The sequence below is a fragment of the Falco biarmicus genome, chromosome 6 (genome assembly GCF_023638135.1).
Source record: "Falco biarmicus isolate bFalBia1 chromosome 6, bFalBia1.pri, whole genome shotgun sequence".
Lineage (NCBI taxonomy): Eukaryota > Metazoa > Chordata > Aves > Falconiformes > Falconidae > Falco > Falco biarmicus.
Genome location: NC_079293.1, coordinates 45,071,661 through 45,180,613, shown reverse-complemented (window position 1 = coordinate 45,180,613; position 108,953 = coordinate 45,071,661). Strand labels below are relative to the sequence as shown.

The window sequence follows — 108,953 nt, the reverse complement described above, 5'->3', positions numbered from 1 at the left end:
GCCCTGGCGGCGCGGTAGCTGCCCCCGAGGCGGCTGTGACGGCGGGGAGGCGGGGGGAGGGGGGGGGCTGCCGGGGGCGGGGGTGGTGTGACCGAACGCAACACAAAAGACAGGGAGGGATGCAAGGTCGTGAGAGCTGGCACCTGTGTGTATGGCTAAACGCTGCCAGGGTGCGATCTACTAGTGCGATGCTGTTGTCGGAGAAAGTTACAAACTAGAATTCCTTTTAAAAGGTGACCTGGTCACAAAATCAGTAGCTCGGAATTTCATAAATGCCAGACTGGTGCTTCCGATGTGGCCTTCACTCTGTGCCAGCGTAGGCACGCGATGAAGTAGGAATCTTAAGGGAAGCCTAGCACCGTCGGTTCCTCCCGCAGCCGGTAGCACAGTGCCGAAAACCACAGAATGCATTCCCTACGGTCACGTTGGATTCCTGGGGACTCCTAAACTCCTTAATAATTAATTTTGCCACCCATATGAATTTACCACCGGTTATTTGTATGTGTTTCTATTGCTTTTAAGGGAAAGCTAATTCCGTTGTTGCAGCTCCTTTCGGGGTACCTGCCGCCAGTGCAGTCAGTTTTGCATTTGTGCCCCCTCCTGGTCCCTGTGTAGGAGCTGCCGCATGCCCCGCACCGCAATTCCACAGCCCTTCCGCTCCTAACCAAGGGCAATCGCATAGGCTGGGCATCGTCTCGGTACCAGACAGCACGGTTCTCGGTTCTTTGCTTTGGAAACATGAGAACAGAGGTACGTAACTACGCATAGGTAGGCCCTATCAACAGTACATTGTATACACCTTAGAGAAAAACAGGTATCATCCAGCACATATAATTTCAAATACTATATTCTTAAAAGCATTCCTGATACAAAGATACACGCAGCCTAACATACCACCGTGGGAGACACAGATAACATTGTCTTCTGTGCCAGAACCCACCCTGGCACAGATGAGCCTGTTCCAGCTCCACACAACACATACACTCCATCCCTTCATTGCTGCTTCAGGTGAAGAAAATGAAGTGAAGCTGGGAATCTGCTTTTCTGGCTAGCAGTCAGTCCAGGGCAAATCTGGCAGCTGCCCAATGCATATACCCAGTCCCATCCATAGACTTCCCAGACCTTTCCCATCTGGTTCTTTTAATCCTGGTGACAGATCCACTGCTTCATTTTGTATTCCTCATCTAACTTCTCCTAAGCATGATCTGGCAACTGCTCTGCAGTCCGTCAGAGGCTCCTAGCCTGCCCCAGAATATAAAAGGTCTCCCTGTTACATCCAGTGGGCTGGGAAAGAAGGAAAGAAGCCATGGAGTTAGAGGAATTTCCAAAGGGCAGCAAGTACAGAGAACAGACAGACATTGTAAAAATATACACACAAAAGTACTTCATTGTTTTAAATGCAAAAGACATTTTTCTGTTGTCAGATGCAAGCAAACTGCATTGCTTTCACATAGAGAGGTTGTTGGCAAGAAACTAGCTGGCCCATGTTTAAAAGCATTCCAAGGATACTAAGCTCCTTGGGAGACCAGAGTCACAAGAGAAACCATTTACATACAAACTGACGCTGCTTACCAGGAGCAGCTTCAATTAGGGTTAAGTTTGTCACAGCACACAGAGAAAGAGCCCATCTTTGTCTCCTAGGAACTTGCAGACGTGCCCAGGTGCTTTCAGACTGATTGTACCTATTGGCCATCTCTTGGCTACATTCCTGGCATGGCTATTCAGAGAATGACAACAATGTAAGTGTGAGCTTTCCTAAGCGATATCCCGGGTGTCTTGGATGGGTACCAGGCATGTGTGAAGGAAACAGCACTTGGCTTCGCAGGCTTCCATGAGCTTTAAGACAAGCCAAGTTGCCTCAGAGGGCCCTGAGAAACTAATATGCACCAGTTGTGGCAGGTTGTACCCATCTGTGCAGTAAACAGATGTGAGGGTCTCTAGCTCTTTCTACTCCATAATCCCATTTTTTAAACTTATTAAGAGCATATCCATTCAGATACAACTAAAAGCAACATAAACATGCTACAACAGAGTAAAAGACAAGCAGAAATTAAAAAAATGTTTTCTGGCCATCAGCATTCACGGGAACCTCTCCATCTGCTCCGACACTCAGCATCCCTGTATCCTCTTCCCCCTCACTTGTCCAAACCAGCGTAAGCACCTTAGTCCCTGGATGCCTGCTGTCAGTTGCAGGCACCTCCACCTTTAGCAGGTACAGCCATCTCCCTAGACCCTTCAGGGCGCTGATGCATGGACAGCCCCATTAGGGAAGAGGTACAGGAATGCCAGCAGCCAGAGTGGGCCATCACTTGATTGTTCCAACATGGAGATCCACTAATTGTTAGCACGTTTGATCTCTCTCCTTTTCTGCACATTTACCCGTATCTCAATGCCTTGGCTGTGCTTACACACATTTATATATAACCCCCTCCATGCTACTATTTCTGTTTTGTCCCTTCCCTCCCACCTCATGAACCCATTAGATGTTTTAAATTATTTGAATTTAAAAAGCATATGAAAAGTTGCTCATCACTGTCTGATCCCATCTGCTTCTGCATATACATACCACAAGCAGAAATCTCCTTGTGAAATGTTCCTGCTGAACATTTCCGCAGTTGTGTCCCAAACCCCACACTAATTGGCTTCTACACCTACACTAACTCCTCTCCCTGCCTCCATTCTGGTTTTAACTTAATCACTCTCCTTCATCGCATCTCTTTTCCTGTAACCTCAAGCCAGTTTGGTGTGTACCTTCATTCTGTATTTCCATTTCAGACATTTACATTATTTGAACTCATCACCTCTCTTTCCTCAGCCCTGCACTCAAAGAGGAGGTGAAAAGGACCCAGGCACATCAGTGACATTAGGGAGCAGCAGGACTGGGACCCCTCTGTGAGGGAAGGTGAGACTGGAGCCAGGGATGACAATGCCATACAGCAGGACACCACCCTACGGTGTCCAAGCGAGGCAAGCAGAGCAGGGCTGGGGACGGTAATGGTTTTGCCATCAAGCAAAAGCAACGTGACAAGTTAGGCACCAGTCAGGGGTTTGGCTGGGCACAGGCCCTTCTACGGTACCAGGAGTGGGAGCCCCATGTAAGGGCAGGTAGGACTTATGAATGCGCTCAGGGCCTTGGCACTCAGCTCTTATATCTGCTCTGCAGTACCCTGCATAGCGACTACGCTCGTTCAAGAGATTGAACTGGCCACAACTCCAGGAGTTATGACAGCAGTAAATAATATTTTGGCATCTCCAAATAACTTTATTAAAATATTGTTGAATAATAATTGGGAGAAAGCAGATTATAAGCAAATAGAGTTTAGAATTAGCTTTGTCCTGCCCTAGTACATCCACTGATCTAGCAAGTGGCTTCATTCCCAGGCCCCCTAACCTCTGGCTGAGAGACAGGCATGCTTTCAGTTTTCTTCCCTTTCACTCACACTCCTAGCTTTAGCTGCATTTAAGGATAATCCATAGATGCTCCTTGTTGTCTCAGCTAATACGTTTGGACTCAATGCCCAGAGTCAGCTTCATCTAAACTAAACGTCCTTTTTGACAACCTTAGAAATATTTGATGAGGTGTATTTTCTCCTGGTGTTTGTTTCCTCCTTTTCTTTGTTGATTTAAATCTGCTATTACACTGAAACAACATACTAACACAGTACACATCTTTCACAGTGATCAAACACAGATAATGTATTTAAAGGTTTACAGAGCAGCCCTAAATTCATTGCAGCTCTCACCTTCATCACATAACATGCTGCCAACATTTTCTCAAAAAAACTGTTAGACAGGGAAAAAATATTCTTTCCCTCTTAATGAAAATAAACTTCTATGTCCAAACTACTCCCCTTAATACTTCCCAAATGCTTTTGAACAAGCAATCCTGAGCAAAGAAAGAAATTGTCCAAGAACACAAGATAAAAAATACACACAGAAATCACAAAGTAACCAAGAAAAATATTTGCCTAATAAAACATTTCAATAAGCCTAAAGTGTTATCTCTTCCACTTCGAGCGATCTGTTCTGTAGCTGTATTCTGAGGCTGCCTATTGACCTCCCTCGCAAGTTTTATGAAAATTAGCTGAAAATACCTTTGCAGTTGACAGTGACTTGCAGGACTGCTGTTAGCAGCTTAATGCAGAGTGCCGGAGGTATTGGCTACTGTAGAATGATAATGCTACTGCAGCATGCAACAAAGCTGCTTTAAGGCTTGCAGTGTGGTAAACTACAATCGCATCCAGCTTTTTGAATAGGTTCACTGTTGGATTCTGCTGTACATAATTAGGAAGAAAAAAAAATGTTCCTCAATTTAAGTTCAAATTATGCATAAAGCATACAAAATATCACTGATTTGGTATCACATATGAAGGATTACAAACAGCATAGCGGACTCGATGAGGAACTCAAGAATGCTGTACAGAAAAAATCTGACAGATGGCTTTAGCAGGCAAACTGCAGTAACAGAGGTGAAAGTTTGACCGAGCCACTGCTGCTAATGTTGTTAAGTCCACCCGACAGAACTTCAGAGAGCTGGCAGCAGCAGCTTTGAAAAAGAATGCAGCTGAAAATCAGTTGTAAAAGTAGGAAGGTGCTTGTGAGCAATTGCCGTACTGCACTGTAGCGACTGGACGTAGTCCCACCTTCCGCAATGGCAGCACAGCTGTGTCAGCCTTTAGCTCGCTTTACAGCCAACCTGTGAACTTTTATGGCACAGCCCTTTAGGTCTCAAGTGAAATACGATAAAGTAGCCTGCGCTCGTGTTTGATTTAACAAGGTATCTGGGACCAAAAAAAATTATAATTATTGCTGTACTTCTTTCAGTACAGCAGGAGTCTGACAGAGGGAGGACACTGATGAAAAGCAAAGCTAGACTGGAGATGCTTCGTTGCTGTAAACCCACCGATTTTGAGAAAATAACTGGCGACCTTGCAGAGATGGCACACATGTTCTGGGGAATGCGGCCCAGCCCCGCAGACAGGTGGGCACGCTAGCGCACGGGCACTTCGCCAGTTCTTCCGTTCCGTGGTGTGGCGGCCCGGTGCCCGGCTGGAGGCCCGAGCTGGCCGGGCCGGGCCCCCCTGCTACGCCCGCCCGCCCCCCCCGGACCCTGCAGGGCGGCGCGCCGCCATCCCAGGGCGCCCGCGACCCCCAGTTGCCGGTTAGTGAATGGCCGGGACGGGCCGCGCCCGGTCAGTCCGTCTCGGTAAACGCCGGCAGCTGGCGCCGTGCGGCTGCTACATATGGCCGAGCCGGGCCGTGCGGCCCGCTGCGCCGCTCCCCCGCCATGACCGGCCCCGGCCCGCCCGGGCGCGCTCCCGCGCCCCGCCCCGCCCCGCCCCGCCCTGCCCCAGGTCTGTCCCTCCGCGCTCGCCGTCGCGCCGCAGCCAATCAGCAGGCGCGTGGCGCGGCGGGCGGGAGCCGGCGCGCGGCGGGGGCGGCCATGGAGGAGGTGTGCGCCAAGTTCGTGTCGCAGAAGATCAGCAAGACGCGCTGGCGGCCCCTGCCCGCCGCTGCGCTCCAGCCGCCCGAGCTCTTCGCCACCGGCTCCTGGGACAACGAGGTAGCGGGCGGGCAGGCCCGGGGGCGCGGCCTGTCCTTGCCCCCGGGGCGCGGGACTGGCGGCTGCACCCCTCGCCGCTCGGCCCCCTCAGCCTCCGCCGCTTCGCGTGGGAGAGCGGGGCCGGAGCTTGCCGCCAGCGCCGCCCGGCCCGGCCTTCCCCTGGCTGTGCCTTGCCCGCGTCCCTAAGGAAGCGGAGGGGCCGCCCCGCCGCTCGGCAGGGTTACCTCGCCGGGCCAGCGCTTCCCTCCGGCCGGCGGCGGCTCCCTCAGGAGCGGTGCGCGGCCTGCAGCCTTCCCTGGCTGTAGCGGGAGGGCCGGGACATCTCGGCTGACTCCTAGTTAGATACTTTCACAAGCGTTTTTGAGCAAAACTGGTGGTGTCGTTTCCGTACAGGATAACAGGATCTCTATTTGGTCTGTTGGAGACCTTGGAAATGTGGGCCTCAATGGTGAATATCAAGGAGAACCTCAGCTGCTGTGTGACATCAGGCACGATGGTGATGTTATGGACATGCAGGTAAAATAGCTGTGTTGAAGAGATCCATATTTTTAAGGGCTTGTCACTTAGGAGAAGTAAAGTGATAGTAAGCTGTGAAAACACTATGATTGAAAAAAAAAGCCTTATGAAGGAGAAGGGCAAAACCAATCAGTATCAGTTTCTGGGTTTCTTAGATGTTACTCTAAAATCAGAATTATCATCTTGGAACTGACATCAACTACTAGCATGCTTATTATTTCTCTTTAGTTTTTGGATCAAGAGAGAATCGTGGTTGCCTCATCAACAGGAACTGTAACTGTATTCCGTCATCATCAAAATAACCAAGTAAGTAACTTGCACTGACTTAAAGCTGCTATTCTGTGTAATACAGGTCACTTTGATCTTAGCATAAGACTTCTCAAAACTACTAGAGCAAGAAACATTGCATACCAATTTTTTGAAGTGTATTACAAAATGCTTTGGCTTTATACATACAAGGAAAGAAAAAAGCATTTTGCACACGTACTACATAAACTAGATTCCAGAGCCAGCTAGACTGGGGTATCTGCTGGTAACCCAACAATCTATTCACTGAAAACATACTTTGACCGTTTAGATTGTTTTGGGGGAGTTGGTATTAATGGACTTGTACCTGCCTTATCAGAGTTTTTGCGTTCTTGAACTAAATGACTCGTGTTGAATTTCTTCTCATGAGTGTCATGTGAGGGAAGATATGTAAACTCTGTACTCTCCTGCTTTGATTATAAATCACTGAAAACAAATGCGTAATGACTTTAATATAGTCATAATGACACAAGACAGGCTAATATCTGTGTAATAGTTTGATGCGGTACCTAAAATGAATTCCTCACATTCAAAATATAAGTCTGATCTTATATTTTATAAAGGCCTCAGCTCTTTTCCCTTGCCTTTCACTAGACTTATTCCTCCAATCTTTCCCCAGGACACTTCACAATTCATAAAAAAAATTTGTTCTTTGATTTCTAGCACATACAAGAAAGGTGGTTCAGAGATGAAATAGTCAACGTTTCATTTAAGGGTTGTGTGCTCAAGAGCTGAGGAAAATTTAGATCTCTGATTCTTTCTTGTATAGAAGATTCTCATTCCTGTGAGGTAGCGTGGCTTTCCTGGAGCTTTTTTTTCTGGTTTTGTGAGTATTCTGGAAGCTTTGGTCTATCGGGATCGTTATTTAACAGCAGAATTTCATGTCTGGTTACTACTTAGACTTTATCTGCCAACCATCAGTGGGAGAAAGCCCATTATCATGTGGATCAAAACACATCTTGTGGTGGAGCAGCATGTACCGGAGTCATCTGCAACAACCCAGAAATTGTCACTGTTGGAGAAGATGGTAGAATAAATCTCTTCAGAGCTGATCAAAAGAACGCAGTACGAACTATAGGTATGTCAATTAACTGTTCAAGTTCATGGAAGTAGAATACAAGTTTGTAGCATCTGTTGGAAATGAAACTTAAAAGCAGAAATAACTTAAGACAGTAACACCATGTTTGATAGTGGCATTATTAAACCAGGACTTTCTTACTGAAACTTGAGTATGATGTAGCACCTCTGCTTCTCCTCAAGCAAAATCTTTCCTTCAGTGGATGAGGGAGTTCACACAGTGATAAGCCAATTAAGGAAGGAAGTGCTCTGGGATTTCTAGAGGGGGTACTCGTGTGTGTATGGCTGTATATACACACACAAGATAAATCCTATTAACTGCATACAGCCCTTTACTGAATCTCCTTGAGAATTTCTGTAGGAAACCTTTCTGTGCTTTAAAAAAAAAAGGTTGCAGGGCATGAGGCACATTTTATTAGCACATGCACAAAAATATCCCTTTTGAGAGGTTAGAACATTAATTAAAAGGATTATTTTTATTTTAAAATTTTTGTTGCTGTTCTGGTACAAGTTTAATACAAAGAATGCTTTGGCTTACAAGAAACAGATGTCCACAAAAAAGCCCCCTCTTTTTCTCTGGGCAATTGCTTAGGTGCTTACATACAGATTTAATGATGTGCAGGATGCAAATTGTTATTTTTCTTAGTGCTCACTAACTTAGATAGTACTATGTGAAAACGTTTGCTTTGTAGTGGTAACATCAGCCAGTGTCATGCTGCAGTAAGACAGCGCTGAGATTTGCTGGCATGTAAACACTGAATAAATCACATGTGAATTAATTGAGAACTGCCCTTTTGGAAATAGGAAGGGAAATGTTAAAATAGGAATGGTCCGCAAGTCAGTCATACCTATGACCTGGTAAGTGAAGCTTACCTGGACTTATGTGGAAGGGACTAGCACAAACTTATTGACTAGAGATTTTTTTGCAGTAAAAGTTGGAGAGGGGAGAGTGAGCATCTTGAAGATGCTTTCAAATTCTTCAGGATGGAGTTCTGTAGCGTAAGCAATCCTTTGTACTGGTTCCCAATTCAATGACTTCTTGAGATTTTCTAGGTGCTGAGCTGAACCTTCAATATGTTTTAACATGAAGACAGAATTCTTCTACTTCATGAAATATTTGTCAAGTACCTTGTCTTTTTGTTATTGTTTAATGGATTTAGGAGTATAATATTAAGTCAATATGCTTATAGTCAATCATGGTAGGAAAAAAACCTCCAGAGTTAGAGATGATGTAAAAATCATTTTGAGCCATAAATATGTATTACTGCTAAATCACTTGCTGTTATTCTGTCACAAGATTTTAAACCCTTTAGAACTTCAGTGTTCAGAAATCTAAGATTTCTTTTTAAAGGTGTTTTGGTGTGGTTTTTTTTCTTCCTCTTGGCTTTTACTGAAACAGCAGGCAGAAAAGAAAACTAATTTAAGCAGCTGTAACCAGGCATCAATGTAACTTGGCTGTCTCAATATAAGAAAAGGTTTTCATCTTATGCAGCAAAAAATCACCTATATTTTCAGTATAGGCTTACACAAAGAATTTTAAATCACTTGAGGTAAAAGTAGACTTAGCAATGTTACCCCATCATAATCAAGATGAAAAGTTTATGTATAATAACAGAATGAAAATATAAGAATCTTGTCTGTTCTCTCCTAAAGCCTCAGAAGTTTCACCTCAATGCTGTGAAGTGTTTGACATAGTAAGTTACTGTAACCAAAAGAAGCAGCAGAGAAAAGGACCTGAGAAAAGAGCTTTGCCATTTAGTTACTAAGATTAACAAGCATAGCATAATTCTGGTTTGGGTTTAGGGACAGGAATGGATATCACATTCACAGTTCTTGGAAAAGGTCTTAAGTGGGTGAATTAAATGCTTCTGTATACAGCTGCTTAACATTCTCAGGCAGAGTTACTGTTTCTTACATTCAGAACAACTGCATTATGAAAAGCTCCATAGCTTGCCTCCTGTCAGTAGATGCAGAGCATATAAGGAAGACTCTTATGAAAACCATGGACTAGACTAAATTCGTTCCTCTTCTTAAGAACTATAGAAAGAAATGTTAAGAATCAACAAGTAGTTCTGTAAGCACTGCAGCTAATTAAATACAGCTGCTTATGGATTTGTCTCAATAGTGTTTGATACAGGAAGCAAGGGCTCCTTTTTCGCAGGGTACCCTTAACACTGGTCTGTCTCTGTGCCTGAAAATGCAGAGGTTGTAACAATGTTTCAGCAGCTGTGTGCTGCTTTCTGGAAGAAGTTATTTTGTCATAATTAAATGGAGAAGCATTCCTTGAGTTCACCTAACTGCTTTCTTCATCTCTTGCAGACAATGCAGACAGCAGTACACTCCATGCAGTGACTTTCCTTCGCACAACTGAGATCTTGACAGTAAATTCAATTGGACAGTTAAAAATATGGGACCTCAGACAGCAAAAAAATGAGCCATCTCATATATTTTCTTTGTAAGTCTTCATTATTTGTTTTTTACATATTTATGGAGAAACATGCTATTTTCATGTAATCTGATTTAAATCTTTCCTGATACTTATCCCACTGTCAAGAAGGTTACTGAGTTTTTGGGAAAAAAAAAAATTAACTTTTCTGGTATTTAAATCAAAAGCAGACTGCTTAATGGCTGAATTACTATTGTGGCTGAGCATTGTATTTAGGTAGTCTGTTTCGTGATTTAAATCTTAAAGGACTATTGCACCTCTGTACACTTGCTCATTTTTAAGGGGGGGAAAAAAGTAACACTCTAAACTCTTTCTATTTCTCTAATTACATATACTTTACAACTGGATTTTTTTCCACAGGCCTAATATAGTTTCTGGCATTTGAAACTTATTTGAATGATAACTTTGTGCTTTGTAAGGTACTGAGAGAAAACAGAGCTAGACTCAAATCCTGTTGTCATCTGTGAAATTTCCATTGCTGTTAATAGGTTGTGGTTTAGGTACCTGGTTTTGCTAGTGCCCAGTCTCCCTGTGTAACTCTTAGTATATGTTGAAACTAGCTATAAAACGAATTTCAGAGTAACCTTATTATTGTGGGTATACTTAATCTGTATGCGAGGTTTTCTCACTCCTGTAAAGCTGTCAGAGACCATGTAGATGCCTGTGTACCACAGGGCACAGAACCTGATGCTCATGCAGTTGTAGCTGCACGTTAGTGCTGTACCTCTAATTTCCAGTAGATGTCATGTGCCTTCAGGCTGTAGTGTGACCAGATGCTATGGGAATTGAAGCTGCTGTCAATACCGTTAACTTGTTCATCAGTGCTCCTAGGGATTAAGGAGAAAATAGAAGCTGAATAAAGAATTAATGTTTGGGTTGAGATTTTGTTCTGGTGGTTTTTTTCCTTCTCCTTTGCAGGACAGGTGACAGAGTTCCACTACACTGTGTGGACAGGCATCCCAGTCAGCAGCATATTGTGGCCACAGGGGGCCAGGATGGGATGCTGAGTGTATGGGACATCAGGCATGGTACTATGCCGGTGTCCCTGCTAAATGCTCACGAAGCAGAAAGTAAGTATCTGAAATGGAAGGGGGAAAAGAAGGTGGCATTTTACAAGAGTTGCTAATTTCTGTTAAATAAATAAAATCAGGTATTGTACCTACAATAGAAAACAATTCCAAAGTTGCTACTTTATACATTTTCGTGTGGCTGGCTTTAGTTTGTTCCTTCTCTGTATGAGACTGTTCTTATCTAAAAGCCAGCTCTAAACTAAAACTAGATCTAGTAAGCAGTTCTTAATGAATTGTTAGAGGTATTTAATCGGAATGGCTCTTTTTTTCTAGAAGGGTAGGTATATAAATTGTCATAGAAATTGATGCTGTGGTATGCAGGTATAGTAAAGCAAGAATGCAGTTACTGAAAAATTTGAAAACATGACGAAGGAGGGGAAACTGAAGATAGTACAGATCCATTTTGTGCCTTCACCATGCTGAAACAGCTTACTTTCTTGGTAACCTTGTATGAACAAGACAGCAATTCATTTTGTGCTGAAAATTTCTTGACTGATGCCACAATTATATTTAAGGAGTAAAAAATGTTAAGTTTTACTTGCTTAAATATCTTCCACAGTTGTGGTATTTAGACACAAAATAATAATGTGTGCATTGGGAAGGAATGCATGCTGTATGCAGATTTAAACTTAATAGTAGGGAAGATGGCATGAGAAGGTATTCAGAATATCTGATTAAGATTTTAATCTTCAACAATTTTTACAGTAATTAAAATGCAACAAAACAGTCTCTTCCCTGCCCTCACCCCCCACCCCTGAGGGAAAACTGTGATAAATAATTAAAGATGGGGTTTTAGGTCTCCTACCCACCCATGCTTCAGAATGGAAGGTCTTGGTGGGGGCCTGGGTTCATCTAAGTTGGGGGTCCTCAAACTTCTTAAACAGGAGGCTGGCGTGCAGATGAAGTGGCTGGCAGTCATCTGTGGCTGCTTGGTTCCAACCCCCCCAACCCCTGGTGGGGGGCTGTCTGTAATACCGGGGGCTGGATTGAGGACACTGGGTGGCTGTATCTGGCCTGCAGGCCATAGTTTGAGGACCCCTGTTCTAAGTGGATGTCCACATCATACTAGCCAAAGTGCACTAAGCAAAGTACTTAATACTTGTTCTGAAGTGGTTTTGCTTGATTTGCTTTTGGTTTGATGCTTTCAGTGTGGGAAGTCCACTTCCATTCCTCCAACCCTGATCACTTATTTACATGTTCTGAAGATGGATCTCTTTGGCACTGGGATACTTCCACAGATGTATCTGAAAAACCGTCTTTTCTTCATCAAGGTAAGGATGTTTGAAGTTAATCTGCACTGAACTTGTCAGTTGGCAACATAATTAAAGTCTATGTTCTTACATGACCCAATTAATAACACAATCCTAATACAGAAAATTAAAAGCTGATACATTTTCTAAGAAAGCAAGCCCTGATAGGCACTTCAGCAAAACTACTTATAAGGCTAACAGTTGTGTGAGGGGTTTTGTGCTCTGGGTTTGGTTTTTGTTTTTTAATCTGCTGTATTCTGTTCAACATGTGAAGGGGCACATCTAGTATTTCAAAGATGGACTGTATTCATTTAATTATAATCTGTATATAGAAAAGACATGAAGGCAGCCTAAGTTAAACATTACTGTCTGAGTGAGATATAAAAAAATGTTCTAATACCAAAATAATTGATACATTGATAGGATAGTGGAATTAGGAATTTACTATTCAAGGTCATAATTGGAACTTTCAATGAATGAAACTGGATCCCTTTATCGTGGCAGGATTTTAATTGAAGATATGATACTGACTTAAACAATTATTTTTACATTCTGGTCCCAGAGACTGCTTAATTGTTTGCTACTTCAGATGGTAAACCGTAGGGAAACGTTCAGATGTCACCTGCTGCCTTTGGCCTCTAAGTTTGTTTCCCTATATAGAACTGAGCTTTGAATACTATAGGATAACTGATTCAATTTGCACTCTGCGTGTTTTCAGGTATATTAGATTCAAACCCTTTAGCACTGCTTCAGCCAGTTTTATGCTGAATGATAGTTCTCAGGGATGGTGAGGAATAAGTGTTACTAAAGCAAAGCTGATGCCCCAAATATAGCAAGACACTATATAAATGGACTTTTGTTCTTGGGTCTGTTCTTGCTTTAATCTGTGGCTAGTAAAACTTGTAGATACTCATGTTGTTTGTTCAGCCAGATGAGTTCCTAACTGCTCTGACCTATTTGTTTTAACTGAGGACAGAGCTGATGGCAGGTTTCTGTAATCAAGTATTTGATTTTTTTAAAGCTATTTTTTCCCTTTGTTTACCAGAGAGATGACAACATCTGTTAACTAATCTGAAAAGTGACCTAAATATAAAATGGTATTTCCATTATGTCTGTCCCATACCTACTATGCTTCTCCAAATTCTGAGAATACATAAACTAAATTGGAACTTATTTCCCTCTAACTTTCAGGAGGAAGAAGTGCTACCTGTTTTTCCCACAATATCATTAACCAGTCTGTAGTAAGTGCCTGGCTAAGCAACGATCCTACCAAAGACCGCATGGAAATCACCAACTTAATTCCAAATCAGACTCTGTCTGTGAATAGTTTAGATATTCTAGGACCGTGCCTAGTATATGGTACTGATGCAGAGGCTATTTATGTGAACAGACAACTTTTTGCATGAAACAACTGCAGTATGCCTTTGAAGTACTGATCATGTTGAACTACTGGGAAGTGTCAGGTTCATTCTTAACGATAATCATCAGTCTTTCATCAGCATGCAGGGGAAGGGCCTACAGCTTGGGTCTAGTACTGCAGAAGAAATGTAAGGTACCTCAGATTTTTGACAGCTGTCACTTGTTACTGATGGTCCAGCATAGGTAACTCATTTCTTCCTTGGTGCCTGTTGGGTTTTTGCAAGCGGGAAAGTAGTTGCTAGAGCAAGATATTTGCTGTAAAATTATGTCCATAATACAAATGTGTATAAACAGTGAAGAAAAACTAACACCTTGATTTTATCCCCTGCCCTGTAAAGATATTTTTCAAATATTAATTCTAAGGCCAAACTATGGGGGTTCTTTGAAATTCTTTTTATGTCACCTGAGAGAGATGGGGTTTTTTTTTAAGCTGAGGGTTTTTTATGTATCTAGGGGAACAGAACTTTTTATGTTAGTTCATGAGAACTGGAAAGAAGTGTTAAAACTTTGAAATGTGAAAGGTTCTGAAGGAATCTTAGCATTTTAGTAACATTATTTTAGATCATTTACAGCTTCATCATGGATGCTGCATGTTAAAACTCTATCTTGATAATGTGCCAGTAACTCACAGATAAGTCTTCTTTATAGTTAAGAGGTTGTAATTGACAGATGTGTTGGCTGTGTTTTCAGGTTTGAGAATAAGACTTTCTATACATGAGACAAAATCTCACAGCTGGTCGGTTGCAATCTTTCTGAAATTCTATTTTTTGGTTAGTGTTCTACCTGCCTTCTGTTGCAGAGAACCCTTTCTCTCTTTAATAAAACGTTTTGCACAAGAATACCAGTCTGACTTATTAAATTAGTTCTAGCAGATGTACTTGTAGTCATCTTTGGAGAAGGGCAAATCACCCGCAGTTACCTGGACTGATCCTGGGGACACAATCTGAAGGACAGAGGAAGACCTGAGGCTTCTACAAGGTTGTACATGGCGTTTTCCATCAGAACCGCTTTAAAGCGTACTTCCACGTCGGCCAGAACAGCCTCTTGATGCGTTGTGGTGACAGCACCTTACCTGACCAGATCGCTTGTGCGGCGGGCTGGGGCAGGGCTGCCCCGCCGGGGCCGCCGCGGGGCCGTCAGCGCGCCGGGAGCTCCGCGCCCCCTTCGAACGGCGCTGCCGCCGGGACAGGAACGGCCAAGGCGCATCTCTAGGGGTAACCGATAGATTTTTCCTTCCTGGCCACTTGCGCGTGTTCGTCCGCAACGAGTCCTTCGTTCAGGCATCAACCGGATCGCGGGGGCTCGCCAAAACTTTCTTCCTCGTTACAGAACCGGTATTTATCCGTCAAGCTCGGTACTGCCACGGAAGCAAAAAGCAGTGCCCGGCACCTGGCGGGGGGTGGTGTCTGGTGTTTGTGGTTCCCCCTAGCAGGCCTGCCCCCGTTAGCCGCACACCGGGGGTGCCGCCTCGGCTCGTCCCGGGGCGGGCGGCGGCCGTCGCGTTCCATCCGGGTCGGGGCGCCGGGCGCGCAAGGCAGGCCGGGAGCTGCCCATATCCGGGAAGCTCTCCGCGGCGCAGGCACCGACAAAATGGCGGCGCCGAACTGAGAGGCCCGTGGCGGCGGCGGCGGGCGCTGGCGGAGGGACTGAGGAGCCGCTGCCGGCATCGCGGAGGGCCGCGGCGGTCGTCGCCGCGCGGGCGGGGCTGAGCTCCGTGCGCTCGGGCCCGGGGTGCTGCTGCTGCTGCCGCTGCCGCCGCCTTCTCGCCGCAGGTAGGTTCGCCGTGCCGCGGTGGCGAAGGGGGGGCGGCGGCGGGGTGGGGGCGAGAGGCCGAGGCGCGGCCGCCGCGCGGGGACGGTGACGAACCCTCTCCGGCAGGAGCGATCGGGGAGCCGCGGGCCCTTCTCGCCCCGCCGGGAGCGGGCGGAGCGCGGCCGCGGGAGACAGTGCCGTCTCCGCTTCCCCCACCGGCCGTTGGCGCCTCCGAAGGCGGCTTCTCGCTCGCTGGGGAACGGCTTCCCGGGAGGGGCGGTGGGGCCCGTCGGCCCTTGTGCCGCCGCCGGGCGAGGGTCCTGCCGCCCCCGCGGTGGCGCTCGGCCCGCCGGCCTGCGCGGTGGGGGCCTGGCGGCGCGTGGGGACCGGCGCAGCGGCGGAGCCACCTCGGGTCACGGCCCGGGGCTGACCGGGCGGCGAAGGCGCGGCTGTCCCGGTGCCGTGGGACGGGGTCGGGATACTCGCGAGTGTCGGATGCCCAGCACTCATCCCGGCGCCGCGGCGTTGCGGGTACGGGTGGTCCCCGAACCACTAGGTCCTGCTGTGCAGGAGGAATTACTGCGGTACCTCTCTGTGCGATACAGCTTAGGCTTTGCTCCTCAGTGGCTGTTCTGCTGGCAGCCGTAAAGATCATTCCTGTGTACGCTCGAAATAACTACTAGTGCTGCAGAGGATAATTAAGAATACATTTCTACGTAAGAAGAATTGTACCCTGCTAAAGGAGGTACAGAGCGTATGAATGGAAACAAGCAGGGCAAATGCACAATGTTCCCAGTGTTCAGCTACCCTCTGGTCATTTCCAGCTCAGTCTTTCCTGACTGTTTATAGTTGTGTTTATTTACTAATTTCAGGGTCCAGTTTTCTCCTCATCCTATGGAAACTTTTGGCATCGGAAACGCATCCTTTGGCAAATTGCTTTACACTTCAGTGACCTATTACTTGAAGAACAGCTTCCTTTTGTTGATTTGAACCAAGCTTCTCCAACTCAAACTAGCAATAAAGTGTTGTGGTTATGTATAAAGTAAGTTACTAGAATAGGTACATGAAAGAGGGAACCAAAACAGATTAATATGTGGGTTTCAATACTTAATTGGAGATACAAGTATTTAAAAGCATGGTCAGAACTTCTGGAGACAAGAAATGTTACAATTCTGTTACAAAGCTGTGTATTTTTTTCCCCAGAAAAACTTGATTACCATTGACAGTTGCATGCAGCCATTCTGAGTTTTCATTCAAATGCCTGTTTGTCCAATCTTTCATGGTTATGCTGTAAAAAGACATGTTTGTATGTTTGTTTGACCTGCAGAGGAAAATACTTCATCCCTATATTTTGAAAAGAAATTAAATAAGTTTTTTTAAACTCCTTTAGGGAGGTGGAGAACTCCACCAGCAGAAACAGCTGCATTAACAAACAGATATATCATTTACATTTAATGACACAAAACTGCAAGGGGGAATAGATATCGCTTCCCGTGGATGCAGTTTGTGTCTGCTAGTTAGACGTACAAAATTGAGATAGGTTTCTTACTGAGCAGTCAAAAAACTTCCTTGCTTTAAAATGTATGCAAGTATCTGTAAGAGGAGATGACTTCTGAATTTTGGGGTTCATATGTAGAGCAAGGTGAACTGTAGTAATACTTGCTTTCTTGTACTTCATTAGACTAGAGGACCAATTTAATTGGGTTTCTGAGCAATTAAGACTGTAGTTTCGCATACACTATCACCTGCTGCCAAAAGAAACAACCCACCAAAAAAAAAAAAAAAAGTATTTATCTAGGTAAGTTCCTTACCTTGATTAAGTCTGTTTGGCCTTACGAACAATTATGCTGGTGCTAGTAAGTGGTGGGAAATAAGTGGACTGGGTGGTTCACACTGGTTAAGCTCTGCTTCTGCTAAAATTTATGTGAAAGTGCAGCTTTATTTTCCAAGACTACTTAGTCCTGTTATCCTGTTATGCTGCAGTTGCCAGGAACATAATAGCTATTGAACACGGCATTCCTTGTCTTAAAGTTCTCAAAGCACTTTAGAAAGAAATACAATTCTTTCAAGTTTTGTACCGAAAGAAATTGGAGAGCAAGCTGATTTTCTGCCTCCTGGGTTGTAGACTTTTGATGTCCTGATTTATGGCTTAAGTGTCCCGTTAATTTAATCTTGATTTCTCTTAGGGGTGTTACGTTTGTTTATCTCGGCTGCCCATGGTGTAGCCATAAAGTGAATATTGAAATACCAGATGAAATTCTGGTAAAATACATAGGTGCAAAGCAACTTGTTTTCTTCTGAATTCCAGGTCTTTGGAACTTGTTAAAAGGAATAATTTGTGTACGGGCATCTTTTTCTTCTTTCATTGGTATATGTGTGACACAAGATCCATACCAACTGTTTTATCTATATTACCATGCCAGTGATGTAATTAGTCCTAATTTTGGCTGAATTGGAACAAGTAATTTACATTACTAAGTCTGTAAGATATTTAGCCTTGTTGTCCTATGTTTTGGGATGAGTTTATTCTAAAGGTTTCATTTTTCTGGAGATGGTGATTCTTTCAAGTGTTATTAGCATATATCCTTGCGCTTGGGTATCCCAACACGTGTTTTTTGATGCAGATCTGTTGGAAAGAAAAGGCACATCTATAGTAAAACAGTCTAAATATAGTGACTGCATTTGGTTTGGAAAAAAGTGTTTTTGACAAAGTATTTCCAATGTGATCTTAAATATGGCATGTTTGGAAAATGATTTTGAAAGTGGCCAAAATTAAATTACATTTTAACTGCTCTCATGCCATACTTTCTGCTGAATCTAGATTTAATAGTTTGAGCAAAATGTCACTGTTCACTATTAAAATTCACTTACACATCTGATGATATTTTCCTTATTCAGTGAACACTGAGGAATCGTATGCTACCAGACTGCAGGAAAAAACTTTAATATAACTACTAGATTACATTTATTTAAGGTTTCAAACCTATCACAGGGCAAAGAAGGCTTGTGGGTGCAGTTATAGCACCTAGGATTTAGTTCCATTAGTGAAATTAGGCTATTTCTTAAGTGGTTCCCCAAGGAGAATGGGATTAAGTGGGTGTCTCTTGTGTTTCTTTTCACAGTCATTATTATGTACTACTTCAGGCTTTCAGATTTTAGTCACACATGGCTAGCATGTGTTTTTAAAATAATTTGCATGTGTATTAGAGGGTTCTTTGTCATACTAACTTCTTGTTGTATTCTGCCTCAATCACTGAATCATTAATTGGTTTATGACAGTGCAAATATTGTAGAAGTGAAACCTGGAAGAGTGACTTCTACATAGACTATGTGAAACCTGTTTAATTCATGTCTAGTATGAGAAACAGTTATCTACACATGGCTGCTTTAAGAGATAAAAGATGCATGCAGACATCTGAATTCTCAAAAATAATCCTTCAGAAAACTAGGAATGCAATTTTTTAACATTCGAGAAACAGAAACAAGAAAATTTAAACATTTCAGTATTGCTACTGTTAAACATTGCATTTGAGCTTTCTATTGTAGTTGCCTGTGAAGAAAAGACAGTGCTACAATATGTAATTTTTGTATCTTGTGCTATCATATTCAAAAGTTTTATTTCATTGTACTCTAAAGAGGCTAATGCTCTGTAACTTCAGTGCTTTGCCTTGGTTGCTTTGTCCTTTGCCATACCAGTTACAGTACTAACTAGTACACAGCACAAATGCAGAGATTTGAGTACTCTGCAGGTGCAGGGTTCTTTCCCTGATGAGTCTGCCCCTTCAAAATGCAAATGTTCTTTGTTTTCGACAGAAAGTTCAGTTTCCCTTACCAAATGTCACAGCTGTGCTCTCAGTGAATTTGATGCTTGAGTCGTTAAACAATTTTACAGTAAAGAGGTTTGATTGAATTGTCTTTGTTTTCTTTTCTTCCTGCTCTCGTGTTCCCTTACGTAAAATAAATTTAAAAAAAATTACCTAACTATTGCTGAAGATCGGTTCAAGAAGACTTGAGCTAAGCAACTGTGACAGCCCTAGAACATTGAATCTGTAAACAAGTTTAAATGGCAGATGGTACAGGAAATCATGAAGTTGCATGCAATGAGCTAGGCAAGTGTTTACTTTTGACATATGTGACTGCTAAAGAATGGATAAAATAACGGTGATTACATACTCTTACTGGTGGACTTTATACTTCTCATTTCTATCTTGATGAAGATAGAGCTTGATGTCAGAATTGTTGGCCAGTGATGGTATTTGGTCCATACCCTAGCTAACCGGGTAGCAGTGTTGGCATCTTCAGCTATTGAAGTGTTGATGCAGAGAACATGGGTGATGCACCCAGCAGAGAGGGAAGGCAAAGCAGCAGTGATGGGGTGGTGCACACAGCAGGTTTTGTCTGCTCTTGAAAGCTTTGTCCTCTTTACTCTGTCCACATCCTTTTCAATTCAGGACTGTTTGGACCTGAGGCACCTAAAACTTTTTTTGTTAACGAACTGTTAAAGCCCAATACAGTTTGTAATTTAGGTTGAGTAAAGACTGCCTGAAGAATTGCTCAGCATGCTTTTAGTAACTGTGGAACCAGTGCTGTATGGTAACATTTCATTGCCACCAATGCTACAGTAAACTTTTTCACTCCTGTATGTATAACGGGATTTTTTTGTTTGTTTATTAACAGGATAGCAGTTTTGGGTTGTGACAAACTCCAGCACTAGATGAACCATGGCTTCACAGTGAAGAGCCACTGATTTCACAAGTTCTGAAACGAACAGCCAGTCTTCCTGGAATTCTGGTGTGTGCGAGTCCTTGGTGGAGGTTGCATATATACATGTTTTCATGAAGAGAAGTGAGAAGCCAGAAGGTTATAGACAAATGAGGCCTAAGACTTTTCCTGCCAGTAACTATACTGGCAGCAGCCAGCAGATGCTACAGGAAATAAGAGAGAGCCTCAGGAATTTACCTAAACCCTCAGATGCTGCTAAAGCTGATCACAGCATGGGCAAAATGTTATCTGAAGATCCTAGACAAGGCCGAAATCCCCCGAAATTTGTAACATACCATAAAGTTTTGCAGGAGATAAGAAACTCACTTCTGCCATTTGCAAATGAAACAACCTCAGCTGTTAAAGGAACATCAGAAGTTAATCGACAGATGCTGCAAGACTTACAAGCTGCTGGCTTTGATGAGGTGAAATGTTTTATTTTCAGGATTTGGTGTTTTGCTAACTATAAACTATTAGTGCATGTTTGAGGGGGTGTTGGTCATGGAATGTTTGAACAGCATATGGTAAGCAAAATAGCTTCTTCAAAATCTGGTAGGTTTCTAATTAGATGAAACTGGTGATTGTGGATGAAGAGGAATAGAAGGATTTAATGAGGCTTGGCTTTTGAGTTTTTGGTTGTGTTTTTTTCTTTTCCTTTTTTAAGTATCTTGTGCACTTCGTTCTTATGTGGTAGGGCTAGGTTGTTTTAATTATTTATAATTTTAAGCAGTAAGAACCAGACTCTCTAGAACATGGATTTTGCCTCTGATACTCAGTGGAATTTTGAGTTGTGCTCAATTAAAATATGGCCATTCTAAATTGAAAGGCAGTACCAAATATCTCAGAAATCAATTTTGATGAGCTCTTTACATCTGTGCCTAATAGAAACTGAGGAAGAAATTTGGCTATCCTTCATGCACTGTGTCAGATACAGATAAAATAACAAGGTACTTGACAAAACCACTTGCAGGGTGTTTTCTCTGTGTTTTATTCTCAAGACAAAAATGTCGAGTCTCTTGAAAATCTTGGACATTAGTAATTATTCTGCTGTGATTTTCATTATAAGAACAGGGAACTAAATAATTGTTCAATCTATTTTTTATAATTATTGACTAAAGTTATTTCCATTCATTTTAATAAATGAAAGGAGCTGAAATGCAGTTTCCAGGAATAAAAGATGAACACAGTTACAGGTCCTGTGGTTTTACTGGGACTTTCACATCAAAGTAAATTACACCTGTTTTCATGCCTTCTCTGTAAACCTGAGTACAAAAGCAGGTTAAAAGAAGAAAAAAAAACTAAACAAACTAGCCAACCACTCTTTCCAAAGGAAAAAGGGACAGTACCACAGCAGGGATTGCCTTTACAGGAGTGTACCGCTTGTAGTAGTGACCAGCTCGCGAGTTCTGCTGGCTGTGATGCTTCGGTATTTACGGAGATATACTTCTACCAAGAGTGATCTTCTCCAAAACTATCAGCTGGCTTTTCCTCACATGTCCTGGTGTCAGGTGCTGATAGTGGTTTTTTTATGTTCCTTCTGCTCACTCAAATACACAGTCCAGGCTGTGTTTTCAGTAAGAATGGAAGGATTTTATAATGATAAATCATTTTGTAATAGTTTGCTCCTGCTCTGTGGTTTGTTGCCGAGATTGGTTTTTTGGGGATTTGTTGTGGATTTTTTTTTTAAGTAGATCAGTTCTCAAATCCATTTTTACAACTTGAACCTGTAGTCATTTTTGCAAACTGAAGAATGCTATGTGGCTGGATAATAAGCTAGAAAGGTACCTTAAGTTGGTATTTTTGTTGGCTCTTTTTTATCTTGAAGCCTTTTGCTCCTGCCCTTTGTTCTTGGATACAGCTGAGAATTCCCAGGACACTTGTGATTATCTGGACTTTTTTGAGGCACAATGCCAGTGTAAGCTGTTTCTGCCGTGTGTTAACCCACAATTATGTTGCCACAATAGTCCATATGGCATTGGCCTACGTACACTGCTGGGAACAGATACCACTGAAGTATGAAAGCATTTTTCTTGGTAGGGGGTATTCCAGACAGCAAGTAGGAATGAAATGAGAATGTGTTTTGAGCTGGGATTGTTTTATGGACTGGATCGTAGCTGGGGTGTGTTGGCCAGCTGTAAGTGGCTGCTCTGGGCTGTTCCCAAAACGGCATGTTTGTGATTTAGCAGGTTATGTGTAGAACTTCTTAATTTCATTATATCAGGTGCGTTACAGGCTTTCTGTAGAGACTAACCTATCTAATATGTAGAGGCTAACTACAGCTGCTAGGTACCACATCCATTTCTTGCTTTAATTTGCTCTGATTTGGACCTGTCTATATAAGTAGTGTTTCCTCATCTCAGCCTTTAATGAGATTTCATTATGGTGTTGAAAATGGATTTGAATTGGTAATACAAATTTGCCTCTTTGCCGTATTGTGGAGTTGTCACTTGAAGTTTGGAAACGTAATCAATTTATTTTTCACCTTATTTGTTTGTTTTTAAATTTATTGGATGTCACAAATGTTCTGGTTATTCCCCCCACCCCTACCCTACCCCCAGTAGGTGGTATTCAGGGTTAAAGCTGAGCAGATAGATAGATAGATATCAGTAGTATGTATATAGACAGTGAAATATATGTATAGAAATTATCAGAGAATGCAGTTTTTGTGTGTGGTTTTGGGTTTTTTTTTAAATAAACATCCTAAATAGCTTACAGAAAATCTCTCTTGCTTGTTAGGATTCAAGTTCAGTGCTCACATGTTCTGTGTAAGGTGATAACTCTTCAAGACATTGAGTACTTCATGTCACACAGATGACCAAGTTTTTTGTTGTTCAGCTAGACGGGAGAGAGATCCTTAGGCCCAGGTTCTCTGGTTAGCGGACAGGGAACTAAATTTCATCTCTTAAAATACTGCTGGTTCTGTACTTTGAGATTCTCCGTGTCTTCATGGCTTGGTGATGTGAACTTGTAGATTTAGGTTTCTGTATTATAGAATTACTTGGATAAAAAGACAGTAAATTTGGGTTTGAAACTGATTAAGAACAAAATTAAAGTTGGTAAGTAGAAGTGAGTCTTATAAATAAGTATATTAAAATTGGAAATTAAGCACTCTGGACAACTTAACCTTCTGTTTGCACAATGGTCAATTAGTATTGTGGTGCTGAAAATTAACACATAGGTCTTGCCTATAATAGTAGAAATGTTGCAGACATAACTGTCTTGTGAAGGAGCTATGAGATAAAAAGTTGTACCTGCTTTTTCCAACGATGTCAGCTGGTCTGTAAAGATTGCAACAACCTTATTATGTTTTTGGTTTTTTTTCATTCTAAAATCCTTTTTTAAGGTTCTACTTTGTTCACTGGATTTGATTGTTGTTTCTGAAGGCTGTATGCAGTCTTGTATGTTTGTAATCTTAAAAATGTACACAGGCAAGGTGAAAGTATAAACGTGGGTTTGAATTTGAAATTAACACTTGACTACTTCCCTTGTGAGCCCTCTTTGATGTCCCGTTGATTTTGGCAGGAGTTGAATGCTGTTGTATGTAGGTAACCTGTTCAAGCATAATGTGAACTGAAACAATTGCTTTAGTATGACAAAGTATGGCCATAACAAATCACTACAGTGCACTTAATTATAGGGAGTTATGCTGTGGATTTTCAGACTTGTTGAGTCAGCTGCACAAATCCCGTTCAATATAGATGGGGAGAGCAGTGCCCTGACTTAACCATCTCTGGTCAACATCTCTGCCTCTGTTGTTTGTTCTTGATCTCATTCAAGTCAGTGGGAAAAATACTGGTCCATACCCCATTTTCCGTGGGCAGCGATGGGATTGGCTGTCAGATCAAAACTTTTGTTTGGATCTCTAAGAACACAGAGCCTAAATCAACAACAAAAATAATAGAATTTCTACCGATAATGTCTTTGTTAGGGAGAAACTAATGGATGTTTGTTGACAAAAAGTCATGCTGATTTGAGGGAAAATGAGCAAAAACCTGTTCTGAATTTCACATTAAGGTATCTTCCATAGAATACCTTAGGTTGGAAGGGACCTCTGTCTGTAACTGGCTGTTACCTGACCAGTGTGTATCAGTACTAAGTGCTTATATAAGCAAATGGTTTGTATGAATAGCATGATGACACTATTTACATCAAACTACAGTGCTTCAATAAGTTAACTTTTTTTTTCCTGGAAGATTCAGACTGTATCGGTGTTTTAGAAGATCTGTTGTGGAGAATACATTTTAATATTTTAAGTGGATTGACAGAAATCAGTTACATACCTCAGTAAAATCACTGGAGGGTATTTGGCTAAATAACTATGCTTTTTGGTATTTTTGCCATTTTCTTGTAAATTATTATTTTTTAAATATAATTTTCTCTTTAGGATATGGTTATACAAGCTCTTAGACAAACTAACAACCGTAGTATAGAAGCTGCCATTGAATTCATAAGTAAAATGAGCTACCAGGATCCTCGTCGGGAACAGATGGTTGCAGCAGCAGCAAGACCTGTAAACGCAGGTATGAAACCACCAGGTAGGTGTATCCATGGTAACTTAGTAACTCATCGAGTGTATCCTTATAGGTGAAAAATACAAAACAACCAATTCCTCTTTCACATGTTCACAATGGAACAGAGATGTTGAGATACAGGGGGTTTTGCTTCTAAAAATAGCATGTAAAGCATATAATGTAATTTCTTCTGAAAGATAAGTGCACTTGACAGGAATTTATTAAATGTTTCTTTGTGTAATTGCATGGGTTCAGTATTGTATGTAAGTATTTTATACAAGGAATGGCATTTAGATCTCATTTTAGTAATTTTTGTCCCTCATTGGTGTGATGCCCTTATTTTATTCTCAGCATCAAGTGCTACTTAGAAGCCAGTGGTGAGCACTGAATTCTTACTTTAATTTTTTGTCTCTCTTCACACACTCGCCCACACAGCAGCGCTATGTATGTGTGGGTTTGTGTATTTCTGTTATGTGTGTGTATATAATTATATATCATATGTCTACAATATTTGTATTTTCGGTTGTCCTGTTTCAAGATTCTTCTCTCTGCTTAAATTTTCTGCTTGGTTCCAGATTTTGTTTGTATGGTTTTTAAGGCAGACTTAATGTTTTTATAGATATCAGGGGACAGACTATAGTTTTAGTAGTAACAGAGTCAGAATTTTGTTACTTGCTCTTACTGCTCTCTTAACACATGCAAGCACATTTTTATTATATCTTGATACTTTTTTAAAGACAGGTTTTAGTAGCATATACCTAAACAAAGAGTAACTTTCACATGGAGCAGAAATACTGAACTTTTATTTGACTGAATGCTGAGCTGCTAGCACTGTAAAGTGACATTTTAAATGACCATATAGGTATGAAGACAAATTAGTAGCCAAGAGTAGTAAAGTACAACTTGATGTTCATTTAGCCTGTGGAGCAGGCTTAGTCTGTTCTTGTGTGAATCTTCTGGCTAAAGGCCACCATTTAGCCACAATATTCATTATTACTTGCAAAGATACAGTAAGTAACACATTTTATTACTGAAGATACAGTGAGTTGCAGCAGTTAAAGTACTGTATGTGTTTACAAGTATCTCTAATAACATTGCAAAAAGCACAGTAAGACTGAATATGCTGTTGTTTCTTTGCATATTATTTTATAGGATGCAAAGTAACATCTATGCAGTAAATATGTTGTAGAGTTTGACTCAAGCTTTGCTTTCATACAGTTTTAATTCCTGCGTCTATATAACACTTCTACCTGTAAAGACATAACTTCTAAAATTAAAGTACTTAATCAAATTTTGCATGAAAGGAATATAACAAGTCTGGATGAGCTTTATGCACACAAGGGTGTAAGCGAGCTGTTTGATTTTACAGCATTTAGTTTAAGAACACTGAAGTGTTTTATAAGTGTTAAACTGGAAGGAATAGCCACATGACTAAACATTTTTCCATGCTGTTGCTTTTTTGCGTTTGTACTGAACATCCCTTCTGAGAGTTGTTTGTATGCATGATTACAAATATATATAATGCGCCTAATAATTTTGCATATTACCATTTTTTCAATTAAAAATTGAATGCATCCGTAATTGAAGCAAAATGCATCTTCAGAAAAGTAATTTCTAAAAACTCCGATGCTATAGTTTCATTGCAATTTTTGTTCTTCTGCTGTGTACTGGGCATATTACCATAGCATGCTGTGTGTTAGCGGGCAAATTTTTCATGTGAAGTATGGTGGATTATGCTATGTTGGAGAATTCCTATCCTGTTGCTATAGTAATTAAGGCAGACAAATAAAATATTCAAAGCAGTAAATAGAAATGATTTCTAATAATATAAATGCTGTGTTTTCTTCTTGTAAAAGCAGGGACTGTACAGCAGTCGGTTAACCGCAAGCAGAGCTGGAAGGGTTCTAAGGAGTCCTTGGTTCCTCAGCGGCATGGCCCTTCCCTGGGAGATGGTGTAGTTTATCGCTCAGAAAGTCCCAGCTCTCAGCCTGATGTAGGAAGGCCATTATCTGGATCTGGCATTGCAGCATTTGCTCAGGCTCATGCTGGCAATGGACAAAGAGTGAATCCCCCGCCTCTACCACAGATCAGGAGTGTCACTCCTCCTCCACCTCCTAGAGGACAGACACCCCCTCCAAGGGGGACTACTCCTCCACCTCCTTCCTGGGAACCAAACTCTCAAACGAAGCGTTACTCTGGAAACATGGAATATGTGATCTCCCGTATTTCTCCAGTGCCACCGGGAGCGTGGCAGGATGGTTATCCACCTCCACCTATGAATCCTCCACCCATTAGTTCTTCCACACAGGGCCAGAGGGGCATGAGCGCTGTCCCCATTGGCAGACAACCAATAATCATGCAGAGTTCTGCCAACAGCAAATTTAACTTTCCTTCAGGAAGAGCTGGAATGCAAAATGGCAATTGTCAGGCAGAATTCATAGTTCACCAGAATGTGGTGTCTGGGAACTCGGTGAGTCGCCAGCCACCCCCATATCCCATGAATTCAGCTAACAGGCAAAGTCCCACAGCGCTACAGATGCAGACAGGAGGATCTGCTCCTCCTTCAGCGTACACCAATGGGAATCTTCCTCAGGCAATGATGGTGCCGAATAGAAATAGTCACAACATGGAACTTTATAATACAAATGTAGCTGGAATACCTGCATCCTGGTCACAGCCTTCCCCTGTGCAACCGCAGTCATCACCTGGCAATGGGCATGACATGCCTACGTGGCAACCCAATGTTCCTGTACGGTCAAATTCTTTCAACAACCATCATGGCAATAGGCAGAGTCACTCTAGCAGCTCTCAGCCTTCAGCTACAACAGTAACAGCTATAACGCCAGCTCCCATTCAGCAACCAGTAAAAAGTATGCGTGTGTTAAAACCAGAGTTACAGACTGCCTTGGCACCCACTCACCCCTCCTGGATGCCACAACCTGTGCAAACCATTCAGACCATTCCCTTCTCTGAGAGTCCATCTACAAATATGGCAGTTATGTCTCCTGTTGCAGAGGCTCCAAATTACCAGGGTCCCCCACCACCTTACCCAAAACACTTGTTACACCAGAATCCCTCTGTCAATCTGTATGAGACGGGACCCAAGCTCAGCAAGGAGGAACCACCTGTTTTGTCCAAGGAGGATGAGAATGAAAAGAATTATGAATGCATCGATTTGACAGATAAAGAAAAGAAACAAATTACGACATCACCTGTTCCTGTTAGAAAAAACAAGAAAGATGAAGAAAGAAGAGAGTCTCGCATTCAAAGCTATTCCCCTCAAGCCTTTAAATTCTTCATGGAGCAGCATGTGGAGAATATACTGAAATCCCATCAGCAGCGTTTGCATCGGAAAAAACAACTAGAAAATGAAATGATGCGGGTAAAACTCTTTTTTCTAAATCTATGAATGGAACTGTTTCTGTATTAATTTTAATAAAGAAGTAGAATGCGTAAATAGTACAGATAAATAGAACATTGTGGTATACCATGGTATTGGAAGTCTCCTTTTAGTTTTTGTGTTTGAGATGTGGTGAGATTTTCATTGCTTTATGTACTTCATTATCATGTCAGATTAATTTTTTAAAGTAAGATTTTTGCATGTCGAAATGTAGTTCATCTGGATTATGTATGATAAGGCAGCAGAAGCAAAATCATTGTTGCTTGAACTGAGATTTAAGTACATGGTTCATAGCTTTTTGTTACAGGTTCTATTTAATCCTAATTTTTGAGTGAGTTATATGCAATATTTTAATTAATTTGAGATATTTTTATTTTTTTAGATAAACACTGCTGGTACACGCAAAGCAGGGACAAGTGGTAGGCTGGTTAGTGCATCTATATAGTCACCAAAACATTGATAACTTTCACATTCTGCAGTTTGTTTCCAGTAGTGATAGGGTTTTTAAAGTTCAAATTACAAAAGGGAAAAAAAATCTAAAAGTTAGATTTTTAGAATGAAAGAGACATGGTACCTTTTGCTTAAGTATTTTTTTCAATCCAGGCTGTAAGAGTATCTGTTCAAACAAGGGGCAGTTGAAAGGAATAATAAAAACCAGGCATCAACAAAACCACGTAAAATCTTTGTGCCTGCATGAAGTTAGTGGTCTATTTCTGGGATTTCAGTATTCTGCTAAACCAAATCAAAAGGGTAAAAACCGCAGCTGATGTATACATAGGCCATTTCAAAAGAGAAAATAGTGAGAAGTAGTGAAATTAAGATTTGCAGAAATGGGAATATGAGATGTATTACTTATTTCTTAACAATTGTAGTGGAAAATTTGACGTAAGTATGATATAACTTCTAGCTTATTCTGTGACTGAATGGATTTGGCATATGCCGCTTTCTTGAAGTGCTGTTTTTTAAATTTGTGTTTTCTTACACTTTGAAAATTCTTACTGTAAGCTGTAGTGTTTTGTAAGTATTTGCTTAATCACGAATATGTAAATGTTAGCAAAATTTCTTCCTGGAACACTTTCTAGATCTTTATTCTTAGTCTTCTCTCTTTCCTTTTCACTTCCACTAACAGCTGATTTAAACTGTTAAGGTGTGGGAAGCTTTCCTGAACTCTGTAGCCTCCATCCCTGTGTAGACAAGTAAGATTCTGGAGCAACAGTATTTGTTAAGAATAGCATGATCCCTTTTTGGAGGGCTTTGCATGCAATCCTGCATCAAAATTAAGCATGAATTTATTTTTACTATTTTTGAGTACTTAAATGTAAGATTATAATTAATGATGATTTGCAAACTTCACTTTCCCTTCTTACTGTGTTGTGTTCCATAGCATCTCAAGCATAATTATTACTTATATGAAAGCACTGATATAACTTTTCTTGATATTTTTCTTGTCCATTTAAAGCACCCTAGCAAATGTCTTTTCTTATATGAAGTGCAATTTCCCATACTTGTGCTAGATTTAAAGCTGGGGTGTTTAATTGCAGGCTGGAGAACAGGAAATGGGGTATTATGCTGCAGCAGACCTCTCCTTTTCATCAGGGTATAGGAGAGGAATCCCACAACAGTGACGTGTATTTCGGGTCTTCATGAGAAGGAGAAAGGGAAAGTAGCTCATTACTTATTTTCAGGAAGTTCAAGAGGATTAAACAAGTATTGAACCCCTTCTTTTCTCCCCTTTAGTAGGAATTTTGAAGCCGGGGGGGCTGGTAAACAAAAAACCCAGAATGCATCCCTACAGAAATAACCTACCTTCACAGGATGCTGTATTTCTGGCATAGGTGACATATTTCTAATCTGTCAGGTTTCCTAGGGAATAGAGTGGAGCTGTCTGTCTTACATTTTTTTTATTTAGATGTGTGAATTTGGCCAAGAATTACGCTAGGTGTCTTTGCCACAAAGAGAAACCTGAAGTCATGATTTAAGGCTTAGCAAGATGAGGAGGGAGCAAAATGAGAGCGAACTGTGTGATATCACAGAGCAATTCAGGAAGCTCCAATTTCTGGCATTGTCTAGAAATACTAGGAGATGTATGTGCATGAACATTTGTGCAGCCGATAAAGCTGGTTAATTTTTGGTAAATGCTGCAGCTGAGGAGAGTTCTAGGGAAGATACAGCAATGCAGGGAGTGATCAGTTTGTCATTAACATTTGTTTTAGTGGGTGGTGTAGGAAAAATGAAGATGGGTTGGGGAAGAAATGACAAGTTCTGGTACTTGGGCTTTTTTTTTGCAAAACTGTTAGGATGAACAGCTAGAGAGCAGGTACCAGAAGGTACTTAAAGCTACAAGATTTTTGGAGACTGACTATTTGTATGTCTTGTGGTGATTACTGTATTGGGTCTTTCTCCTTCTAGAGTTTTGGGGCCATCTAGATTATATTTCTGGGTTATATTTCTATCTAGATTATTTTTCTGGATCTATTTTCTAGATCATATAGAAATGCCGGTTTTCTAACTGATCAGTACGGTTCAGTTTGTGTGCAAGTGGGGTTGTACTGAAGCAGACTTCATGGTTCAGATGGGACTTGAGAAGGTGACTCACACTTTGAACTTAAACAGGGTCAGGTCTTCAGGCATCTTCTTGATATTTAGAAATCTTCAAAAATCCCTCCTTCTGCCCAGAAGTGTGCCTTAAGCATGTTCATTCACAGAAAACTTGAGATGCTTCTATCCTGGAAGACAGTGCTTGGGTATTGCTGCAGTAGTGTGTTGAGGAAGACAATTTCTTGATGCAAAGTAGGGAGCTGAACCTATTTCCTACATCCAGTCTTGAGACTACTGCTACCCAGTCCTAACTACTGCCTGTCTGATATCAACAAAAAAAATTGTCTCAAATCTGAGACGGCCTTCCCCATTTAAATCTTACTGAATTGATACTCCTTGTGAAGTTTGTTTGGGTAGACAAGCATTTTGTATACATCTTCCTAATTGCATCTCCTTTGGATCCATTTTTGTTATAATGCCTGTAAGAATTTCTGTGTTCTAACGGTGTTTTCTTTAATAGGTATCCGAAAGCATTTTTAGGTTACTGAATGATATCTAATTGATTTTTTTATCTCACTCTTTTTCTGTCACATCTATTACATTTTGTTTCAAGTTATGTTAAAAGTTAGGTATAAGTAGAAGTCATGTATAACATCCAGTTTATACAGGCTTAGACTAGTGTTACCTAATCCTGATGATGGTCCTGAGTACTGTTGTGCAGACAGTATCCTAAACATTTGAAGCGTTAAGGAGATGGGGAGCAACGAGGTTTGGTATCAAAAATCAATAAGATGTGACAATAAGAAATTGAAAACTTTCAGAATAGTGCTTGAGTAACAGTTGTGATGTTTGCAGGGAATCAGTTTGGCCATGTTCAATTTTACGATCAGGATGTCCAGGAAAAAGTAAGGGAATATACTGTAGGTTGCACTTGGAAATCATTGCTGTAGGATGGTGATTTCAAGCCAGATAGGCAGAGAAAATAATTGAGACGCTATGAAAAAGGGAGCAGCAAGATGTTGAAAATGCTGACAGAAAACAAAAGAAGGCATGAACATCAAACTATGTGGGAGTAGTGTCACAGAGAAAAGAACATAAAAAATTAAAGAAAGATTCTGCTTACATTGCAACCAAAAAGAAAAGATATTCTGATTCGAGGGCCTCAAATTTGCCAAGAAAAATGGCACTGAAATTGAATGGAACTTTAAAGGCATTTAAGCCAGCAAAAATACACTAGGAGGAACCTAGGTTGGAATATGATGAGAATGCTCGGTGTGGTTCTTGTAGATAAGGGTTTCCATGCTGGATGTGATGAGTTACATGTGGCCCGTGAGTGTTTCAGCTGTCAGAATGCTAGTGGTATTGGCCAGAACACCAGGGATGTTCATTCAGGATAGGGGTATGTACGCAGATGGGAGCCAAGAGCCGATACCGCAGGGAGGAGTGAGCCACTCAAAGAAATTGCCCTGCTCAACTAGTTGGTATGTAGAGTGGAGAGAGTGTGACTGAAGTCCCTTTTAGAAAGAGGCGGGTGATGTGATAAGAGGGAAGATCAGGTCCTGGCTTGTGGCAAAGGCACATGCTTGGTGTGGGTGGACAGTAGGAAGCAGTGCCATGTGGACCTGGTTTGTGTAGCTACACAGGGAAGCAGGAGAGTGGGAGCCGCATACTCCTCCCTGCAGCTGAAGTTCCACTTGCAGTGGTCAGGAAGTTTAATGGCTTCTGTGCCAGCTAGTCGAGAGGGTGAAAGCCTTTCCCACAGCAGCTCCTACTGCTCCTAGGGATGTCTTGGCTTCCTTTAGCTCTGCAGAGAGAATCAGGGAGGCAGCTGATGCACACTCAGATAAGTATTATTTGCAATGTTTTTTATCAGTAGTTTGCAAATTACCCTTTCTCTTCTTTAGAACATACTCCCATCTCAAGAATGGTGCATGGCACCTCATGCATTTTGCTGTTGAAACTGATCATGTTTTGTTTTTTATTACTACTACATGTTTTCCTAGAATCCTAATGTGTAAATTAAAACAATACAAAACCCCTTTAAGTATTATTCCCCATGGTGTATATAAGTATTTGGTTTGCTTTGCTTAAGCCTTGTAATTGTAAGATCAAGAATTAAAGAGTACTGTTCATTCTTCAGATCTAATTCTGTTTGCTACACAGGTTGGATTGTCACCAGAAGCCCGAGATCAAATGAGGAAAATGTTGTGCCAGAAAGAGTCTAATTATATTCGGCTGAGAAGAGCTAAAATGGACAAGTCTATGTTTGTAAAAATTAAAACCCTGGGAGTTGGTGCGTTTGGAGAAGTTTGCCTAGCAAGAAAAGTGGATACTAACGCTTTATATGCAACAAAAACTCTAAGGAAAAAAGATGTCTTGCTTAGAAATCAAGTTGCTCATGTTAAAGCTGAGCGGGATATCCTTGCAGAAGCTGATAATGAATGGGTGGTTCGCCTGTACTATTCATTCCAAGATAAGGACAATTTGTACTTTGTAATGGACTACATTCCAGGAGGTGATATGATGAGTCTCCTAATTAGAATGGGTGTCTTTCCAGAAAATCTGGCACGGTTCTACACAGCAGAGCTGACCTGCGCAGTTGAAAGTGTTCATAAAATGGGCTTCATCCACAGAGATATTAAACCTGATAATATCTTGATAGACCGCGATGGTCATATTAAATTGACTGACTTCGGGCTCTGTACAGGTTTTCGATGGACCCACGATTCAAAATACTACCAGAGTGGTAAGAGAAATATAAAAGGTTTCTTTTTATTGATGTCTCATTCTTTTCAAGGAATTAAATAATGAGTAGAAAGATGACTGTGCTGTTCCCTTTCTGAATAGTAATGCATCTAACAATACATCTGCACACCACTCAAATTATAGAAAGCAGCGTTTGGTATGTGGGGGAGTTTGTGAGTATGAGCATTGATTCCTTAAGGGAGAAGGAATGAGTTATTCTGCTGTAAGTTTGTCATATTAGTGGCTTCTGAGATTTGGAGAGGGAAAGTCACAGCAGTAACAAGGTAATTACATAGACAACAGCCCTAACTCTGTTTGGAAGATAGTAGTGATGTTTTAAATGTAACAGTTGTTGAAAACCTTACGCCAAGCTCTGTCTCATGTACTACTTCAGTGTACCTTGTTGATTTCTGAGAAAGGTTTAAGTAGGCTTTTAAAAATCCTACTTGATTATTTAAAACAACAGCTAAAAAAGGAAATCAGAGTTCTGAGAGGTAAAATAAGAGATTTTGTAATTGCCTATTTCTCATTTTCAAAAACAAAAATATACCTTCCAAAACAATTTTTAAATTACTTTTGATTTGTTTTTATCAAAATATGTATCTTAGGCCAGGCTGTTACACAGTCTTTGGAGAGAAGCTGAAGATGTAAAATCTGATTTTAGTTTTTGATGCTTTAAGTATTGGGGGTTTTCTGTTTACATAAGAGGAAGAACAATATATGCCCTGTACCCCAAGTGTGGTTATGTTAAGGAAAACTGAGGAAAGCTCAAACTCAATACTTCTTCATAGTTAATGTTAAAAAATAACTTAAAGTTTCCTCAAAAGTTGACTTTTTGCTTATGATGGAAAATACCAAAAGCCTGATGTTGATGACCATTTTAACTCTTTGAGTGTTGAAACTGAAACAGATTCTGTCTTATAACAACAAATGTTAACAAATAAAGAAAATTTCATACTAGGTAAGAACTAAAGTAATCTTCCTCAATTTTGGCATCTCTCTGACTCTATTATAGGTGATCATGCGCGTCAAGACAGTATGGATTTCAGCAATGAATGGGGTGACCCAGCAAATTGCAGGTGTGGAGATCGGCTGAAGCCACTTGAACGAAGGGCTGCACGTCAGCATCAGCGCTGCCTGGCCCATTCTCTTGTTGGCACGCCCAATTACATTGCACCAGAAGTATTGTTACGAACAGGTAATGCATTTTTGTACTGTAATCTTGCTGCAGAGTAACTGATATTCAGGTAGCTTGCTTCAAATTTCTTAAACTGCCACTTTTCCCATGTGTATAATATTTTGACAAAAAATAGATAGTTGTTATCATGGAAGTCTTAAGCAAGTGTACTGAATAGAATTTGCTTGTGACCCTTTTTTATTCGTAGAAATACAAGACTAAGTTCCTACTGAGACTTTGACTACCTTGTTATGACTTCATTTCAGGTTACACACAGTTGTGTGACTGGTGGAGTGTTGGAGTAATCCTCTTTGAAATGTTAGTGGGGCAGCCTCCATTCCTGGCACAAACACCACTGGAAACACAAATGAAGGTAACTTTTAAAAGTCTGGTATTAACAGCCTGAAAAAGCAGGCTTAAAATTTGCATAGTCTTTCTAATTTGTAATAGAATCAAAGGTGATTTTTGAGAGTGCTGCTCTATCCAAGCGTGTTATAAACTAACAAGATTTTAAACTTTACCATGGCAGCACACTTAATTTGTAGAGGGATTTCAAGGATCATATTCGTATCTTTTATCTGGTTATACAGTAAAGAGGCCAACTAGCAATCACATTGCAGATCTCGGCCATTCCCTTTCGATTGTTGCACCTGTTCCAGTTATTCTTTCCACTTTCCTCTCCTATTCCAGCATCTGGGTGTTGTTTTCCCACTACTTGGCTTCCATGCCTGCTTACCTGCACAAGATTTCCTTTGGTGATGTATCTGTGTGCAAAGGTGGAGGAGCAGCAGATGACCGTGGCTGCTCAGGGTTACTGGCAGTTCAGAGCCATTGCTCCCTTCCTCCCTGAGCCCCATCTGTTTCAGAGAAATCACATGGGCAGTCTTCTGTGGGTGCCATTTTTGCAAAACTGCATTAAGCTTGCAAGATACTAGTTGGCTGAAATGTAGTGTGGGTTTTTTTGGTTGTTTGGGTTCTTTTTTTAACTTTAAATCTGTTCCTCTTTCTAGCCCATCAGATAAAGCAAAATTCTTTTGCCTCACCTTTTTTTAAAGATTGTAAACCATGTGTCTAATCTCAGGTTCCAGGTGCTGGATTTTACAGTATCTTCATTGGTTTACAGCAGGGATATTCCATGCCAGACTCTAGTTTAGATTTGGAATTAACTAAATTTTACCTGGATTTTGCTGGTTTTCTAGAGAAAACGTAACTTGTTTTCTGAAAGAGTAGCTTCATATTTCCCCTCTCTAGTGTGAAAACACTTACACGTGTCGAGTGACTGTTTTGTGGCTGTTTGGTTTTTCATTTTGTTGTTCTAACTTACACTGTTTTTTCCTTTTTATGAAGTTGTAAATAGAATAACACCTATTTTTGCTTTAAAGGTTATCAACTGGCAAACTGCACTTCATATTCCACCTCAAGCTAAATTGACTCCGGAGGCCTCTGACCTTATTATTAAACTCTGCCGAGGGCCAGAAGATCGTTTAGGCAAAAATGGTGCAGATGAAATAAAAGCTCATCCATTTTTTAAAACAATTGATTTTTCAAGTGATCTACGGAGGCAGTCAGCTTTCTACATTCCCAAAATTGCTCATCCTACGGACACGTCAAACTTTGATCCAGTTGATCCAGATAAATTGTGGAGTGATGATGATAAGGATGGGAACAGAAATGATACACTTAATGGGTGGTACAAAAATGGAAAACACCCTGAACATGCTTTTTACGAGTTCACCTTCCGAAGGTTTTTTGATGACAATGGCTACCCATACAACAATCCAAAGCCCATTGAGTATGAGTATGGCAGTTCCCAAAACTCAGAACAGCAGTCAGATGATGATGATGATGATGAACAGGCAGGTAGAGGAATTCAAAATCGTGACCTGGTTTATGTTTAGTAGAGGAATAAAAACTAAATAAACTTATTTTGAAGCTGCAATTTTTGAGAAGTCTCTTCAGAGAATTGAGAGAAGATTGCTAGGGTAGGGTAAATACATGCATGCATTTTTTTTTAAACACTAAGAAAACTGTCTTTTCTTTCCTTTCTGTACATTTTGTTTCCCCAGAATACAGGGAATCCTTTTCAAATATTAATTTATTTCAGCATTGTTAATTGTTTAATTTAGAAGAGATTTGATGTTAGGTAAGAAAAATATCACTTGAATTTTATTATTGGTTTTCTGTACTCTAAGTACTCAAAATAGGAAATAGTGTTTTGTTTGGGTTTTTTTTCCGAAGATGATGCCTGGTATCTATTTGTACATATACTGAGTAATTTTAGAAAACAGATCTCTGCTTCAGAATTTTTAATGACAGTTTTTCCTTGCATTGACCAAATATAAAACCTACTTTACACTAATAAAGCTCTCTGATAACGTTTCTGAAGAGAAAAAAAAAAGGCTGCTGTACCCTCACTTCTCACTGTATTTAGCCTAACTGTTCACAGCGTTGGAAGAACTGAGACATTTATCTGGTGAAATGGTTCCAGCAGCTGTGGTAGTGGCATAGTTCTCAGCCCTGGAGCAAGAAAGTGTACGTCGTGGCTGTAGTGTGATTGTAAAGTGATAAAGCATTAGAACTAGTATTTTATTAAATAGTAATTGAATTTGACGTTAATAACACTGTAGCATGCAACTGGTACTCTCAAAGCAGAAGGACTGTGCACTCAGAAGCAACTTGATTGTCTCCTGTCGTCAGAACGTAACATGTTCTCCTATGGTTATGAGAGGAGAAGAAGCTTCAGGAACAATACCTTCTGAAATCTAGTTTAATTTTCTCACTACAACCAAACTACAAAGTATGCACAGTTCTGCTTTAGCTGGAATTCTTAGTTTGAAAAATAAATTTTAGAATAGTTTCTTTATTATATATTTGAGATGGTAATGGGTAAAGATTATAAATTACGGCTTTCAAGACTGTTGTTGTGGGGACCAGTTTCACTTGGCATTAACAGTTTTCCTCGTAGTTACACAGATGGTGAGGAGAAGGGTCATGCACCAGTCCATCTGAGCCATCGGTACAGTTTAAGTGGTCCATCTTTCACAGCCCAGTTCAGAACAGAATTAGAAACTCAGGGCTGTGTCTACTGCCTTCTGCGTTACTGTTCTAATAATTTCCTGCAGCAGGTGAGCAGACATCCCCTTGGGTCTCCTGGTGGGAGGGTACTGAGCCTGTTAAGGCTACTGGGAGCAGGGAGGGGGCAACCCACTAAGCAGCTTCCCTGAGACAAGACCAGGAGTTACAGGTGAGAGGCAGAAAGAATAATGTTTTTTTATCTCTCTCCTCCTTTCTTCTGAAGCTAACACAGTGGTAAAGAAAATGCACTATTTTAAGTAAACTTTGTGTCTTTTAAAACATTTCCTTCTCCATGGAATTGAATTCCAATGGATAATCTAATAATGTGCCTGTAAGCGTTACTGTTTTCTTAAATTATTATTTGTGCCATTGCACTGGCATTGTGACTATCTAAACATCATGAAATTGGTGTTCATAGCTGTTCTTGCAGCAAATGCCAATTACTAGGTTAGTCTTCTCACCAAGCTGGTTTAAGAAATTCTTGTGCGCTTCCGGCCGTTTGTTCCCTTTCTGTGCTCCGGTTCAGTGTCTCTTTGTGCCAGTGCAACTGTCTGTAGTGCTCTGCTAATACTGGATCAGTAAAAAACTGCTTGGTGTTTAGCATTTGAAGGTTTCTTTCTTGAAAGCCTGTTTGAGTGATCCAGTTTCCAGTGTGGTCCAAAAAATCCTTTATATTGGCATGACTGAGGAAGCAGTGAACTGCAGTAAAGAGGGTTGGCAGCGAGGAAACTTCTTAAATGGACTTGGTCACAGGAGAAAACATTTGTGGGAGTTCACCCCTGTACTGTGAAGTGCTTATTATGGTTAGAAGATGCTTATGAAAAATTGTTTTCTTTTCTCAAGCAGGTAGTTAGTTACTTTCTATAATGAAAATGGGTTTGTAGCTAAATAAAACAGTTCATGTTCTGTCTATTCCACAGCTGTTGAAATAGAATAGCTTTTAAGATTAATTTCATTTAGCTTTAATATTATAAAATGGCTGCAGTGTATAACTACTCCATTTTATATATTATGTAAAAAAGATTGTTTTCCATGTAAATAAACTTTATAAAGATTATCCTCCTTCATAGTAAGTATCCCAGTAAAACTGGTCTACTTGTCTTGGAGTAAAGTATAATATATTACTGGCTAAAGGTAATTTTATCAAGTTTGCCTTACAGTTTTTGAAGTATGCAGAGAAAATAATTTCAGTTCTTCATTACATTGACTGTTAAAATTGCCTTTTTATCTGAGTATATTTCTCCTCTGCCTGCATTGTATTATGGTATGTTTCTGTTTATAACTGGTCTTCAGCCAGTATTTTAAAAAGGGGTGGGGGTGGGTGTCCTGTAAAGGCACCACAGTTCTATACAAGCAAAACCAGTTGCTTTTATTAAAGGAAATTATTGAGTCTTTTAAGGACATGTGCACGTACTGAAATATTAAATATTATTTTACCATTTTTCAACAAATATAGGAAGAGTTCACATCTTTAGAATTCGGTAGATGCTTCTGGCGTTTTCTGTTATCTTGTGTTAGAAGTTGTGATATACCTTCTTTTAATTTTGCCTCCTATATGCTGCAGTATTACGTATTTCCTTGCAAAAATAATGTGTTACAGTCCAGGTTCTCTGAGAAAGTTATACGTAAGCGTTGTCACAACTCTCTAAGATGCTATGCCTTACCCATGTTTTGAAACTTCACGTTTCATACATAGATTCAGAGTCTTTTGAGATTCTTTGTAGCTGCTGCTTAAAACATGGGTGTTTCACTGGTGACTTACGATGGGGATTGGTTTGTACAGGCAGTTGAGAAGAGAGGCTCCTAACCAGCAGCTGTGGAATTCTGCAGTAAGTTTTAGTTCAGGTTACTCTTACTTTGTAAAGTGTGAAAACAAATTTCTCTTCTACGTGCCCTTGTATACATGTTAATTGTATTTATAAAATGTTCTATAATCCTGTAACTGTACTACTGTAAATACTATTTGATATTCAGTGGCATTCTATCCTAGGGCAGGCCCTCTTGCTGTATCTTTTCTATCCTTGATTTGTAATAGAATCTATAGAATATATGGCTAGAAAGTCTCTTTGAGACTGACCTATCTTCTGCTGTTGCAAAGCTGTGAGTGGGAATGATTTATTTAGACTCCTTTTAAAACTATTCAGCTAATAGGCAGTGCAGTAGGGGGGTTCTTAGATGCTGCTGCTGTCACCAAGACACTATTACGCTTTGGTTTCAAATGTCTTTGGCGTTTCAGATCAGACCTTTAATCTGTTTGCTTTAATTCAGCCAAAGCAAAAGGATAATAAATTGGGTCAATGTCATAGTAAAATTTTTTAATTCCTTAAGATGCTCTTTGATAAAGGCACTATTCAAGTTTACTGATTTTTATATATCTATATAGATATATTCCATGTGTGTATATGTATATATAATGTCTTTTTTATATTATAAATATCCTTCTGTCAGTTCTTTTGGATCCTCCAATTAAATACATAGACCACCATACAATTCCGCTTAAGCAAATCATTCATTTATTGTATGCGTAGTTAGTAAATTTAACAATCTTGCATTATCTCATGGCTATAGTAAGTTGCTCACCAGTCTTTTGCATACTGTGTGCTTGTCTGTGTAACACCATGGGCATCCCTTTTCGCCAGGTCTCTGCATACCCGTAGTCCGACTGCATGTATGGACTGTGATCTCGGAATGCTTACTGGCATGTTGGGGTTTTTATAGGGTTACGTAGTAGTGGCTTGAACCATAACCTCAAAGTCTCCTGATGTTTGTATGAAAAGAATGTGCATCTTTTATGCTGACTTTTCTAGTAGGTACCTGGGAGCGTCCATCCCCTTTGTGCAGGAGTGCCAGGGTGCCCATTTCTTTGTGCCCAGCAGGTAAGGAGCTGAGGCTTCCTTGCCACTGCTGACTGAACTGTTAGTGCAGCATGCACATTTGACCTAAGGGACATGAATGGATGGTTGCATTGACACTTAAAAGTTACTTCAGAATAAGGGAAAGAATTCCAGCACTTGTGAACAGCCAAACTGAACTATCAGCTGCTGGTAATCGGTGACGTTCCTGAGTTTTGGAAACTGTTTTCTCAGAATTGGTTTCTTTAGTGTAATACCTGCTGGGATGATAACAAAATACAATGAATCTTTATAAGGAGTGAAAATCAATTTTTTGTCTTGGCTAGTCAAATATGAAATGTGAACATTAGTTGCCCAAATGTGCTCGGGGTTTTTTTTTGTTTGTTTCTTCTCCTTCACACCCCTCTTTTCCAAGTCCCCTTTATGCTGCAACAGCTCTACTGATAAACATACACAAATTGTTTTGTTAAATAGCAGAAATGTCATGGTACTTAACTGTCATCTCATGTTTGTAACCTGTTCTCAAAAGCATACATTTTGGTGTTCAAGAGTTCAATTTCTTGGTGCTCTATCCCTGTCCTCTGCTGCCTCTTTTGTCAAAATAATTAAATCTTAGTTATTTATTATGCATTCATTATGTATGATAAAGCTATTCCTGTTCTTGAGAGATACGACAACACATCACAGCTTTTGTGTTTATTAGGAGGGGAAATTGCCTTTGAGAAAGTCCACATCTGTAAGTGCACATCTCAAACTGCCAATGCAGGAACCAGTGTCGTCTTGCAGAGACAGCTTGCATCCTAATTCTTCTGCCTTTGGTTTGGAGGTGGGAGTACAGCACCATTTTTCGTTCATTAGCCACTGACAAACAGAGGAAAAGTAATCCCTCCAGCTCTCGGTAGCCAAGTGACGCGGTACAGTAAGACTTGGAAGTTTAGAAAGTCATCAACGGCTTTTTCTTACAGCAAATATAGAAATGCTTATTTTAAATTCAGACACTCATTGAAGGGATAGGCTAAAAGTGCCAGTCTAACGATGTTAAATGGGTAAAAATGCAAGAGCAAAAGCATAAGAACAGATGATGGTAAATTTAATTAAAAGACTGCATAATAGGCTGCAGGTTTTCTGAGGTCACCCTCATGGACCATCATTAACCAGCTGCATTGTGCCCAACCTTTAGAGCCTATTTGTTGCTAAGCAGCTGAGTCTATTTATATGGGGGATAAGTTAAGGGACATCACACTGGGGGACAGGTTCCTGCGGCTTGCTGAGCTCGGTGTCTAGTTTTCCTTAGCCCTGTAGTACGTGATGTGTCTTCTTTCCCATAAAAACACCCTTTATCACAGTTTGAAGAGCTGGAGATGGTCACAAAGCAATGAATATGTGGATAAAAATGGATACATGCCATTTACAAGGCAAAATTCATCTTTGTGAATTATGGGAAGTAACTAGCGGTATGAAGCCCCTTTCCCCTGACTGACTGTACTTCTGCTAAGCCCCCCCCTCTGTCAGGGCGGGCTCAGGCTGCGCTGGTAGCACCCCATTCCTCACCGTGCTGCATCCATCCCCCTCGGAGGTACAAACTTGCTGTTTTTCAGGCCTGTCTGTACTCTTGGGTCTCTTATGCTGCACCTATTGCAACACCTATCAGCTCTCGCTGCAGTCCTATGTTAAATACAGTGTAAAACGCTGTTTCACAGCAACATTTTCAATGTAACTGTAATTCCTAAGATGGCCAAGGTGTCTTTCCACTGTCGTGATCCTTTGATGCTTCTCTACCTCTGGGAGGAAAGTTTAATTCCCCCATCTAAACAAATGCGGTTGTTCTCCAGCGCCGCCCGCTCTCGTCACCTTTGAGAGACGGAGGCGGGGAATAGTCATCGACTGAGCATTGGTGGTTCAGTGGTAGAATTCTCGCCTGCCACGCGGGAGGCCCGGGTTCGATTCCCGGCCAATGCAACTTAAGTATTTTTTTCCACCACTTCTTTGTTTCCCGCGTTTTTACTTCCCCACCTCCTTTTTTTAATTTTCCTTTTTTTTTTTTCCTAAAAAAAAAAAAAACCGGTCGTTGCTGTCAGTAACGACGCCAAAACAGCCACCAACGTGCTGCCAGCTCGGCCGGGCAGCCCTCGGCCCCACCACAGACGCCGCCTCCCCGCCGCGCTGGAAGTGACGCAGCGGATTTACCTTCAAACTGCCGGCGGCGGCGGGAGGAGGCGGGCAGGGCCGGGGGAGGGGTCAGCGCCGCCGCAGGAGGAAGGAGCGGAGGGGTCGTGGTTGCGGGGAGCTGCTGCTGCGGTGGGGCTGCGCTCTGGAGAGGAGTAAGTGGCTGGGGGAGACCCGCGGTACCTGCCCCTTCTCCCCCCCCTCCCCGGGCTACCCGCCCCGCCTCGGTGCCCCCCAGCCCTCCCGGCGGCGGCCACCGGCTGCCCCTGCTCGGCCTGAGGCGAGGGGCAGCCCCGCGCGGCGCCGGGGACCCGGCGGGGGGAGGCGTCGGTTCCTCCGGCCCGGGGCCCGCGCACCGCTCTGGAGAGTGGGTGGCTGCCGTGGTGCCACCGTGCCCATTACACCGAGCTCGGCGGCCTGGTGTCACTGCTGGGGCTCGCGCGTGTGGCGCCCCCGGGGGCATCGCGACGCGGGGGCCGCCCGGTGTGAGGGTCCCCCGGCCAGCCGTGCGGGGCTGCGCCTGAGGCACCGGGGCGCCCGTGCGGACACCCCGCTGCGCTTCTGCTCGGCCCTTCACCCGCCACCTGCTGAGGTTTTTTCCTCAGTGGAGTAAGCTTTTGGCAGTTATGGCGGTTTTCTGCTCCACAGAGAAGCAGTAGGCACCAGTTGTAGGTATCCCGTCTGCGGCAGGCGCGCCTGCATGTGCTGAGAAACGTGTTGGTTTAACATCGATCATCTGTCATTTTGAAAGAGTGCCATCCCCTGTGGAAACGGGGAGTAAGTAATGTGACTTTTTTAAAAAAGTCTTTTGAAAGGCTTAGCATTGAAAACATAAAATGATCTGCCAACGTGTATCTCTCTCTAATGATTTTTATATTTTTCTTAATTTTTTTTTTTTCATAAATAGCAAGGTATGCTTATGTTGTTGGTTGCTGGCTATTTTTCTTTTGCTCCCGTTACTGTTAAATACGGTAAGTGGAGGAGAACCAGTTTGTTTAGTATCCAATAAGTCTGGCAACTCTCCTGTTTCCCAAGTAATTAACACAATCGCTTGTTGATACCGAATGTTGCTGGGAGTAGGTGTTGTGAAGAGTATTGAGTTGGAAGGGAGCTCAGAGGTGATGCAGGCCATGTCAACCGTAAAAATTGATTCCTGAAAGCTGTTACTTTGGATTTTTTCTCTTCTGGCTTGCAAAGAGAACTTTCTGAATTTTACATGGTTGCTTTGATGCCAGAGCCTGTATAGCAGGCTGAAATAATGGAAACATGTACACTCTGCCAGAATTCAGGCTCTGGCTTAGCCCAGATGTTAAGGTTGTACAGGACTCTTTGGAAGGATTTCCCTTGTATGGCTTGTGCTGTTCTCTCAGTCAGCAGAGTGGCTGGTGGGTCCCCTGTTGTAACTGATAGATCCCAACTTTAATCTTCCCACCCAACATCTCCATATCAATCTTTTATTTTTTAAAAGTTATGGGGAATTTCTTTGTGAAATGGGATTGATACTGCATTCAGTTACAGCTTCCCAAATTCTAATGTATGAATGCAAGCAGAAATTACTTAGAGTTGTTCCTTACAATAATTCCTTAAAGTCATTATGGAAAACATGATGTATCCCTGATGTTTTCTTGACGACAGTCAGGTTGTTATCTTTAAATATAAAATTAAGTTCCAAAACCTCACTCTCAAAACTTCTAGGTACCTTGAACTTTTGTTACGTCTCAACCCCTGCTGCTCTGGGCTGTTCCAACTTCATAAGTATTTGAGGTGCTTGGAGCAAATGATAAAGTGTATTCTGTTACCAGAGGTGCATTAATTCAATGAGTTTCTATTGTGTTAATTTTGATAAACCATATATACTCACAGCTAGTGTGGAAAGTGAGTATTCTTACTGTGAAGCATGTGTGTTTATACACAGTGTAGAATTAAACTTGCAAGACAAAGTGCTTAGATTATTTTCCTTATATCTTGTTTGCTGTAAACTTTACAAGCTCATTACTATTTCAGTTGCTGTTGGAACATAGATAACTTCATTGGGCATGATTCATGGAAAGGTCATAGCTGATAAGTGCAGCCTTGCTGCTTTGACATCCTGTTACGTGATAGTACTTAGGTATTTGTAAATACTTTGAAATTTATTTTAAGTGGTGCAGGATTAGTTTTGTGGGTTTCTTTTAATTCCTTCAGGTGTGGTTTGACTTAGGGTTTGTGCATAGTCACACCTCTCCCATGTGTCTTACACCCTACTCTGAGCTGCCACAGTCTGCTGTGACTTTCTGCTGCAAAGTTTAATCTGGTTTCAGATCTGTACTCAAACTCTATTTTTCCCCCTATCTTGGGACGGCAGCAGCATGTTTAGTTACAGGTGCAGTAAGCCTGCAGACCCACATTAGTGTATCAGCCCTGTATTCTAGTGGCAGCAGCAATGGCATGTCCAAACGTAAGCAGAGTCAGCAGCTTTTTCTGCCCCACATGTACACTAGAGCCTTGTATTTGGAAGCCACTTCAAGCTCTTCTGCTCTTATGACTCAACGTGAAGCAACAAATTAAATTGGGTTTCTAGTTTAAACTAAATTCTCTTGCATTTTCAGTACAACTGATGAAACGGGTAGTTTCCTGGGGTTTCATTGGAATGACTACATTCGGTTGTATTGGAGGCATTATAGGCTTAAGTGAACACCTTTTTTTTTTTTTTCCTACCCCCGTCCCCGTATGAAATACTAGGTCATTATTGTCATGTGGCTGTTCCTCCTTTCTGCCCTTCCTTCCGCTGTCTTCTGTTGCTTGAAAATCACATTTACTTTTGTGATGTGCAGTACTGTCATTTTGGTCCCAAGCTTTCATATTTTCCCGACTTAGCCTTTTGGGATTTTTTTAATTCTTACTATTTTCACATTTCCAGATGAAAGCTACCGTTACAAGTTTGCCCCCTCCCCAGTTATTTAAACAGAACTGCTGTTCTGCTTGGATTGCTCTACAGCATTCAGTGTAAAAAAAGTTATCTGACTTCTGTGTTTGAAAGTCTAGTTTGGCTTTAGTAACTTGCTATTACTTGATTTTAAAAATGTTTATTAGCATCTTGCTCAACTTGTGATTTCAGTAGTGTTAGTCATCGGTTTGAATTCTCAGGACAGGCAAACAGGTGTATCTGGTAGGATGAGCAGGAGTGGAAAAGCTTGCTCCTAAATACAGCAGGAAAAACTTCACTAATATCTGTGTGATGATCCATACAGCAGTTGCCAAACATCTTCAGGCTCTTTCTCCTGAGGTAAAAACCAACAAAACTCCCAGGTCAAACTGTGTCTCCGAAGCCTAATTAGCCTGGAATATAGTAGTCTTTGTAGTTGCTAGTGACATTAACTATATCAGCTTGTAGCCGTGATGGCCAGCTCAGCAAGTTTCTGGCCAGAGTGAGATTAGATGGTGTGGCTTCTTATGATGGCAGGTTTCCAGACTCAGCCCCACGGGTCCCTTCGGTTTGGATGGGTGTGGGCTGTCACAGCCCTGTCTTCGGTTCTGCTGCTGCCAGAGTTTTTGCTGTTTGGACTGAAACTTTTCACAGCAGTTATCTGCTTCAAGGGAAGCTGGGGAAGGAAGCAAGAAGGTGTTGGCTCAGGAGTGGATCAGCTGTGCATCCGTGCATAAAGCTACTTGGGAAGGGGGCAGAAACGGGAGTGGAAGTCTTAAAATGTGTACAATGGGGAACTAGTATTTTAGCAATAGGTTGTCTGGTGTGTGCAAAGTGTGCCTGCTGAAACCTCTGATAATGCATCCAAACTTGACCCTGACCTGGTCTTGAAATGTGTTCAGTCTTAAATCTGTATTGCGTCGGTGAGTTTAGTACCTCTTACATTCTTTAAATAGTTGATCTGTATCAAGTATGCTTCATCCCAGGGCTTAGCTGTAATTGCATGTCTGCAATTGCTTCTTTCTGGTACTGGGTGCAGGTACCAAATGAGAGCGAGACAATTCTCTTGCAGGCATGCTTATGTAGTTATTTTAATTTTTTCTGTGCTTGGCTCTAGGAAATTAGGAGGAAACTGGGGGTATTCGTGGTTTGCAAGAGGCAGGAAAAGTGGACACAGTGCAGCTGTTTTAGAAAAAAGGGGGGATGGGATGTGTAAGTAATGGATAAGCACATAGGATGACTGCTCTATGGACCGTGGTGACTGTGAAGAATAAGTACTGCTTCCACTTATTACTGTATTTGTATAAATAATAATTCTGTGCTATTCTAAACTAAAAGTGCAGATTCTGCTAATGCTACAAAGTAGAAGTGGTCATAGTCCATGATGTTTGCTCAAAAAATCTCTACCCACTTGGTGGGGAAAAGTAGCGTGGTTTGAACAAGATGTTAAATCAAGTGGGTAGCTACACACTACATGTTTAATTGCAGACTTTCCTTACCTTTCAGTGATAACTTAGCAACCCCAACATTCATGAAGAGTTTCTTTTTAAGTGTAAAAATGAAGGTGATAGGAAGGTGCAAGCTGGGCATGGAAGATGGATATTTGTTTCAAAGAAACATTAAATAAAACTGAAGAATTGTAAAATCAAACAAATGGAAAAATAATGTTCTCCATGATGCAAAATCAGGCCCTTAAACTTATGCATGGAATGTTAAGGCAAAAAAAAATGAATAAAACTTCATCTGGAAGAAGGGCTTTGGTTTATTGTTTGTTGGGGTTTTTTAAGCCACAGGCCATTATAATATGGACGATGTTGTAGTACCAACAGTAAAATACCAATTTATCTCACAATAGAATAAATAGGGAAGGAGAGTACTGGGCCTTGCAACAGTGCATTTAAATCTGCATATCTCATATATGCCTTTCAACAGAATCTTCATTGTATGAAACAATTCTATGAAGTAATACGTTTATCAGTAAAAACTTCACCATGAAGAGTTTGATTTATAGTAATAGGGAAAAATTATCTTTTTATATAGATGACATTTATTCTAGGATCTTTTTCTAACCAGTATATTTCCACCTTCTGTATTTTGATATGCCAAATGAGGTAATAAGCATATGAAAATAGTTGGAAAAATTTGTTCTGGTCCTGGGATTATTTTTTTCCTTAATATTTTTTTTTTTTCAGCTTCATGTTGAACATGAGCCTTGTTATGATCAGTGAGAATGTAAAGCTGGCCCGTGAATATGCCTTACTTGGAAATTATGACTCTGCGATGGTCTACTATCAGGGAGTTCTTGACCAAATGAATAAATATCTCTACTCTGTCAGAGATACGTATCTGCAACAGAAATGGCAACAGGTAAATAGTACTTTTCTGGGACATTCTGAGGGAAAAACATCAAAGTAGCAAAAATTGTCTTATCTTATGGTAAACAAAAGTATAAAAATACTTACACCATTCCCTGATAAACTGTCGTCCTGTTATATATAGGCTTGTTATTATATAGACTTATTTAAGTCTTTCTGATTTTTTGCTCTGACAATGACAGAACAGGCAGTGGAACACAGCTCTGGGGAGCCAGTCCACTCTCTGGCTGGTCAGCTTCTTGCTGATAAGTGCCCCTGTTATGCTGAAGGGTTTTTAGGCTGGTATCATTTTGAATAATCTTATTTCCCTCTCACTGTTTTCGGAGTGTGATGTAGATCCTTAATAGAAACAGTGTTGTGGCTACCATGTTAATTTATCCTTAACGCAAACCATCTTTTTTTTTATTGACGTTCAGTCTCTTAGGTTGCACTCTTTTCTGTCATACTTGTTTAATATGCAAAATTTGTCAAATCCTCTTTGGTGTTAAATCCAAAATCTATTTGTTTATTCTCTAAGTGTGATGAGGAAGGCAGAAAAACCTTCTTAATATCTGACGTGCATTATTCTTGTCTATTGAAGTAGAGTCGGGTAGCTTGTGAGACCTTGTGGAATCCATCTGGGCATTACATGGGCTTGAACAGAGGACTATTACAAACTTGCTTGCAATGTGCTTAATCTACTTTATTTTTTTTAATCAGGTTTGGCAGGAGATAAGTGTGGAAGCTAAGCATGTGAAAGACATAATGAAAACTCTAGAGAGTTTTAAACTAGACAGCACTCCGTTGAAAGCTTCACAACAGGAATTACCAGCTCATGATGCAGAAGTCTGGTCTTTGCCAGTACCTGCTGAGCGTAGGTAAGAGGGAACCTGAAGACTTAAAATGAACGTTTATCAGGGCAAAGTGTGCTTTGACTTCGGCCTGTTATTGTGTAATTTTTGTTCTAGAAGTGAGATGTGTAACACATAACACCAGCAGCTTGCCTCCATTTGTAGTGAAGGAGATGCCATTTTGAGGCAACCTACTTCAGAACATTCTGGGGCTTTAATCTTAATGTAGGCTTGACTAATGTAAAGCTACTTTTCTTCCTTTTTTTCTTTTTTTTTTCTTTTCTTTTCCCTGACTTAAGATGAGCTAGTTATTCTGTGGAAGCTCATCTCTATTCCTGAATTGATCTCATCAATTTTAAAATGATTCTGCATGTAGCTGATAGAAAAAGAATGAAGATGTATTAGCAGGGTAACAGTAAAATCTAGAAGTGTTCAAGCTCAGTTTCCTTTCTGTAGCAGGTGGTTCCCTGATCATCTTGGTGAACTGGTCAGTTAGGCTAGCATAAACTCGAGGGAAGGGTTGGGAACAAGCAGCCGCAGGCCAGCCTCCTTATTTTAGATGTCTTTTTGAATTATGCTGGGTTAGTGTCTGTGAAACCAAGGCCTTGCAGTGTAGCTGCTGCTGAAAGGATAGTCCTCCCCGCCACAGTTGTCTTACTTTTTTTTCATTTTTGTCTTTGTCGGTGTTAATTAGCTGGTTTGGGATGCTAAACCGGCAAAAAAGACGCTTTTGTGGGGCTAGTATTTCTTTTGTTTGGCCTCTGGTTTTTTTGGCTTTTGATGTTTTTCTTGTTTTCCTGAGCTTAGCTCCTTGAACTGGTTAATGGAAAGGTTTTAACACATGCCAGTGGTGCATGAAGGAGGGAACAGTAGTGCATGCAAAGCAGACGTGGAAATGTGCATTTTGACAGAAAGTGACTATTAGATCAGCATAGCTGTGCTGTCAGACTGTTCTTTGAGGCTTTGAACTTACAGCACAGACAAGTTCAGTCTTTGCGGCTACATTTTTACTTTTTTTTAAAAAATGTATTTATTTTAAGCCTGCCTTCTGAAGGAAATGGGTCTTATGTGATCACACTGTTTCTGTTTAATCTCATGTAATAACTTCGGAACACTGCTAGCCAATTTCATTCAAACCTTTTGGAAGAATAGTCTGGGAGGTAGAACTTTCCTAATGTTTTGAAGCTTTCTAGTGAAGAGATACACAAAGTCATCTTTCTAAGAAAGGAAGTACTTCAGAGAACTGGTTTTTTTCTATTTATCTTACCAGCTGGTAAAGTGTTGAGTTATGGTAGCAAGAAGAAGCCACAGTGAAAACTTGGGCCATGTTGTGTTGGAGTAACCACAGTAAATTCCTATACAGAGGTAGCAGAGCTCACAAATTTAGGTGGAAATTAGATGTGTAATCGCATTATTGCTTTATCTTGAGCTCTGGAGTGGAATTCAGAGGTGGCTAGCTGTTCATAAATAAAAGTATAGGGTGGTAGGTGCTCCATTTGGAGAGTGAAAATACATTCACCATATGATCTTATCATTAGCATATTCATGTTGCCTAATATACATTTCACCCTGAAGAGATATGTTCTGACAAACTTGCTGCTGTGGATAAATTAAAGAGAAGTTATGGGCAGGTACTGGATTCTGATATATCTTGAATGATATGTCAAAACACATCTCCTCATTCAAGTAAATTCTCTCCAAATCGGAGTCTTCTGTTTTCTGTTCTTTAGAAATATCCCTGAACATAAACTTGACTGATAGCTTATTGATGCTGGAATTTTATGCAGGCCCATGGAAAAAGTCTACCTGTGAGAGTAATGGATTTATATGGGGAAGAAACTGAATTTTAAAAAAGAAATCCACAGTGCTAATCATGATACTGGTTTATTCTTATGTGTTTCTAAAAGTACTCTAGTTTCAAACAGCTGGAGGGCTCACATACACATTTTCTTTCCCAAGAAGCGAAATTAAAAGGAAGTGAAGATAAAACTGTCCTTCCCCAGAAACCTTTAAGTTTCTTTGGGTAGGAGGGTGAGGACTGTTGTGATAAGGAGAAAATATATTGGGAATTTTTTTGTTTTGTTTACTTTTTGCTAAGCTCTGTAATACTAGAATTACTTTTATTTATGAAATATACAAAGCATGGAGTTTGTTTTAAGCAAATGAGCCCTGAGCTTGTGGCAAAAAGAAACTTTGTTTAGTGACTATCTAAAAATGTCTGTCTTGTTTCTGACATACAGATTTTTATCATGAGCAAAATGGCTTTTCAGTTTGTAACCACTTGATTTGGTTATGTAGTGCTCACCAGTGACTTTACACTGAGGCTTTTTGCATATGTTACAACTAATTAGACCTTCGCCAGGACCCAGAAAACGTCAATCTGCTCAGTGCAGTGATTGCAGAGGTCACAATAATCGTGTAAGTGCAGCTGTCAGAGGCCCTCACCGTCCATCCTCTCGAAATCCCAATGATAAAGGGAAGGCGGTCCGCAGCCGGGAAAAAAAGGATCAGCAAAATAAAGGAAGAGAGGAAAAGGTAAGCTTGCAAATAACTTCGTGAACTCAGTCTTGCTTTCTTAGTATTGAGTGTACTATAGAATTGGATGACTATAAAATGTTTCTTGTGTTCAAGTCAGCATGCTGATTTGAATCTCACCTTGTAAGGTATCTTTGTTTTATGGACAGTCATGGTTATGGATTAATAAAAAAACCCAACAAATTCGCATTTGGAGGAAGTGATCTGGTAAATGTGGGCTTGTTTACTGCAACCTGAAGATAGTTTTTTAAAATTATACCACTGAATTACTGAAACTGAGCCTGATGGAGCTCATTCAAGATGGGATGTCATTGTGGGTTCTTTAATTGCTTTTGTATATTCTGGACAGAGGTTGAATCAAGTGTTCCAAAGCACTTCAAGATTTATTTAGGAGACCTGTCTTTTTGGTTTGTTTGGGGTTTTTTTTGTTTTTTGTTTTTTTTGAGATCTGGTATTAGCTCCAGGCTCTTTACAGTTTAATACAAAAACCCAATGTACTTCATGAGAGAGAATGATCTATGATCTCTTCTTTGCAATCAGTGTGCTTTAATTTTCACTTGTGCTCTGGTATCCATAAATTTAGCTGATGACCAGAGTAAAAGATCATACTGAAGACACTAAATTCATAGTTTTCCAGACTCTGAATAAATCAAATGTCCATGTAACAGTTTGTTAGCTTCAGCAACTTCATGTTGTGGCAAGGTGTCATGGCCTGTGGAAACAGTATAAACTACAAGGGTGGAACTGTTAAGCTATGTAAGCTGCTACTTCTGTTAGGAGCTGTATTACACTGTCTTTGATAATCCTCTCTCACTAAGAATATACACACACAGAGACAGGATAGGTCTTTTTTTCTTTTTTGCAGTTGTTCAGTCATCACCAGTGCTTGCTGTTAAGTGTATAAAAAAAAATGGGGTATGTCTAGTGCATTTTATTTCCTTTCAGTTGCATGGTCTCTGCTGTTTGAGCCCTTTGAACTGTGTAGCTTCTTTGCTTCAGCTCTACTGCAGAGCTGCTTCTCTGCTGTTCTTGTCCATGCTTCAGTATCAGTTAATTAGCTCTTTTACCTCTGTGGTCTTCCTGCAGATCATCTTTGGTCATCCTACATGTGGAAGTCCTGCTTAATTATTTTTTACGTGTGTCCCCCATATATATGACATATTGATGACACTCATAGGGTTTGAGATACTCTAGCTCAGTGTGACACTTTCTGATCCAGTCTCACGTATAATTCCCCCTACCCAGCTGCTGCCTCAGATAGTTTTCGATTTCTCCAGGAGAAGAGGCAAACACTGGTATAGTGTGATAGGCGTGTGCTGGTTTAGTTACGTACTAAAGCAAAGAAACTGCCTCAGTTTAATATGCTGGCTTTGGTGAGAAGGAAATAGGACCAGGGCAGTAGAGAAAGTCTGGGTGAACCACATAGATCCTGCAGTGCCGCAGTCATGTGGATGCTCCCTGATTTTCATGCTGGTTTATGTTGCTGCCTTCTAGAAATAAGATGCTATTGTGGACTTGTTATAAAAATCCATTAGTAGCATAGCCACTGTTAGGTATTTACATTGTTATATCCTTTATATGTAGAACAAATCCACATCTGAGATTTCAGAGTCTGAACCAAAGAAATTTGATAGTGCTGGATATGATAAAGATTTAGTGGAAGCTTTGGAAAGAGATATCATTTCTCAGAATCCCAACATTCGATGGTAAGTTTGGATATTGCTGACAGTTTTTCTGAGTTGTTTCTTTTTCCTCTTATACGATATGACAAGAATGAAGTATTTTAGCATATGCTTACATATAAAAAGTTACCTACGCGTTTTCTTTACTCATTAAATAGGCAACTAAACTTGTGTAGCTGAATATTTTTACAACTTTTTTTTCCACCCATAGATTCACAGAATAGTTTGGATTGGAAGGGACCTTTAAAGATCAGCTAGTCCAACCCCCTGTCCAACCTGACCACACGAAGCTTCTCAAACTTTTCGAAGAGTCCTGAAATAAATTTTTAAGATGATTTTTTGCAATGTATAAGAGTCTAGTGTCTGCCAGTGCCTCTTCATTTAAAAACCTGCCTTGCTTCCCAGGGGCATACCAAGGTAGAATACCAATTAACAAAGAAGTTATGTCAATATAGGAGTATGTCAATATAGGAGACCTTTGAAATCTTGCTGGATGTGATGTGACCGCAGTATAAAATATAACCATGTGCCAGTACCTTTACACAAATGTGTTAAATATTAAACCTTATACAAAGCTTGTTTTGTGTTCCAAATGTTTCTAAGCTTAGGTGGTTTTCTGAGGATTAAATGAGAAAAAAATCTTCTGGCAAATGAAGTAGGCTTTAAAAAAACCCTGAACAATCCCAGAAACAATTTTGCATGCGTGCAACTGTCATGTATTTCAGTTTAATATGTAAATATGTTTCAGTTTTTATATTGAATCTTAAATTGCACCTTCAGATTTGAAACTAATTCTCCATCTAGCTATGTTTTGAAACCAAAATACTGGTTGGGCACATTCTGGTAAGTGGAATGCCCTGAGACCAGCCTATAAGGTATCTTAAGAGTTAATACATCTGTAGCTCTGGAAAAGAATTCTAAAAATTCTTTTTGATTCAGCTACATTTACTACTCTGCAGTAAACTGTTCTCGTAACAATGAAAACAGCCAGCCTCTCTGCAAATGAGGGCAGCAGCATCTGTAACTAGCATAAGTTTAACCAGCTTGCCTTACACTGCTTATTCTTTCTGTGAATAAAGCAACAATGCTCTAGTGAAATAGTTAATGTGTCTTTTTGCTTTTGCATCCAGCTGGAGTCTACTAGCCACGTCAGCTGTAGTTGTTGTAGGCTTTTGCTAGTAGAATGTAAATAAATCCAGCTCATTTTCCTGAATTATGGAAGAGCTGTTACATTACAATAAGTTTTAATTGCATATTGTTTTGAGCTGTGGACTGATTCTTTTGCAGCCTGTCTGAATCTTTCTCTTTCTTGTCAGGGATGACATTGCTGATTTAGTAGAAGCCAAAAAGCTGCTTAAGGAAGCTGTAGTTTTACCGATGTGGATGCCAGAGTTTTTTAAGGGAATTAGAAGACCATGGAAGGTATGAAAAAATCTGATCCTGTGATCATAAGTAGGATTCTGAGATTGGATCTTGGCGGAACAAGACATTTCAGGTGTTTTACAGTTTATATAAATTCTTTCTACTTTTGAGTAACAAAATTTGTGGTCAATAGTACTAACAAAATAAAAATGTCAGCCAGATAAATACACTGTCTTCAGCTATATGTTGTAAGTAAGCAATAGTAATTAATTACTTACCTTTGAATAACTTTTCAAGGGAAAGTTTACATCTGGTATTTTGATATTACACTATTAAACAAACTTTCAAATTGCCAGTGTTATGATTCTTTTCCTAAAAGTGGGTTTTCTTCATTTTAATAGGGTGTGCTGATGGTTGGTCCTCCTGGTACTGGAAAGACCCTCCTGGCAAAAGCTGTCGCCACTGAATGCAAGACTACTTTTTTCAATGTTTCTTCTTCCACACTTACCTCAAAATACAGAGGAGAATCTGAGAAACTTGTTCGTCTGCTGTTTGAAATGGTGATTAAAGTTTCTGAACATAAATAGTGAGATAATGAAGTAGAAATTACTTCTGGAATAGTGAAACCTTGCCAAGGTGTAGAACTCTCAGCATACATAAACAGCTCTCCAAGTTTCAAACACTTTAGGACCTCTGATTTGGCCATGTACATTGAAGAGATTATTCTAAACAGCTTTATAAAAACTGAAAAATGAGGTCATCTTTATTTTCATGTTAGCTAGTTACATTAGAGGTAGCTCGCTATAAGCTGATGAGTTTTGTAGAACATACTTGAATGTAAAACTGGAGATGAAATGTAATTGCTTTCTGGGTGAGAACCCGACTTCGGCTGTGTGTGTTTTGTTGTTGTTGTGGGTGGTTTCTTGTTTGTGCTTAAAAGAAGTGGACTTCCAAACTGTGGCTGGCTTCAGAGCACGTGACACTTGAAATTGGCTGAGAATAGGTCGTCTCTTCTCACGTGTTACCGGGTTTGCCTGCAGCGTGCGCTGGGGTGCCCGGTACGGAAGGGGGCAGCAGAGTTGCAATTGCAGTGGTCAGAGGAGTATGAAAAGAAAAGATCTTTTACAACATAGGTTGATAGGCATGATATCAACTCGCTTGATATGATCAATCAAAAATGCATATACACAATGGACAGCATCTCAGCTGCTGTAGGGGAATAGCTTTTATTATTGCCGATCATTGTCTTTGACCCCTTGTTTTCAGAAAGGTTAAGGAAGGTTATTTTGCAGTTGACCTGTTCTTGGACAGGTTCCATATCATGGTGTCCTAGTTTAATGTTCGTCCTAGCTTTAACTGAGTTCTTATTCAAGCATTCTGTGATGACTCTCACAGTTATAAATATTATTCCTAATGTGTAAAACTGCCTTTAGCTTATTAAACATTTGTTTATAGCCCTAACAACTATAGCACTTTCCCAAAAACTGTTCTGCTCAAATGCTATTAATGAATGCACAGCTGGTTTATAGTTGTGGTTATAGGAATGGAAGACTGGATAGTTTGATACTTAAGAGCTGATTCACTCTGGGGTTAAACGTGTCATTAGTCAGTTCTGAATATGCTATTTGTTAAATGTAAGTAGGCTGCCATTTCAGTTTCTGTTTTATCTTTTGCTTTCTTTAGGCTCGATTTTATGCCCCGACAACTATATTTATTGATGAGATTGACTCTATCTGTAGTCGCAGGGGAACTTCAGAGGAGCATGAAGCTAGCCGACGTGTGAAGGCAGAACTGCTAGTTCAAATGGATGGTAAATAACTTGATCGCTGGGAAGTGCTGGACTGGAGGAAATTTGAGGGGGGGAAAAAAAAAAAAAAGTAAATCAAAACCTCATTCTTCAGAAGCAATTCCTTTGAAAGCCTTACATACAATAGGGTAAAAAGATAGAAGTGCACTACTATTCCAACTGTCAGTGTGGAAGGAAAAAAAGATACCAATTATTTAACAATCTTCTAGCACATGAGCAATGATCTTATATTACTTACTCAGAATAATGAAGACTCAGTGGAAAACACAGTATTTCAAAACTGCAAAAGGAAGAAAGTACTGATTGCTCCTCTCAAGTCTTTACCTAGCATATCACTCACTTCTCCAAGTAAAAAGTGTTTCAAAAGAATGTCACCTGCTCCAATTTAAACTTCAAAGGCAATTGTAACACTTAACTTCTTCGGGTTCTCTTTTTTTTTTTTTTCCCCTAAAGATAAAAATAAAAAATGAAGGCAATTTTTTATAGATGTGGCTGTGAGAGTTTTCTTTTTAAAATACTGAGTTCATTACAGCTATTTGGTTAATATTTCACAACAAAGTTTAAAAGTAGGTAACACACTGCAAAGTTGCCGTATAGAGGCATCCTTTTTATGCTCTGGTGAGCAGAGAGGAGGAGAGGAGCACCTGAAAAGTGCTTATCTATGGAGTAATTTGTGGTAGAATTCCATGAGTCAGAAGATTTATATATTTATTTCTGCTTCTCTGGTGTTGATACCCTTTTATGTTTGTCTTTAAATAGCTGCAGAGCTGTAATGCTGCTCTCGTAACTCTAGTATGTGCATAAGCTGATTTTATTAGTAATACTATTCGAGGTCCTTCTACTTGAGCATTCATAAATGGTGTTTTATATGCAAATTTTCAGGCAGACTAGGTACAGCGACTATTCCGTAGCCCAATCCTATGATGGTAAGCAAAAAAAGTAAATGCAGAGAGTAGCAGGTTTAATGAAATTAACTTCCTCACATAGCAGCAGTTTCACATTACTTTAGAGATGGAGGTGTTCTCGTTGCTTCTGAGAAGCTGTGATTCAGTCCACCAAATTTAAACGTTCAAATTCAGCAGTTTGTAAGAAGCCACTTGCATATGTGAAACATTTGACCTGAATTCAGAAGTGAAGAAATGCTGCTTTTGTGTGGCTGTTAGTGAATACTGTTGGGGGGGGAGCAGTATCTTTTTTGGTGTGGTGATGGTTTGGGGGTGTTATTTTGGTTTTCCTCACACGCTCTTGCAGAACATTGATGTGAAAATTCACACACTGTAATGGCAGAAATACAAACAACTCTGCTGTAAATCCATTCCAGCTGTGATAGAGGGGAACTTCCTGATGTGAATTAAGTTAAGTCTCCATTTTCGCTTGCAGGCTATCATATAGATGAAAAGCTGACTGCACTTGGACTCACTGAAGTGCAGTAGTAAACAGCTGCTTTAATACTCCAGAATTGTGGATATTGTTCTCTCTATACATGAAATGTCACAAAACATATGTATATTTTACTCCCTCTTTTCTCCAATGCAGGTGTTGGAGGGGCTACTGAAAATGATGATCCTTCCAAGATGGTCATGGTACTTGCTGCTACTAATTTTCCTTGGGATATCGATGAAGCCCTAAGACGGAGACTAGAAAAAAGAATTTACATTCCTTTACCATCAGGTATGAAGACTTGGGGAGAGGAGAGGTTGAAAAGACTAAAATCTAAACTTATCAATATTCCTTTAGTTCTGATCACCTGGTTGAAAAATCTAATAGATACGTGTATACTATTTCATTTATGAATTCAAGGCCATGTTAAATCTAAACATTGAACATTTACCCTTGTAGCAAGTATAGTCTTTTTTCTCATTCTTCTCTCTTATCCTTCTTCAATTCGTTACTTATCTTCTGAAAGAAAATTGTATAGACTCAATTTTTTTATGCTTGGATTAGCAAAAGGTAGAGAGGAACTCCTGAGAATAAATCTGCGAGAACTGGAACTGGCTGATGACGTTGACCTTGCAAATATAGCTGAGAAAATGGAGGGTTATTCGGGTGCAGACATTACCAACGTGTGCAGGTATGTTAACTTTGCATCATTTGTGTTACTACTGCTAAAAACTCTGAGAAAACTGTTTGTAAAGTAACTTAATTTACATGATTAAAGTTGTTGGATAAAACCAGACTGTAATTTGTCTTTTATGTATGGCTAAAAGGTGAAATGCTGCATTAATATTTGCCTAGATTTCCATTTGATATTTTCCTGTAGTAATGGTGAAAAGCAGTTGCAACATAGCAATCTAAACAAGCTGTGGTTTAGGTAAAATTCCATGTTCCTTCGTATACACCAAATTCCTTGCGTGAGGAATATCCACAGGATGGTAGACTTGAACTTGCAGAGTTGCAGTCGTACCACTGAGGTTATACTACCTAAGCAGAACAGCTGTGTGTAAGAGACGATAGTGGCAGAGGCCAGAAAAACTAAAGTAAAAATGTGGAGTGGTCTTCCTTCACAACACAGAGAAGGTATACCATATTGTGTGATAGTACAAGAGCTGCGTACTCAGCACATTGGCTTTACTGTGAGTCCAACTTCAGTTTTCTTCTACCTTCTCCATCTCCCATTTTCCTCAGTATTGTTTGCATAGTCATTTGTGGGCCTGTTCTGTAATCTAGATTCCTGAAATAATTGACTAAAAATACCTGCTAACCTTTCCCCTCATCTTTTCTTTAAAAAATTGAAAAGGGAAGGAAAGGACTGACCTTTTAAGAGACTAATATTGGTGATCTGGTTTACATCTGAAGCTTTGCACTGGCATAGTAGTTGCAGCAGTGGCAAACTATGGAATCAGCAGTAAGGGACAAAGAACCAAAGCTTCTTAAGACGCGGTCATCATCTAATAAGCACCTGTGTAACTGTGCTTTCAGGCTTTGGTAGCACAGAAGTGTGGCAGCGCAAGGCTTGGGCTCCTAGTTGTGCCCATGCAAGTGTTGTGGGGGCTGTACTTTGAACAGGATAAGAGAACTGTTCTGGATTAAAAACACCTCCTCGGTACTTCTCTCAAACACAGATCCATTTCTTGCCTTGATTCCTAATACAGCTTTGCGAACATTTGTCCGCACAGCTGACAGGACAATGTGCAGTGCTGCAGGGATCAATACGAGTAGCCTGTACACAAAACTGCCACTAAAGGGGTCGCTTAAGGCTGAACTAAGAGTTTGGAGCCTCAGTGCTGTTTCCTGAACAAACCTTACACGGTGTCTGGGAAAAGAATGGTATGTTAGTTGCTCTGAATCAGTGTTGTGCAGATTTGTTTCATCTGTAGGTCTGTGAGATGGATTTGTGGTGGTTTTTTGCTCTGTCTTGATGTTGGTTGTGCTGCGAAAGGAGTTTGTGCTAATAGGTTCATGTTACATGAAAGAGGGTTTATTTGGCCAGCTGCTTTGTGAGTTTCAGCTGCAGTTTGTCTCCACTGGTCTGTTCAGTGTTTGTTACTTGTCATTCATTTTACACTGGATACCAGTGCGCTTGTTTTAAAAGTCAGAATGCTTGTAATGTTTTTCAATTGCTTGCTTATAGAGAGATGCACACACACTCTGTTGGGTTTTATTTTTTTAATCAAGGTCCATTCGTACAAATACTATTAAAAAAAACCATGCAAAAGCAAGCAATCAAATAAACAAAACCCACAAAGAAACACCGGAGTCTTTAATTTGTGGCAGTCTCCTTATTGAAGACAGAGGTAGCAGCAACCAGAAATCCAGACAAACTGTGGTTTGGATGCGCATGATTTGAAATTAGTAAGAAAGTACTCATACTAGCCTGTGTATTTCCACTTCGTTAATGGTGTCAGGAAAACCAGATCGTAGATATGATTGTTTCATTTACATTGAGACAAAAAACCATGACTGATTTAAAAATGCTTAGTATGGTTCAGGCTCACAGTACATAAACATAGTAAAATTCAAACTTGTAGGCTGTAACAGTGTTTGCTAGCGACACAAGCAAAACTTAAGAAAAAGTGAACCAAGAACTTTGGTTTGCTCAAATTATTCTCCTATCTTAAAGAATTTGATGTGAAATCCAAAGTTGCTGAACGAGAGTGAAAACCAGTCAGAGGTAACAATACAGTTCCTTACAGGCAGCATATAACCATGGAAAGTGAAGGTAAAACTTGATTTTTAAAAGACATTCCAGGAAATCTAATATGCAATTTAGATGCATTTTATATGTGAGTATAAACTGAATCATTGTTTTGAGTGGGCTGTGAAGGTTGAAAGGCCTTTGGAACAGAACTGAGCCCTGCTGTGGGTTCCAGTGGGTGGCTTCCTATTTTTTGAATATAGCTTTGGTGCTTCTCCAGGCACTGAGAGTGCATTTGAGAAAGCACAGAGAGCCGATGTTGGAATGACTGTGACACATTTGTAAAGACACTTAATGCTTATTGAGGCCAGAAGTTTGAAGAGCTACAGGCTGAACGGATTCTGTACTTTTAAGAGTTAATGGTGAAGGTACAGGTTGGAGGTAGATGCTGTTGACCTCTCTGTCTTTGAAGCGGGATTTCTGTTTGGACCAGGAAATGTTCCAGCCTTTCCTCCTACGTGCAGGAGAACCAGAACCATTACTTAGCCTTGTTCCCATTAAAAATTCTGTAAATGGCAGCTGCATCACAGGCATGCAGTGGCATTAGAGGAACTAGTCAGTCCACCTCTTTCACCTAGCTTGTGAATAGTAGTTGTTCAGGGATCCAGTGAGAATAAATCCATGTTTGAAAAATATGGGTGGCATGGTATTGTAGGTTGTACAAGCACTTGGAGATCTTCCTGTAAAAGCTTGCATTCAAAAAGATACAATAGTGAATTGTAACAGCTTAACTGGAATGGTATGTTGAGCCTTTCAATCAACTGAACTTGCCATTCTGTATTGAGTAACTTTTTTTTTTTTTTTTGCATCCTTAATAGAGATGCATCGTTGATGGCTATGAGAAGGCGTATTGAAGGGTTGACACCAGAAGAAATAAGAAATCTTTCCCGAGATGAAATGCACATGCCAACAACTATGGAAGACTTTGAAATAGCTTTGAAGAAAGTTTCTAAATCGGTATCTGCTGCGGACATTGAGAAATACGAGAAATGGATAGTTGAATTTGGATCATGCTGAGTTGTCTTATCTTGAAGAAGCCACCTTTATGTCTTAAGCTTAGAAGTAATAAGTAGTGTGTCAGCGCACTGCGCGCTCTTTTTAACTTTTGTAATTTAAGAGCAACAGATGTCTAAATAAATTTTTTTTAAAATGCAGATTCTGTCTAGCTGTCTTTGAACTAGCTCAAAAGTTACTTATTTTTCTCAAATACAAAAGATACTGATGGGATCTGCTTTGATCCTCACAATTTTAAAATTACTTAAATTCAACTCCTGCATCAGAGGGTTTACTCTTGGAAAAATAGCTATTATACCAAAAGCCCAGTGTAGCCCTGCTAAATGAGTAAGGGATGCTGAGAACTAGAAATGGGGTGAACAAGATGCAGGTATATAGATGGTTTTGCTAGCTGATCGTAGAGAATTCTACCCTTAAACTCTTTCTTAGTTATTAGTAAAGAACCTACTCAAAGGTTGAGATTTAGAACAGCAACCCTTGCATTACGAACAGTCAAGTCGATTCTACTGAAGTTTAAGCAAGTGTAGGATCATCACTGGTTTACAGTATCCGTTAAGTAACATTAAAATACAATCAGCCAGAGCAACTCTGTGCAGCCAGCGGTGATGCACTGTCACATGTATAGTCTCCTTGTAAGTCTGAGGGAAAACAAAAGCTTTCTGGCATTAATTCCAAAGTACGTTTTTCTTCCTTGACTGTACGGAACTGTAAGCTTCAGAACTCTTGACTGGCAGGTTGGGTCCCAGTTTACACCAGTAAGTGTAAGGCTGGTATTTATTCTGGTGAGGCAGTGCGTGTTTGTGCTCAGTTGGTTTCTGCTCATAACCCTGACCTTACAATTGATGTAAAATCTAAATTCTCTTTTTGTATTATTTGACAAGTGGAATGTAGAAGCAGCTCTGTGAGGGTGGTTCTACAGTGACCATTTAGGTCATAATTTTAGATTTTGCTCAACAGTGGTCATTGTAACTAAAACATCTGTAACTTCTATCCATCCATTTTTTTTGGAAACACTTCCTGCTAGTTCACCTTGGAGCAGCTGGCTGCAGTTCTGCTTGCAGCTAAACTTCATGCTTTTTCATGAATCAAGTATGTCTATAGACTTGTTTCAGCTGGCAGAAACATGCTGTATGACACTGGCCTGGAGTTCTTGCTCATGTATCTCTTTCAGATGCTGCCAGGCAGGTGGGAAGGACAAATGACAATGAAAAGTTGCAGTCCAGGTAGAAGGCAAATGTATCCCAAGTTGTGTAAATGCCATTATCGTGAACATCTTGTTTATGTACTTAAAATTCACCACAGTGTCACTGAGTCACTGAGTGACAGCTGAACATGCTGAAAAGGGACTTGAGCAGTGGCTGTGGTGAGACGCTCTGGCAAGGCACCGAAATGCAGGTACTGCTGAGGGCTCCCGATTCCCTGGCTGGACCTGGCATGATGAACCCAGCAATGAAGAAGATCAAGCGAGTATACGGGTATGTGCATTTAGAGACTTCCATCTCCAAAATTAAAAACAAATGTACCTCTTTGCTTTCAAAAGGTCGGCTGTATATGTCAGTTAAGAAAAAGATGCAGTGTTTTGAAGAGCTTGGGTTTTGTTGTACTTACCTGTTTGTATGTTAGGATGGATGTGTAGTTGTCAGCTGTGTTGCAGGAAGAGATGTCTTCTCATAAATCAATTCCTTGCAAGCAAACCAAAATACTTGTTCTGTTACTTGAGTAAGAAGGGAAAGTAGGCAAGCTTTAGTCCTTGGAAGCAATCCAGTAGGGGGCCACTTAAGCCTGATGGATTTTTGAGAATTTCTGAATTAAACCTTATTTTAAAAGCAGTAGTTTAGTTCTTCAGCTCAGCCAGCCCTGGTTACTAGAAATGAGCACCTGTGTAATACATGGAAATGGGGGTGGGTGGGAAGCAGTAGATGCTGAATTCATAGCTCAGAGGTTCATTTGTTTTGGAATGCAGAACGTGAGGACACCAAGCTCTGCTGCTGGAATTCTTGTATGGAGGGAAGGGCCAGCGCTGGCTGACTCCCAGTGTTTAAAAGGCAGAGGGACACCTGAGCTCCAGCTCGGTCGCACAGCTGTGTTGTCTGGCAATTACAGTGTTCAAGGTTTGCACCATTGTTTAAATTTAATGTTGTTAACCTGATAGTGGTATTTCTTTCCTTGTGCCTTGTAACTTTGTGGAATACAGTACAGGAGAGGGTTACTTGGCTCATGGAAATTGGCCAAGTTGTGAAGCAGCACCGACACTTTTTCAGGCTTAGCCACTCGTTCCTGTTGCAGCTGTTTGGAGCAGTTAAATCGCCCTGTTGCTGTGCAGGTGCTTGGTTTACAGTTTCATAAGTAGGGATGCAAAGAACACGTGCTAACAGCTGCCCAGTTTCCATCCACAGCACAATTCACACTGTGTGCAGTAAGAGCTGTTGTTCCATGTCCATCCTACTCTTTCTTTTTTTTATTTTTTTTATTTTTTTTTTTCTGAAGAAACAGCTAAACTTCAGCCTTATATATTGCTTCTATTCCAACCATGTTAATGAAGGGGCCAGGGCTATGTTCATAAAGGGAAAGAACATTAATTTCCACATACAAAGAAGAGCTTGTCCACAACTGAAGACTTGTTCTTGTCTGTGCAGTCACCATTCCTTTGCGGGCGTCTTAGCAATTTCCCGTTTAGCCATGGATGACTACCCTTTGTCATGTTTTCTGTGACTAAATCGCACTCTTACCTCCCTAGCTCCTAGCATCAGCTCTGCCTTACATGCTTACATTACTGTCACAGCAGCTCTGCATAGCAGGGTCCCACGGGGCACAGCCTGGGGCTCTGGCCATGCCAGCCCCTGCCCCTGGCTCCAGCCCGGTGGCTGCAGCATCCACAGCCCCCTCCCCACCAGCTGGGGCATGTCCCCACTTCTGTCAGCCTGACTCAGACGGGCATCGGGCAAATGCTTGGGATCCTGTGCTCTGACAGCGCTGAGCTTAAGGAAATAACAGCCAAGCACAAAGCCACACGGTGCTAGAACAAAAAATGTTTTTTTTTTAAGAAACAAAAAGGTGGGGGGTGAAGTAGGGTTCCTTGGCCTGACATGCCCCACAAGCTACTGGAGGGTGCGCTCTGGTTTGGCTTTTTGCAGGACAAGCCAGTGTTAGGAATGTTCCTTCGACTAGTGCAGTGCTGTCACTTCAGTGAGTCACCTCGAGCTGTTCCTGCCACAGACCAGCTGCCAGGACAAGCACCTGAATAATGTGGGGGTATCGTTAGCATAAGCTTAACCTTTCCTTAAGGGCAGGGGCGGATCCCAGCTTTTCTCTCTCACTCTAACAGCTTAAGCTGAACATGGGTAATTCTGAACACTTAACTGATAAGAGTGTTTGGTCTTCTTTTTTCCCCCCCAGTCATTTTTCTGATGAACAATTTTTGTAAATAAGAACAAGGAAAAGCTAAAAACCAAGTAATACGCTGTATCTATCTAGCACATTTGGCAAACCGCTAGCTTATGTAACTAAATACAGATGCACACACGAACAAAGCCTAATAAACAATTTACATGTTTATTTGAAAAATGTTAACAGTACAAATCAGCATGGGCAGAGCAGGCCTACTTAGCAATTGTAAGCCAGTACTTCTGTAGAATTGTTTCTTGAGACTTCACATAGTACTGCTGTCACCGATACAAAAAGCACATTGTTTACAAGTGCTAATGATTTTTATGAGTGGAAGGGGCCATAAAAATGTAAAGTGCTTGAAATATAAATCTGCTGTTTAAATTTTTGTTTTGGATATATAACACGTCAAATTGAGTAGCGCAAACGTTTGGTAGTGATATTTTCCTCGCAAGGCACGCTCAACCCTAGGAGACCTGAAACCAGGATGGGCAGCTTTGTTTAGGCTTGCAGGCACAGCTGATGTTTGCGATGCTCCTTCATCCTGTTCTAAGAATGCTATCTGGAGGCTTCAGGGCACCCTGAATTTCATCATCTCGCTGTTTAGGACAGCTGACCTGGTTTATCTACAGGCGCGAAGGCAGCCGGCTTCCTGTCCGAGGTGTGGAAAAGTGACTTCACAGAAGTTAAAACCGATGGTAGCCCTCAGGGTGGAAAGCTGTTTTATTCTGAAGCTTCTGAAAAGGCTGTGTGTTTATGAAGAGGCACAGGGAAATTAGCTTCGGGCCTCGGCCTGAGTGTCCCTGTTACCAATTAATCAAGTGACTTATTTTTCTTAGTAGGAAACAAACAAGGTATTAAGATCAAGTGCCAAATTTCAGGTCAACTAAAAATTTGTTTTTAAAAAAAACCCAGTAATGCCAAAATAAACACAGTATTAAGTACATGCTTTCTTGTCTAAATTATTTTTCCTGTCTGGAAGATCTGAAGGCAAGCTGATGGTAATCACAGGTACAGAGCTGACTTGATCCAGGAGAACGATGCCTCTGAAAGGTAAGTTTGCCTGGCATTAGAGAACAATATACAAAACAATTCAGTGTTCTAAAAATTAGATTTATTCTTCCACTTCCCAAACTTTAATTCAATGAATCAAGTAAGTATTACCTTCCCAATACCTCTTTTATGAAGCTAGAATGAAAACTTGATGGAAAACTGGTTCCAAAATGTACTGGTTCTGGTTTCAGAGGAGTCTTGTCACCCAGCTTCTACATCTGAAGTACCAGCAGGTACCAGCAATGTAGGTTCTATATGCCCAGTTTTATAGCAGCCTAAAGCTGTCTGCGGTCAGGAGCTACTTTGTCAGGCTCTGGCATTTAATTCTCTAAGACTAGCTAAAGCCTCTGGTTTTGTCAGTACTGCAGAACAGCACTGAAGACTTGGGACAAAGCCCTGACTTGCATCTGCAACTGTATTGTTCACCAAATAAGACCTTCTACTCATTCTTACTGGTTTACAATCACAAATGAAACCTTTATGACTTTACAGGACCAGTTTATACAGATAGCAAGAAAATGACTGTGTAGTTCTGGGCAGGGGGTGGTGGTCTGTTCGGGGGGTGGGGTGGGGGGGTGGTGGTGTTTTGATTTGGGGTTTTTTTTGTAGGGGGAGGGCGTCAGACCATCCTTACAATTTCTTGAAATACTCCAACAAGCTGTGCTCTTCAATTGGAAGAGAAATTACAGCAGGCTGCTTCCTCTGCTCTGTACTGATCTCTGCCGTGGACAGACCTTCAGACACTTTGAGAACAGTTTACGGGGATTAGAATTTTTTTTCATAGTTCTACTTTGTGCAAAGTTTTACATGTAGCAGTGCTAAGCTACTTACTGCTGTCAGGGGCACAAAGTGTTTCTTTGCTTTTTTCTGTTCTAACAAGTTACAAGAAGCACTCTGATCTGACAGCATGCTTTGTGAAACGTTGGGGGAAGCAAGGGCTCTTCTGTCACTGCAGTTTCCAACCTTCCTGATCTCCAACCCTCTGTCCTTCTAGCTCTGTCAGAAGGACTAAGGCCACTCGTGTTCCTGGGTGGATACATAAATTAACTGCACTCAGGGCCATTCAGAAGCGCAGCCAGTCAGCTGCATTTGAAGGCATCAGCTGTGCTTGTGAGGGATGAAGCATGCTACACAGTCAGGCGCTTCTCCTGAAAGAAGATACAGTTCTCAGTGTCAGGTCTTCCAGAACTGACTTGGGTGGCTTTAAAATGTACGCACTTGCCTATTCCAGCACTGATTTCTTAGTCACAGTTACTAATTCATCTTTCCAGCCCTTGTTTTGAGAGCTTGCTTCTCTGAAAAATATTACTGTAGCTGGTAACACACCGAGTGACGAAAGCCATCTGCAGTCAATCAACTTTATTTATGACCTTTTGCCACCGATGCTAGTACCAATTGCCATGGCTTGTAACACAGCTAGCTCCTCTTTGGAGAATTCCTGTACCAATTTGCAAAGCCAAACTTGAGGTCTTTCATAGCTACTGTAACAACTCCAGCACAGTAGGAGTACGAAAAGGTCGAGAGTTGTTTAGCTCTAGCTTCTACCCTCCTCTCTCGGGGCTATGTTAATGGTGCCTCACAATGTAGTCCTTAGAAGACTTGATAAAAATCTGGCAGCATGACAGCCAAGCTAAAGACATCTTCAATTAAAGATCTTCCCACATTCCTCTGAAATGCCTATGTGTCAAAAGGTCACTTGGAGAGGAAAGTTACCGGCAGCCTTTTCACTGAATTGTTGCCACCATCTTCCTACAGAACAGGGCTCCTTCTTGAGAGATTTTACTTAATGTTTTGCATTCATCAGAGAAAACAAAATATACTTACTTGTTTTCATAGGAAGGGAAAATCACCTTTAAGACTTTGAGAATAAGAGCAGCTCCAACGACTCCAACTACAATGACTTCCATCAAACTAAAGAAGATAGGTAAAGATCGAAACCAGAATCTGCACAACCCTTTTCTCAAGTCTTCCACCCACTGGCACATCACCTACAACCAAACAGGTAAAAACAAGAAGACAGGTTGCAAAAGTGCAAGTGAAGGTTTTGTACCTACCAGTGAATCACATCACATGGTGACATACTGAAATTTATGTATGCTTAAACGTGCATAAAAGCAGAATGGAATTGACTGGTGACTCAGAGCTCTTTCTCCTATGAAGTTTGCAGCAGCTGAAGGTTTAGTTCTCTGCACATCCTAGCAGAGTTCCCTGAAAGGAAAGGCCATTTGGAAAATAAAGGACACTTGAACAGAGCAGGGGAAGGGTGAGTTATTTGGCCTAGGCATAGAGAAGCTATTATACCACAGCAGTGTATGGCAGGGAAAGGGTTACTGACAGCCCAGGAGAGGGCTTACACCTTCTATAGCCTGTCTGTAACTTTCAGCCTACTACTTTGGCTATCCTGTCTCCACAGCAGGTTATGAAGTATTCCTTTCAGCCACGGAGGTGGCCACCAAGCCCATCCTCAACTAATCTGGAACTGAAACTTCTCAAGCCGTTACTGGGTTTCCTACAGTGGGCGAGACCAACCTCCCAGAGGGGTAAGCACTCAAGCAGAGTCAGAAAAAACAGGTGTAATTTAAAGCTAAACAATATTTGAAATTGTTATACATGCTTAGCTTCATACAATGTAAATATCACAATTCACCGTCATATCTGTAAGCTCGGAGCATTACAGGATTTACAAACCCATTTGATTCCTACTGGATTTAAAAAAACCCAAAACACAATTTCTCACTAAGGGTAATTCAGTATTGATTTTGTGTGGGGGTGGGTTGGTTTTTTTTGTTTTCTGGGTTTTTTTAAAGTTTCCTACAGTATGTCTGTAGAAGTCTGTTCTTCTTAGTGGTTGGCTGTGGGGATTTCTTAGACTTACGTGGAGATCAGTTACTGTTGGATACCTCACACAGCAGAGAGCCCTGGTCTTTAAAAATATAAAGCAGCAAAACAGTGCTCTACAAGTCAGTACTAGGTTAAGTAGGAATGGCAACTCTCTCTTCCAGAAATGAGTTATTGCATACTATGTTGCTTTTTCTCAAATTAAAAATAAAGGTCCAAAGACAAAGGTGTAGGAACGTTACGTAAGTTCTTACCATCTTTAAATGGATGTTGTGTTTGGTGTCTACAGGAGGAAAACCCGCTATCTGAATCATAACAATGCTGGGTTGGTTTATTTGTTTTGTTCTGTAAATATCCACAAAGGAGGAAAACATAGTATTTGTATGCATTTCTGTATGGGGAAGAAAGTTTACACTCTCAAACTGTAATACTGAGTAACACAGCTCTATCTGCAGCATGTTACTACAAGTTTTTATTCTTGGAAATGTCACCAAGCTGTATGCATTTCACCTCTGGGGAAATGGGGAAAAAAACCACAGAGGGAGGGGAAAAAATGCTGCTTCTCCTTTATAGACCAGTCTTTAAAGTTTTATACTAATAACTGAAACAAACAAACAAAACTACCTTGTAAGAAGATGGAGGTTCCACCCTAAGAGGTGTCTCTGGTAACTTGCCAGGTAATGTCTCTTCATCTACTGTAGTTTCTACTTGCCGGATGAGGTACTGACTGGTAGTTTGCAGCGGATCTTGAATATCTGAAGAAGAAAAGCTAGACTTAGAGGGGGGCTTGCTTTTTATTTGACTCACTATTCAGGAAAACAAAGACATCAATTTTTCCTTTGTCTCCTAATTGTGTATCCTGCTTAGGCTGGGCTTGGCTTTGTCATTGCAGTTATTATCAGGGTTTCGGCTGAGGACATTTCGGTTAAAAGGTAGATCCAGCACTGGTGGCAGAGTTGTATCATTGCTGAAAAGCAGTGATTAAATTTGGTTAATTGGTTCAATTTTTCTTTTCCCTACTTAGTCTGATCAGCCCTGGAGAATAGGACTGTTGTCGTACCAGGTTAATGGTTGGACTTTAAAGGTCTTTTCCAACCTAAATGATTCTCTGCTGCATTTCTATGCTTATGGTACAGTTCTCACACGTTCACAGCAAGAACACAGAAGGCTGACTTTTTTTTTTTTTTTTTGACTGGCGTAGTTAACTTGGTAAGAAGCAGCAGCAGTGTTTAATTACTTTTTTTTAAAAGTTAATTAATTACAAAGCTAAACAGCCTTTAGCTGTGCCCTTAGCTGTACATTTCAGCTCTCACCAGATTTAATACTGATGAACTAGGTCAAAATATTCATGTCCTATGAAATCCTTGAGAGTTTTACATTAAGCAAAACTGAAATAAGATTAAGGCATCAAATAACCTCGCTTGCTTTTAAGTTATTCAAGTTTAATAACATAAAACTATTCTCTGGTTTGGAAGTGCCCCAGACAGGTATTTCCTCTCCAGTTTTCTCTTTCATTCTCAGGAAAAAGGGGGAGTTTTAGAGAAACTTCCATCATAGCACTGGGAGAGAAATTTATTCCTGTGAGATGTCTGGGCTGCAGATTGACAAGTACCAAGTACTTCAAAGGAGAACAGATTTGAAAACAAACAAAATACCTAGAATGTAGAAGAGTTGAATTTAGGTGTGGGTTTTAAAAAAAAAAAAACAAACAAAAAAACACAAAGAACAAAAAACAAACCACATAAAGCAAAACACTTCCCTGTTAATGAAGAAACAGTTTCATTATGTAAGACACAGGAATAATGATGTTCTTTTGCACATCAACTACAGATAAAAAGTATTATGTAACAACTAAAAGAAATACCTTTTCCAGAGAGGTTGGGAAGTGTAAATAACACGTCGTTGTCCCTTGGGATGGAATACAGCATGCTCTCTTTCAAAGGGACAGTGTAGTTTGAATGTCTAAGTACTCTCAGGTCCTTTACTAAAATATCTATTTCTGTTACTTCTTCCTGCTGAACCTACAAGAGATGCAAACTTGTTGACATTACTGAGTTTAAAGCAAGAGTGAAGTAGGCTGGCAGAGAAAACCAGTCTTAGCACAGAAACTCCAAGCCATTAAGATGTAGACACAGGGATGTTATAACATGAATTTACAAGGTTTTACACACCACGCTTCCATAGACTATGGAACACATTAGACAATGTGCTGAACAGACTGGGTCTCTCTTTCTCCCTGCAAAAGCATGGGGGTCACTCCGTGGGGTTTTAACCATGCCTTAGATAGCTCATTACGATGTTCTTTCAGGGAGGCATTTTAAGGCATGGAAAACTCAAGTACATAGTGAAAGAGCACTTGCAAACTTTGAAAACGTTGCTGAGGCAAGACTGACACTTCTGCTTTTGCAGTAATGTTGCTTTTTTTGAACAACCAACATAACAGTTTTCTTCCTTCTCTTCCAGTGATGCACTGGAGCCATTTCACTTAATCACTGCAAGTATCGCTTATATATAACGCATCCGGCATAACTGCTACTAACATCAATAACTGCATTGCGAGGCCGAGAACTGACCGAAATCCAGAGTGTTTGTGAGCATAATTCTAGCTGCTACAGAGAAATATAAGTAACAAAAGAGGAATGAAGCATATGATAGTTTGACTCATGCTTTCAGAACGTGGACTCATTTTGCTTCAAACGTGCAGAACAATGTGATGAAACAGATAATTGCTACTGTCAGCTGATAATTAATGAGAAAGATGGAAAGCTTTTGACTTAAAGGAACAATTAAGGAAACAGCATTAGCTTTCTGGTTATTCTTACCTAGTCCCTATGAAAATGTGAGATACACTGTGATGTCTCAGTTTGAGATGTGAAATACACCACCACTACTGTATAACAACTGAATCAAACCCGGATATATTAGCCTCCTAACAGTGGGATAAACACCTCGTTGGAAAAGCTTCAAAACTCTCAGTGGCATTTTTCATTAACAGAATAAAATTTTTACATGATGCAGGTCCCTGTGAAAAATCCTACACGCTAAGCATGCAATTAATTAAGGATCAATGGTATTAACATAATTCCCCTTTAAAAGAAAACCAAAAAAAAGGCAGTGGAACATAAGCCAGCTTCAAAAGAGGTTGGCCACATGTAAAATGCAGATGTACTGAAACAAAAATATGACACTTCTGCTGGCTTCAGCAGCTGTATCTTCTCTCCAGAACCTCTCTGGCTGGAAAAATAACTATATGTTATAGGTGATTTGAGAACTCAGTTCTGCGCGTTTCAGTCTCAGCGAGAATTGTAAGCACTCACATTCACTGGTATTTGTGCAGATACAGTTAGTTTTCTGTTCATCAAAATCCATGTTCATTATCAAGATTTTTATTCAAATGAATTAAATTATCTTACATGCAAAATATTCTATGGCTAAGTTCTCAGGGTTTGAGGGCTTTCACAACAAGCCCACCAACCATAAGAATTTGCCTCTGCAAGTTCCCCATGCTACATGCTTGAAACGCTTTGTTAGTTTGGAATAAACAGTGAGGAAAACCTCAGGACTCAGAATAAGCCCATGCCCCTTTTATTTATTTTGTACATTCTTTTGTAAACAAAGTATTGCTGTGAGTCTGACTTTGGTTGCAAAAGTGCATGTGTTGAAAGAGCATGTGACAGAGTTAATGATATTCTCACAAGCTTAAGGGGAAGTCATCCAACACTTCATTATTAAAATACAAATAGAAGCATTAAAACTTGAAGTCTCCTCATGAAACACCCCTGCTACTATACAGGCAACTTAGGTTGGTATTATCTCCCTCAGTACTGTGCTGGCTAGCATTAGATTATATACTTCGTGCTCTAACCACCAGCCAGACACATGTAAACCTTTTAATCCTTGGTAACTATTTGCCTCTTCTAAAATAAAAACAAGCAGAACACCGAGAAGTTTTTTTACCTGTTTTCCATCAATTTCTGTGATTTCTTCCTGAATGACAATCAGCTGCAAATCAGAACTGGATGCCAAAGGCCACTCGTGAACCATGATGCGAACACTGACAGTTCCCAGGCGCTGCTGATCTGGTAAGTTATTCAAATTTCCATTCTCCACTGTTAAGACACATTGTCACAGTTTTTGAAGAGAAACCACCCCAGCCAGAAAGCAGTATACAACCATGGGGCAAACACTTGCAACTCTGACATAGATGCCTTCGCACATGCAGCATCTGAATGGAAAAGTCATTACAGCTACAAAGGACCCCAGCATCAAACCACAGATGCCTGAAATATGTACTATGCTGATGTCCTTAACACTTCCAGTAACCACTGCTACAAGCAGTAGCAATCTGGGCAGCACGTAAAACAGATGTGATGATTTTTTACTAGTATATCACCAAATCAAGCTTGGAGGAGGTCTCATGAGACAACACAGCAGACAACAGCAGTGCTGTACAACCCCCAGCCTGAGACAGCTTTCAAACAATGTCGCGTCCCTGCCTTTGAAGTTTGCATTTAAGCAGTCTTTGGCTTTGCTGTTGCTGTGTTGTTACTTTAGTTGTCCAAAGGAGTTCATAAGAGCAATGCCACAGCCCAGCCAGCCACCTGTGTAAACATTTTCATTTGCACAACATTCCCCTTCCTCTCAATACAGAAACAAATACATTTTTTCCACACACACTGCACATACTACTCAAGGCGAGAGTCGGTTCCCTCCTACCCACCCACCCCTGCCCCATTTTCATGTGTGACCAGTGACACCTCAAACTCCCTCCCTACCCAAAAGCTTTCAGCTATTTCAATGACTTAATATTCCACAAGCGCGCAGAGAACTGCTTTTCTACCCTTGCTGTTTCTGCATAGACGTAGTATCCTCCTCCCAACTACTGGCCTCTGCTCCAGGTGAGGGCATGCCAGAACTGAAGTGCTGCAGGAGCAGGAGACCAGAGGTGACAGGTCTCTCTGGCACGCAGACAGCAAGGTACGTGAACTGGGACTGAACTGGCCCATCCCTAAGCCACCAGGGCTGTGTGCCACCTGCAGCTGAGCCTAAAAGGTGGGAAGGCTGGACTGGTGCCCTTCAGTTACACAGGAACAACGCAGTGGGCTCGTTACTTTTATGCTATGATCCCTTTCCTCACACAGCTATTTTGTTTATATTAAATATAGACAAATACTCTGGCATCATTTAGCCACATCTTAAATTGCAAAAATAAGTGGCAGAAGGAACGAGGTTAGAGAGAGAGACAAAGGTTCCCTAAAGAAGTGGGCCAGAGCAATAACGTAGTTGCTGAATGTTTTCCAACCTAGCAGCAGCAAGCATACGTTGAAGGACCAAAGCTTCAAAGATGCCATGTAGCTGCAGCTCCCTGTGGTCCCAACCTTTCGTGTGTCAGACCGCTCAATCCCCACTGCATTCAACAGGAGTGAAAGATATGCTTCCAAAATTGACAGTTGTGGGGATTACAGGTGCCAAGCGTGCCCCGAGAAGCGTCGGACCACCACCATTCACGAGACTTGGTCTCTACTCTTACATTCAAGAGCATGAATATTTAGCTCGTTTGGTTTTTGCATACATACAGGAGTATTTCCCCCCTCTGTTAAAGGCTAACAAGTATCTCTATATTCCTTTAGCGTTTAACAAACATCTGAATCTACTGTCAAGGATTTAGTAAGTAAATAGTATAACCATTACTTCACAGATAAACAGAGAGGTACTGTGCTGAGGACTCAGACCCAAACACTAAGACAGAGAGTTCCAGGCTCCTAGCACCCAGGTCAAGTAAGTATTTTTCTCACTGTTTCAGATTCATGTTCATAATAGTTGTCACTGCAAGCTATACAACTATGATTTGGGAAATTAATAGGAACTAGAGTGCTCAGTATCCCTCAGCATGAGTCAATAAAATCAGATGCATTTTTCTGGAGTCAATTACCTTGCAGGCAAAAGACATTTTGCTGTGTTTTTCTGCCCTAGGATATTAAAAATAGAAGCAATAGGACCACAACTATCCCAGAAAAACAGAAATGAATTACTGCTCTCCCTCTCCAGAAAAGGAATAGTGTCAAATTAATAATTGATCATGTTTGGGAAGGAAGGGTTCAAGAAACAAGGTCATGGCTCAGAGAAGCAATTTAGAAAAAGCATGAGTACTCTCTAAGTAAATATCTGATTGTAAGGACAGGATGACCTCAGAAAACAAGCTAGAGACCAATTGCACCTGATCCATCAAGAAATCATTCTGAATACAACAGAACCTTAAAGCAAATGAGCATAATGGCCCTTTTAAAATTAATTATACAGTATGCTCTGTGTATCTCAAAAAATCACGGTACTATATGGTCTTTCACAAAAGGTATAGCATTGAATCAGTGGAAAAAATAGCAGTTTCAAATGATTCAAAGTCATTAACCGCTGCAGGACACTAGCAAAACTGCAGTATTTGTGCTATAATATCTTATACAGCAGAAACTCGTTTGTCCAGTAGACACAGAAATGAGATAATTAAAAGATCTTCCTAACAGTAATTCATACTTTTGTAATTTAATCTCCTTTTGGAAACATGCCAACCAACCTAGGGACAAAGCCATTAGCAGGGTGGAGTTGCATCCTTCTGTTTACATTGTCTAGCTTGTAGTGCAAAACATTCTTTTGAAAAGATAGGCAGGGTCTGGATTTCAGATTAGACCATTTTCATGTAAGCATGTGAATGTGGCTTGAGAACAAGGTAGTAAGATTTTTTTCCCATCCATTTTAGTAGCAAAATTACTCTACCTTGGGAGATGATTTGCATCTACAATGCTCAGGTTCGCAGAGTATGAGAACATGTAGTCATTGTAAGCTTTGGTTACTGGATAACAGGGAAGCCAAATAACCAAAGGGGAGTGGAGGGGGAGGAGGGAGAGAGAGAGAGAGAGAGAATACTCACATATGACTGTTTGACATGTTATGTGGGCAACCCCGCTTTTCATAGGAAAATCATTTAGATATACCTGTCCATTAACATAGGTGATATTAAAAACAACCTGAAAGAAAGACAAACAGAGTGAGTTGTGTGGTTTCTGGCCCTACGCTACAATTCTGTTCTGAGGAACACACTTGGTACTGACTGATGTCAGACAAAACAATGTATTTGCTTCCACATGCAGACTTCGTTTCACTGCATATTAATTCACTGAATACATAGAAAAACTGGACAAACCTGTCCTTTGTGAAATTCTCCATTGGTTTTCAACATCATAACATTGACTCTGATCGTTTCCTGGAAAACAACAGTGAGAAGAGATGTTAAGTTTCTAAGGAAACACATAAGTCACTGCGGGCCACAGGCAACTTCCATTCACTGTCCTGACAGAACGGCCACACACAGTCCCCAGAGCACGCTCCCAGGCTTTCTATCCAGCAGACAGAAGAAAGAGGAATATGCTTACTTGTTTCATGTAAGGGTTGGGTTGGGTTTTTTCGCCTCTTTTTAATAAAGAGGGCTGATGAGAAAGAATGACAGCTGCATCCCCTTATGTACAGTGTTTTTTGAAAGATCATAATCAAGCTAAATTTTCAGGAGAACTTGTTTTACATTGATATAATGGAAAAGAAGTCTCTCATATTGGCTAAAAAATAATAGACAATACAAGGTAAAAATCAGAATCTCTGCAAATGGTTTTTAAGCACTCCACTTAGTCTTCAAGATGAAGTATAATTTAATATGTGTTAGCCTATGCTAAAGAACACTCAGTTTTGTCAGTATCAGCACCAATCCTGTTTCTTTTCTTTGGTTTATCATTCCCAAATTATGCCACCAGGGATACCTCCAAACTCAGAGCTAATGGGGATTTGCTTCTTTCTTTCTAACGCCAATTGCTGTGATTTATCGACTCACTCATTCTGTCCCCTCATTTCCCCCCTGTAATTTCAGGGGCTATTTTCCAGATGGGACCTTAAATCTCCCAGTCCTGCCCCTGACAAAACCTACATAGAAAAGCCAAGTCTCTCTTGGACATAGCCAGAAGTAACGATTACTACACTGCCTTCCTGAGCCACGTCTTCAAAAATAATGTTAAGCTCCCTGTTTGCCTTTGGGAAGCCTTAAATGATTCTAATCATGTTTCATTTACCTCTGGAAAACCTCTCCATACCATCAGCACCTTTTTTAACTTTGTGTTTGAGTCATGGTTTCAAAACTAACAGCTGAAAAGTCACGTCTCAATAAAAAGTTGAACTTGTTCAGAACTTGAAATAAAATAAAAATTTAGATACATAAAAAGGTTTTTCATTTGGGATTTTTATAAAACACTAAATTTTCAGCCAGGAAAGACTTTAAATATACAGTACCTAGGATAATACAGTCTCAATTCACGAACAGAGAGCTTCTCAAGTCTGGCTATAATGTAAACAAACAAACAAAAAAAAATCCTCAAAACAACAGGTGTTAATTGGTATACACAGGTAGCCAGAACGGCCAAAAACTGGAAAACAACATCCAAATCTGATTCAGCAGAAATCTGGCATCACGGGAAGCATGTTTTAAAACCTAACACAGATAATCTTTTGGTTGGAAATGATTCGTCATTGACGCTTTAGATGCATTTGTCAAACCAGTAAGAAAACTCTCTGGCCACTGAGACCGAAGAGAAATCTCTTTCTTGATACCCCTAGCTATTAAAAGTAAATTAAAATTATCAACTTGCTTAGAGAACTGGGAGTCTGTAACTGAAAATATAAACCAGATTAATAAATATAATCATAGGATGTAATCTATTGTTATCCTGCAGTTCCCTCAAACTACTTATTTTCTGCACATCTTTTAAGAATTCTGTATATTAAAAATTAAAAAAAAAATCATCGAACTTACAGCTCTAGCATTCAGAGCTGTACGTCTTTTACACCCCCAAACTGCTTAACAGATTACCAAGACCTTGTCATTACTTCCTAGGTTTTTTTGTTTTCTGGGAATTCAAAGGGCATGAAAGGATTTTCCAGGCAGTCTTAGTAATCTGTTGGGTTTTAAGCCTCAAATGAGATCTGAGTCCTTTTACACAGAAAGTATTCCGCAATCTTTTTCAACATCTGCAAAGTGACTCACTGAGATTACAAGAAGGAGGAAATAACTGATGGCCTGTAATTGCTGAAAAAAAAGGAAAATCCTTTCTATTCATTTTTTTTTAATTTAAATGCTTTATTTGAAAATGAATGGCATGGGGCAAGATAGATATGCTCAACAATTGAGCATTAAATGTACAAAATGAGCTATAGAAATCATATATATATTTATTATTAATTTTCTCCAAAACAGCAATCAATTCTGTTGACGTAGTATCCACAGGCACTAACATGAATTCTAGTACATACTGAAAAATTGCACTTGAAGAGCACATTACATGTTTAAGAAATTAAAATATTTCAGCGGATCACTTCCATGCTGTCAAAGTTACAAGTAATAGATCGCAGCATGCAGACAAGTCAGACAGCTTAACTGCTTGCTGCCTCTGCCACTAAAAGAAGAGTGTAGATCTCTGCAGCACATCATCTTTCCCTGTCCTTTATGCAAAGTCAGTGAGACAATTTACCTCATTAAACTGGCAGGAAAACTTTCCCTTTTTTTTTTTTTTGCCAAGTTATTCTTTTGTCAGTTGAACAAGAAAGAGCCAGACAAGCACAAGAGATGCAAGAACCCAGCCGGGAGGAGGGAGCTAGTCTGCTTGTTCTGATGGCCACAGGCTGCTGGGTTGGCTCTGCCTGCCTGTCCTTGCAGCAGCATCTTAGGAGAAGCCTGTCCTCACCATCATCTCAAGAGATGGCGGTGCATCTCCTGAACAGGTTCATAAAGCTACTTAATAACAGAGCAATGATTAATAATTACTACTCCACTATAGCAGCTACACCATGACCCTTGCAATTTTGTGTTCACAAGCAATGGAGAACTCATATTTTTGCCATTTCCGTGACCAGTCTGTTCACATCCAGATCCAAGAAATTCTAGTGATAACTTCCCATATTCTGTACGTCCATTCTCCTGAGTAGTCATATGTTCCTGTTTTGCCCCTTCACTGAGCAGTCTCACCAGACTTGATGCCAGTCTTGCCAAGAAACATTACAAATAAGATCTCAACTTTTGGTGCTAAAAAATAATCAGCTTTCAATTGTTCTTGCTCCAAACATTCCTAAACTGATACAGAAACCAAGGACCAGAGGAAGACCAATTCTTCCAGACTCAAAATCAACTATACTGATGTCATTCCCAACAGACTGCTTAAAGCTCTCCAGTGATGTCCAAAAATCTCACACTCTCCTCAACTATTTACTCTACTACTTGGCTACCTTGAACATTAAGTTTTCCTAAGGTCTAACCTGAAGCATCTTTGCTGCAATTTATGAACAGGTCATTCGTTACTCTTCTTAACACCTTCCCATGGAAAATAACAGGCCTCCAGCTCAGTCTTCCTGATTTTATGCTAATGTTCTCAGCTCACCCAATCCTTCCTCGGAGGTTAGCTCCTCGCTGCTGTCTTCCCATGACTTCCCACTGCTCTTTCCTGCAGCACCGCACCCAAAACTCAATGGGTTCCTGCTGTGGCCAATCTTCTTGACCCTACACACTCCATACCATAATCTATGTGAGAGAAAGAACCACAAGGTGCATGCTGGGCAGGAGGGCTGGGGGAAAGAGGAAGGGACGACTACAAGCAGCTCACAGGAGAGCAGCAAAGCGCTGTCCCAGCTGACCTGCTTTCACCCACAGCAGCGGATGGGGGAGGCACAGCATTCCCCCAGCTGCCAACACAACCTCAGCTGGTATCCCCTTGATATTGGCTCACAAATAAGTGCTCAAGAGCCATACGTTATTTATGCTTGCTATACAGGGAGGGAAATGGACCTGGCAATCCAACAGCTCTTGTACCATGCTTTCATGATGAAATGCCTGGCCTGACAAGCCACACTTGCTAGAAAGTGCTCCGGTGATAACTTCAATACCCATCTTCCCAGTCCTAGGGCTGAAGTCTCACAGACTTCTGAAACATCCTTTAATTTCAATGGAGAAAATACTTTTTTATGTTACCATAATAAAACTCACTGTTTGGGGAGGGGTGGTGTTTTATAGAAATGTCTTGTTTCTGTGTACTGCACTACTAACAAAAGTAAATAACCCCACATCACTTACTTTGTGTATCAAAAGCATACTAAGCCAATCCTGTAGTCACAAAGTCATTGAGAGCACGACATGTTCCTCTGCAGTAATCCACAATATTGCACTCCTGAGTTCTGGAGAAGCCTGAACTATGAGTGTAAAACTTGTTTGTATAACTTAGAATAACAATATCATGGCAATTCACATAAATTTCAGACAGTCCTGTAATTTTAAAAGGTCCTGAATTCACTGGAATATTTCAGAAAGCTGCGTTTTGAGAGTCAGAACCAAAGGACAGCCCCAAGAAGCAATTCAGGTCCCTAGGAATCAGGCTGTGCTTTCAGCTTACCATCGACACCCACTCCACCATTCACAGCACCTCACCCCTTCCTCTGCAGGGGAATGCCTTCACACAATGTGCTCCAATCTGCACTAAAAATGGCCCTATCATTCTTAATGCTGTTATAGGATGTAGATGTCTCTCCTGAGTTTTCAGAGCATTTCTCATCACTGCTTTAGTGCTCCAGCAGTGATTTTTACAGTGGTAACAGCACTTCTACGACAAACGCATGTAATTCTGTTCTAGGACAGCTGGGCAACAGGAGCTGGCAACATACATGACAGTGAACTAGTGAATTTTGCAAACTTGAAGCATTAGAGATCAGCAGATAGTGATCATTTTCTAATTCTTTCTCTTTCACCATGTGCTGCAACAGAACCCAGGAGTGTCAAGTGGGGCAATATAATCCAAGTAGCAGCAGAAATGCAATATGGGGAAAAGATGGCAGCAAAGAATATAAAGCATATGGCATAAGTTGAAAGGGAATATTCATCAATTCTTAACGACTCTCCATACAGATGCCACACAAATTGACAGAGAACGTTTCACCTAATCTTATAGCCTTTTACGAAAGATGCTGCACAAGACAAAGCTGTTGGGTCTAATCGCGCATGAACTTCAAACAGATCTGATTACAGAATCACGGGAAAACTTCCACAGGCAGTGGATACCTGATGGGATGCACTGTACGCTTTCTCCCAGTGCAGAGTAACTGTGCAGTCCTACACAACTGCATTAGTCACACAAACCTGATCTAGATTCAGGCACTAGCGACCAGCCCACTCAAAGCACAGCTGTTCTCTATTGAGGCTCTCCGAACAAGGCTCTTTCTGCACCAGAAGGCCTGTGGGAAGCAGAGCAGGCAGCACTAGGAACAGATGGCATAGTGCCTTGCAAGATGGCCAGCTTGACAGAGACTTGAAAGACAGACAATCCCCTCGCAGCAGTTATGCAGACACTATTGGGATATCCTGTCTGCGACAGGAAAATACAAAGTCCAGCTAAGGCTGCCAAACAGATAAGAAATAGACAAAACTAAGAACCTATTTCTAAATTTGAAAATAGATTATGGGAAAAAGAGTGTTCAAACAGACAAACAAAACTACCATCCAAACTCATGCCATTTGAATCCTGGCACCCGCATGGACAACTGGCTCCAAATAGTGTAACTGTGTATTTGCAATCCAGGGCTCTGTGATCTGTGCTGCTCGTCATTTTTTCATCAGGCTCAAAACAGAGCTATGTTGTAGGATTAGTCTTAACTGCAGTCAGGCATAACTGAGTTAAGAAATAATCATGGTACAAGTTTGACATGACAAGTTTGCATGATGATAATTAGTCCCTCACATTTTTCGAAATTTTAGTACAAAATCTTCTCCAATGAGGTCTGGTACTATTCAACTCCATGATAATAATTTAGCATAAGATAATGAAATCAAGTCTTTGAAAGTAACTGAAGCTGAACTATCTTTGTTAATATAAAAATCTAACATGATGCTTTTGCTTTGCTTTTCTAAACAAGCACACTTACGTTCTTCCTTGCTCAACGATGATTCTTAGTATAATATTGGTTATCCCTTCCTTTGCCCTACATATGTTGCTAGAATTAATCACGTTTGCTTTCTCCCTATTAAATCAACTCTAATTATGAATACTTAGTCTCACATCACCAGGACATGGTTGCATCATACTGCTTTAATTTAATCAAATATGCACGGAAAGATGATGTCAGATCTTCTAGGCATAAAGTTCAGAACATGTGCCAGGCTGTTAATCGAGAAACTGTCATAAAGCAACTAAAGAAACATTTTAGCATGTCACTATCGGCAAGGACAAGTCCTTCTTTGCTTAAAATACATTACACACACTGCATACATACTCAAATGGTTGATGCAGTGAAGATTACTTTCTTCTGTCGTGAAATCATCCATCCACAAAGAGGTTTCTTACAGCCAACAAATAATCTGAAAACTGTTTTTCAGGCAACTAAACTAAAAGAAAGAAAAGTCCGGTAGGCAAGTATGCCATTTAGAAAGAACACTGCTAAACCTAAATTATCAAGATGCAAATAGAGTAAGCAAACAACATAGCATTAGTATTCATCCCACTGTGCTTTTAGCCAGTTCCTATCAGCACATTAAAAAAATACTCTAACACACAAAACCTAATTCCTGACCTTGTACCAGAAAAAACACATTAATGTGAAGGTCAGTTATCTTATTGCATCATTCCCTGCCTTTGTTTTTTCTTAAAGAAAAAACCAACTTTGTCTAATATCAATCATTCTAAAATCAAAACACACATGCTAATGTTTAAAAAAAGTCCAGATTACAAAACAGCTGATTTAAGAAATGACAAGTATTGCACAACAACAGAGGCATTCACATTCCAGAGCTGAACAAAAGCGCTTCAGCCTTAAAAAATGTTATTCCAATGTTTCAGGTTTTTTCCTCAGTCCTTCCATTGTGGTTGATGTAACATCATGTCCATCAACTTGGAGGTAAACTTTAATACCACATACGAGAATTACAAAATGTGAAGCTATCAGTAGTATGCTGCTCACAGAACTGTAGAGGGCACAGCCGTGGTGTCCAGGCAAAGCCAAACTGAACATGTCGATGCTGCCTGCTCCCAAGCATTCTGTAGTCCCAAGCCATTCTGAGGTAAGACCACAATTATTCTGCCCCCATTGTAAGCTTGTGGCTTCTGAAGCCAACGTGACAATGTGGCATTTCCACGCTGCCTATTCCTGCTGCCTAGGCACTTCCATTCCTACCAGGCCACCATAAACCAATCCACGCTCAAAACCCAGCAATTCTCCTACTCAAAACTTTCTCAACATGCATTGTTCCTTTTACATCAAAAATAATCCTGTATGTACAAAAAGAAACAGTACAGGAGGAAACACAAGGTTTTACATGTTTTCAAGTTTGAGATTTAAAAAGAAAAAATACTAAAGACATGTACGTTCTCTTTTTGACTCTTAAAAAGAGCTTTTCTGCATGTACTTACACCACTACACCAGCAAAAAGCTAAAAAAGTGTAAACTCTTCCAACTAGGAAAACCTGAGCTAACAGACCACCTAAGCAGTATGGCACAAATGAACAAACTCAGCCCCACCAACAGCACAGCTATGCCCGTAAAGCATTACACTCCTGCCACCAAGTCAAGCCCTATTCTGTTTCTGACCCCAACCTGGCTTCCACGGGACTGCTCTGGCACCCCTGCGCCATGCTCGCTCGCGCTTTCAGGTCCAAAGATAGCACGCACAGATGTGCCTCCGGATTTTGTACAATTGCCAGCTGTGACAAACAACTTTAATGCTATTAAGTTGAAGTATTGGTGTGAAAGCGTGACAGTTTCTGGGTAGAAGGTAAAGCAAGATTACAGGTTTATATTCCATCGCCACTTCACGTGTCTTTTAGCAAATTCAAGCTAGCGCTCCCTTTCTGAGAGGGACGAGCAAAGTACCCGAGGACCGAGATCTCTCTGCTCACTTTAGTGAGCCTGACTTCAAGCACTCATGCACTTTCATGGGCATCTGAAGATCTAGATCCCCATTTTGACATCAGCGCTTGGCAGATCTCTCTTCAAACGTTCATAGGAGCAGCAGAAACCAGGAAGTGAGCCCAGGAATCCTGCTCCGCAGCACAGGATATGCCAGCGCAGGGCCTCTGTCAGGCTTTCTTGGAAACATTTTATTAAAAAAAAAAAAAACAACAAACACACTGGAGGAAAAAAAGCTGTAATAAATTTACTCACATGCCAGCAACTTCACATTGGCTAGGCCAGCGACTACATACCCGCCACGGCTCTTCCCACTTTGCAGTCTCACACTTTGGAGTTCACAATTGTAACAATTAGAGGATGTATTTAGTCATGATTCAAGTACAGACAAAAGAACCCCAAAGTTCTCTTCTGTAATTCCACAGGTCAAAGCTCACTGGTGCCACGGCACATCTTTTCATTCCCACTGAGAAGATCTTCTAGGGAATATCCAAAATATCCCTTCCACTTTTTAAAAAGCCACCAAATTTATTTGAAAACTAATCTTACCAGAACACAACACAGGTACTGGAACAGAAAAACAGATGGCACGATGCCCCGTAATACACCAACACATGAAAACCCTTTTCTTGGTTTCAGTACAAAAATCATGAGGAGCAAACGTGGACCTAATGCCCTGCACGCTCCTATAGCACTGAACCATCAAGATGTGCGTAGACAAGCATATAAAAAATACAACATAAATACATCTACATTGCATAGAAGTAGGTCTCTCCCCCCCCCTCAACCTGTCAGATATTTATTTCAGCATATCAAATCCTATAAACGAATCGTTACAGGGAGGGAGGCAACATTCCGTGCACGGTAACCGAGTTTGCGGCTGACGCATAATCATCATTTTGTCCTTCTGTAACGTTTCTGTACGGTCAGACCGCCGCGCACCGGAGCAGCAAGTCAACCGCCGCAAGCGGGGGTAACGCACCTTCGGCTGCCAAGCGCTACAGCCGCAAAAACACCGCCCGCCGCCCGGCTCGGCGCGGCTCGGCTCGGCACGGCGCGGCACACCGGTGCCAGCGGCTTCGCCCGCCCGCCCGCCCTCCCCCGCCGCCCCGCCGGTGCCGCTCGCCCGTCCCCGCCCGCCGCCCCCGCGGCCAGGAGGCGCCCGCGCCGCCGCCCCAGCCCGGCCGGGTCCGGCGCAGCGCTCGGCGGGGCAGCGGCAGCGGCAGAGCCGGGGACCGGCCCCAGCGCGCCCCGGCCCGAGCCCGTCGGTACCTGGCCCAGCTGCAGCGGCGCGGCCGGGCCCAGCAGCGCGGCGGCCAGCGACAGCAGCAGCGGCAGCAGCTCCCGCCGTCCCAGCGCCGCCTCCATCTTGCGACCCGGGAACGAAAACAAAGTGAAACATCAACAAGCGGCGGCGGCGGCAGGGGCGGGGCGGGGCCGGGCCGGGAGGAAGCGGCGGAGGCGGTGGCAGGGGGCCGGGCCGGGCCGGGCCGGGCCGGGCCGTGCAGCCCCAGACGGTCTGCGCCGGGCCGCCTCCTCCCCGCCGCCCCGCCCCGGCACAACCCCGCGCAGCCGCCCGCCCGCCGGCTGTCCCCCGCAGGCTCGGGAATGACCCTTTTTCTGGGAGAGGGGCAGGTTTAGCCAGAACAACAGCTGAACCTGCGCCCTCCCGCCACCGGCCCCGCCGCCGCCGGGAGAGGCCGAATTCGGCCCTGCAGAGCCACGCGTGGGCACCTGCCTGCTCCTACAGATGCCCGTGACCGTTACTAGATGATTACAGCCTTTGCGTAATGAGAGAATTACCCATATAGCTAATGTTAATAATTACTGCTATTAATGAAATGGCCGCCGTGCGCCCGTCGGGCCGCCGTGCCTCCCCTCGCTGCCGTCGGGCGCAGCCGCTGCCCGCAAGGGCGGCGCGGCCGGGGCACGGCGGGCGGTGCTGAGCACCGCTCGGCAGGGAAGGTTTCTGGAAAGCAAAACCAGGCAGCGTACGGCAGAGGAGAGTAGAAGGAGTCATCAGAAAGGAAGAAAGCCCCAGGTAAATGCGAAGAGCTAGAGGTCGTCAACCTAGAGGTGAGAAAACGGAGAACTTCACGGCAGCAGTAAAAACCGTGGAAGCCTCAGGCAAAGAGAAAGGAAACAACCTGGGTCTCCGAAGTCCTCAGTGGATACAAAGACAAAAAAGTACTTTATTTACAACACGAAAGATTGCTGTTACCTGTTCGCAAGAAATTTTCTAACGGTAGGGGTGGCAAACAGTTAATAGTTTCTCTAGGGAGGTTTTAATACAGCCCAGGCAATGTATCAGCTGTCCCGTTGAAGCAGTCTGTAGCCTGACTTTATATTGTTCTATGACTCCCACTTGGTTGATAGTGAACGTAAATCAGAGAACCCACAGAAACTTTGTATTCTACATGCAGACTGCATTCATGAGATACTGATACAAACATCTTGCACAAGATACGAGGTGTTGGAAAACGAGGCCTAAGAGAGCTACACATTGTGAGGTGTATTTTGTACACATTACGTGAAAACCTCAAATATTTCATCCCTAAACACCTTTATTATCAGTAGTTAGTACTATTTTAGAGATTAGAAAAAATAAAGCTGATTAACTGCCTTCTCTGTAATCACACAAATCAGTAATGAAAGAAGCGATAACAACTCTGACATCTTAATTTCCACCACCTCTTTTTACCATCACCGAGTTTACCTAGTTTCTTTTAGACCTGTCCTTAAGATTTTAATTTTTTTTTTAAGTTTTGTAAACTGAAAGAAGTCTGTGAAGGGTCTGTTCACTGTGCAAGTCTCACATGGCAGAGGACTACGTGGTCAGTCAGCTCCCCAATGAGATGTTTTGCTGAATCTCGTAAGGGTAAGAGTCTTTGGGGATATGATGGCAGCTACAAGAATGCACCTCTTGTTGGCAGTTGCAGTCATTTGCATGTGCTGGTGGGAGGAAGTGTAAATTACTTAAATTCCTAACTATGAGTTGCACTCTGCATAAATGAGAGTGGGGCTTGCCTCCCGACAGTCCTTGATAAGCAAAAGCAAGCTGCAATACTGTGTTGTCTTGTGTATTAGATTCATGACTAAAATGTTCACAAAATGTACCAAAGGCATAATAATTAATGGTATAAGAGTATATAAAAATACAGGGAAGCAAGGATCACTGACCTGTAGAATTTATAGATTCAGCAAAGTTCAGGTTGAGTTTTCAGCTGACCTCGAGGAATTCATCATCTCATTGAAATGGAACAGGAGATGAATGTCTGTTCCTTGTTGACTTGTCTCCTTTTGCAAGTTTCCTGGTAAACTGCCTATCAAGTAATGCTTTCCTTCTGGTTTTGTTTCCACTGTTCTTTCCTTTTTCTCCTAATCTTTTGCACCCCCTTTTCTTCAGTCCTCTTCCTTCCTTTTTATTCTCCTGGAACTTAATTAGAACTGCAAAAAGTATGTACAAAATGCTTTCAACATACTTCTGTAGTCCCCAAATTTCAACGTTTTCATTAGTCTCACAGCAGGACAGATTCTGTAACAGTTTTATTTATTTAATGTAAATGGTAAAATTCTTTGCAATAACTTGTGATCAGTTTCACAAGTGGCCTGTCCTTGGGTGATTCAATAACTACTCAGTGCTGGGACAGGCTGGGAGCATAAGAGGGCTTTCCCTTTTGGCTCAAATGCATGCCTCCCAGGCCCTTCTACTCTACCGGTGAACATGTCCTGACGTTAGGAACTGTTAAAATATGTAACATTTTAAAGTAATTTTAAAGTAAAGATTAACTACTGCTGAGTATGCCAAGAGTGCTGTATTTCAGTGGTTTTACATTTAAATTGGAAGTAATGTTTCTGACTCTTAAAATGATCATGAAAAGCCATTTTTTCTTTGAACCTTCATTATAGGCATGGGTTATTAGAAAGCAAAAGCCAGTATAAAGAATAAGGGAATTTTGATACAATTTATTTTATGTCTAAAAAGAGTGATAAAAGCCTGGCCTAAGTTAGGGGTATCCATTTGAGCCAAAAGGGAAAGCCCTCTTATGCTCCCAGCCTGTTTTGGGGGCAACGAGCCTTTAGGTCGGGTGGGCTGCACCAAGCCCCCAGGGCACGCCGTGGCATCACCCGGGAGATGTGCTGGTGAGACCTGCTGGTCTGTGCTGTGGTGCTAGGGCCACCGACAGCACTGCAGGTTGTGCTGTGACCGTGTACTCAGGGCAAACAGCGGAAGCGTTAAATCGCCTTATAACCCTCTGCTGAGTAACTGTGAGGTAAAACGGGTTTTCTGTGACCAGGTAGAACATGCACGGCCCCCCCTACCCGCCATCAGCGAGCACAAATAGCTGCAGCATCAGCCTCACGACCCCGTACTTTGCCGGAGCTGCTGCTCCTGCGGGCTCTCTCCGTTCTCCCCCACCCCCTTCGGGTGGGCTCCCCGGTAGCCTCCCCCGCTGCCCCCCGCTGGGGGGTAGCGGCGGGAGGGCGCAGCCGCCCTCTGTTTTCCTGCAGCCGCCGGGCTAGCGAGAACGGGGGAGGCGGGCGCGCCGCCGGCCGCGCACCCTCCCTCAGGCCGGGGACGCCCGCAGCACGCAGGCGGCCAGCCCGGCCCCGGCTTCGTCCCGCTGCGAGGCCGACGCGCCCGTGGGGGGCCCCGGGGAGGCGAGGCGCCTGCAGGGGGGGGCGCTCCCTGCGCCGCCGGGGCGCTGGCAGGGCCCCCGGGCCGCCCACCGCCTTCCCCCCCGCCCGCTGCCCGCCGGGGCCGCGCTGCCTCGGCGCCAGCTCCTCCTCCGCGCCGGCAGAGGGCGGCCCCGCGGCGGCGCCCTGCGGAGGCGGGCGGCGGCCATGGCCGTGCTGCTGGAGACCACGCTGGGCGATCTGGTGATCGACCTGTACACGGAGGAGCGGCCCCGCGGTAGGAGCGCGGCGGGCCGGGGCAGCGGAGGGGGTGGCGGGCAGGGGCGGGCAAACGGAAGCTCCCGGTAAAGCAGCGGCCGGGCTGGGCGGCGCGGGGGGTGGCCGGCTGCAGGTGGCGCTTGCAGCCGCCCGTGGCGCCGGATGGGCCGGGAAGTGCCGGTTTGTAACGGCCCGGCCCGGCCCCGCGGGAGGGCCCGCCGAGGGGCTCCGCCGTTCGAGGAGCGAGCAGGGGGCGCGCCTCCCCGCTGGCGAGCCGGGCCCGGTGCGGGGGCTCTGCGGCCCCGGGGGAGCGGGCCGCGGGCGGGCGGTGTCCGTCATCAGGGCCCTTCTGCCCGCCGGCCCGGGCCTGTACGGCCCGTCGGGCCTCGGTGCTGGGTGTGAAGAGCCAAACGGGTGCCGGGGGTTGGGATGCCGGGGCCAAACGGGTGCCAAGTTTTCTGTGGCCATCTCGGGTCCCCGCTTGTGCAAGTAACAGCTTGTGCACGTGTGCTTGGAATACTTGGAAACATCAATTGCTGTTGGGTAGCTTGGATTTTTTTTTTTTAAATTATGCTTTTATTATAAATGTTTAACAATTTATTTTAAAAATGAGCAAATGTAATGTATTCTGAATCTAAAGGCAGCTGTGATCCTTCTTAGGTGTCTGGAAAGAAACTGGGAAGAAAAAAAAATTGCATTTCTGTGTAACTAGCTTATTTAAGGATTTTGGGATCGCTAGAGGTGGGCTTTAAGAAGGGAGGAAATCTTACCGCAGAGCATTTTTCACAGCGTTTATAGATGGTACGCTGATAAGTCTTAACACAGTCTACTCTAAAAATACTTTTCTACACATTGAACTGGGTATCTGTTCTGTCTGTACTTACTATGTCTGGGGTTTTCTTTAGTAAATGTTGGTATAATTTCTTACAGCTTGTCTGAATTTTCTGAAGCTCTGCAAAGTCAAGTACTACAACTATTGTCTTATTTATAATGTACAGGTGAGTATTCTTAGTTCCCTGGGTTTTTTTGTTGGTTTGAGTTCACAAGCATGGGAGCAGTATCTTACATTTTCTGCTTTGTGACAGAGGGATTTTATTATACAAACTGGTGACCCCATGGGGACTGGCCGTGGAGGGGAATCCATATTTTGGTAAGTAAAACTTTTGCATTATTTAATCAATAGAGAAGTTGTATAGGGGAATAGGGGTTCCAGTTAGTTTGTCTTCAGCTCTCTTGGGGCAGAATTACTGAGGGGGGTGTAAAAATGTTGATGTGTAAGTTGTCATACCTAAATACCTTTTTAATTCCTATGCTGCCTTTGGCCATTCAGATTTTTTTTCAGGACCACATTCTATCTCTGACCTTAGAAGGAAAGTTACAACTAGCAAGTTGTACCTAGATTTCTGTTTATTTAAAAGTGAGCAAATAACTGTAGGTTTGGTTTTGTGAGAGATGTATCCTAACTGAGTGCTCTGTAGAAGGCAAAATCACTAGCAGTTTGCTATTACTTTTATTTTTGTAAAAAAATGTATTCAGTTGAGTGGGAGGGGAATATGGAGGCTATACTTGATTTCCTCTGTGTATAAGAAAGTAATCCTGTTGCTCTAAAGATTTACTGGAGTTCACTTCAGTCATGTTGAACGTGCATAAGGAGATCACTTTTCTTCCTCATTTAAGATTTTTTCAGTGGTCATACACATAAAAGTTGAAGAGATCACTCAAACAGCTAGGATGGAAGTTAGCAAAGTGCCTATGTTCTGTATGATTCCTTTGAAATAGTTATTAAAAGCAGAATGAACATTGCAGAGCAGAGCTAAACCTGGAGTGCTGGGGAATACTGTATACAGAGGTAAATAGCTCAGTTTGAACAGAGCAGTGTTGCTAGACAAGTGTCAGCTTTTCTAAGTCTGGTCTGTCAGAGCCTCTTAAACACAAGACCTTGAGCGCATGGATCCATGGATCACCACTCTGGTGATCCTGGAAGCATTATAATTGTGCTAAGCAAATGCAAGTCTGAGTAGGTAATTGCCAGACCTGAGCTGTCTCTGCACATGGGTAGATAAAGTTTATTTTGATACTCTGTCCTCTTATAAGGATTGGTCTTCTGAGGCTCATAGGTGTGGCAGATAGGGAAGTGTGATGAGTGAGTGGCAGATTCTATTCTGCTGCTAGCGTGGAAAATGGCAGTTTGTCTTTTCTATTTATTCATTACTGCTGAAGTCCATGAAATTGGCATTTCTGTTATTGCTACCCAGGAATCTGATGTAAGCAAAGTTTAATTTGAATCCTTTCTTCATAGAGGAAGAAATTCACCTGCTTAGCAAAATGAGTTCACTCACAAAACACTCCTTTGGGCAAATATATTAGGTATTGACCATGCTTCTGTCAGTTATGAAGTGAGACAAAATGAGTGATATCAGGGTTAGACTTAAAAAAATAAAAAGAATGTAACAGTTTGCCATATCCTGTGTATCTCAAATTACTGTGTGCAGTCCTGTCTGTACGATGAACTAAGTTTACACGTAGATTTAGTGGCTTTCTGTTTATCTTGGAAGACAACTTTTTGACATAATTTTTTATATTTTTATAGTGTGGATTAAATTATTTTATGGAACCTACTTATCAAAATTTGTATTACCTTCATGCTTTGGAAAATGTTGTATACTGCATTTAAAAACATTCAAATGCACCTCCCCCCATGCTCCCCCCTCCGCCCAACACCTCTGTGAAATGCCTCGGAGAAAAATCTGTTGTTCCCTGTAATATATAGTGAATTATGTAAGTGTGCAGGTCCATAAAAATGTGCATGGATGCAATGTAAATTCTGTTTTTATTTGAATGCCAATGTAAAAAATGTTAAGATGTTTTATTTACTGTTTTATAGTATTTCTTTATCTCACTTTTTAGAAATTGCTTTGTGTTGTAACATACTTGTCACATATATTTTCAGTCAACTGTATGGTGATCAAGCTAGATTTTTTGAGGCAGAAAAAGCACCGAGAATCAAGCACAAGAAGAAGGGAACTGTGTCAATGGTGAATAATGGCAATGATCAGCATGGATCGCAGGTTAGCATACAGTGTTGGAAAGCCTGGGTACATGTCTAAATAACTAAAGTGAAAATTCCTTGAATTTACAAAGGAGACAAACAATGACTGTCATCTCATTAGCATCATATTGTAATATGGTCAAAAAGCATGTAAGGAGACAGCCATAGATAGGTTAATTATTTTTGCACAGTGTCCCAGGTGCCAGTGGGTATTTGATTGCAGACAAGAAAGAGATAAAAATGCTCAGATTCAAATCCTGTCCTAGATTAATTTTATAAATTTTATTTGTTAGCATTCAGTTCTCTATTTTTTTTCCTTTGTTTATTCATTTCTGTTAATACCTTGATGTTTTTCCTAGTATATAGAATGTGCAGGAAAAAATCCTGTAGTTAAATGGAAGTGAAAAGTAAGGAACCGGGGTTTTGAAAGAATCTTGAAACTTTCTGCTTATAACTTCATGTTAATTTGGAAGGTGAAATCATACCAGTTTCCACTGTATGGTTACATAAAAGTGTGCATTAATAATGCAATGTAAGTTTACGGTTTTATCCCAGTGCTAGTACAAAACAATTTTTGAAAGTAGTGTTGTTCTTTGATGTTCCCTGTTCATGTGCACATAGTTTTTGCTGTGGGTATATTTAAGCTTTAATCTCAGAGAATGATATTATTTGTGAATTATTATTTTAGATGCATTGTCAATTTTATATATTAAAATACCTCATTTGTAACATCCATATGTTTAAATTAAAAAAAAAGGTATTAATAATCAAAGAGCAATTAAAAAAATATGGTTTTATTCCAGCTAGTACTTGTAATATATGTAGTTAATCTTGCTGCTTCCCTGCATTGTATGTGTAAAATTGTTTGGGTGGGTGGGTTTAGGAAAAAGAGGTGTCACTTGTATTTATATTTAAGAATCCAGCCTGCTAGCATATACACAAGACATATGGGAACGAATGCAGTTCCCAGGAACATTATTGCAGCTTCTTACTTGGGAAAGAAAAATTCCAGTAAGGAATTGTGTGCAGTTGGCTTACAAATATAAGGTAGCTTAGTATAACCTATACCAAATACTACCAGTCTTAACTGTGTTGCAGAGAAAGAGGAGGGAGAGGTTAACAGTCAAATTGTAAAGTGTGGATGTAATGGTTCTGTTTAATTTGTGCATACCTACTTCTTCCTCCTTTGTTCGTTACCAAGTGTCCACCATCTCTAATTTGTTACCCAGTGTTCAGTTGGTATTTGTGTTAGGGTACATTTTAGTGCCCGTTCAAGCTGGTTTAAGTCAATGCTACTGTGTTCTAGTTCTCCTCTCAATGTTACTGATCCTCGTTTTTTGGGAGAGAAGGGTTTGTGGTACAAGGGAAGGAAGGAAAAAAAGTCAGGATAGAATTAGGTGAAGGTAGAACTGTGGGAGTTTTTGCCAAAATTGTGAAAATGCATCTGCTGAATGCGATGTGATGAACAGGTGATTTGAGCTCAGTTCATGACTTACTGCTTCCCAGAGGGGTAGCCTTGCTCTTTCTGTCCTCTCATCAGCTGTGATGCCTGTCACAACATTTGCTCATCTTGCTCAGCAAACCTACCTGGCAGATAACTATTTGCTTTTCCTCTGGCAGCTGGTTTTCTGCCAGATTACTGAGTCAAACCAATTCACAGAAGGGTCCAGTGAGCTGGAGCTGCAAGCTTGTGCAGAGGGGGACTTGTGTGAGAGAGCCCCTCTTTCTTGGGCAGTGGCTGTGGCCTGTAGGTTGGCTCACCGTGGTGTCAGAGCTGATGGAAGATGATTAATTTTCTGCAAAAGTCAGGAAGAGTTGTTTATGGTTCCCCCCTCCCTGATTTAAGTGAGAGTTTTACCTTTGCTAAGGTAAAACTCAAGCCCTGGATTTTTCTATTTACTGCTACTGGTTTTGTATCTTCTTTTGCAGTTTCTCATTACTACAGGGGAAAACCTGGATTACCTTGATGGTGTGCATACAGTATTTGGAGAAGTGACAGAAGGCATGGATGTATTGAAGACAATTAATGAAACCTTTGTAGATAAGGATTTTATCCCATATCAAGATATCAGGTGTGGCTGCTTTTAATTTCCCTTTTTGAGGCATCTTTATTTTCACTTTGAAACTAGATTCATACAGCGATGTCAGGTGACCTGCACATGATATTTAAAATACTCTTTTATTCCAGTATTATTGGTAAAATAAGCAGGTACTAAAATAAACAACTGTGAGAGAAAAATGAGCAACTATGTTGCCTTTACAAAAGCACCAGTACTGGTGTTTACAAGCATACAGTATGCTTGGCTGTTTGGGATATAACTGAGAATCATCTGGAATGGTTTTCTATTACTTGGGTAAAGAGAGTTTTTGTTTGCGTGTGACTGATGCTGGTCTTGATTTTGTTTTCCTTAAGGATAAATCATACAGTAATTTTGGATGATCCATTTGAAGATCCACCTGGCTTGTCTGTTCCTGATCGCTCACCAGAACCTACTAAGGAACAGCTAGATGTGAGTATTTATGATAGCTTCTTGGAGAAAAGTTGGAAGAAATAATTAGATTAATTTATCCCTATTGGTGGCCAGCATAGTCTTGGTCATAATAAGAATTCCATCTGTAAGACTTCATCAGATCTATATCCTAAAAGAAATACACATTTTTGTAGTGTAAGAGGGTAAGAGATGTTCTTCTACTACGACAGCTTGAGTTCTGATATGTCAAATGCTTGTCTGTTATTTGCAGCTTTTGCTGTATTTAATCAAATATGGCTGCTTAATCCTTCAAGAAAAGGATAAAAGGGTGACTTGGGTGCTTTCCCCTGTGGCTATGGTGGAATTAGGTTGGAAAGCCACATTTTAGATTTCTAATTACGATGTAGATAAGCAGAACATTCAAAATATTCACCTTTGGCATTCCTGGTTTTTTGTATGCTCTGGTAGAAGACAAAATAAAGCTAACCTTTATTAATATTAAAGTGCTTACTGCTGTTTTCCTTTTAAATGTGAAATAGTCTGTGTTTCACTGAAAGTAATCTTGGTCATTCTTTGCGTTATATCTGCAAGCAGACATACTGTTGTGATGTATTTGTTCAAACAGAAGGAATTTGCTAAAAATTTAATGTAATTATTCATAATTTACTCATAGCATGCAGTTATGGAAGTTGCTATGTGAGATTATCTCCTTGTGTGGTAATAGTTGTTTGCAATTGACTGGAGAGAATATTGTTTATTTTTAAGCTTAATAGATACAGTTACAAGGTTAGAATTAGGCTTTCATAGTACATCTGCACTGTGGTTAATCTCTGACCTACCTTTGGGCGTAAGGAGTTCAGTAGCTCACTGCCAATTGTTAAAAGATCTGAGAACTTATCCTTAGTTTTCTCCCCCCACAGCCTGTCTGAAGATAACACCTTTTTATGTAGAAATGTCTGTAAGAAGGGCAGCATTCTAGAGGTGCTGACAAGAAGAAAAAATTAAACCTCAAATGCTGCCTAGATGTAGATGTGTAAAAATAAAATTCTTGTTGTGATATACTGTATTTAATGTTTTAGTCTTAATAGACACCACATGTACCTGCAGTGTTCCTTATCTACATTTCTGGTAGGAGCTATCTAGGAGCTGACACTTGTGGTGAGATGTTGAGTATGAGATGGGAGTATAAAAGAATTCAGAATATATAACCGAATATCATTAAAATTGGGCCTGAAAGTTCACAGTGCATGAAACATGAGGATAACATCTTCTTTCTTTTTTTTTTTTTTTTTTTTAACCTTAAGCGGGAAGAACAGAACAAAAGCCCAGTTCTGCAGAGATACAGTGCTTAAGCATTTTTCATGTCTTGGGGGATGAGGGGGTAGGTCATCCAAGTAATATTTGTTGGGAGGTGAGAAAGAGTTTTTGGATATGGCTTGGTAATAAATAGCTTTCCTTCATTTTCCAGAGTGGCAGAATAGGAGCAGACGAAGAAATTGATGACTTGAAAGGACGATCTGCAGATGAAATAGAAGAAGTGCAGGCAGAAAAAGAAGCAAAAACTCGTGCCATTCTTTTGGAAATGGTGAACATCTCTCTGTATTGACCTGATAGATGGTATTCCTCCATGTGTGCATGTTATATTAAGTCTAGGAGAATGTTTACTATTTATCTTGAAATTGCTTATCTGATGATGATGTCATGGTTCAGAATCTGCTATTAAATGTCTGTGGTACAATGAAAAGGAATGAGCATGAGAACCAGAGGTGGTTTTCTGATAAAAACTTCTGATACTTAATTTTCAGAGCCAGAATTAAAAGTGGACCAGTGGAGGCTTTATAAAATCTTGCTGGAAATGCATCCAATTAAAAATCATAACATACATAATATGCTGCTGAATATTTATAATCATGGAAAAGGTTTAGCATGTGTGGGAAAGAGCTGAGCTAATTTGAGCTAAATCTCTTCCCAGTCTGTATAGTGGCACTGAGGTTGCATTATTTGTATATGTAGTAGCAGTCTTCCTTCTGAGGGGTTAGTTGAATTTAACATTGTTAACTTTATGTTCTTCCTTCTTAAATATAATGTTTGGTAACTGCTGGCAGTTGTAAATATAATATATATTTACATATATATGTCCATATGTCCATATAATAACAAAAATTGTGAATAGGCTTTGAAGTCTTTTTTTTTTCTTTTTTTTTTGTTTTTTAAGAAAACAATCACACATAATGTTGAAGGATAGGTGAATCCATCACACTTCCTTACGACTACCAAATTCAACTTAATGGTGAATAGTTTGCAACAGAGACTAATACCAACGTCAGTCCAGATGTGGCCATAGTGTTGCAGAAGATCTGTAGGTGTGGGCTCTTGTTTTGCTGCAGCAGCAGTAGGGCAGATGACCTGTTTTCCAGATAACAATGTTAGCTAAAAAAGGCAAGTGGGATATGTTAGCCAATGCAGTAATTTTCAGTGAGTATTGCCATGTAATATGCAATAGGAAGCTATTTTATACAAGCTGAAGAGGTGAAAAACTAAGTTTACTGCTAGTTTCACTGATTTGAAAAATGACAACTGATAGTTCCACTGTTCTTTTGTTGAAACAGTCAACTTCTTGGGGAGCGTTTATGTGCTTAAACTCCTTTTGAGTTCTTTTGTGGAATTGGCTTCTTACATATGTTATTTTGCTTCTTTCTGCTATCAAACTAATATGCATTATGTTTTTATTAGCTTATTAAGTAAAAGATGGAGATACATTGTTTAAATATGACCAGCTATTTGTTCAGGTTTTAAAAAGCATTGCTACAATTAGGAGATTGGTGTGTATATTTGTATTTTCCTCTAACTTAATTTACTGTCAAGCTATCTTAAATTTAAGCGTATCCTAGCTGTTGCCAGACTTCAAGGAAAGGTGAGTTTATGTACAGACAGAGATTAAGGAGTGGATCCAGTCCATTTTTATTTTTCTATCGGAGTGGCTGTAGAAGTATACTTCCATCTTTCACAACTGTGTATTTGTTATGTTGTGAACAGGGAAAACAAAGTAGAAAGCATTTGTCACTTTCGTGAAGTGTCACCACTAAGCGTTGATTTAAGGCCTTCCGAGAAAAGTGTTTGACTCATCTCCTTGCCTGTGAAGCAGGAAAGGAGGGAGTCGCAGAGTGGGCAAAGCCCACCAGTGAGCCAGAGGGACACAGTGAGCCACCGACACACTGTCTCTGTGCAAGTGTGGTGGAATTGCAAATAGATTATCATTTTTAGATGCTATGGAAAACGCTTTCTTTGTGGTGTTGGGTAGGAAAACTAATTAATTTTTGATTTTGTGATAGGAATATGTCTAATATCATCCGAAAGATGTGTTGCCAGTGTACTTGTGGCAAAAAAATGTAGAGACCTTTAGGCAGAAGTGATGAAAGTATTTTCCTGTATGCCACAGGTGGGAGATTTACCAGATGCAGAGGTCAAGCCACCAGAAAATGTGCTGTTTGTTTGTAAATTGAATCCTGTGACGACAGATGAAGATCTAGAGATAATATTTTCACGATTTGGTCCCATTAAAAGGTAATTATTATAAAACTAATAGGAAAACCTTCTTTGTTAAGACTGAACTTGATTCCCACCAGTCTATATAGGTTTGGCTGTTCAGTAGTATTCTGGTGTCTCTGGAGATTCATTCTGTGCCTGCATGTATTTGGATAGAGACCACAGCAATGGTGATACAAAGTCAGATCTACCTAGGTGAGTATTCAAGTGAAGGCCTAGGGAAGTGTAGGAAAAAGGAAAACATGATACTCTCCTGTCCTCTCATCCTCTCCCTCCTTTCTTCAGTTTTTGACTTGGGTGCTGCATGAGCTAGATACAGTATCAGGGTTTTTCTTTTCCATGGGAATACGTATGGTTTGGGATAAAGTGACAAACATTTCTGGCATCTGATATACTCCTCGTTAAGCTGTTCCTCATGCCTGCTGCCTTTTTCAGTTTTGAACTTGGCTCCTAGTAGTTTGTTTCTTCCTAGTGCTGGTATTAAAAGATATTATGGGCAGTGAGCCCTGCTTTCCCCAAAGTAATCTTTTTTTTTCTTGCTAAGAGTACTAGCCTACGTACTCATGCATTGCAGAGGAATTTTCTTTACCTTGTTTCCATTTTCTCAACCTTTCCCTGCCTTTTCCTGTTCTTTTGTTTTCATCTCAAGATGAGAGGACCAGAACTGCACACAGTATTAAAGAGATTTTAAAGAGATTTCGGATTTACAGAAGCACAGTGGTATTCTCTGCTTTGCTCTCAACTCCTTTTCTAGTTAATGCTAAAGCTTTTTTTTCTTTTTCTTTTTTTTCACAATGCACAGTTGGGATTTCTGGCAGCACCCCCCCAGCTTATCTCACTGCATTTATCTATGTTGAATTTGCAATCTTGTTCAGTTGGTCTCACAAGAACTTTCTGCAATGTTTTCAGTCTATTTTTGCCACCTTTAACAATTTACTATCATCAGCAGACTCCACTGGTGACCTCTTTACTTTCTCAGTGAGAAACAACTGCTCTTACCTGGTTTTTCATATATTTACCAATGCAAAGGTGTTTCTTATTCCATGGCTGGTTGATTTTCCAAAAGCCTTTGGTGCTGGAGTTTATTGAGTTTCCAGAGGGATTTCAAAAGACTGCGTCAAATAGATCATCATCACACAAGTGTATTGACTCTTTCAGAGAACTTCACTTAGGTTTATTCAGATGGTCCTGAGCAGGTCCTGTTCATTCAGATGCACTCTAACTGCTCTGTGTTGTTTCTGCGTTTGTGTAGTATCAGCATACGGGCCTGCAGTATCCCAGATCCTTCACTAGACTGTGTGTGTGAGTGAAATTGGTAGTGTTTGCCACGCTTACAACTCCAGCAAGATTTCTGGATATCCTAGGGATTTCTTAGAGACTTTTTTTCCCCTCTGTTGGTTTGTTCAGTACCTCTTCTGCAGTCCTCCTGCTTTCAGATGGATTTTCTGAATAATCCACAAAGGAGGGTTCTGGCACAAAACTGTCCTACCTTCTTCCTCGCTGGTGGCTGCTGCAAAGAATTCCTATAGCTTGTCTGAATAGCCTTGTCTTTTTTTTCTTTTCCTTTTTCTTTTTTTTTTTTCTTTTTTTAAATCTTGATCATCTTTTGGATTGTGTATCCTAATCCTGATTTGTCACTTTCTCAGTACACATGGGGAGGTCTCACCTAAAGTCTCGCCTTAATGCCAAATTTCCTGCCCATGTTGCTTGTCTGACCTCCTTCAACATCCTGTAGTCAGAATTCTCGTGTCGTATACAAGAGTTTGGCAATACTGATGTAATCCTGTATTGTTCGCATTTTGTGTCTACTGATTCAATACTTCTGGCTTCGTATTTTTGCCCAGTGAACTGCCTGATAAGAAGGTGGCTGCTAAAGAGATGCTTGTTAAGAAGAGAAAGTTTGTCACGTGATGTCTGTTTAAACTTCCCCTAAAATGAATGTGAAATTTCTTGTCTTGCATTAGTGAGATGCAAAAAAATAATAACAAACAGTAATGGTGGAAAACAGATTTTGTTTTATTGATCAGAAATTCATCCCTAGTTCTACATTTCTTGCTAACCACTTGTGATTTGTGTTATTAATTACTCCATTAATGTCACATGCATATTTTTCTGTGCAGACACCCCCACATCAGTAGGGGTCTCAGAATCAAGTTGTATATACACCTTCAAGGTTCTTTTGGCTTTTGGTTTGTGTTTAATTGTTACTCTCCCTTTTAGGCAGTGCTTGCCTATCCTATGTTTTTTGCTCCAACAGCATTGACATTTTAATTTCATATCAATTTTTCAGCTGTGAAGTGATCAGAGACTGGAAGACTGGTGAATCTCTTTGTTATGCTTTCATTGAGTTTGAAAAGGTATGTCTGTTAGGTATACTGTATGTAGATTCTGCTTATAAAAGTTCTTTTTTGGGTATACTTCCATTAAGGAAAACCACTGAAATCTTCCAAGTGTGGGGTAGCTAGTATTTTCTCTTACTGACTTAGTTATAGAAGTTGCTAGGTCCTAAATGAAGCAAACGTCGAAGTCTGCCTCTGTTCAGCCAAGCAAGACAAATATGTTCTTGTTAGGTTGTCTTGAAACCAGCGGGAGGGGAGCAGGTCCCTTTTTTTTGCCCTAGAACACATTAGGACTTTGAAGAGTTAAAGAAGGGAATATTAGGAGAGAAAGGAGGCAAGCTCATAAAGGGGGTTGTATGAAAGAAGGTAGGTTGGTGTGTACAGTAGTGTCCTGTGTTTGGCTTGTAAATGATGCTTGCTTTATCAACATGCTGCTTTTACTGTTGAGATTAGTAGTAAAAGTTCTCTTGATGGTGCATGGCTTCTTGTTTGTATCTGCTAATATCTCTAATCTGTGAGGGAAACTGGAAAACACTGGAAAAGTATTCCACTTCAGCCTACTTATGTACTTAAAATGGAGCTTTTATTAGTTGTCCTTTTTTTCCTTGTTTTTCTGAGTGTATTACACATGTCAAATGTAGCTGGATTGGCAAATTTTTAAAATAGTGAAATGAATTGAAGAATTGGAATTTGAAATGCTGACATTCAGACAAAACAACTATTTCTTATGAAATGGAACAATGCTTCTGTGCTTCAGGCAATTTTAGGAAAAAAAAAAGTACGCCATTAAGCAGTTGAATTTGTGTGAATATTCCTATAAATTAATGATGACTCAAAATTTTCTGGAAACTTTAATATCAGGAGGAGGACTGTGAGAAAGCCTACTTCAAAATGGACAATGTGCTGATAGATGACAGGCGGATACACGTGGATTTTAGCCAGTCTGTTGCAAAGATTAAGTGGAAGGGAAAAGGTAGGTACACCTACAGTTCTTTGACCCTTATAACTTAATAAGCCATGACTTCTAAACTGTGTTATGTGAAGAGAAACAATTGTAATATGTTTAAATCATCTTACCTTCAGGGATATAATTTTTCCAGGCACCGTAATAAATGGAGCAACTCAGCTCCTAGCTCTGCTCTTCACTTTTTCCATAAGAAAAAGGGTACAAAGGTTTGCTGCATATTAACATTATTACACATTACATTGCCGTGGATTACCTTCTTATCAAATGTATTTTTGCCACTAAATAATTTGTTCCTCTTGAGCTTTAAAAGTGATGAGTTTTGATATTACTTACTAACAAAAGAATATAGCAGTACATTGCTACTTTTTAGTTTCTTTATTCACTGTATGACAGTTGGGTGTGTGCAAGAAAAAGTCAGTATTTAGGCCAGGGATTTCCATTATTCACCTCTTGTAGGCCAAGCATATTGTGTAAGTAGGCTGTATCTTATAAAAACCCAATTTTGGATGCTTGAGGATGTTGTAGGAGCGAAAAGATGGTGGGAGAGGTGGATAGAGAGATTGTTTGTTTGTTAGGGGTGTGAGCAAAACACTGGACCTGGATAGGTGACTGTGCGTGGCGGTGGATGGTCTTGTGTGCCTTCACCCACCACTGAGGGCTGCCTGCAGTTTGTTGTGTACCATTTCTCCAGGTTCGGGCACTGAGGTACTAGAGCTTGTCGTGCACAGAGCTGAGATGACTTTGTCATCTATACCATGCTCTCCGGTGCATCCTGTACTGACTGGCTACATGGAAAACTTATCTTTATCTGGGTAATTTAGGTGGAAATTGTCCCAAATACCGGAAAGCTAACTATATAGTGCAATGTTAAGTGTGACCGTGAGGTGGCAGCATGTTGCTGCGAGATAGTTGATTAATCTGTGCGGTTTTACTTTAATGTGAATGGGTGGAAAATGAAATCTGTCATGCCCCCCCTTTAAATCAAGACATTATAATTTTTTTTTTAATAGTTTTCCATTTTAATTGTTAAGCTGTTGCAGTCTCAGAGGTTTCCCTTTGTGTAGCCCAGAGCAAAAAGTAATTTAATAATGAGAACTGTCTCTAGGCTTTCCCGGTAACAGAATTTTAAGTAGTGTGACAAATGACCTCTAATCAGAGTGGGACTAAACCACTTGCTGAATCCTGCTTTGTGATCCTGTTCGTGTGTTGTCTCCACTGGACATGAGTGAGGAAAGAGCCGTATGTTGTTTAATGGGATCTGTAAACAAGAGAAGGACAGAAAATCACAACTTGTCTTGCTCTCTCCTACCCTGTTACCCAGATGTCAGTGTTATTTCTGGAACTGCATCCTGCTGTGTGTCTCTGTGTGGTTATGAAGAGCCCTTAAATTCATAAGGAGAACTTAATGATTGGTATGGGTCTTGGTTGGTTTTTTAGTTGGAGTGAATTGAATATATTTTTCTGTGGACAGGTGGGCGGTATACCAAGGATGATTTCAGAGAGTATGAAAAGGAACGTGACAAACCTTCAAAACTTACTCTGAAAGAGAAGGTAAAACCAAAGCAGGAGTATCCTTTTCTTGTCAAAGGTATTTTTTGAACTAAATACAGTTTATGAAAACAGCCTGGAAAAGACTACGTCTTAAAGCTTGCCAAATGGATTTTGCTGCTGCTTCATATAACCATTTCATGTTTGAGATGGAATTAAGCATTTTGAGTTTTTCATTTGATGACTTTGATGAATTTAGTCAAATCAGAATGTGCTGTTTCACTTCAGTGTTGTGTGCAGGTAAATAATGTTTCCAGTCTACATGATATATGGAATGATCTATGTCTGGAATGATCTATGGCATAACAGAGTTTTAAGTATTTTAAGAGGGGAACTGGTGCATCCAAAATAAGACCATAGTAGTGACTTCATCGTGCCTTGAGATTATACTTTGCTTGTGGTAAGCATGAGAGAAAAAGAGACCGTAGCTTGTTCAGCTATCCACAGGTAGAAAAGAAAGGAGAATTGAGATCTGGCTGTACTGTTTGACAGGACAGAATTTAGTTGTTTTAGTACAGCTGATTTTTTTCAGTGTGTACAATCCTGTTCTGACTGAAATATGTGGTAAGTCTTGGTAAACCTTGGTCTGATAAACAGGTATTTGTTTGCTTCATGAGCTTTTATGTTCTGCTATTTATTGATGCTGAATAACAGACCTGTCCTTAACCAGCACCACCAGTGCTAAGTATGACCTTGTGCTGGATGAGGATATAGAAGAGTCTCAAACAAGTCAGTCACACTTGGCTAAAAAACAGAAGAAGAAAAAGCACCACCACTCTGAAGATGAAGAGGATGACAAGAGGACCAAAAAATCTAAGGTACTTACCTCTTCATGCATTAACTTTATAGCTGTTTATTGTTCTCCTAATAAGAGAAGCCAGGAAAAAGAAGTCTGATATTGAACTGAGGACATGACGTGCAAAGTCCCATAAAATACAGCAGTTGTAAACATACAGAAGGCTGATATTAGTAGCTGATTATGAAAGAGGCTTTCCAAATCTTCCTGGACTTTTGAAGCTTGGCATGTCTGAATGGCTTTTTGCCAAAACATCCTGAAGAGGCAATGAAGCCTCTCATAAAGTAGGAGATCTTCAGCACTTTGAACCTGTTGCTCACATATTCCTAGTCATAAACTAGGAGTCAATCATATTTCATGAATGCAAACTATTTCTCATTTTCTTGCCAGACCAGCGTGTGTTGGTTCTTCCCAGTATGGAATCAGAAACACAATCTCTTTGCATTGTCTTATTTTTATTTTTCCTATTTTTCCTTAACTGTTTTGGAAGCATTTGTGTAGAATCTGTATGCAGGTTTGCTGGCATCTGTATTTTGTGCCAGCATACAGTGCTCTAAGACTGGGGCAGTAGAGGAGATCATCGGAAGACAGTAGTTCTGTCATTTTATTAGTTCCACTGCAGTCTTTTGCGTCAGCATTCCCACAGTTCTGTGGACTTGGGATAGTCAAGATGCTGATGTTTCATGGAAACAATGTCTGCAATGGTAGAGTGGCGAACCCCAATATTCAACAGTGCAGCTTTATGAACAAGAGCAAAGCTGTCTTCTAGCAACTTTGCAGAAGGTGATAAGGTTCCAGCCACAGTAAATAAAGCCATTGTCCCTGGCATGAGTTTTGAGTACTGCTTTAAGTTCTGCTTACAGAGAGCATACAGGATTCTGTTGTTCCATTGCATTGCTTCTTGTTTTGGTGCTAAAAAGAACTTTTCTCACAAACGTTGGCAATTAATTTTTTTCAGTGCCACCAGTGAGACCCTATTGCTTATTTGTGGTACAAGTCTTTTTGTCACTGTTTGTATACTAGTTCAGTCGGGATCCCTTGGGTGGAGGAGAGTGACTGTTCAGATAATTAAAATCTGGATGGGAGCATATACATACTAGAGGTGTGAACTGATGTTGGTTCAGACATCCTCATGACTTTTTGGCTGGTTAACGTTCTCGTTTTAACATTCTTGAAACGGATATTTCTGGATGTTGTCTTTGTTCTTGGCGGTTGAGAGATTAAATGTGTGGAACTGGCTGGTCATGTGTTATCAGCAGCGAACACTTTAAATTAGATGTCTCCACCCCTGTAGGTGGTACAGCAAGTACTTGACAACAATAGGCTGTTAACCTCTGTTGGTATAATTGTTACAAGGGGACTGTGAGACACGTTAGCGGTGGTTTTCATAGCACAAAAACATGAGGACAGAGAAGTTCCCGATTCTATTTCGAGGTTCTGGAAATGAGTATTTTCTAGTGCTTGACTGTGATCTCTTCTGTATCTCTGTATATTTTCTTGTGATTTAGTCACATGCTCCTGCTGTGGTTTGTTCTTGTAGTCTACTTCTGCTGTATTCTGGTATGTTCTTTCCCACTGCTTTCCTCTCTGTTGCTCACCTTTTACGATTTTGGTATAAATAGTTCAGCCTTCTTATACCCAAAATCACAGGTGGAGGCTTACTTCTATTCTCTGGTGGCAAGTAATGTAGTTCCCCCTCGGAGCTGTGAAAATGAATTTCTGGTAAGAATTTTTTCTGTCTGCACTTGAATATTCTTGTTAGCGTGTACTGTATAGTATGTACACATATTAAGCAGTACGTGCTTGATCTCATTTAGAGATACAGTAAGCGTCTTGGGGCATGGCCCTTTCTAGATGAAATCTGCAGGCAGTTTAGATAATAAATCCTGTTTAGCATATACAAAACGTAATATTTTTTTAATCTATTTTTTAAAAATTTACAATTTGGGCATAATCTGGGGAGCTCATACAAGGACAGGGGAAGGAAGCATGTCCTTGAGGCAGAGTATGTCCAGATTGAATACTGAGGCCAGCACGACACATATCAATATAGAAGTTTTTTTGATGAATGGTAGCATTTTTAGTATAGGTAAATAAAGTATTTTCCCTTAACCTTATTTTGGAAAAATGAGAATATATTCAAAGTAAGAACTTCAAAACAGAACAACAGCAGATGTTCCACAATTAATTGGCCAAAGACCACAACAGCCGTACAGCTTCATACATAGGCTTCCATCCTGAGCCCCTAGTGTGGCAGAGATTTTAATTAACAGACAACACGGGAGGTTTTGGCAACTGTTTGCAGTTTGTGCTATGCTACCAGCTCCAGCTATGACTTTGAAGGGGTTTTATTTTCTGAATAGTTTCCATGATGTTGAGTCATTTTTCTGTTCTCTTGCTGTTTTGTTTTTTCTTCAGTATATTTTGACTCATCCTTTTCTTAGTTTGACACCCATTTCCTGAATCTTCAGCTTCTGTGTTGATGTTTCAAGAATGTATTTTTGAATCTTGTGCTGTTTGACTTGATTCCAGAGGGCAGAAGAGATGGGGTGTTGTGGCTTGCGTTTAGTAGGTAACAGGATGTGGGTCTGGAGCAGGAGGCTGGACTACCATGTGGGTTTGTGTATAGGATTTCGTAGTTTTTTTGAATACGGGTCATGCTTCTGCTTGAGATCTGTATCATGACTTTGTTCCCTTTCCAGTTCCTCTATGTTTTTTGGTTCCTTGGATTTTCTTTTTTCTTTTTCTTTTTTTCCCCAAGATAACTGGATTTGTGGAGGAGTGTAGCCTATCAAATAGATTTTTGTGAGACGCAGGGGCTTTCTGATTTTCATGTTTCTGTAGTGCATGGTTTTGGCAGAGATAACTGATTTTTTCTGGTTTTAATTTCTTGCTCTTACTGCTTACTGGACACTGTTGTCTTTATATTCAGGGACAAGTTTGATCAAAATCTTCCTCCTAAAAAGGCTGCCTCTGTTTGTTTGCTCCTTTTAACCTTTAATGTGCTTAATGTATGTAGAGATGGCATATTTATTCTGCTTTTGTGGTCGTGGTATTTCTAGCTGATTTACCTGCAAGTGCTGGTTTTGATTGTGTAGATGAAGATCAGATCTGTGATTACTGATGTATGTGTTGATCCACAGGGGTTATCTTCCTTGTTGTAACCCTAGTGTTTCAGCATTATCTATTTAATTCTGAAGGTGCTGTTTGCTCTGGGAGCCATCCTGATCACTGCCTGTCTGGATAAAAGCTCTGCTTGGAGTAGAGTTTTTTTGCACTATGCTTTTAAATAAATGAAGTTTGCTTGTTTGTACGTGCAGCATAGGTTTTAGCCGTACAATTGTGAATGCTACTGTCACAAGTACATATTGAGAAAAAGGAAAATCATACCTGAAATGAAGTAAGAAATACTGTATAATTTAATGCAGATGTTTTTCATGGTTCATTGTGATCTGGGTTTAACAGTGTTGTTGTTAAACTAGAGCATCAATGATACTAAACTTTGAGGTGATTGTACCTTCAGAAAAAAAAGTGCCTACCACCTTCTTAATAACAAGTTTTCTATGTGTCTTTCTGCAGGATTCTGAAGCTCCCTCTTGCGTTTTGTTTCCACGTATATCTTAGTTGAATAATAAGAACAAACTAGTTGTTACCAGTGCTTGAAAATGTTAGTTCATGTGTCAAAATTCAGTGTTGTGTATTAAAATCTTTAGTGTTCTTTGAAATGAAATGGCAACTTTCTAAGTGATCTCTATCTTTTTACTTTTTAAAATGCTCTATGCTGTGGCCTGTATGGGTATTGGTGTCTCCACACAGTCATTTTAGTATGTGCTGTGCCATAATCTTCTAGTGTGGCATTTCACTATCTGAGTAATTAAGCCATCTTTTCTTCATTGACTAGTACACTTTTTCAACGGTCTCATACGGTCTGCCTTGTGCAACAAGTAAAGCAGGTGTTCTGCCGGCAGCAGTTCCTCGTTTGTTACATAAACCTCATTTCTGTGCAGAGCAAATCTGTTCTGTGTGCTGAGCCACTCAGCATTCTCGGCGATGCATTGCAGAAAGCCACGGAAATTAAAAATTTCCTCATTTTTGGCTGCCTGAACATGCATTTGTCTTTAAGGAGTTTTGTGTGTGTGTGCTCGAACACCATTACCACTTGGTGTACATACTGTTGATCTCTCCTTTTTAGGCCATTCTAAATTTTATAGACTTGTACCCCTTGGAGTTTATGGTGTCTGTGTATGAGTGTATTGTCATGTGTGTTCTGGATGGGTCATACCCATCAGCCTGCAAAATACAACTGATTTTTCATGGCCTCATTATGTCCTTTTCAACTCATGCACCTTGTGTTATTGTTTGACTACATTTAAAAGGATGGGATTCTCCAATGCTGCCTTTTCTTCTGGACTTGTAGCTTCAAGGAAGTGAATTAGTTTGCGTGTGTGTAGTTGGTCTCTATAATGGTGTCGTTCGTTTTTCTGAAGCCTAGGATTTAGGCCATTAAGGATTGTTACAGACAGGTCTTAAAAGGTGTTCTGCATCTTCATAGCACGGGAATGCTTATGGAGCTTGAACCAAAATCTATGATGAAATCCTTGCATTGCTTAGATAAGAAGTCAAAATCCAAATCTAGCTTAGAAGTTTGTGTGATGCTCATGAGGAGTTTGATAGTATCCATCTGTGTCAAATCCCTGATATAACCAGTTTTTGCTAAAGCTCCTTAGGAAATGCAAGTAGCAGCATGCCTGACAGCCATGCTTTTTTCCATAAATGCTGACACAAGCTGTAGATTTACCTTCTTCATATAGTTACAGTGGGGTTTTTTTAATGTGTTACCTTTTTCAAATCATCATGGATGTGAATCCATTTCAGGTATACCGGCTTTAGCCAAGGAACCAACCATACCTGACTTTTCTAGTTTTCTTCATGCCTTTGTATGTTTTACCCTTTTGTCTGTAACTGTTTATCTGTCCAATTCCTTTAACAGGATTCTGATCGGAAATATGAAGAACGCTGTAGAGAGAAGATGAGGAGTGAGAAGAAAGACAGGCATCGGAGTCGCAGCCGATCTCAAGAGAGAGACTACACTTACAGCAAACAAAAAGACAAATACAAAGACGACTACCGAACAAGAGACTGGGATAAAAAAGCAGACAGAAGCAGAAGTCCTAAGAAATCGAAAGACAAAGAAAGGTCCAAGTACAGATGAAGGGCAAGGAAAAGAGAGAGGGGAACTAAAATATATTTTTCTTCATTCATTCTCTCAAGTGGATATACAGTGACTGGATAAAAGCAGTTGCCTTCTGTTGGCAGCTTGGCCTTATAATTCTGTGAGTGCCCAGTGTATGACTGCTGGAGTAAGCCTTGATTCCAAAAAGGTGATTTCAATAAAGTATTTCACGTTAGTGAAATGGTTTGAGTCTGCAATAAGGAATGTTGTCTAAAGATTTTTGGAGGCATAAGCATGCACTAACAAGTGAATTGCCCTTCATTGTGAAGAGATTTGCAGGTCATATCTCCTTTCTACAAGGAGGTTGTGCTTACCTTTCGACACTTTCAGATGCTGTCATAATGAGTGTGATTAGAAGACCTGGGGAGACAGAAATGTGCTGTGCACACTTCTTCCAGAAAGTGGGCAGATACAATTTGTATATGGATACTCAAAACTTTATTTCCTTCCTTTAAAATGAAGTGCTTCTGGTGGGCATAGTCGTGTCGGTGTTATTTGCCGACACCACGGTGCAGCAGTGGTTAAAGGCGCTGAAGCGCTGCTGTGCTGCTCATGAGGGCCACAGAGGTGCTGTACCATGCTAAATCCGTCGCG

The 108,953-nt window shown here is 40.9% G+C and overlaps 5 protein-coding genes and 1 non-coding gene across 19 annotated transcripts; 5 read left to right on the top strand and 1 right to left on the bottom strand.

Annotated features, from left to right (window-relative positions):
• The first annotated feature begins 5,401 nt into the window (after positions 1-5,401).
• Positions 5,402-14,486, top strand: NUP43 (nucleoporin 43). The gene is made up of 8 exons (XM_056342438.1): positions 5,402-5,563; positions 5,957-6,079; positions 6,308-6,385; positions 7,286-7,463; positions 9,782-9,917; positions 10,827-10,978; positions 12,127-12,249; positions 13,420-14,486. Exons 1-8 carry the CDS (start codon positions 5,444-5,446, stop codon positions 13,632-13,634), a joined length of 1,125 nt encoding a protein of 374 aa, XP_056198413.1. The 5' UTR covers positions 5,402-5,443; the 3' UTR covers positions 13,635-14,486.
• Positions 14,487-15,235: 749 nt separating this feature from the next.
• Positions 15,236-41,129, top strand: LATS1 (large tumor suppressor kinase 1). 6 transcript variants are annotated; one of them, XM_056342427.1, is made up of 10 exons: positions 15,236-15,419; positions 16,272-16,441; positions 17,708-17,881; positions 20,077-20,585; positions 24,545-24,695; positions 26,528-28,053; positions 32,773-33,355; positions 34,370-34,552; positions 34,798-34,904; positions 35,914-41,129. In XM_056342427.1, exons 4-10 carry the CDS (start codon positions 20,235-20,237, stop codon positions 36,427-36,429), a joined length of 3,417 nt encoding a protein of 1,138 aa, XP_056198402.1. In that variant the 5' UTR covers positions 15,236-15,419; positions 16,272-16,441; positions 17,708-17,881; positions 20,077-20,234; the 3' UTR covers positions 36,430-41,129. The 6 variants fall into 6 exon arrangements, with proteins under 6 accessions (XP_056198402.1, XP_056198401.1, XP_056198405.1 ...); XM_056342426.1 differs by lacking the exon at positions 17,708-17,881; XM_056342430.1 differs by lacking the exons at positions 16,272-16,441; positions 17,708-17,881 and having other exon boundaries at positions 15,239-15,419; positions 24,545-24,680; positions 26,531-28,053.
• Positions 41,130-42,346: 1,217 nt separating this feature from the next.
• On the top strand, positions 42,347-42,417 carry TRNAG-GCC (transfer RNA glycine (anticodon GCC)). The gene has a single exon. It is a non-coding gene; the product is annotated as a tRNA-Gly (tRNA).
• A 231-nt stretch (positions 42,418-42,648) lies between these two features.
• Positions 42,649-61,409, top strand: KATNA1 (katanin catalytic subunit A1). Of its 7 annotated transcripts, none has more exons than XR_008822454.1 (12): positions 42,649-42,779; positions 47,722-47,896; positions 48,604-48,761; positions 51,086-51,269; positions 52,854-52,975; positions 54,268-54,373; positions 54,715-54,873; positions 55,997-56,123; positions 57,657-57,791; positions 58,065-58,191; positions 59,237-59,387; positions 61,074-61,210. XR_008822454.1 is itself a non-coding variant. In XM_056342434.1 (12 exons), the coding sequence occupies exons 3-12, from the start codon at positions 47,726-47,728 to the stop codon at positions 61,270-61,272; spliced, it is 1,488 nt and encodes a 495-aa protein (XP_056198409.1). In that variant the 5' UTR covers positions 42,696-42,779; positions 43,532-43,595; positions 47,722-47,725; the 3' UTR covers positions 61,273-61,409. The 7 variants fall into 7 exon arrangements, 6 of the variants coding, with proteins under 6 accessions (XP_056198406.1, XP_056198409.1, XP_056198407.1 ...); XM_056342434.1 differs by lacking the exon at positions 59,237-59,387 and adding an exon at positions 43,532-43,595 and having other exon boundaries at positions 42,696-42,779; positions 61,074-61,409; XM_056342432.1 differs by lacking the exons at positions 42,649-42,779; positions 59,237-59,387 and adding exons at positions 43,112-43,401; positions 43,532-43,595 and having other exon boundaries at positions 61,074-61,409.
• Positions 61,410-64,807: 3,398 nt separating this feature from the next.
• On the bottom strand, positions 64,808-84,952 carry GINM1 (glycosylated integral membrane protein 1). Of its 2 annotated transcripts, XM_056342439.1 has the most exons (8): positions 84,787-84,952; positions 75,743-75,802; positions 75,470-75,566; positions 72,502-72,653; positions 70,409-70,565; positions 69,169-69,299; positions 67,531-67,694; positions 64,808-65,699 (listed from the first exon to the last, which is right to left on the bottom strand). In XM_056342439.1, the coding sequence occupies exons 1-8, from the start codon at positions 84,880-84,882 to the stop codon at positions 65,591-65,593; spliced, it is 966 nt and encodes a 321-aa protein (XP_056198414.1). In that variant the 5' UTR covers positions 84,883-84,952; the 3' UTR covers positions 64,808-65,590. The 2 variants fall into 2 exon arrangements, with proteins under 2 accessions (XP_056198414.1, XP_056198415.1); XM_056342440.1 differs by lacking the exons at positions 75,470-75,566; positions 75,743-75,802 and having other exon boundaries at positions 84,787-84,951.
• A 3,201-nt stretch (positions 84,953-88,153) lies between these two features.
• PPIL4 (peptidylprolyl isomerase like 4) lies at positions 88,154-108,540 on the top strand. 2 transcript variants are annotated; one of them, XM_056343749.1, is made up of 13 exons: positions 88,154-88,429; positions 89,341-89,408; positions 89,496-89,560; positions 91,361-91,478; positions 93,389-93,531; positions 93,873-93,969; positions 95,399-95,515; positions 97,370-97,494; positions 99,767-99,833; positions 100,677-100,788; positions 102,254-102,350; positions 103,010-103,148; positions 108,117-108,540. In XM_056343749.1, exons 1-13 carry the CDS (start codon positions 88,360-88,362, stop codon positions 108,336-108,338), a joined length of 1,440 nt encoding a protein of 479 aa, XP_056199724.1. In that variant the 5' UTR covers positions 88,154-88,359; the 3' UTR covers positions 108,339-108,540. The 2 variants fall into 2 exon arrangements, with proteins under 2 accessions (XP_056199724.1, XP_056199725.1); XM_056343750.1 differs by lacking the exon at positions 88,154-88,429 and adding an exon at positions 88,803-88,953.
• The last annotated feature ends 413 nt before the right edge of the window (positions 108,541-108,953 follow it).

Excerpts from the sequence above, each read along its gene's own strand:
- GINM1 (XM_056342439.1), bottom strand. The coding sequence starts at position 84,882 with ATGGAGGCGGCGCTGGGACGGCGGGAGCTGCTGCCGCTGCTGCTGTCG. Across the intron at positions 75,567-75,742 it reads GAGAATTTCACAAAGGACAG|GTTGTTTTTAATATCACCTA; the intron begins GTTTGTCCAGTT and ends TCTTTCTTTCAG. Across the intron at positions 72,654-75,469 it reads AACATGTCAAACAGTCATAT|TGGAGAATGGAAATTTGAAT; the intron begins GTGAGTATTCTC and ends GTGTCTTAACAG.
- KATNA1 (XM_056342431.1), top strand. The coding sequence starts at position 47,726 with ATGTTGAACATGAGCCTTGTTATGATCAGTGAGAATGTAAAGCTGGCC. Across the intron at positions 56,124-57,656 it reads ACTGCTAGTTCAAATGGATG|GTGTTGGAGGGGCTACTGAA; the intron begins GTAAATAACTTG and ends TCTCCAATGCAG. Across the intron at positions 57,792-58,064 it reads TTACATTCCTTTACCATCAG|CAAAAGGTAGAGAGGAACTC; the intron begins GTATGAAGACTT and ends TGCTTGGATTAG.
- PPIL4 (XM_056343749.1), top strand. The coding sequence starts at position 88,360 with ATGGCCGTGCTGCTGGAGACCACGCTGGGCGATCTGGTGATCGACCTG. Across the intron at positions 93,970-95,398 it reads CTACTAAGGAACAGCTAGAT|AGTGGCAGAATAGGAGCAGA; the intron begins GTGAGTATTTAT and ends TTCATTTTCCAG. Across the intron at positions 100,789-102,253 it reads GATTAAGTGGAAGGGAAAAG|GTGGGCGGTATACCAAGGAT; the intron begins GTAGGTACACCT and ends TTCTGTGGACAG.
- LATS1 (XM_056342426.1), top strand. The coding sequence starts at position 20,235 with ATGAAGAGAAGTGAGAAGCCAGAAGGTTATAGACAAATGAGGCCTAAG. Across the intron at positions 24,696-26,527 it reads CGCAGGTATGAAACCACCAG|CAGGGACTGTACAGCAGTCG; the intron begins GTAGGTGTATCC and ends TTCTTGTAAAAG. Across the intron at positions 33,356-34,369 it reads TTCAAAATACTACCAGAGTG|GTGATCATGCGCGTCAAGAC; the intron begins GTAAGAGAAATA and ends ACTCTATTATAG.
- NUP43 (XM_056342438.1), top strand. The coding sequence starts at position 5,444 with ATGGAGGAGGTGTGCGCCAAGTTCGTGTCGCAGAAGATCAGCAAGACG. Across the intron at positions 5,564-5,956 it reads CCGGCTCCTGGGACAACGAG|GATAACAGGATCTCTATTTG; the intron begins GTAGCGGGCGGG and ends GTTTCCGTACAG. Across the intron at positions 7,464-9,781 it reads GAACGCAGTACGAACTATAG|ACAATGCAGACAGCAGTACA; the intron begins GTATGTCAATTA and ends CATCTCTTGCAG.